Source organism: Lampris incognitus, chromosome 11 (assembly GCF_029633865.1).
Source record: "Lampris incognitus isolate fLamInc1 chromosome 11, fLamInc1.hap2, whole genome shotgun sequence".
NCBI classification, from domain to species: Eukaryota; Metazoa; Chordata; class Actinopteri; order Lampriformes; family Lampridae; genus Lampris; species Lampris incognitus.
The window spans coordinates 4432934-4538214 of NC_079221.1; the positions used below are offsets into that span (position 1 = coordinate 4432934).

A 105281-nucleotide genomic window follows, 5' to 3' on the forward strand; every position below is an offset into this window, starting at 1 on the left:
ACTGGCGGTCTGCATTATCATAAAAATATTGATTTATATCCCACATATTGTCTAACTGTTTATTCTGTGGTGTTAATAGACAAGTTTGCTTATAACCTAGTTAAAGTTTGATGTCGAACATTGTATTTGGCAAGAGAAATGTGACAAAAAGTGTTGGCTAGCCTGTTGAGCATTAGCATGGCATATAAGGCAGGATGCAGTATTATTTGAGCAGATTATCCATGGTTTTTTTGTTTAATTTTATGGGTAATAAGTGCCTTATTTAATTTATAATGGATGACATTTGCTTTGGTTTTGCCGTAAGGTAGCATATTGATATGAGATGTGTTTATGTGCACATTTGCACTTTTTATTTTAATTTTATTGAGAAAGAAAAATGTTTTTTTTGTTTCTTCTGCCGGAAGCTGTGAGTATGATGAGGCCAGCGGCCAGCTGATTGATGAGAGGTGAAGTGCAAGCGAGTGCCAATAAAGTGTCCAGGTCTCAGCCACGATCCCAAGCCTCCGCCTCCTTCCTTTTCCACGCAAACACCATACCACAACAAACACAACGCAGAGTCCCAGGGCGTGTAGGGAGACGACGGCCGAACGCAAAGTGCGGGTTACATATACTTAGCACAAAAGTAAGGAAATTTGTGTTTGGTAGATTATTTCTTTGTTGTAACAATGCTTCTTGGCAATAAATCTGATACTGTTGGAAAGCCTGTTTATCTCCCTTTTAAATGGCGCCACATTTGTAAGGATCATGCATTTGTGGGATGAGCAGCAGAGCTGAGTATGTGGGTTGCGCCCATGAAACATTTGCCAAATCTTCTCTGCCAATGCCAAACAGCTTATTTTGCTGCTGCTGTTGACTCTTGTGTTGAGCTTCTGGTACCCCAGGTGCTGACAATCAGGTGCCTGATAGAAGATTTATGCCGAGTAGCATTGTTACAACAAAGAAATAATCTACCAAACACACATTTCCTTACTTTTTGTGCTAAGTTTATATTTATGCATATATCTAGTAGTGGCTACTCTTGTTTATGGGGGGGGGGAGACTTTTTCGCTCCCCCACATTGAGGGGGACTTGTCCCCTCCCCCGTTCCCCTTGTCTGTACACATGCAATCTGCGTGCCAGCATATTGGCTTGTGCAAACAGTTTGCAACACTGGCGCCGCACATCATCATCATCACATAAATCATTCCTGATGATGTGACCCAGATATCTTACTTTGTTCATCACGTTTAGTGCTTGGCCTGCCAAGATGAATGAAGGAACATTTTGCTTCTGATCCTCCTTGGTTTTAGCAATCATGACAACACTCTTTTCAGAGTTAAATTTAATGTCATGCTGCACACCATTATTGAGCAGACTGAGCAGTTGCTGTAAGCCTGCACTATAAGGAGACAGGACGACTAAGTCATCAGCGTACATAAAGGCAAAAAACGTAAAGACAAAAAGAAAAAAAAGATGGTGGCCAGCAGGAGAAGTTATGTGACAAAAACCAACAAAAAAAAAAAACAACAACCCCACAACAACTGAAAAGAAGACATAGCTTCCTCCGACTTAGATAATGGCCCTCAAGTGGGCAAATGCAGTTTGGCTGCACTGTATTTGGGAAAGCAAGGTAGTAGACTTAGTGGCCAAGTCAGCACACAGAAAAAAGCCCTAAATCTTTGACATTACACATTGGGAGGATGAGTGCATGTCAGTTACTGAGGAGGGTAATACATGCATTTTGGGCCTACCATAAAATGTCACGCCGTATAATCATATATCATGCTTTGAGTGGCTGTTGCAGCTAGAAAAGCGTTATATAAATGCAACCCATCCATGTATCAAGATTTGTCCTTAGGTAATAATCATGAGTCTTCTGCAGGGTGTGGAGCAAGATCAAGACTCAGTCGTTGATTGATTGATTCATTCATCATCAGCCGCTTTTCCGGGGTTGGGCTGTGGTGGCAGCAAGCTAAGTAGGGCACTCCAAACGTCTCTCTCCCCAGCAACGCCCTCCAGCTCCTCCTGGGGATTACCAAGGCGTTCCCAGGCCAGATTGGACATGTAATTCCTCCAGCACGTTCTGGGTCTACCCCGGGGTCTCCTCCCAGTTGGCCACGCCCGGTAAACCTCCAAAGGCAGGTGCCCAGGAGGCATCCTAATCAGATGCCTGAACCATCTCAACTGGCTCCTTTCGACACAAAGGAGCAGCGGCTCTACTCCAAGCTCCCTCCGGATGTCCGAGCTCCTCAGCCTATCTCTAAGGCTGAGCCCAGACACCCTACGGAGGAAACTCATTTCAGCCGCTTGTATCCGCGATCTCGCCCTTTTGGTCCCTACCCAAAGCTCATGACCATAGGTGAGAGTTGGCATGAAGACTGGTAAATTGAGAGCTTTGCCTTCCGGCTCAGCTCCTTCTTCACCACAACGGTCCGGTTCAACGTCCGCATTACTGCTGATGCTGGACCAATCCACCTGTCAATCTCCCGCTCCATCCTACCCTCACTCATGAACAAGAACCCGAGATACTTGAACTCCTTCACTTGAGGCAAGTCGTTGATGAATTTGTTAAGTGGTTAGCAGTCTTTCCTCCAAATCCCAGAGAACAGACACATTTGGGCCTAATCTGGGGCACTTTTGGTACTTACGGCTGGCTCAGTTATGGCACCGGCAACTGTTGTGTGAGCCACATGTGGCCCAAACTTCATAAGTCGGGCCTGACTTGCGTTACGGCAAGTGTTGTGTGGGCCAAACATGGCTCAAATGTAATGAACCAGACTTGACTTGGGTTACAGCACATACTACGCGGGCCAGATATGGCACAGATGTGGCCCAAGTGCGGCTGAGTTGATGCAGCCGCACTCACTCTGAGTCAACGCCGTCATTCAAGGCAAAATGTGGGCCGTAAGGTAACTGCAGATGTGGGCCATATTTGGGCCAGAGATTCGTTGCTATCTGGGATAAATGTAGCTAAGAGCAAAGAAATGTTTATTGATTGTCGGTGAAGGCCCTTGCCCCTGCACCGTGTGTGATTAAGGGGGAGCGAGTGGCAGCCGTGCAGCAACACAAATATTTGGGCACTGTCCTAGACAATAAGCTTAATTTTGATGCAAGTACAGATGCTATTAAGTAAAAAGGCAAATCAACGGTTGCTCTTTTTAAGGAAGTTGCAAAGTTTTAACGTGAAAATGACACTGATGAAAATGTTTTATCCTTCTTTTAATGAATCTGTCCTTTCTTTTTCTATGATTTGCTGGTTTGAGGAGTCTTAGTCTAAAAATAGGAGCAAACTGGGGTGAAAAATCGTCAAGCTGTGCCGTAAGATTATTGGTGCTACCGTTAATGGCCTTTAGCACCTGTATGACGTGAGGGTCATGTCAAAGGCACAGAGGTTTAGTCTACCCAAAGGCAGCACTAATAGATACCGACTGTCCTTTGTTCCATCTGCTATTGTTTTTTTTCAACAAACTATAACCCCCGGATGTCACTGCGTCTTTCTTTTTCCCATCATTCATGGCGACAATGTGGGAGAGAAATATGGATGTTGTGCTGTGTTTGTGTATAATGTATTCATGTATTTGGGATGGACTACTGTCTGTAAAGCAAATTGTCCCTTTGCACATTGCAAAGTTTTACTCTACTCTACTCTTCTCTACTCTACAACTTTTGTTAAAAAGGTGGTATTTTCTCCAGCTTCACCAAGGTTTCTGAGCATGATCTGAAGTATAACTGACTGGATGTCAGGACAAAGCATGTGGACTACTATGGAATGGGAAACATTTGGGCAGACTACCATTTGGGCAAATAAATTAGTTATTAACATTTAATAAAGTAATTATTAACTACTAGTAAACCCAGCGGCAGTCCCAGCAGTCATTGGGTGGCAGGCAGGGATACACTCTGGACAGGCCGCCAATCCATCACAGGGCACACACACACACACACAGGACAATTTAGTATGGCCGAGTCACCTGAACTACATGTCTTAGGACTGTGGGGGGAAACCGGAGCACCCGGAGGAAACCCACGCAGACACAGGGAGAACATGCAAACTCCACACAGAGGATGACCCGGGACGACCCTGGGGTCCGAACCCAGGACCTTGTTGCTGTGAGGCGACTGCACTAACCACTGCACCACCGTGCCACCCTATTTTTGTATCCTTATCCTTTTTGTTGAACGTACACCAATCTCCCTCTGTACTAGTAAACCCTTTATTCATAAAGTAAGCAAAGTGGTGCCTGGGATACATAGTGTAATGACCACGGATGACTAGACTCGCTAGCCCTTGGCTATTGAGTCTGACCCTTTAGTCAACTGGTCAACGTAGTCGCCCGTGGTTCGCGTCCCGCCTGCGGTGGTTCCCGGCTGCCCCCTGAATTCGCTACATTGGTGTCAGAAGTGGGATGGTGAGACCGTGAGGCCATCGGAAGCGCGTGCGCCCAGAGGCGTGAGAGAGCTGATATGCTGAAGCGCAGGGACGCACTTCCGGAAGGAGCGGGGTAGTGTAACAACCACGGATGATTAGACTCGCTAGCCCCTGGCCATTGGGTTGGACCCTTTAGTCAACTGGTTAACGTAGTCGCCCGTGGTGCGGGAGATAAGGGTTCACGATCCGGGTTCACCTCCCACCTGCGGCGGTTCCCGGCTGCCCCCAGAATTCGTTACATTAGCCTCCATCCTGGAGCACTGTTCACACCCCTCGTCACAGGACCGCCTGGACAGCCCATCAGCGTTAGTGTGACTCTCACCTTTTCGATGCACGACGGTGAACCGATACTCCAGCAGATGTTCAATCCACCTGGCCACCTGCCCCTCTGGCTCCCGGAACGACAGCAACCACCACAGTAGGGCATGGTCTGTTCTGATGATGAACGGGAGACCGCACAGGTGATGTTTAAAGTGTCTGATTGCCTCCACCACTGCCAGCAGCTCCCGACGTGTCACGCAGTAGTTCCGTTCCTCTCTAGAAAAGGCATGGCTGTAGTAGGCGACCACTTGCTCGCCCTCTGGAGATAGCTGTGACAGGATCGCCCCCATGGCATCAGCATTCGCGTCCATGTCCAATACAGAGTCTCTCCCGGGCTTTGGGGCAACCAGGATGGGGTCGTGGCACAGCACCCGTTTCAGTGTGTCGAACGCCTGTTGCTGGTGGAGGGGGGCAGCCACCCTGGCAAAATCCTGGACGAACCGGCGGTAGTAGGACGCCAAGCCCAGGAACACCTGCTGCTGTTGCACGTTTTTGGGCATCGGCCAGTCTCGGACCACACAAACCTTGTCCTCCTCTGTCGCCACTCCATCTCCGCTGACCCTGTGGCCCGGGAACATGACCTCTCTCCTCAGCAGCTTGCACTTCTCTGGATGCAACTTCAGCCCTGCTTCTTCTATTTGGTCAGGACATCGTCCAGCACAGCTAGGGCGACAGCAAAATCGGGGCCATTGCCTAGGATGTCGTCCTGGTAGACCTGGCAAGACTGCACGGGGACACCTTGTAGCACTCGCGCCATCAGCTGCTCAAATGTAGCCGAGGCATTGCACAAACCAAACGGCATAGTGACGAACTGCCAGAGCTCTGTTCCCGTGATGAATGCCGTCTTCGGACACTCCTCAGCGGTCAGCGCGACTTGCCAGTAGCCGCTCCTCAGATCCAGGGACAAGAACCAGCTGGAGCCCGAAATGCTGTCTAAGGCTTCATCCATGCGTGGCAGTGGGTAGGAGTCCTTCACTCGGACATTGTTGAGTTGCTGCAAATCTACGCAAAACCTCCATGTGTTATCCTTCTTGGGGACCATCGCGACGGGGGACACCCAGGGGCTGTCGGACGGCTCAGTGACTCCGGCCATCTGCATCTCCTCCAGACACCTCTCAGCGGCTGCCTGTCGTGTGGTTTGCAGACGGCGGAGGCGTTGGTGGATGGGGCGGGCCGTCCCAGTGTTGACGTCGTGCTGGACCAGATGAGTGCATCCCATATCGACAGGGGGAAGTGGCAAAGGCGGCAATGTGTCTGGACAGAACATCCCACAGCCGCTGTTGTTGCTCCGTCGTCAGCCCGTCCTGGTTTTGGTTCCCACACTGACCTGACCATGTCCTCCACTGAGGGGGAAGAGGGTGGGTGGACCGCGTGAATCGCTGCTGCATACAACAGCCCTGGGCGGAGCTGGGAGGCTGTGCAGTGAGACGTAATGGACCGTGGATCTCCACCAAGGGTCCCTGAGGCTCCCAACCCATCACCTGCGTGTTCAGCTCCTCCAGGTTCGGGGCAGATCATCTCCGGAGCCCGACGCGGACTAGCACGACTGATGCGGTGTTCGGTGTGTTGTCTTCTGACAGGGCTCAGTGACGTGCCATGAGGGCGACGCAGCTTCAGCTGGGGGGGGGGGGTGACATGGGCTCAGTATGTCGCCCTCTGGTGGGGCACTGGGGCGCTGGATGGTGAGGCGGCGCAGGCTGTGTGCTGTCCTCTAGCAGGGCTCCGTGACGTGGTGCGGGGAGGTGACACGGGCACATCGTGTCGCCCTCCTATAGCTAGGCTTGAGGGAGACTGTAACGTTGTTGCAGTGGGTAAGTGCGTCCTTCAAGGTCGCAGTGCGTCCTTCAAGGTCACCGTGTCGTGCACCAGGTCTAACATGCACCCCGCTCTCCACAGGAAGTCCAGCCCCAACAGGCATGGCTCTGGGATGTCGGCCACCCAGGCCAGCTGCTCGAAGTCCTGATCAAATGCCCGAATGTTCATCATGCATTGGCCCAGCATCGGGGCCCGGTCCCCAGTGACAGTGATGAGTGGCTGGGTGGCAGGGGCCGGCGTCTGTAGATCCGTCAACAGCTTGGGCCGCACCAGGATGACAGTGGATCCTGTGTCCACCAAGGCAGGCACCAGTTCGCCTTCCACCTCCACTTGACGGCGTCGTCAGAGACCACAGACTAGCTTCTTGAATGTAGTTGTTCCTTGCTGGCGACACGGGGGAGACTGTAGTCCCCGGGACGGAGATGCTCCCCCTTACTCTATCCCCCTCCCATTTCCCGGAGGTGGTGGGTGTGGACTTGACTCGGGGGGTGGCGCGGGGCAACAATACTGGGTGTGCCCCCACCAGCTGCAGTTCCAGCATCTCGATGGTTGGACGTCGAGGGCAAAGCCCGTGGCTTGACGCTCTGGGGGAGGGGGATCTGGTGGGGTAGGTTGGGGCCGAGTAGGCTGAGTAGCCGTGTGGTCGGGAGTTTCTTCCAGTCCTTCCTCCAAAATCTGCTCCACCTCACGCACGCGCTTCAGCGCGCCCTCCCAGGACAGTGGATTACTGAGCCGAACCTGCTGTCGTAGGGGGTGGGGGGTCAGGCCACTGATGAATACCTCCGTCGCCAGGAATTCGGGGGGCAGCCGGAAACTGGCGGAATGCGAACCCGGATCTCCCTCACCATGGGCGACTACGTTAACCAGTCGACTAAAGGGTCCGACCCGATAGCCAAGGGTTAGAGAGTCTAGTCATCCGTGGTCGTTACACTACCCCCGTCCTTCGGAAAGTGCGTCCCCGTACTTCAGCATATCAGCTCCCTCACGCTTCTGGGCGCACGTGCTTCCGACGGCTTCACGGTCTCACCATCCCACTTCTGACACCAATAGTTGTGTTTCCATAAAGGGTTTTAATGCACATTTAGGACGTATCGCATTAAAAAAGTTTATGGAAACGCCAAAATTCGACATTACATTTACATTACATTACAGTCATTTAGCCGACGCTTTTATCCGACGCGACTTACAATAAGTGCATTTAACGTAGGAAATCAGGAGAACTACTAGTCATCAGAGGTCATAAGTGCATCTTCTCTCTAAACAAACATCTAAGAGCAAAACCAGTGCTAAAGTAAAAGCGCGAGAAAGAGATTTTTTTTCAAATGAGTGAATACAATAAGTGCTAAGAGCAAGTAACAGGGTAATAGTTCTTGAAGAGGCGAGTTTTCAACCTGCGCTGAAAGGTGGGCAGCGACTCCGCTGTCCTGACATCAGTGGGGAGTTCATTCCACCACTGTGGGGCCAGGACAGAACAGAGCCGGGACCGGGTCGATCGGCAGCAGGAGCCTCTGAGCGACGGGGCAACCAGGTGTCCCGAGGCAGCAGAGCGAAGTGGTCAGGCGGGGGTGTAGGGCTTGACCATGGCCTGGAGATAGGAAGGAGTTGTTCCTTTCACTGCCCTGTAGGCTAGCACCTGAATCGCAAACTGGATGTGAGCAGCTCCTGGGAGCCAGTGTAGGGACATGAGAAGGGGAGGAGTGTGGGAGAACTTAGGGCGGTTGACCACCAGACGAGCTGCAGCTTTCTGAACAAGCTCCAGAGGTCTGATGGCCGACGCCGGGGTGCCAGCAAGGAGGGAGTTGCCGTAGTCCAGCCGGGAGATGACCAGAGCCTGGATGAGCACCTGTGCCGTCTCAGCGGTGAGGAATGGGCGAATCCTCCTGATGTTATAGAGGAGAAATCTGTAGGAGCGAGCAACCGATGCAACATTTGCAGCAAACGACAGTTGGTCGTCCAGGATCACACCCAGATTCCTCACAGTCCGAGTTGGCGTCACCACGGTGTTGTTAATGGTGATGGCCAGGTCTCGGTGCGGGCAACCTTTCCCCGGGAGGAACATCCGCTCTGTCTTGTCCAGATTGAGTTTCAGGTGGTGTGTCGCCATCCACTCCGAGATGCTAGTCAAGCACGCAGCAATGCGTAGTCACGGGCGACTACGTTAACCAGTTGACTAAAGGGTTCGACCCGCTAGCCAAGGGCCAGCGAGTCTATACATCCGTGATCGTTGCGATATTATGCCGTGGATACAGAATTTGACACAACACCCCTCTCCCCAGGCCAAATGAGTCTAGTCGGTGCCGATGCCACCCAACTGCCTGCCCGTGCTAACTTAATCAGTCTTATATTGATTCGTGTCATTTTGATATATCATGTTTTTATATTGTGACGTGGTTAAATAATGGACTTCTTAGACACCCTTTCAGAATTAACAAGTAAGCTTTTAATGACCGCAAGTCAGAACAGACACGAGTTGGTATGTGTCTTAGCTCCGCCCCTTTTCTTGGCCACCGAAGCAAACCCATCTATTTGCCTACTCTTTACCCTCATGGTGGGAAGTAGCACGTTATCTAATGTAACTTCTCTCATAACGTCCCCATCACCTTCCACCACATCGCCGCCGTCTGTGACAGACATGTCCGTTTTTAACATGTTCCATATCCCACAACATGACCAAAACGGCGACCGCCCCCGTTGCATTGTGGGTAATATGTGAATGAACCTCGGAGCAGAAACACTAGTAGAATTCGCCACAATATGTTCTCTATTCTAGCAAAGCTTAATTTTTGCGGTTAGTGCTTATCTATTTATGTATCCTGTCTGTTTTCTTCTCTCAGCATTCTTTTTAATCTGCGCACTATCAATAAGTATAAAGTGCATTGCACTTCCACGAAATGCGGTATGAAACGAAGACTGAGCGGTTGATTGGCTGTTACGGCCAAGCAGGTTTAAACGCCAAAGAGGGCGGAGGCGACGCCGGGCAGAGTAACCGCAGTCCACCCCAAAAGGAGAGCACGAAGAAGACGAACAGAACGACGACGACGAAGAAGAAGAAGAAGAAGAAGAAGAGTGCGGTCCCGGAATCGGCGGCGCTCACATCTCGGAACTTGGGGTAATAAGATTCACTTTTAAGGAGCTTCCGCCGCGTCCTCCCCGGTAAATCCCAGCTGGCCAGATGTTTGCGCGGGTTAAAGGTGAAACCGCAGAACAGTCGCGAAGTTGTGTGAGAAATGAAGGTAAAGTTGTAAGAGATCCCGCAGCTGCGACGTTCAAGTTGAGGGCTGACGTCAGTCTGCTGATAGGCTGGACCATGTGAGGCTGCAGGTCCAGGTCTTGGTCCTGGTCCTGGTCTGTTGACGCGTTGGTTGCCCAAAGCTGTGCAGAGCAGCTGGCCATTTCATCAAAATGCACTGAGAAACATTCCTGCTTTATTTCAGATTTTCACCAAAAAAGCAATAATAACCGCGATGTACCTGCTTTATTTCAGAGAGAAATAGTCTCTGTTCCAAATGTAGTTTCTCTCTGGAATATTCTAGACCTCAGACCTGAACTGGAAGAGAACCCGGTGCTTACCTTCCACATATCTGATTATGGATAAGGTTAAGGAAGTGACTTTTAAAATAATTCATCTTTCTTTCATCCCTCCCAATTTATTTCTAACAAGACATAAAAAGCACATTGATGTGGACTGCTCATTTCCTCAACTGGTCCAGAGGATTTAAGCCATTTTTATGTTGGCCTTGTACTTTGTGCTTTTTGGCAAGATGTCGGTACATTTATTTCCCAATATATTGATCCCGAATTTTCCCTTTCCTATGAAAACGTGTTGTTGTTTGGCTTCTTTACTTGTAATTCAGGCGAAGCAAATCAATATTTTATCATCAATTCGATTTTTATTACTTGCAAAATCACACTGATAAATCTAAGTCGTCCAATCATAAACCATCCTTTTTTTAATTTTCGAAAATGAAATCAAACAATACGTTACACCGATTCTATATTCTAAAAATAAGGAAAGCTATTGAAACCATAGATGTATGTACCGCTTATAAGATTTTTGTGAGCTGATTTGTGATTTCTGTTAATGTTCTGACCCCCGGGCACTATCTGTTTTTTGTGTTTACTGCATAAAAAATAAAAATAATAATAAAAAATGTGCATACACCATTAAAAAAAAAAGTTGATCATTTCATTATAGATTGTTGTCATTTACCCGTCAAGATGTTTAACAGCACTTTGCGTCACGTCATCTGTTTCATAGCCAAGACATGTTGGTTTATATCCTCGGCCTGGCGGCTGTGTGGTTCTTGTATCGGTGGTGCAAGGAAACCCTCAGAGTGCCCCACCAGTCAGAGAGACACGTCTACATCACGGGCTGTGACTCGGGGTTCGGTCGTCTCCTGGCCACACACCTGGACAAGCTGGGTTTCTGTGTGATCGCAGGCTGTTATACCGAGAAAGGAGAGGATGAGCTGAAGAAGATCTCCTCTGACAGACTGACAGCCATCCACCTGGATGTCACCGACTCTCAAAGTGTCAGCAAAGTAGCATCCGTCATCAAGACTTTAGTTGGAGAGAAGGGTGAGTGAGTTTTGCTATGGAGTTAGCCCAAACTATCGACACTTTTCAGTTGTTGACTTGTATTTTATGGATGATATGGAAAATGAATATTATCATGATAATCATATAGGATCTTAAATTTTATCAGAATATCTGCTGCATATGCAAATGTACCGTGTTTAAGAATCCAGCTGTGATTCATCACATTGAACTGTTTGGTAATATAAAGTATAATATGAAACCCAAAACTAGTTTTCAAATAATAGTCTGTCTTGATATTTCAGACCTCGGTATGTGAGAGTTTTTAGATAATAGATTCTCTTGATCATTAATTCTGACAACAAAATTGTGTCTCATGATGTAACAGTATCCAAACTCACCCCAACTCAACACAAATCCTATGCACTGAGAAACTATAAATGGTAATATTAGCCCAGCCCTACTGGTATCATATTTACTCTAAGAACTGAATACCATCCAAAAGAGTTTTTGTTTTTGTTTTTTTTATTCTGGCGTGAAACAATACCAGGGGTGTAGCTTAAAGTGAAGTTCTTAATTCCTCTACAAGAACGAATCAGGTTGATGTTGTCACATGTAAACATTTCGTTATATTACATAGCATCCCAACTCATCTAAAGGCTGTTATATCATTACATGGTCTGAACACAGTAGCACACAAGTATTGTTTGATGAGTTTGTCATGTCATGTTTATCTTGTGGGTTTGGTGCTGCAGGTCTGTGGGCTGTTGTCAACAATGCTGGAATCGCTTTGCCTTCTGCTCCCACCGACTGGCTCACCATAGAGGACTACAAGGCTATGTTAGCAGTCAATCTGCACGGTGTAATTGATGTCACCTTAAGTGTAGTGCCTTTAATCAAGAAAGCCAAAGGCAGGGTAGTGAATGTTGCCAGTGTGTTCGGGCGAATCAGCCCAGTTGGTGGGCCCTACTGTGTCTCCAAGTATGGAGTGGAAGCCTTCAATGACAGCCTACGGTGAGAGGAGCTGCTGTAGTATCATACTGTACTGTAGATTTTTTCACTTAATTTTATCCAAATGATATATAATACAAGTTCATGACTTACAACAATCTTTTTTATGTGTTTTTAGGATTAACATGGCGCCATTTGGAGTCAAAGTCCTATGCATTGAACCTGGATTCTTCAAAACAAATATCTCTGACGTTTCACTCTTAAAAAAAAATCTTGAAGCACTTTGGGCTAGATTACCTCAGGATGTGAAAGATGACTATGGACACGGTTTCTTGAATCTAAGTAAGTTCCGATGACGTTTCTGTCATTTGCAACCTATGATTAAAAAAAAAATATTTTTTTTTACAAATGCATGCACTTAGTGTCATAACACGCTAAAGACATATACACATGTATGTAAATGAATCAGATTACATTTAATTTGTGCCTCATTTACTGTGTCTCATGCAGGAAAAAAATTAAGATGTAGATTCAGAGCAGAAATTTTCACTATGTTGAGTTTGCATTCGAAGATATAGCCTGATATCAAATGTTTGTCAACAACACCATATTGATAGAGGCAGTGTTTCTCTTCCAGTGTTTGAAAAGATGGAGGAATCGTTTGCCCGCTTGCTAGATGGCGACATAATGAAGGTGGTCAGCTGTATGGAGCACGCCGTCTCTGCTGTCTACCCCCGCACTCGCTACTCTCCTGGATGGGACGCCAAGCTCCTCTGGTTACCCTTGTCCTATATGCCAACCTGCATCTCAGACAGACTTTTTATAAAGAATATGGTCAAGCCAAAAGCATCTGTGCTCTAGTTGTTACCCTACCAATTCATTTTCAAGGTAAAGTCATGACTAGATGCAGTGATCTGTTACATTTTACTATCGACAGTAACAAATAAATGATTTAAAAAAAAACTCCTTTTGGTTCTCTTGTGCATTTAACAAGACTAACACCTTTACATTTGCCCTTGCATGCATATGAGTCTCTATGTGCACTTTGGTTTAATAGCTGAGTTATGACCTGTGTTTGTTAATTTATAGGGAAGTTTGTGTGGTTGTGCAACTGGCTGTAATATCATTGACTTGTGTTTTTGCCCTCTGCCACAGTTTCACAATTCTTAGGTTAACGTGACATCGTAACGACCATTTGTCATAAAAACTAACAGCCATTATTTCTCCATGACCATCTTTGACAGTAATATTATTTTCATAATGCTCCTCGAGCCTGCTGTTAAGATTCCTCCAGTTCTCTTTGTTTGTGTGAAGCGTAAGCATTTAAAATCTATGTTGTGCAATTATTAGCCTGAAGATTGATAGCGGAGAATTATCAGTTTCCAGTGGCTTTTGGGTAAAAGGTATCAGAGCTAATGGTCATAAGACATTGTAGTTAACTGCGCAATCATGTTTAGCAAATCTTTATCTATGCTGTTGATGCACACAAGGGACCTTTGACACTACAACCAAGTCCCGTCAGCCAACACTTGGAATATGCAGGATCTCTTCACTGCCTCTATACATTAATGTATGCAGTTATCTACATAAATATTATTTTTCCTTTTTGACGCAAAGGACACATCCTCCTCTTTGAGTACTGTAGCCATGGTATGTCTGGTTAACTTTTCAGATATTTGGACAACAAACTTAAAGTCACTTTACTATAACTGATGTTTAAAATTATGCAGCCTGATCTGATTATGTGAATGAGCATTTTGCATTTTTGAAGTGTCTTTTCTGTTACTATGTTACTCTCACTTGTGCTTATTTTCATAGAGGATGAAAATAAGGAACAACAGGACTAATTTTGTGATTTATTTCCAAAACTTTCTGCACACATTTTTCTTAGGTGTGCCGCTGTGCCATCTGGTGGCCAGCTTATCATTTTTAAGAGAAGAATCATAAGAATATTAAATTTGCCTTGCAAGGTTTTATATTCCAGAAATGTGGTGGGTTGCTCACATGGGAGACTTAAGACATAACAGAGATACATGCATGGATCTTGGTTGACTTGTAAAAGAAAATTTTGCATATATACTGTACATATAAGCGTGGGTATAAACACATCCTGCTCATATCGACAACTAAATGTATTTCTTCAGCTCAGTTTAGTGCTTCACCGTCCCACATGGGAAATTTGTCTTGCAGCATGACATAATAATGCACACAACAAGCTCAAATGACAAAACATAAATAACAACCGATAAAACAAAATAAGTAAAACACCAAAAACAACAGTTATGGAGCAAGACTGAACAGACCGATACAGGTTTCACGTGAAATTCCATTACATTAATTCCATTCCAACTCTACATGAACTGATATCCCTGCGTTTTGTGTGGGAAAAGTTAATGGAAGTGAATCACAATAAAAACCTGATTTGTGTAGAAGTTGCATTGCTTGCAAAAGTGTTTCAGTGCCTTGGGTGCAAAATTGAAATCCTGCAACGGTGCAAAAGCTGTATATAATTGGATGGATGAGGGGGAACTGGATGACAGATCTTAAGTCATACTGTGAAAATTAAGAAATTAATTCATTCTTTTTTTTTCAGTAACTAATCAAAAGATATCTAACCCATATGGGTTTACAAGATGCTTCAAGGATTATATTATTATTATTATTATTATTATTATTATTATATCAGAGTGAGACCATCATATAACACAGGCAGGAAATCACAGATAAGCACACAAAGGCAAGGAGTTGTAGATTTAAACAAAAATTATTTACGCTTCCAGGCTTGAGAAGCAAAGACAAACTAGAGGGGTGGACTTATTAGGGGAATACAGGGGCAGAAAAAAACCCCCATGTTTTCCCTGCCATTATAAGACTTTTGCGCAGCACCCAAGGCAAGTTTTTGATATGCAGCGCTCGAGCTGAAATACAGTGCATCTGGAAAGTATTCACTCCCCTTCACTTTCCCCACATTTCGTTATGTTACAGCCTTATTCCAAAATGGATTAAATTCCTTTTTTTCCTCATCAATCTACATACAATACCCCATAAAAAGCGAAAAAAGGTTTTGTAGAAATTTTTGCAAATTTGTTAAAAATAAAAAACTGAAATATTGCATGTACATAAGTATTCACACCCTTTACTCAGTACTTGGTTGAGGCACCCTTGGCAGCGATTACAGCCTCAAGTCTTCTTGGGTATGAAGCTACAAGCTTGGCACACCTATATTCGGGGTATTTCTCCCATTCTTCTCTGCAGATCCTCTCGAGCTCTGTAAGGTTAGATGGGGAGCGTCGCTGCACAGCTATTTTCAGGCCTCTCCAGAGATGTTCAATGGGGTTCAAGTCTGGGCTCTGGCTGGGCCACTCAAGGACATTCACAGACCCGAAGCCCCTCCTTCGTTGTCTAGGCTGTGTGCTTAGGGTCGTTGTCGTGTTGATAGGTAAACCTTCGCCCCAGTCTGAGGTCCTGAGCACTCTGGAGCAGGTTTTCATCAAGGATCTCTCTGTACTTTGCTCCATTCATCTTTCCCTCGATCCTGACTAGTCTCCCAGTTCCTGCCGCTGAAGAACATCCCCACAGCATGATGCTGCCACCACCATGCTTCACTGTAGGGATGGTATTAGCAAGGTGATGAGAGGTGCCTGGTGTCCTCCAGACGTGACGTTTGGCATTCAGGCCAAAGAGTTCAATCTTGGTTTCATCAGACCAGAGAATCTTGTTTCTCCTGGTCTGAGAGTCCTTTAGGTGCTTTCTGGCAAACTCCAAGCGGGCTGTCATGTGCCTTTTACTGAGCAGAGGCTTCCGTCTGGCCACTCTACCATAAAGGCCTGATTGGTGGAGTGCTGCAGAGATGGTTGTCCTTCTGGAAGGTTCTCCCATCTCCACAGAGGAACGCTGGAGCTCTGTCAGAGTGACCATCGGGTTCTTGGTCACCTCCCTGACCAAGGCCTTTCTACCCTGATTGCTCAGTTTGGCTTGGCGGCCAGCTCTAGGAAGAGTCCTGGTGGATCCAAACTTCTTCCATTTATGAATGATGGAGACCACTGTGCTCTTCGGGACCTTCAAAGCTGTAGACATTTTTTTGTACCCTTCCCCAGATCTGTGCCTTGATACAATCCTGTCTCGGAGGTCCAGAGACAATTCCTTTGACTTCATGGCTTGGTTTCTGCTCTGACATGCACTGTCAACAGTGGGACCTTATATAGACAGGTGTGTGCCTTTCCAAATCATGTCCCATCAATTGAATTTAGTACAGATGGACTCAAATCAAGATGTAGAAACATCTCAAGGATGATCAGTGGAAACAGGATGAACCTGAGCTCAATTTTGAGTGTCATAGCAAAGGGTGTGAATACTTATGTACATGCAATATTCCAGTTTTTTATTTTTAATAAATTTGCAAAAATTTCTACAAAACCTTTTTCAATTTGTCATTATGGGGTATTGTGTGTAGATTGATGAGAAAAAAAGGAATTTAATCCATTTTGGAATAAGGCTGTAACATAACAAAATGTGGGGAAAGTGAAGGGGTGTGAATACTTTCCGGATGCACTGTATCTATGATAAAACGTACCTCAGACTCTCCTGCTATCAAGTGTCCTTTCAGAAAAGAAAAAAAAAGTCAAAAGACTAGCGCAGTGCAGTCAGGTGTGTGCAGATCTCTGCCAGGCGTGGTATCTCACCTTCACCAGTGCTTGGACAAACTACCCCTTTTTTGCCGACGGGTAGAAAAGAAATACATGCACACAAAAACCAGTGTTTTTGTTTGTTTTTGGGAGTTTTTTGTTTTGTTTTGTTTTGGTTTTTTGCCTTGGTAAGAATTTTGCACAGTGCCCAAGTTGTCTGAATGGGAAATATGGGGGGAAAATGTATATGCAGCGCTCAAGCTAAAAGAATCTACCTAAAAACATTTTGCCTGTCAGTCTGGATGTGCAGCGTCCTAGGCGGACCTTTGCAAGAATACAACCAAGTCTGACATGAAATAACAGAGCTCAGGCTATCAAATATGTTTAACTGTCGCGGTTTCGTGATATAACATGAATCAAGGTGAATGGCTGCTCTGCTGATTGACTTTAATTTATAAGAAAACATAGCTCAGCCACGGGAAATCTTTGATTGTTGCTACTGCGATGATTTCCAGCCCTGACTGATTAATCCTACTGCTGAAATTGTATCTTTATAGCTCTAACTTTGGAGACTATGACACTTCCGTGTGGCGCTGAGGTGAATAAGGCGAATTATTTTTGGTTCATCCAGTGTTCCTCCAGTTCTCCTGTGCTGAGATCAGCAGTGAATAATTTATTGGCTTGCAAAATACGATCGACTTCTTGTTTACTTTCAAGACTCATACCCAAATGACAATAATTATAATAATAACAACAACAATAATAACAATAATCCTCAAAGATGGCACAGACCCAGGTCAATTCCAGGAAACCAACTACAAAGACACAACAAGGCCGCCACATACCTGCACTGGAACATCTGCAAAATTCAACATCAACACAAAAGAAAAGTGGTACAAGCACGAGCCCCAAACAGTAACAGAAAAACATATCTGGGAATGTTCTCATTCATCCAGGTCAGGGTTATCCAAAGGAATTGAATCGAGTGCAACTGGACTTGGTATATATCCGTGAAGACGTTTCGCCTCTCATCCAAGAGGCTTCCTCAGTTCGTGCCTTTCTGACTAGACCAAGCTGGTCTGACTAGTCTGACCGAAAGGATTGTTGAGTAGCCTAATAGTGATCAGTGATAGCTGCTAACTAATGTTTAGCATCCCGGCGCGTAAACGGATTAGCTCACAGCTCAGATCAGGATGAGCCTACACCACGTCCAGGGGCGCGGGAAGGTATTTTGAGTGGGGGTGCTGAGGTGCCCTCTACCTAAGCTAGTATTCATTTGCCAAGGAAATATCCCCCCCCCCCAGTCTTGCTCACACATGCACAGTGGCGCAACGACGGACCCCAGTGCACTCGTACAGTATAACTAAGCACACACACACACACACACACACACACTACAAAGACGCAACGTTAAATATTTTACCAACAATGTGTTGGAGTTTACAGTCCAATGAGAGGTGAAAGGAAGGGAAGCTGTCCAGAACTCATGTTAGCGCTCTGGCACGGATGCAGTAATGTAAACAGCTACACTGTCAATCACGTGACACACACGCATGCCCATCATCTGACACACCAAAGTCCCATATCGGTTACGCACACAAACACCTCTTTTTCACGACAACACTGCTAGCCGAAAACATGCCGTTAACACAGACACAGGATATCCATTAGGCCTACATTAGGAACAGTCTGCACTGCAATAGCAATAATGTGAACTTGCCTTTCCTGCTAGTTATTATGAATGTCAGTTAAAGTATGCCACCCAGCTCATAGCATTGCCAATTCCTGGCTACATACACAGCCTACTAAAAACATGACACTGACTATTACACACATTCTGCACGGCGGCAGCAATAACCAAAAATGAATAATAACGCATGTCAGTCTTACCTATTTGAAGACTCCAAATGTGGACTTCATCAGTGGCTGAATGTCCATCCGATCAAGAATGTCACTGTGGACGTGCAAGTAAAGTCAGGTGTGTTGAGTCATCTCTGAGTCATGTTGTTCCGTAGCCACGTTTTGAGGCGGTGATGGGTGGAGAACAACTGCTCAGAGGAAGCGGCGGAGACAGGTGGACATAGGCAAAGTTCAATAAACATTTCCACCTCTGTCAGTAGTTCTCTTGTTTGAGGATGCAATGCTTCGACAAATCCAGCAACATCTTGAGCGGACTTGACTCCTTTTGTCTTGGAGAGCTCACCCATCAATGTGAGCTGCATATGTAGACGAGATTTGTCAATCTGATCGGGGAGCTGTGCAGCATTGATCTCATTCCACTCAGGGTAGGCTGCATTTGCGGCATTGGTAAGAGTCTGCTCTCTCAGGGCAGCGACTTGCAGTCCTTCTTGGTCGAATCGGCGATCTAGCTCAGTTGTCACAAGATCAAAGGCCTCATAGAACTCACGCCGCCATTGCTGCTCTCCTACATCAGTCACGATGGCCTCAGCCTTCTCTGTATCCCTTAGACTGGCAGGGGTGGTTCTGCTGGTTCGTGGAGGAAGGGGCATTTGAAGATTGTTTTTTTTCTGCACAAGCCTCCACTTTGGCGGTCATCTCCTGGACAACTCCATCTTCTCGCAGTGCATGCATGCGCTGTTGTAGCGCAGTCAAACACTCCAGTGCGCCCTTCGCACTTGCCTTCTCATTTTGGAGAGTTCTGGCTACAGTCTCGCACGGTCCAAAAAGAGCCCCACAGCTCAAAAGGCCAAAGTATGTTCTTGCTTTTGTAGCTTGTTTGTATAGACCAGGTATTTTCGCCTGCGTATCTCCCCTTACGGTCTTGTCTTGCTCTAGCACCTTCAGTGTCTCCAAAAGGGCTGTATATGAGGAGCAAATCCACGAAACAGCCCTTGTGCGCACAACCCATCGAGTCGGGCATAATGACAGCAAGTTGCAGACCACCTCATCACTACCAAACATAGACTGGAACAGCGTCTTACGCTTTGAGGACTCCCCTATCACCACTGAGACATTCCGCACAAAGTGTAGCGTGTCTGCAACAACGCCAACTCCCCTCGCCACTTCTTGTAACAGCAGATCTAGTGAATGGTTACTGCAGTGCACATAAGAGTGGATTTGGACACTGCTCTTTCAGTTTTGCTTGCACGCCTGAGATGCGGCCTGACATATTAGCAGTGCCATCGAAGCAAAATCCCTTTAGACGTTCCAGTGGCAAATTCAAGCGCACAAAAACATCTTTAATGCGGGAAAAACGTGTTTCTCCAGTTGAATCAGGCGCATTATAAAACCCGAGGAAAACATTCACTGCCTCGAGTTTTGAATCCACATATTGCAGACTACAGGAAAACTGCTCTGTTGTACTCGCATCGGTGGTCGCATCTGCGGTTAAACCATAGAAATAATGCTCTCTCGCTTTGGACACGATTCTTCTTTGAAGAGCATGGGCAAATATTTCCAGTATTTCATTTTGAATCGTGTCCGACATCCAGTTGTCTCTTCCCTGTAGCCACTCGCGGCATTTAGGCAAATCATATGTCCTCTCCATCATTAGTTTCCAAAGCACACCATCTCCATTATTATGGCCTCTGAACAGAAGCCCTTCACTGCCGAGGAGTCTTGTTGATCTAAATATCAGTTCCAAGACAGGTCTGGCAGGTTTTTTTGCTCTTTCTCAGCACTCTCCGACAGTAGAGCATTAACTGGAGTGTTGTTGAGCGAAGCATTCTCACCGATCCTGAATGTATGTCTGACACGCCATGCTGGCTAACCTTTGTGGTTGCTTTACGCCAGTTACAAAAGCCTCCCACTGTGAATGAACCTGTCTTTCTATCGTGGTGTCTTAATCCCTTCTCTGCGGCTTTGCAGCAGGTGAAGCAAAGAACGGTGTCTCTCTCCGTGACATAGTGCAACCATTTCCACCTGTTAAACCAGCTTTTTTGAAATGACCACTGGAGGGTCTCTGTTCCAATTCTCCTCCCAGGAAAACGCAGGTCTGGTCGACAGGGCTCGTCAGATCCTCTCACACTCGCGTTAGCTGGGCGGCCTGGCCTGGAACATGTAGCTGCTGAGCCTGCTGAGTCCTGCCGGTCTGTGTTTGCTAATGTAACCCACATGATTACATGTACCCTGTGACGTATTCTTCTAGAGTGCCCTCTGCAAGACCATACAGTGTTTAGACGCATGCAGAGACTGATGCGGTTTAGAGGGGGAGAATGTAACCCACATGATTACATGTACCCTGTGACGTATGTAAGTTCCACGAGTAGCCTCTAGGAGGCACACGAGCTACAGAGTTTAAACCATACAAACAACCGTCAACAATAGAGAAGAGAAATACGGATATTTAGAAATACGGACAACTTTGACTATGGATACTTGAATTATTGATATTTGAACTACGGATATTTGAGCTACAGGACATTTGAACTACGACAAAAAAGATCCCTCCCACGAAGCTTCCTTGATGATCTCCTATTGAAGGAAGAAGGAAGACTCTTTTCTCTTGTGTTTTGTACGCTGCTGGAATCCTGACTGGTTTTTTTAGTACCCCAAACAACCCCCCTTGCTACACCTTTTGGAACCCTTGGATACCCCCTTTGGATTGCCCCCATCATCGCCCTGGATTTGGATTCATCATCATCGCCTCTACATTAACTTGCCCCTGTGATTGTGGTAGGATCTGGACATTGCACCTTGCACAGATTGGAAGACTGATTCATTCCCCCTTTTCTTTTCTTTATTATTTTCTTTGAGTGCACTCATACTTTATTTTGGATTATTTTCTTTAATTTGTTAGTGTAGAATATGGCTGCATAAGTAATATATTAGAAGGGTATAAAATAGAATATAGATAGATATAGACAATAAATAGAATATTAGGAAGAACTTTTAAAAAGTATAATAGAGTAATATATATATATATATATAACACATCTAATTTAGTATTGATATTGAAATAACTTTACTTGAACTGCTGAAATAAATTGGTTTTTTTATTGTAAACTATACCCACGAGTGTGTGTGTTGTCTTTGGGGTGAGTACTAGAATCTGGTCTAGAAAAAAACCTACACCAATCTCCACTGAACTTAGACATTAGACTGTAAACTGTCCCTGCGCAAGCATAGGCCCATTCCCCTGTCGTGCAGGTTACACTAACATTAGCTCTTGGGTGTTAGCAGCCGCTGACCCGCTAGCTACACTGTCTGCACTGCTAATGGCCTCCTGGTGATCGTCAGTGGGGACAGTAGAAGTGGGCCTAGGTGCTGCTGCTTCAGCAGCATCTTCTACCTCGGTCATCCTTGCCGTTTTCGCATTTTTAGAATTGAAAAGGTCTAAGATTCGTTTTTGCGCCATGTTGTTAAGTTACCTCGTCCGACGGCCGTTTGCCAATCAATGCCTCGTGACTGAGCGTTTGTATCAACATCAAAGTGACACCGCCGTGAACCCGTGGGTCTGTGATCACTAAAAACTAACAGACACGTTTTGATTTTTAACATGTTTTCTTCCCCAAAGCAAGATTATTTATTATATCGTTTTAATATATTGTAACGTGCATGGATAAGTAGACACGTTGGTCCTGGACTAACGGGTCGAACCCTTTAGTCGACTGGTTAACATTGTCGCTTGCGGAGCGGGAGACACGGGTTCGCGTCCCGGTTGTGACGGTTCTCGGACTGCCCCCCGAATTCGCTACAATATATACACGTTAGAAAAAAATTGCAGGCAGCAGTATGGGTGCTCCGCCTGCCTGCAGCTCCTTCTACCTGCAGCTAGGGGGTACTGCAGCACCCTCAGCACCCCCCCCCTTCCCGCGCCCCTGCATCTAACCATCGCCAACATGCTCTGCTAGAGCTCCGCTTTTAACGTTCACGTTGGAGCACCTGGATCATTAGGATCAAGGTGGGAAAGATGGATGGCTCAATTTGGAAATTTCCTGCGTGCCATGGACATCAAGGAGGACACTCGAAAACGTGCCATGTTACTTCACTATTCTGGGGAACAGATGGAGGGTGTACGCTCGAAAACAGAGATCATTTTGTCTGGACGGACGATGAAGTGGCGTTGTTACTCTATAAAGCGTCATAACTGCAGGAAAACGTTGATTAGCGTTAATAAATTTAGTAGAGATATCGCTAATCCGCCATTGTTAATGTTGTCTGCTTACTTGCGCATGGCCGTTTGACCGAAAACGTAATACGCATGTGCGAAGCGGAGCCGTGACGTCACCGTTTCGCTGGTTTACACGGCGAGGCTGGAGTTCGCGTTTTCAAGAGGTCGCTCTGACCGCACACAAAATGACGCCATTTTGAACGCGTCACAGTGGGAAAGCCACTCTTAACGTTTTACTTTCACCACACAACGACAACTCGGGATTTCCATTCTGCATGGCGAGGTGCAAAGGCATTCTCAAATCCGCAGTACATGTACCATAAAATAAGTGGGGGGGGGGGTTTTCCATCACCAAGGTCACAAGTGTACAAATGAAACATACCCACCTTAATGGCGCAAGGAAGACCACCATTTCCTTCTCAAGCAAATACAACACAGGGTTTGACCCCAAATGCCCTTTTCTTCTCATTGTTTGAGTGTAAATTCTGAGTTTTGCCCACATGACCATTTATCTCTGAAGTTCTTCAGAAGCTTCAGTTTCACCGAGCTAAATGCTGGGTTTTAAGTTATGTGTGAATAGTTATTATGAATGGGCCTCCTTAAAGACTGAGGAGTTCCTCACTCCAAAGGGAAGGGTTGGTGTTACCCCACAGGAAAACCTTCTTAGTAATGGTACCATTTGTCATGTTATTCCCACCACCCCAGTCACCTTTCAGGCTCATCTCCAGGGGATCCCAGCCTAGATTCCCTCGAATGTAAAGCTTTTGAACATAATGTTGTGCACCTAAAGAGCAGTGTATTGCCCTTCGCAACTGAGTCAGCCATCCAGCCCTCCTTACATTTCCCAAACCCCGGGTCAATCAATAACTCAATATTGGTTAATCACATGATGCGTTTAACTGAGACTAGGTAATCAAGATCTTTGCATACCTTAGGTTCACCTATAGTTGAGCCCAAAAAGACCACTTTATTAAGGTTTTTTATCCTGTTTTTAGTTCTTCCCCTTTTAAAAAATGTTTCTACCCATTGCTGGTTTCAATAAAGTTGCACCTGTTTCAAGACATTTACTCCAAAAATGAAAGATTATCTCAAATCAAGTTGCTTTTTCTATCTTTTAATTTCTTGCACTTTCTTGAAACAAGCAATGTTACCGGCCAAGTGGGTGGGATAAGTAAATGTCATATCGATATCTTGAAATAAGCATTATAAGACCTAAAACAAGATAAAAACAGTGGCGGCACGGTGGCCCAGTGGTTAGCACTGTTACCTCACAGCAAGAAGGTCCTGGGTTCGAACCCCAGGCCATCCCAGGTCCTTTCTGTGTGGAGTTTACATGTTCTCCCCGTGTCTGCGTGGGTTTCCTCCGGGTGCTCCGGTTTCCTCCCACCATCCTACCTGTGCCCGCTGCAGCTGCCCACTGCTATACAATAAAATGGGTTACATGCAGAGAAAACGTTTCACTGTGACCTGTACAATGACAAAATAAAAAGTGGCTTTCTGAAAAGCTTGTCTTGTTTTTCTGCAGAGTCCACTAGTAAACCCCGTGCCCTCCTCGAGAGTCCTCAGCTTATACCAAAAAGCAAATACCAGCCCAAGATATTTATAAGAACTTGTGCACTCAGTAAGCACATATTCAAAAGAATATGTTTGTGTGCTATTTGTGCTTACCTTTCTTCTAAAGTCCATAATCTGGGTTTCGGTCTGACTGATCATCAGCCTCCACTGGAAGCACCAAATTTGCCGTATCCAGCATGAAGTGTAGGCCTTGTTCTGTCTTCATGAGAAGAGACAGCATTCAGTGAAATGCTTCGACTTGTCATGCAACTTCACACACATACTTAGATGAGAGACTTAAAGATGAGCAATGAAACGTTTCCCCCAGTCAACGTTGTGCCCAGATGAACCGATTCAGCTTTCTGTGGTTTCCTTACCTGGATTACTGAGCATGCATAAAGACACTAGAGACTTACATTTGAAAGCAAGGTTAGTTCTGTATTTGTTGAAATGAAATAAATTGAACCGTTGTTATACTACATTGGATGAACTCTTTATTCCTAAGTGTGCATAGATTTATGTGTATAGCACTTTTATTTCTATCTTTGATTGGTCTTTTTTTTTTGAACTGCACAAACTAATCACAAGTCGTTCATCCCCACAGGTGTCTGAGGAAAACCTGCTTGTATATTTTTCGGAGGTAAAGTTGAATATCTCGTTTTTATTACCAGCTCCTCTTGAAAGCGTTGTATATTCCTGATAATGACTTGTAAATAAATATTTGGGGTTTTTTTTTCTGTGAATGAAACCTACAAGAAAGATGCTTAGCGGATGATTTAGAAAATCAACAGGCATGTGAAAACCTGTGACAGGTGTCATTTTATCCTGCAGGTCTGTTACTGACAGTCTCCTGACACTTTCCTCATTGAAGATGAACAAAAAAAAAAAAAACCCAAATCCTCTTGTCTTTTAGAGAATCCTGTCACACCCGGCGTTAAGCGGCACTTTGTTTTTGGCGGTTACCGTTGCCATTGCTTGGTTCATCAGAGATTCCTGCAAAGTTGACAACTTCCCCCAGAAGCACGTCTTCATCACGGGCTGCGACAGCGGCTTCGGGAATTCGCTGGCCAGACAGCTGGATCAGAAGGGATTCCACGTGATCGCCGCATGTCTCACCGAGAAAGGTGCCTCGCATTTGGCATCCGTGTCCTCCCCCAGACTCAAGACTCTTCTGCTCAATGTTACCGACAGCGCCGGCATCGGGAGAGCGGTGGAGTTTGTCAGCGCGAAGGTCAAAGGTCGAGGTGAGGTGGGCGGACGGCAGGGGGTACGGGCAGATAGGGTGCCAGTCAGCGTTAAGCACCGGTGGGTGGGAGATGAAGGGAAACTTGACCACCACACCATCCTCCGACTGAGTCACGCAGACCTACATTTGCACTCCCCCCCCCTTCATCTAAAGCAGATGGGAGAGACAAATTAACAGCTACCCCCTGCTGATAAGAAACTCACCCATAAACCACTGCTGACAGTCCAACTACATTTCCATCATACATTAAAGTGCTTTATCAAAGGAATTCCTGAATTGTTTTTGTGGGTTCAGATATGTCAACCCTGTTTCATTTTTTTTCCCTCTTTGCTCTCATACTATAGCAGCAGATTAGTTAACAGGGGCAAATGAAGCACTAATTATCTGAGACGGGGGGGGGCATCTAAATAACATGCCATTACTCTGTCATTGCCTTTCAATTTCTCCCTCAGGTCTGTGGGGGCTGGTGAATAATGCCGGAAGGTCCATACCCATCGGCCCGTCGGAGTGGATGAAGCTGGAGGATTTCGCGACAGTTTTAGACGTGAATCTGCTGGGACTCATCGACGTGACCCTACAGTTTCTCCCGCTGCTGAAGAAAGCCCGGGGCAGGGTGGTCAATGTGGCCAGTATCTTGGGGAGACTTTCCCTCACAGGCGGAGGCTACTGTCTGTCCAAATGGGGGGTGGAGGCCTTCTCTGACAGCCTCAGGTATCGGGACCAAAAATAACTCGGCTTTTTAACCCGTGTGTGTCGTTGATCGCAGCATGTTAGGCCAGAACGTCTCAGTGTATGGCGTGCAGCTACACGGCAGGGCTTATTAAGCCATATGTACTGTATATCCTTATTGCCAAGCTAATGGACATTGCAAATATCAGAGATGGTGGTGAGATCACTGGTTCGAATCCCCATATTACCGCCGGCTTGGTCAGGCGTTCCCACAGACACAATTGGCCGGTGTCTACAGGTGGGAAGCCGGATGTGGGTACGAGTCCTGGTCGCTGCACTAACACCTCCTCTGGTTGGACGGGGCGCCTGTTCGAGGGGGAGGGGGAACTGGGGGGGAATAAAGTGATCCTCCCACGCGCTACGTCCCCCTGATGAAAGTCTTCACTGTCAGGTGAAAAGAAGCGGCTGGCGTCGCCACATGTATCGGAGGAGGCATGTGGAGCAGTGACCGGGACGGCTCAGAAGAGTGGGGCAATTGGCCAGATACAATTGGGGAGAAACAGGGGGGATTTTTTTTCCCCTTTTTTGTTTTGTATGTGCATTCTCTGCATGGCTGGGCAAAATAAGTGTAGCGCCCACCCCCTACTCTGTGTCTCTAGACGCCGTGAAAGGGAATAAACTAGGAAGGTGGGGCTACGGGTTCGTACACTAATACTATTCTGAATAAGAGTTGATGATACCCAGCAAAATTAAGCTTAATGAACTCAACTTATTATTCCGAATGAAGTAACTGGACCAGACAACCTCCTTATATAAACAGGTCATGTGTTGAATTTAGGAATGTGAATAAAGTAAAGTTGTGACAGCAGCGATGCAAACAGGCGCACAATTATCAATTATGTCAAATACCCCAAACAAGAAAATGCAAATCAAGAATAATATGACTCCAGTCAATAGTTGCACAACCAACACCTTTGTGCATCCCAAGTATACCAGTGTTTTTGAGAGGGGAACATTATCTAATATATATACACAATTCTAAATGTAAATAGAATAGAGACCAGGATCATGATAGTGGTATTATATCTATTTAGTGGTCAATGTGAGACTAGCTGTGAGTATACCCCAAATAAAGCTAACTATGTATAGCTTTTAAATAGATTGGGCCTAATTACTTTGACGGTGAGCAGTACTACAGCAGATACTCTGCTTTAAACGGACCCCCGGGACTGTACTGGCTGTACCGTGACCGAGGAATTCACCTGGCGCTTTAACACAAGTGCACGTACCTTTGTGGTACAATAATATACCCCAAGTAAAAACAAACACAAAACACCTGTTGCTCAGTACCACAAGTGTAATAGTGGTGGGCCCACACACTTTATAACGCAAATAAAATAACCCCCAAAGCCGCCATAAGCTAATACACGCTGCAGGCCCGTGCGCTACTTGCAATGGGCCGCTCCACTCAACAGAGCAGCATGAGACTGGACTTACCAATGTCAGCGGGAGGTCGTGTGGGACAAGTAGCGCCGCCTTGTGGCCAGGAGAGCTCTGTACGTGCCCACGTAGCCCTGAGCGGGAACGATGATGCCAGGGAGACCCTGTTCGAGTCCAGGAGAGCTCCGTACGGCCCACGTAGCACAGAGCAGGGACGATGATGCCAGGGAGACCCTGTTCGAGTCCAGGAGAGCTCCGTACGGCCCACGTAGCACAGAGCAGGGACGATGATGCCAGGGAGACCCTGTTCGAGTCCAGGAGAGCTCTGTACGGCCCAAGTAGCACAGAGCAGGGACGATGATGCCAGGGAGACCCTGTTCGAGTCCAGGGGAGCTCCGTACGGCCCATGTAGCACAGAACAGGGACGATGATGCCAGGGAGACCCTGTTCGAGTCCAGGAGAGCTCTGTACGGCCCACGTAGCACAGAGCAGGGACGATGATGCCAGGGAGACCCTGTTCGAGTCCAGGAGAGCTCTGTACGGCCCACGTAGCACAGAGCAGGGACGATGATGCCAGGGAGACCCTGTTCGAGTCCAGGGGAGCTCCGTACGGCCCATGTAGCACAGAACAGGGACGATGATGCCAGGGAGACCCTGTTCGAGTCCAGGAGAGCTCTGTACGGCCCACGTAGCACAGAGCAGGGACGATGATGCCAGGGAGACTCTGTTCGAGTCCAGGGGGAGCTCCGTACGGCCCACATAGCACAGAGCGGGAACGATGATGCCAGGGAGACCCTATTCGAGTCCAGGAGAGCTCCGTACGGCCCACGTAGCACAGAGCAGGGACGATGATGCCAGGGAGACTGTTCGAGTCCGGGAGAGCTCTGTACGCGCCCACGTAGCCCTGAGCGGGAACGATGATAATAGGGAGACCCTGTTCGAGTCCAGGGGAGCTCCGTACGGCCCACGTAGCCCAGAGCGGGAACGATGATGCCAGAGAGACCCTGTTCGAGTCCAGGGGAGCTCCGTACGGCCCACGTAGCACAGAGCGGGAACGATTATGCCAGGGAGACCCTGTTCGAGTCCAGGGGAGCTCCGTACGGCCCACGTAGCACAGAGCAGGGACGATGATGCCAGGGAGACCCTGTTCGAGTCCAGGAGAGCTCCGTACGGCCCACGTAGCCCAGAGCGGGGAAGATGATGCCAGGGAGACTGTTCGAGTCCAGGGGAGCTCCGTACGGCCCACGTAGCCCAGAGCAGGGACGATGATAACAGCGAGACCCTGTTCGAGTCCAGGGGAGCTCCGTACGGCCCACGTAGCCCAGAGCGGGAACGATGATGCCAGGGAGACCCTGTTCGAGTCCAGGGGAGCTCCGTACGGCCCACGTAGCCCAGAGCGGGAACGATGATGCCAGGGAGACCCTGTTCGAGTCCAGGGGAGCTCCGTACGGCCCACGTAGCCCAGAGCGGGGACGATAATGCCAGGGAGACCCTGTTCGAGTCCAGGGGAGCTCCGTACGGCCCACGTAGCCCAGAGCGGGGACGATGATGCCAGGGAGACCCTGTTCGAGTCCAGGGGAGCTCCGTACGGCCCACGTAGCACAGAGCGGGGATGGAGACCAAAATCCAGCGATGAACCGCCGCATACGAACCTTAATGCGCGGTGCGCGTGACCGGGTTGCTGTACGGCCGTATCCTATGGCTCAGTCCCACGAGCTACCGGCTCACCGACACCAGGCAGAGCATTTACGCTACAGGCAAGCTAACTTGCTAGCACATCTGACTAGCAAGACACTCATAAAGAACACTGGGGTCGTACAGAAAATAAAACACGTCTTTCAAACGACTCCATATATGGTCAGTAAAAGACCGTATTTCGAATGACAACTGCCGCCATTACAGCAAAGGTTAGATTAGCCTAACTACCCAAGCTAATCGGGAGCAATCAGCTAACGTAAACTGATTGAGCTAGCAAGTGAAGCTAACAGTGAGAATTTACGTACACAACCTCAAACTTCTGAATATAATCTGACGCAACACACCTTGCAAATTTACACGTCTGATCAACGTATAAGAGTCGACTCTAACGAGTATATAATTAAAGCCCAATACAGGATAATGCTGGGGAGACTGTAGACAGCGGAACGCCACTTGACTTGAGACCTTCATTCCCGAACTCTCTCGAACTTCTTCCTCTTCTTCTCTAAAGTGCTCTCTACTCCCGCCCCCCATCCAATCACAATAAAGATGTGCCCTTATTGACATTTGACATCAACCAATAAAACACTGATACGCCATATAGGGGAGGTCGTACACGCGCTATGCCTCGTGTGTGCCCACGTACGTTCCAATCAAACTTGCTTAGTTTTTTTGTCTTTCTTTTTTAGGGCAGACGGGACGCGAACCTTAGACACTGGTGTTACTTTTCCCGTCTCCGTCTTCTGACCACCTTCGCCTGAAGCTACAGGGGAACCGAATTTATTTGGGATCCAGGGCGGAAGTTCGCCGGCGCTGTCCGTCACTGCCTGGCGCTAGCGAGCTAGCTAAACTCCGGAGCACAACCCGACACGACTCAATAGTTCACTTCGTCTGAAAATGGCGAGGGCACCGTCTTCTCTCTTCCGTAACACGTTTAATCCTCCTTCACAGCTGCACAAAACGTTGACACAGGTCCAATATATCACAACAGTTCTTAGTAGTAATATTTCCTTTCACTTGCGCGGAGCTCCCACTAACGTTCGCGCCACACAACAACAACTTCCTCATTCAGCCCTCCCTACCAACCAATCAGCGTCCGACCCCAGATCTTGCTCTTAAAGCGGTACACACTTATTTACCGACACTAGTGTAAACTACTAATAAGACCCGTTAGCCCCTAGCTAACGGGTCTGACCCTCTAGCCGAGCGGTTAGCGACGTCGCCTTGTGGTGCAGTACACCCCATATCGAATCCCGCACCGGGCAAGAAAATAACCGGTTACATTGGTGGCAGCGGCGGGATCCGGAAGTGTGCAGATCCTCAGAGGTCTCTTCGGAGCGCGGGAATAACAAAGCGCAAGGGCGCGCTTCCGGGAGAGGGTGACAACTGTAAACTACTAATAAGACACGTTAGCCCCTAGCTAGCTAACGGGTCTGACCCTTTAGCCGAGCGGGTAGTGACGTCGCCTTGTGGTGCAGCACACTCGTATCGAATCCCGCACCGGGCAAGAAAATAACCGGCTAAACTAGCAAATCCCTGCTGACACAGTAAAACTACATGCATTTAACAGCTGCACTAGACCATAGCATAGTGTGACCGGTGCATCTTCTTCTGTCCAGGCGGGACATGCAACACTTTGGTGTCAAAGTGAGCATCATCGAGCCCGGGTTCTTCAAGACGGGAGTGACGAGGCTGGATCTTATTGAGGCGGACCTGAGGAGGCGCTGGAACCACCTCCCTCAAGATGTCAGAGACTCCTATGGAGCGCAATACTTTGACGACTGTAAGTGTGACTTGCCCTCTGAATGAACTCCGGTTCCAAAATGAGCATTGTGCGTTGGTTCATGTGTGACGTTGTGATACGCGGACCGTCTGACTGTTCGCTTTGTGTCCCAGATACGAAGGCGCAGGACCTCTCCATGGGCATCCTGTGCAGTCCTGATATCTCCAAGGTGACCAGCTGCATGCAGCACGCCCTGACAGCTCGACACCCTCGCAGCCGCTACGGGGCTGGCTGGGATGCCAAGCTGTTCTGGATTCCCCTTTCCTATCTTCCATCGTTCGTGTCAGACTTTGTTGTCAGCGTGCTCCTTCCTCGGCCGGAAGGAGAACGACGCTGAGGCGGGTCAGCATGAGTGGAGAGGGTGTCACGAAGCATCGCAGGTGTGTTGTGAACAGATGTGCTGTGACGACTCTTTAAAAAAAATGTACGGGCGTCCGGGTGGCGTGGCGGTCTATTCCGTTGCCTACCAACACGGGGATCGGCGGTTCGAATCCCCGTGTTGCCTCCGGCTTGGTCGGGCGTCCCTACAGACACAATTGGCCGTGTCTGCGGGTGGGAAGCCGGATGTGGGTATGTGTCCTGGTCGCTGCAGTAGCGCCTCTTCTGGTCGGTCGGGGTGCCTGTTCGGGGGGGAGGGGGAGGAACTGGGGGGGAATAGCGTGATCCTCTCACGTGCTACGTCCCCCTGGCAAAACTCCTCACCCAGATAGCATCTGGATGCGAGGCAATGATGGGGCACTGTTGGCCTTCTTCTGACCCTGACAAAATGGATGTGAGCCTGAAGTGGCCCACATGTATAATGGCAAATATGGCCCAAATACGCCAAATCAAATGTGGGCCTTTTCTGGCAAAGATGCGGTGCTCTGGGCAACATGTGATCTGGATGTGACCCTGAAGTGGCCCGTGTGGTAAATGGTGAATATGGCCCAAATATCACAAAACAAATATGGGCCACCTTTGGCAAATATGTGGCACATGTGGCATTGCTATGGCTTGGTTCTGGCCCAGATCTGGCAAACAGGAGCGGACCGCCCAAGTGCCATCATTCCACGTGGTATGTGGGCCGGATGAAGGTGGCGGGTGTGGGACGGGTCCGGGCCACAAGCAATTTTGCTATCTGGGTGCACTGTCAGGTGAAAAGAAGCGGCTGGTGACTCCACATGTATGGGAGGAGGCATGTGGTAGTCTGCAGCCCTCCCCGGATCGGCAGAGGGGGTGGAGCAGCGAGCGGGCTCGGAAAATAGGGTAATTGGCCAAAGTACAATTGGGGAGAAAAAGGGGAAGAAAAAAAAAACCAAACAAACAAATGTACACTTGCTTGCATGGGGATGAAATGCAGACAAATAATTTACTCTTAAGGTAAATAAATAAATCAAGATTGTATTACAAAATAAGAAATTTATTCATTCATGTCTCAGCAGCATTTCATGAATTCAGCTGGCATCAGATTGTTTTTCCATGTGTCCATCTTTAAAAAAACAACAACAACATTTGGGCGTGTCAAACGCGACCACTGATCCATGTCATTTATTTGTATTTGTTGTCACACAAAAGGGTTTTTCTTCAAACCCAGAATTTACAGGCCGCGTTTACAAGGCGGCCGACGTTTCACTTGGGCGTGTTCAGGTATCGTCCCAGGCAACCGGAAGCGGTAGCGCCGGGCTTCCTGTACATACCGGTACTAAAACATGATGGCGACTGATTCTAACGCCGCAAGAGCCGGGGACCAATAAGAAGACAGGAGTCTGATCAGGTCCGACAGGAAGTGCGCTCGGCGTACCGCTCGTGAAACGATGCGGGTGCGTACTTCCGCTTCCGGGTCCGTCTGTATTCTCACGCCGCGGCGCATCCCTCTGGAGAATTGATACCAAAGAGTTCCGGAATTGCCAATTTGTTTAATTTAGCGATAAAATGAGGTATATAAACACGAGATGAATTTTAGTACATCTTCCGTTTTGTTCAGTGGCAAAACAAAAAAAAAGCAGAACACGCAATTACCCAAGATGGCGCACAGCCTAACAGCCCGTCATGCAACACCTAGGTAGTATACATTCACGACGCACACCAGCTTTATGGATTCCATGACAAATGCTCACAAGACCAATGCTCACAAGACCAATGCTCACAACACTAAAAGAAAAAGAGACACAAATTGTTTTATAATCATGATTATCTGTAAGATCACCATTTCATTCGTCAGGGAGATGTGATCCCTCTCACATGCTCAGGCCCATGTGAGATGTCTTATGTGACGTGCAACAGAATGTTCAGTTGACTTTTTGAAAAAATAAAGATTGTAAAACAATTTGTGAGCATTTGTCTCTTTTCCTATTAGTATTGTGAGCATTTGTCTTGTGAGCATTTGTCTGCACACCAGCTTTATGTGTTATTTGCTTACGCGCTATTGGAGAGATCACCTTTCCCAAACAGCCAGGAGATATTATCGACAAAATCTTACTCTTCAAATTTACAAATATACAACATATTTATTAACATCTCTATCAGCAGCTTCAGTGCAAAGATATACATATAGTACATCAGAATGATAAAAAAAAATCATCAAAACGAGACTTGGCATGAGAAATATCAGAAGGCATCGTCACAAACGACCTGTTCTCTCCCTCAGCTACTGAAACGCATTTCTCTTTTTCTTTCTCTCAGAACAATCCGAGTTTTGTACTGCATAAAAAAATAAATTCTGTGCAAAGTGTTTGTGTGTGTGTGTGTTGTTGTTGTGTGTTTAGTGATTCCCGTTTGCGTGGAGTGGGGTTATACGTCGCTGTCTTCTTTGACAAGGTTGGCGGTGTCTTGGAACGTGTCCTCCGTTGGCGAGTAGGCGCTGGGACGATCCCTCTTCTGAGGTTTGGCGGGAGGAGCGAACGGAGAGGGCTCGGCGTTAGACGCGTCCCCGCTGCCTCCCGCAGGTTTTTCATTCTTCATCTGGAAGATAATAAGTAAACAACGTGACATCCAAGGGATCCAAGGACCCCCCCCCCCCCTTTCTCCCCAATGGTATTTGGCTAATTACTCCGCTCCGAGCCCTCCCCCGGTCGCTGCTCCACCCCCTCTGCCGATCCGGGGAGGGCTGCAGACTACCACATGCCTCCTCCGATACATGTGGAGTTGCCAGCCGCTTCCTTTCACCTGACAGTGAGGCGTTTCGCCAGGGGGACGCAGCACGTGGGAGGATCACACCATTCCCCCCAGTTCCCCCTGAACAGGCACCCTGACTGACCAGAGGAGGCGCTAGTGCAGCGACCAGGACACATGCCCACATCCGGCTTCCCACCCGAAGACACGGCCAATTGTGTCTGTAGGGACGCCCGACCAAGCCGGAGGTAACACGGGGATTCGAACAGGCGATCCCTGTGTTGGTAGGCAACGGAACAGACCGCCACGCCACCCGGACGCCCAGCCAAGGATTCTTTCTATTGAGTTCATCATCAGTGCCGGCCCAAACATTTTCTCGCTACATTATTGCCCAGTTGATGAGTTTGTGGCCTCACCTCTGAATAGGAGGGGTTGTCAAACGTGGTGCTCGGCTTCAGTTTTCTTTTGAAGAAGCTCCACTTGGACTCCTGAAAACAGAACCCCAAACAGTCACGTAGCCATTCGGTATTTTCTAAATCATTTCTGATCTACGTGGGTTTTGAAAGGAGCCCACCTGAACAGGTGCTGCGCTGACTGTCGACGTCTGCACAATGCCTGCGCTCTGCTCCACGCGGTACGCCGGATTTACAAAGTTGTTCTCCATCTGCTCGCCACTCACATTGACAGTTACCTATGTGACGTGTGACCGATCAGAGAAGGAAGTTTGTTTTATGCATCTGTCCTCGCTACGATTCAGCCTTTCCATACGTGATGGCTTACAAAACAGTGAGTGAACATTGTGAATTGTGTACCTGTGTGGCGTGAATGACAGCGGGGTCGCCAGAGACTCCTGACGCAGAGGCATACAGAGGATTCTCGAACGTGATTGGCTGCCTCCCCGCCTCCATGGCAAAGTTATCATCCTATGGAGACGATCATTGCGTTCAGGTTCATGTAAATGAGCTGCTGTGGACTTGTTGAACATATTACACACTGTCAAACTGTATGTGCATGTGGACAGTTGCTCAGCGTCAACTTCAAATGACACTTTGAGTGCCGTCACACAACAATAACACCCTTGTCTCCACTGGCTGCAGAGAGAAACGGTCACATTCATGGGTTTAAAATCTCACAATCCTGTTAATAAATACAATGTCAGTGTCCCAAGGTCAATCTGTTTTTTGGGGGGTTTTTTTGTATTTTTGGTCAAATAGAAGTGTAAAATGCTGACAGTACAGCTCTGAATACTTGGGTGACTAACAGGCGCTTAAGCGTCACACTCCAGTACTTACCATCTGCATTGCTGTGTCGATGAATGACACCCCGATGTGTGAGGGGCCCAGATCCACATTATCACCTGAGCGAAAAGTCACCCCGTTCCCAGTGTCACCAGATTTCACCAGGCTGCTCAAGCTGGAAAGGATGAAAATAGACTCCCATGTGAACTCTGACCTAAACAGTCAACTGTGTGCTATTCATGCTAAGTGGTTTAATGCCTGGGTATTTCATTCAAGAGGCCTGGGCTGACTCCCTGAGGGTCAGGGAAAGTGGAACAGAATCAAAAATGGACTGGTGCTAAAGCTTGATAAACTAGTGTACCTGGGCAGCTTGGGTATGGAGGGAATGAAGGAGCCTGTTCGTTTGTAGTTGAGGAAAACCCCGACAGCTAAAGCCCCAGTGATCAAGATGATAATTACTGCCAGGAGAACCGCTACAGCTGAAGGAAAAAACAAAATGGTTTGACCCTCCTCTTTTTTAGTTGTACACAGAAACACAACTGTAAATGACTTCCAGATGACCCATTAGTTTGCTGAGTTATGGGGGAAGGTTAAAGAGTGATGGAGTAAAAATGTGTGAGGGCTATTCATTACATTTCTTTTTTGTCTGACAACAAATTCAGTTTTTGCTGACAAACAGAACTGAGATCCAACTTGCACCTTTGAACGAGACCAACTGTTCCCAAAGAGTTACTCAGTGTCGGCACAACGTTACCGTCACTGAGCCGGCCAGCTCCCATTGAGTCTTGCAGTGCAAAGACGTTACCCCCAGCTCATTTTTTTGATAACTTTTTGTTAACATTCCTGGTGAAGTAACAAAATGAAACTATCCATCCATCCATCCATCCATTATCCAAACCGCTTATCCTGCTCTCAGGGTTGCGGGGATGCTGGAGCCTATCCCAGCAGTCACTGGGCAGCAGGCGGGGAGACACCCTGGACGGGCCGCCAGTCCATCACAGGGCAACTAAATCATTCCAAATGTGATGCAACATTCACAACCAAGCCCTGGTGTAAGTGGCAGTTAAAGCACTTGCAGATTTATGAGCTATTTCATAAACATATCATATGATTGAAAAGTTGAGAGGGGAGCCATAGTACCTGTGCCTGCTGGTGCACCCCTTGACTTCCCCATCTCACAGTAACCGCCTGCATAGTCATATGGACATCTAGAGAAAAACATGACAGAAAGGCAATTCCTCTTATACACTGGGAGAACATGGCCGCATAATCTTCACAGGGGTGCAAAGGAGTCTGGATTTCATACAAAAGACTGAAATTATTACATACATTTCGTTATGACTGGTAGATAAGACCATAATTGCCTGCTGCAAAAGGCGTCTGCAAATTACACTCACTTGCATTTCGGCAGACCCCCCTCATCACTGTAGCAAGTCCCACCATTCATGCATCTGCATGCAAGGGGCATTGGAACTGGTGCCTCAATGGCTGCAGGAGTGAAAGCCAAGCACACTCAGCTTCATCAAAAAATAAAAACAACAGCAACTACAACCGCAACAGCAACAACAGCGATAACGGCAACAACAATAACAACAACTTCACCACAATGTCATAGTATCACACAGACACTTGAGCAGCCATGCATGGAGAGAGTATGGATGCCAGATCACATAACAGCCGAGACAGAAGTCAGGCAGAATTTGCAATCAGATCAGATGATGCCCCTCATTCTACCTGCATCACATTCATCGGGATTGAATCCAACCGGAGAGGAGCCTTGTGGGCAGGTACAGGTGTATCCTCCAGGCCGGAGGAGACACAGGTGACTGCACATATCCTTACAGGGGTTGGGTACTGCAGGGGATTGAAGGGAGAGGAAAAAACACAATTACATATTGTCCAATACAAAACGAACCCCCTTGGAAAATATGTCACTAGTGTTATTCTGCCATAAGACCGCACCGCTAACACATTTGTACCACCACTACTGAAGATCTTTTTCAGCACACATACACACTTGGCCATGTCTTGTCACATCTTGAAAGTGATTACCCCCCTCTCCTCTTTCGTACTTATGCAATTAAGAATAAGCAAAGAGAGCTTTGAAAAGTTACACAAAATTAAACATGATAACATTTTGTATGGGGAGTTTGTAAACATTTAAAAAGATTGGCTCATGCACAAATTTATGGGATGCTCACAGACATTTCTCTTGTTATGAAATCTGCAATTTTTAATGTTATCAAGGTGCAAACATGCTGCATTTTCGTGCATGTTACAAAAAGTATGACATGAATCTTTTCTGAATGTGGAAGGAGAGGGGAGTCAGTTATTAAACACTTTTGGTTTAAGGGAATGAATCTATCAGTGATAAATGAGGTTGGTTTTACAAACTCTATGCAAAATCACTTAACCACTTTCACACCACATGCCTCAGAAAACTAGTGGGATGACAAGATCCCTGACACAGAGGTCCCCACTCGCTCAAGACTGCTGAATATACACACCATCCTTATGCAATCACAGCTTCGTTGGGTGGGCCACGTAATTCGCATGCCAGACCACCGGCTCCCAAAGAAACTGTTATATGGCAAACTCAAACAAGGCAAGCGCTCCCAAGGTGGTCAAAAAAAGCGCTTCAAAGACACCTTGAAGGTTTTGTTAAAGGCCTTCGCCATCAACTACGACAGATGGGAACACAAAGCTCTGAACAGAGGAGAGTGGCGTGCAGCTGTCTGAAATGGTGCAAACACGTATGAGGCTGCCAGGACTACTGCGGCTGAGAGCCGCAGGCAGGCCAGGAAAGACCGTGCCAGCAACCCTCCAGCTATTCCCACTATCCCATGCCCACACTGCCAAAGAACATTCAGGGTGCAGACTGGACTAAACAACCATCTTCGCACCCACAGAAATTGACCCTGACAGGATGACTAGATGGTCCTCGTCGCTGCGATGGACAAACAACAGTGTGATTCTGTCAAGCCCCACTTCGCCTTTGAGTAGTTTCATTTGCTATCTTCTTCTGTGTGTGTGTGTGTGTGTGTGTGTGTGTGTGTGTGTGTGTGTGTGTGTGTGTGTGTGTGTGTGTGTGTGTGTGTGTGTATAATGTGGAATATATTGCAATCTCATTGTTTTCTTACCTGAGCGGTTGTGCCGGTGCTCCTGGTAGATTCGTACTTGAGTCAGCCAAGGATTGATGGTCAGTACTTTGACTTTATTTCTGCTGCCAAACTTATCAGTCTTCCATACTTCACCTCTCTCCTTTGTTGTCCAATACACATGGCCCTCAAAGACATCCACACTGTAGGGGTTTCCAATGTCTTGAACACACAATATTGTGGTACCATTAACACATTTTATAAATCATACCATCACTTCCATCATTAACTGAGTGAACTGCATGACAATGCGTGTGTATGCACCTTTAAACTAAAGGCCTTGCATAACCGTATGCTTACCTCCTGAAATGATGACCTTTTTATCTGTGCCATCTGGCCTCATGGACTCGATGATGTTCTCCTTGGAGTCACACCAGTAGATCCTGTTCCCATTCAGATAGTCAACAGCCAGGCCAGTAGGCCAGCCAAGATCCTCATCCAGCAAAACCTGTCTGTGCTGGCCATCCATCCAGGCCGTCTCTATTTTGGGCCTCCTGCCCCAGTCTGTCCAGTACATGGTTCTACCAATACAAGCAAAGCAAAAGATGTGTGTGAGTGTATATATGTATATGTTTAACTATGACAGGTTGGACGGTGTTTTGAAATAAACTAAAGGTCAGTACCCAAGTGTTGGATTGACAACAATGGCAGCAGGCTGATCAAGGTCAGTATGGATCAGCCACTTCCTATACCGCCCATCTAGTTTGGCCACTTCAATACGATTGGTCCCTGCATCCGTCCAGTATATATGCCTGAAAAAAAGTGACACAGAGATGTTGAGTTAAGAAATGTCGCTGAGACCAACTCATACAGTATGTTAATGCAAAGTTCTTTGCTTGGAGAAGTACCCGCCAATCCAGTCCACAGAGATGCCGTCTGGATTTGCGATGTACTTCAGATTCAGATCCACCTCCTTCACTGGGTTGTTCCCATGGTCGTTGAAGGTGGTCATATAGGCCCGTTTGATAGAACCGAACTCAGATCCCCGACCCAGAACGGTCCAGTACACAATACCTGAGGAACCGCAGGGAAAAGAGTCATAAGATTGTGATGGGAACCTCAACAGCCATGCTATAGCCAAACATTCAAGAATTCGTTAGCCACACATTAATTCATTAATACATTTACTATACATACTCAGGGACACAGGGGGCAGAGGCTATTCAGCTGGCATTGGGCAGAAAACAAGGAGACACCCCCAATGGGCCATCAATCAATCAATGGCTCAACACACACAAATATTGACACACCAGTCATACCCGAAAGGTGTGTTATACCTAATATCAGTCCAAAATGCACCTAAAAAGCACGTCTTTTGATTCTGGGAGGAAACTGGAGACACCAAAAAAACAAGCAAATCGTGTGGACTCCACACAGAAGGGTTGAGAGCAGTCCTAGGCTTCTACAGGTGTGAGGTGACAGTGCTAACTACTGAGCCCGAACCGTGACAAAACTGACTAAAAAAACGCATTGGCTGTCTTACTGAGTCCCATTCCCTCGGGGTCCCACAGGTAGTCCAGGGCTTGTATGTGCTCAGCGTTGTCCACATAGTCTGAATATTGCTCGGAGGACAGGTTGAAACGACGAATACGGATGTTGTCGGGCAGGAGCAGCACCGGCGGGTTTCCTGTAGAAGAAGGAAGGTTGTGGTGAACACTGTCAGCAGTTTCACTCATAACTTCAGCTGTTAAAAGGTGCTATGTGTAATTCTGTTTGACTCTTGACCACTATCGCTGAGCGACGTTACAAACAACAAATCAAAGCAAGCAAGACACAAAAATGTTCAAATAAGTGGTGGTGGACATGCAGCACGTTTGCTGACGTCTTCCGCTTTTGAATTTCATGAGCAGATGTTGTTTGCTATAACTGCTGCATAGTTTGCCAACGACTGAGTGTGAGCCAAGTCGTTTGGGTGATGGGGCTTCAAACAACGTAAAAAGCAATTTAACTGGCGCAGCCTCTGTTTCTGAAAGCAGAAATCTGTTTTAAATCAACACATTTCAGCAACCTCTGCTGATATTATGTTATGCTTCAGGAAAGCTGAAATATTATACATAGCCCTCTTTAAAACAGTAAGCATAATTGTAAAGGGGAGTTTTCAGTGCTTTGTGGTTGGCCCTCGTGTGTGAGCTCTTACCCTGGGCAGCACATTGCACGCCATGCGGCTCACCAACCGAGACAAAGCCTTGGGCGCAGAAACACTCATAGCTGCCTTTGGTGTTCCTGCACTCCTGGGGACACGTTCCATAGACCTCACATTCATTCACATCTGTTTTAAGAGTCAAACAAAGGGACCATGAAACACTGTGGAGGCAGCATCCAGTGGACTGACATACTCTCAATGATAAGATCTAATGAGAAGTGTTCAGACTGAGGAACGGCCGGCCGTATGTCGCACACATGTACCTTCACAGGTGTTTCTGTCTGTCACCCTGGGTTTATAGCCAGGCCTGCAGGAGCAGAGGAAGCCTCCATCCATCAGGTCGGTGCAGTTGTGTTCACAAATGTTCTCGCTGCAAGAGCGCCCGCTGCCATGGTCTGATGAGAGTAGATATGACATTAGCCCCATTTTCTCTAGACATATGTATATCATATATTTTGCATATAAAAACACCATGCCATACAATCAACTTTACCTGACATCAGATATCTCCAATGCATTAAAAGTTTTTTTTCCTACATCTATCTTAATATAATCCATCCATTATCCAAACCACTTATCCTGCTCTCAGGGTCGCAGGCATGCTGGAGCCTATCCCAGCAGTCATTGCATAACAGGCGGGGACACACACACACACACACACATACACACACCTAGGGACAATTTAGTACGGCCAATTCACCTGACCTACATGTCTTTGGACTGTGGGAGGAAACCGGCACACCCGGAGGAAACCCACACAGACACGGGGAGAACATGCAAACTCCACACACAGGACGACCCGGGACGACCCCCAAGGTTGGCTACCCGGGGCTCGAACCCAGGACTTTCTTGCTGTGAGGCGACCACGCGAACCACTGTGCCACCATGCTGCCTATATAAAATCCAGTGAGTTAAGTAAAACTATAAAAGAAACAGTGTTTCTTTTAACAAAGTTACACTACCGTTCAAAAGTTTGGGATCACCCAAACAATTTTGTGTTTTCCATGAAAAGTCACACTTATTCACCACCATATGTTGTGAAATGAATAGAAAATAGAGTCAAGACATTGACAAGGTTAGAAATAATGATTTGTATTTGAAATAAGATTTTTTTTACATCAAACTTTGCTTTCGTCAAAGAATCCTCCATTTGCAGCAATTACAGCATTGCAGACCTTTGGCATTCTAGCTGTTAATTTGTTGAGGTAATCTGGAGAAATTGCACCCCACGCATCCAGAAGCAGCTCCCACAAGTTGGATTGGTTGGATGGGCACTTCTTTGAGCAGATTGAGTTTCTGGAGCATCACATTTGTGGGGTCAATTAAACGCTCAAAATGGCCAGAAAAAGAGAACTTTCATCTGAAACTCGACAGTCTATTCTTGTTCTTAGAAATGAAGGCTATTCCATGCGAGAAATTGCTAAGAAATTGAAGATTTCCTACACCGGTGTGTACTACTCCCTTCAGAGGACAGCACAAACAGGCTCTAACCAGAGTAGAAAAAGAAGTGGGAGGCCGCGTTGCACAACTGAGCAAGAAGATAAGTACATTAGAGTCTCTAGTTTGAGAAACAGACGCCTCACAGGTCCCCAACTGGCATCTTCATTAAATAGTACCTGTTAGAGCCTGTTTGTGCTGTCCTCTGAAGGGAGTAGTACACACCGGTGTAGGAAATCTTCAATTTCTTAGCAATTTCTCGCATGGAATAGCCTTCATTTCTAAGAACAAGAATAGACTGTCGAGTTTCAGATGAAAGTTCTCTTTTTCTGGCCATTTTGAGCGTTTAATTGACCCCACAAATGTGATGCTCCAGAAACTCAATCTGCTCAAAGAAGTGCCCATCCAACCAATCCAACTTGTGGGAGCTGCTTCTGGAAGCGTGGGGTGCAATTTCTCCAGATTACCTCAACAAATTAACAGCTAGAATGCCAAAGGTCTGCAATGCTGTAATTGCTGCAAATGGAGGATTCTTTAACGAAAGCAAAGTTTGATGCAAAAAAAATCTTATTTCAAATACAAATCATTATTTCTAACCTTGTCAATGTCTTGACTCTATTTTCTATTCATTTCACAACATATGGTGGTGAATAAGTGTGACTTTTCATGGAAAACACGAAATTGTTTGGGTGATCCCAAACTTTTGAACGGTAGTGTATATATATAACTTTTCCAACTCTGTGGATAGTTTCCAACTTGGACAAAGCTGAGTTGGAAACGGTCGGATGGTTAGTTTTGGCCGCTAGCCAAACAGTATAGTCGCCGCTTATTCCATTTGTTTGCCCAACAAGTGGGTGTTATCGATAGCTGGTGCACGCCAGATCAGTGAGACGTTTTACAGTTAAAGATTTACTTCGTCGTTCCCGCTGTCCACCCGCCCAGAGAACAGAGGACAGGGACATTGACTTGTATCGGCGGACACGGTAGTGTTTACCAGCTGCCTGCCTGAACTTGCCTGCGCTGATACTGAACGGACGGTAACGTCTGGTCTCGGTCACCATCACTACAGGTACTTTGCAGTCATTTCTCTAGCTCGGCAGCGAGCGAAGGGGCCATTCTAGTTTGCGGCCACACCACACACAAGCAGCGATTCAGGCCTGCAACGAGGGTTTCATTTTTATTTAAATGCCAGCTTAGCACAACCTAGGTTTATGGTGTTTATGCTGTATAGTTACTGTTTAAGGTGGCCCACAAATCTAATTAAAAGGTACCTAAGGTAGTCATTTAATGTGAAAGATATACAAGGGTTATTAAACTGAATACTTTTTTTTTTTTGTTTATTGAAGTAATTACTGTTCGGAAGGATTTTTGATCAAAACCTCTGAAAATTTTTGTGTTTATTCATTAGATGCACATTTATTTGGGTTACTTGAATTATTGCTTTTTTACGGGTATATATCTTAGGGGTATATATATTTCCTGTAAAAACTTTTCCAAACGGAAAAAATACATTTTTTTTTCCTGCATCTGTATTGATATTCCGCTCCTCATTAGTTGAGCACTTATAACACCATTGACAGTTTCGGGGGGAAAAAAAACGCCATATATATATATATAGATATATACGTATATATAGTATTGTGTGTGTGTGTGTGTGTGTGTAATGACCATGGATGTGTAGACTTGCTAGCTCGATGGCTAATGGGTCAGACCCTTTAGTTGACCGGTTAGCGCAGTCGCCCGTGGTGCAGGAGACTCAGGTTTGCTTCCTGGCTGCCCCTTCATTTGCCACTTTGGTGTCAGAAGTGGGATGGGGAGACCATGAGGCGATCGGAAGCACGTGCACCCAGAGGTGTGAGGGAGCTGGTATGCTGAATCATGGGGACGCGCTTCATGAAGAAGGAGGGGTAGTGTAATGACCATGGATGTGTAGACTCACTAGCCCATTGGCCAACGGGTCGGAGTCTTTAGTTGACTGGTTAGCACAGTCGCCCGTGGTACGGGAGACCCAGGTTCACGTCCCGGCTTCCCCTGAATTTGCTACACACACGTTCATATATATACGTGTATATATATACGTGTATATATATATATATATATATATATAATCCAGTGATTCAAGTAAATTCTTTATGAGACAGTACAAGCCTGTGTCATGCCATAAGCAATCATCAGTTAAAACGTTTGGTTTGTGGTCCTTCAGGGTGATAAGGCTCGGTTCCGAGCAGTGACATCAATGCGGTTGTCTAACTTAAGGTCCGAGGCAATGTTTTCATCTTTCATCATTACTTCTCTTTCGGCGATCTCTGCGGCCCTCTTGTATGATTTTGTGATGTTATTTTCCAGGAGGTCGCCGTTGTGCTCAGGTTTTAATTTCTACAAATTAAAACCTGAGCACAACGGTGACCTCCTAGAAAATAACGTACACGTGTGCAGGGTGGAGTGGATTGTGGGGCTGGGTTAAGGGGGCATGTGTACAAAAATACAAAATTTAGAATAATACCCAGATCAAGAATTCTCTGTGGAATTCACACTTACAATACTGCATGTCTGTGTGTCGCGTTAAGCATCGTGGAGGCGACTGCTTTTAGATTGATTCCAATCTTATGTGTCCTTACAGTGTTCATGCCTGACTTCAATATTTATGTTTCACCTTAATTTTACATTTCAAACGTTTTACAGATAGAATTTTAGGTATTTAATAGAGACCGTTACCCACAGTGACTTACAAAGCATGCAGCGATAGAAGTTCAAATTCCAGGATCACCAAAATTGCAAGCCGCCACTAATAATTATTAGTCTTGCACTTTTGCACTACCTATTATAACAGGTAGTGCAAGAGTCATGGCCAAAGCACTATGCTGGGATTCCTGTCATCATATTTAAGGGAGAAAAGTGGGCTAAAGAAAGACTGAGAGGTGACTACTAAAAGGGGAACTAATAGATTTCCTGTATACACCCGACTGCCAAAAGAATGCCTATGAATTTGAATTCTAGAGGGACTGCACACATATTCAATTCATTTCATTACGACCTTGAATTGACTCAACTCATCTGTTTGCAAGACCTGTTGAACTCACCAAAAACAGTCTGAGTTCCCGGGCTGGAGGAATTCAGTTATACTGATAGAAATGTATATATACAGAGAGACTAGAAAAGATTAGTTCTTTGAAAATCAGCCTTTGTTTGGTGTACTCACGACAGCCCAGCTCGTCCGAGTGGTCGCCACAATCATCATAGTCATCACATGCGTACTGCAGAGGGACGCACTGGCTGTTGCTGCATTTATACTCGTCATCTGAACAGGGCTTGCGCGTGGGGTTTTGACCTGGCATGGAGACAAAATTATTAAATCGACAGATAGTCGCTGTTGATCATGTCTGACCCAGGTTTTTTGGATTCAGGGGACTTAGTGGATACAGGGGAAATTGATTGACAGTAAACCCTAGCACTATGGTAGCTGTGCAGTGTGTGCCCTGTTCTACAGTGAAGCAGAAAAGCAGTCTCGTCCTCACAGTTGTCTTGTCTCTCATCAGTGCCGTCGCCACAGTCATCCACAGAGTTACACAGCTCATGGCTGTAGATGCAACGGTTGTTGTCACAGCGGAAACGGAACGGAGCGTCACACTGGATCTCCACTGAGGAAGGAGGACGACAGAAACATTGTTGGAGCCAAGAAAATGTTCAGTCAAACCCACAATCCTGAAGACTGCATGCAAACACATGTTCTTTTCCATATTTTCTACCACTGGCATAATAATAATGACAATAGCTCATCAACACGAAGGTAATTGCCAAGGGCCTCGCGCATACTTTGATCTATTTCAAAACTTGAGGAAACAAAGAAATGAATGTTAAAGTTCTTATCGGATAAATTAATAATATATTTTGCCCATAGTGAGCCAGTCCTGACGCTAAGTGATTTCTTGGCGGGACTTTGGTTAAACTACCTTGGCTGTAGATGTACTTGGTGTGTGTGTGTGTGTGTGTGTGTGTGTGTGTGTGTGTGTGTGTGTGTGTGTGTGTGTGTGTGTGTGTGTGTGTGTGTGTGTGTGTGCTTGTATCTCACAGCAAAGGTGGAGTTCCTCGTCTGAATTGTCTCCACAGTCATTGTCCCCGTCACATTTCCAATGAGGCTGGATGCAGACATGGTTCTTGCACTCAAACAGGAACGGGGGGCAGTATGTGCCATTGGGAAAGCGGGTTGCTGAAACCACCAGCCACAACAACAATGACAACAACCATAGCCACAAACATGATGTCACACTCAAAGAAACACAAAACAAAAAACCCTGTTGTCTTTACACCTTAATGAAACTGTGGGTAGAAGGTGATCCAAAACCTATATGTGTTGGAGTGGCAGCTGTAAAAAGCTGCGTTGGTGAAAGAAAACTTAATCTCTTAGGAGTTCAGAGAGAAAATCATTGGTCTAGGGACACTCACGACATGATATCTCATCTGTGTAGTCCAAACAATCGGCATTTCCGTCACATTTGAAGCGTTCAGCGATGCAGTGTCCACTCCCGCATTGGAAGTAGCCTGGGTGACAGGTTCGCAACTCTGCAACGCAACCAAAACCAAACCAGCTCTCAATGCACAATAACCACACAGCATTCTTATTTCAAACTATTTGCATTTTTAAATACACAGTAAAAAAACAAAACAAAAACAAAATAAAGACATCACACTACTGGAGTAGAATTTATCCCCCATCAGAAGGCCCTTTTCAACAATGTACAAAATGAAAGTTGGTGGTCCCGTCCATCCATGGCATGGTTTAAAAATGAAGTGCTATTGCTTCATAGCTTAGTGCAGCCCTCAGTTACTGACAAACAGCCAGACCCGGGGCCAAAACAAAGAGCCTCCACTTACCACAGTCCCTTTCATCCGAGTTGTCCTCGCAGTCGTTGTCATGGTCACAGACCCAACGGTCAGGAATGCAATGCAGATTATCGCAGCGAAACTCACTCTCCGTGCACGCTCTCGGGGCTGAAGCAAAACAAACAGGGAACGATTAAATGGTGCTTTCCTCATGCAAAAGTCTTAAAATACTGCAGGTGTTCGTTTTGTTTTCGTTCTGCTCTCAGCAGATTCGTACAGACTCTTCTGTGTAAATACATTGACAGCCACTAAACTGGAGTCAAATTCCTTGTATGTGTAAATATACTTGGCCAATAAAGATGATTCTTATTCTGATTCTTTCTTTTTTTTTAAATTTCCCCCCTTTTTCTCCCCAGTTGTATGCGGCCAATTACCCCATGTCTCCTCTGATACATGTGGAGTCACCAGCCGCTTTTCACCTGACAGTGAGGAGTTTCGCCAGGAGGACATAGTGCATGGGAGGATCACGTTACTCCCCCCAGTAACCCCTCCCCGCCGAACAGGCACCCCGACCAACCAGAGGAGGTGCCAGTGCAGCGACCAGGACACATACTCACATCCGGCTTCCCACCTACAGATACGGCCAATTGTGTCTGTAGGGATGCCCGACCAAGCTGGAGGTAACGCGGGGATTCAAACTGGTGATCCCCATGATGGTAGGCAACAGAATAGACTGCCACACCCCCCGGACGCCCTTTATTCTGATTCTTAAGTTCTGAAATCAGTCAACTGTGTGTAACTGCAAAACTGCCAAATGCTGCCGTGTGAATTATGTCCCCTTGCGTTCATTTGACACTCCCCTTACACAGCACCGTATCAACAGCTTGGTGAGATTTCAACTGCTGTTCATCATTGCTTACCGTGGAGACACGGGGACCCAAAAAACAAAACAAAAAAAAAACACAGCAAAATGTGCAGACCTGCCTCTTCAGTGAGCTTACAGAAATCACAGGAAGGAAATCAGCAACAGACTTAGAAAGGGAGGGGCATTCAAGTTTTAACATGCAACGAAATCATGCGGACCCAGTTGCTGATCTCCTCTGCAAACATTACTTTTCCCCCATTAGCTGGCAGGCGCTTAGACTTGTTTAAAAGCTCCGGGGCAAAGAGTGACAGACTCCCTACCTCCCTCTTCCTGACACACCAAGGACAGCCTGTTTCTCTAACAGCCGATAAGACGGACTCTCACAGCGCTGCACCCTCAACAGACGTGTCGATCCTTTTACAACCCCTTCCCCGTTATCTGATAAAACAATAGCATGCCCATTCTTTGCCATCAACACCCTTACTTCAAATGGATGACTCGCTGGACCTATTCCACACTAAATCCACTTGACATACACTTAGCCAAATGTGAAAACCACATACCCAACTTTAGAGGGTTGGTTTTTATTTGGATCACTGTAATGTGGACACTCTCCCTTGACAGCTATGCAAACGAAGATAAAGGCGCACCCCTAAACTCTCACTGGTGCTCAAACAGCCTCTCACAGCCACACGGTTGAAGGCCATGCCGTTAACAGAAATCTGCAGTTCAGACGCAAAGGAAGCTGATGATTTTAAGTTGATGATTTCGAGGGTTTGTCACGACTGACGGTGGACGGCACTCACAGCAGCTGCGTTCGTCAGAGCTGTCTCCGCAGTCGTTGTCCCCATCACACTTCCATCTGAGCGGGATGCACTGGTGGTTGTCGCAGCGGAAGTCTCCGAGAGGATCGCAGGTCACCTCATCTGGAAGAATGGCAGACAAAAGGAGGATCACACGGGGGGGAGGGGGTCAAGTCTGAAACTGAAGCTTATCAAGTGTGAGTCAAGTCTATGACTTTGACATGATGAGTCCAACTCAAGACTAATGGGGCTAAAAGGTATGTAAAAACTGACACCAGAACAAGACAAGTCCAATTAAATGCCATGACAACCAAGTGCTTTCCACTAAAATAATTCAAAGGTAAAGGTGCTGAGGTACTTAGTAGTTGTGGCTAATGTCAGAGAAGGGGGCATAAGTACATTTTCTGTTTTTAATTTTGACTCTTTATGCCATATTCTTATGATTACAAGCAGAACCGTCGCATGGGCTGTGCAAAGTGTGCGACCACACAGGGCCTCATGCCTCTAGGGCCTAGGGCCTTGCAACTGGCCTGCAATCCTGCAGTTTTTTTGAGATATATGATATTCTTATGACTTTTCTTGACCCAACATGCTTGCAAAACGAAATTCCCGTGTGCCAATTCAATTACATGAAAAAAATCTAACAAATGACTCAGGCTTTTTCATTTTCGATACTGCGTCGTTAGGTAGTGCGTGCTCCATCTCACTGCTCACTGCGGAGAAGAAGGAGAAACAATGCTGGCTGCATGAGAGCGTGACCAGTTTCACAAACATAAAGATGGGTGCTGTGAAATGGAAAATAAAAATTAAAAAGAGGGAAGAATTTCATAAGTCATTGTGAGGCTCGCTGGATAAATTTGTCAACACTTCCAGAGATGTGGTGGCTGTGCAGGTGTCCAAAGCTAGTAGGTGCATGTGACCGTCAGCTATGTGTAATGACTGGTCTGAAAAATTATGTAAAATCTGAATGAAATGTAGGCTATAGACCTGAAATATTCAATTGTAACATACTGTCATACTTCAACAAATAAAGCGACAGCTGAGCTGACTAGATGTAAAGCCAATAATTTTAGTTGATTTTTTTTCCCTTGAAAGACTATAATAGCAAAAAGTCATAGCTGAGACTGTGTGCATGATGATGCTGCATTATTCTACTTGTTAAAAATGTATTGCACTGAGATTACGTGTGCAGTAGAACTAGAATAGCTGCGTGCAGTGTGCATGTGACCATGATACATAATGCATGCATGTCAATGAGCAGGGCCTTACATGTCAAGTTCCTTACAGCCCCCTTGTGATTACAAGCTCTTCTTTTGAGAGGTGGGAGTGTTGATGATGCCTCATCACAAAATCAGAGCGAGGCAGGAAAACCATAAATTGTCATGCTGCTCTCTGGCGGTTGTGTTTGAAATTTAGCAGCAAAAGCTAAATGTTATCTAGATTTAATTTCTATCACTCATTCATTATCCAAGCCACTTGTCCCAGTTGGGGTCATGGGGATGCTGGAGACACCCTGGACAGACTGCCAGTCCATCATAGGGCCAACAAATTCACACCTAGGGTAGTATAGCCGATTCACCTGACCTACATGTCTTTGGACTGTGGGAGGAAACCGGAGCACCCGGAGGAAACCCACTCAGACACAGGGAGAACATGCAAACTCCACACAGAGGATGACCCCCAAGGTTGGACTACCCCGGGGTTCGAACCCAGGACCTTCTTGCTGTCAGGCGACTGCGCTAACCACTGTGCCACCGTGCTGCACCTAATTTCTATCAAAAAACACAAATTTTTCTTCATTGAAATTGTTCTTGGGCTGATGAGATCGACTAGTTTTTAGAATGTTTTATTGAGATGTTAGTGTACACAAACACTCAGTGAAACCCTGCCGCTACTCTTGGCTGCATTTCATTTCTACATGGAAATAGAATTTTTAATTTCTTACAAATGGCCAGATGAAAATCTGTTTTAGAAATCTACAAATCTCAATATGAAACAATATAAACTGAGAAAGAGTACTTGTTCGGTAGAAGTGGACTTTCTCAAAAATATGTAAGGGGAGGAAGAACAGGACATGAGTCACTTCCATTAAGGATGTCTTCGACCCACAACTTCATGACTAGTTCCTTAGAGAAACAATTTTAGAATATGAACCAGGGATTTGAAATAAAGACCCAGAGTCACATTCGCACAAACAGCAAATTGAGAGTTGCGAGTTATTTGACCTCTGGACTCTCCCCCCTACGGTCCCGAAAGCTTTAATAACAACTGTAATATTCTGTAGATAAAAAGTCTTTAATGTTGCCTTTAACGATAAAAATAATAAAGAGATGATGAAAACTAAACCTAATTGTAAAACCACCGATTTTCACACAGGGAGTAGAACAGCATGTCTCAGATGGACGGGGGAGCTCTTTCCATGCCAGCCTGTGTCTCTGTAGGATAAGACCGTGTGAGATGAGAAGAGAAGGAGTAAGAAAATTGGTAGAGATGTGGAGGAGGGCTGGTCTGAGCTGTCTCTACCATACAGCACTGGGGGTCAAAAGATAGCACGGCGTTAGCCAGTCTTAGCCTCCTAGCGCTCCACCTGGCCCGGCTGCTGCATTCTTAAGGGCAGATTAGCGCTGATCTCCCCTCCTGCGCGGGGATGGCGCTAATGGAGTGAGGGCCTCTGATAAGAGACGGGAGAGCCACAGCTAGTGTGTTTGGATCGTAGCAAAGTACAAAGAGACTTGTGTGAACCCTGCCCCCACACAAGGACAGAGCAACACATACACACACACACACACACACACACACGGGCGCAGCACACACACACAGGCACATGCATACACACACACACTGACCCATGGGCACAGACAGCTAATAAATCTGTAGCACTCTTAGGGAGAGGCGAATGGTAGGGGAGGGTGAGTGATGAGACCCTCTCCATCACCACCTCCCACTACCTCACTCTGTAATGCTCCAGGAGGCTGAGGTGTTGGCTAATTGCCCTTCACTCGGAGAAAGAAATGATCCTGTTTGCTTTCTGTGATTTTTTTTTTATAGCCTTCTTGGATTATATAAAAAAAAAAAGAAAAGAAAAAATTCAACATATCACAAAAGACTTTGCAGGAAACAAATTGGAGAGTGGTACATTAACATGATTGCTGTTTTCATGCAAATTCCTGATGATATTTCATTTCAGGTCACCGTCATGAAGTAAACAGGGCCTCGGTTTTGGACTCACCGCAGCCTTGCTCATCGCTGTTGTCTCTGCAGTCGTTGTGGCCATTGCATACAGACCAAAGTGGGACACAGCGGTAGTTGGTCTTGCAGGAAAACTCTGTGTGGTTGTCACAGCGGTAGGCCGGTCCCACTGAAGAGAGGAAACATCAGGGACAGTCAATAATAATGATAATAACAGTAATAATAATAATAATAATAAGAAGAAGAAGAAGAAGAAGAAGAAGAGGAGGAGGAGGAGGAGAAGATGAAAAAGAAGAAGAAGAGGAGAAGGAGAAGAAGAAGAAGCAGAAGAGGAAAACAACACTAAGAACTATTTCTTGGTGACATTATTAGGTCATTCCCTGTCAATGTAGATTGTAAAATACTGTATCTGCTTCCTCATCCCAACAAGACTGTCCTATGACAAGAAAGCTACAAATAGTGTGTGTGTGTGTGTGTGTGTGTGATAGAGAGGGGGGGTATGGGGGCATCACATACTGCACTCCTCTAGGGGTTCATCAGAGTTATCCCCGCAGTCATCGTCCACGTCACATTTCCAGCTCTGTGGGATGCAGCGTCCGTTGCGGCACTTGAACTGTCCAGGGCGACAGGTCCTGCTGGAGCAATGGGCAGCGTCTTCGTCAGATCGGTCGCCACAGTCATCCTCGCCATCGCATTGCCACGACTCAGGGATACAGCGCTTATTGGTACACTGCCACTGGTGAGTCTCACACTGGTGGGTGGCTAGACATACACATATGCACATTTATTAAGGCTGGGCCCACACACACACACACACACACACACACACACACACACACACACAGCACCCTACATACACCACACACTATTTATTATTGTTACTGCTTTTTTGTTCCGTTTTGTTATTTATTACTACTGTTGCTGCAGTGTTGAGGCGCCGAAACACAAGAATTTTACTCTCTTGTACTTGTACAATGAGACGTAACAAATAAAGAATCTTGAATCTTGAATCTAAAGGAAAGACAATTAGGTCCAGGTTCAGACTTTTATCCCACCTGGCCTCAAAATGGTGGAACACATTCCCAGTCGCCATCAGAACTACTGACTCACTTACTCTCTTCAAGAAAGCTCTAAAAAGTTTCCTCTTCAACTACTACTACTACTACTACTACTACTATTACTACTACTACTACTACTTTCGGCTGCTCCCGTTAGGGGGCGCCACAGCGGATCATCCGTTTCCATCTCTTCCTGTCTTCTGCATCTTCCTCTGTCACACCAGCCACCTGCATGTCCTCCCTCACCACATCCATAAACCTCCTCTTTGGCCTTCCTCTTCTCCTCTTCCCTGGCAGCTCCATATTCAGCATCCTTCTCCCAGTATACCCAGCATCTCTCCTCCACACACGTCCAAGCCATCTCAATCGTCTCTCTTGCTTTGTCTCCAAACTGTCCGACCTGAGCTGTCCCTCTAATATACTCCTTCCTAATCCTGTCCTTCTTCATCACTTCCAATGAAAATCTTATCATCTTCATCTCTGCCACCTCCAGCTCCACCTCCTGTCTTTTCATCAGCGCCACTGTCTCCAAACCATACAACATAGCTGGTCTCACTACCATCTTGTAAACCTTCCCTTTAACTCTTGCTGGTACCCTTCTGTCACACATCACTCCGGATACACTTCTCCACCCACTCCACCCTGCCTGCACTCTCTTCTTCACCTCTCTTCTGCACTCCGTTACTTTGGACAGTTGACTCCAAGTATTTAAACTCATCCCCCTTCGTCACCTCTACTCCTTGCATCCTCATCATTCCACTGTCCTCCCTCTCATTCATGCATATGTATTCCGTCTTGCTCCTACTGACGTTCCTTCCTCTTCTCTCAAGTGCATACCTCCACCTCCTCCTCCACCAAAAAGTTTCCTCTTCAAGGCCTGCCTTAATCCTTACAGTGGTCTCTGTTGGTTCTTTGCTATGAATGTGAACTGGGCTGTTATGATTGTGCCCATACTTAGATACCATTTGTTATTGGTTTACAATTTAGCCCTTTTCTACTTCCACTTGAAAGCATAATTTGCCCGTTTTCTGACTTGGAGCAACATACATCTGCTTTGTACTTTGATTCTCCTACTGACAGTCTCTTGGTGCTCTAAGGCACACCTACACTAAATGCACTCAACTTGACATGCACTTCTGATGTGCCGACCATGTCTGATGCAAGTTGGTAACAATCACATTTGTATGCTGATTTCTGACTCCCATATAAGTAAGTAGTGAAAATGAAAGCCACTTTAATTCAACGTTGTATTCTTACAACGAATTACAATTACAAACGGTTTCTTTCCGTGGGCTGTCATTCAAATGAACACGTAACACTGTCAATCAATCAAACCATTTTGTGTACTGTACAGACAGGAGTATCGCCCCTAACACGCATGTCTTTTTGATGGTGGGAGGAAACCGGAGCACCCGGAGGAAACCCACGCAGACACAGGGAGAACATGCAAACTCCACACAGAGAGGACCTGGGATGGCCTGGGGTTCAAACTCAGGACCTTCTTGCTGGGAGGCAGCAGTGCTAACTACTGGGCTACTGGGCTACTGTGTAAGTAAGTAAAGATTATTTATTTGTTGGCTTTTTTCCTCCTCTTTTTCTCCAAAATTGTACTTGGCCAATTACCCTATTTTTCGCGTCGTCCTGGTTGCTGCTCAATCCCCTCTGCCAAACCGGGGAGGTCTGTAGACTACCACATGCTTCCTCCAATACTCCAACATGTGGAGTCGCCAGCCGCTTCTTTTCACCTGACAGTGAGGAGTTTCGCCAGGGGGACGTAGGGCGTGGGAGGATCACGCTATTCCCCCAAGTTCTCCCTCCCCCCCAAACAGGCGCCCCAACTGACCAGAGGTGTAAATGCAGCGATCAGGACACATACCCATATCCGGCTTCCCACCTGCAGATATGGCCAATTGTGTCTGTACGGACGCCCGACTAAGACGGAGGTAACGGAACAGACCGCTACGCAGCTCGGACGCCTCAAAGTTTATCTATATAGCACTTTTCACAGACAGAGTCACAAAGTGCTTCACAGTGAAAGAAAAGGAAAAATAAACTATATAAATATATAAAACTTTGTTAAAAGAAATCCTAAGCTGATGAATGCTTATGGCATGAAACAGGCTTGTAATAATAATCATCATCATCATCATCATCATTACATTTTCATAGCATTTTTCTAGACACCCAAAGCGCTCCAGAGTGAAGTGGGGAACTCACTTCACCCACCACTGAAGTGTAGCACCCACTTGGGTTGTACCGTCTCATAAAGAATTTACTTGACTCATTGGACTCATGTTGCAGCGAATTCAGGGGGCAGCCGGGAAGCGAACCCGTGTGTGTGTGTGTGTGTGTGTGTGTGTAGATAGATAGATAGATAGATAGATAGTTATACGTACATAGATATATAGATAAATAAAAGATAAACAGAGAATACATGAGCCAAAAAAAAGCAAGCAATGTACAAATTAAGCAAGACTAAACTGACCACAGACTCGGCAGTCTGTAAAGTCAAGGGGAGAGCGTTCCTCACTGTAGGGGCAACTACTGTGAAAGTTCGACCCCCCGTGGTTTGGAGCCTGGTACGAAGTACAGACAGTAAAGATTTTTCAGTGGACATAAGAAGTGATCTTGATGTCGTGTAGGGGCAAATTAGATCAACAACGTAGGAGAGCGCCTGACCATGGAAGGAACTATAGGCAATCAGTAAAACCTAAAATGTAAGTCGTTTTAGATAAAAGCGTAAACTAAATGAGTAAATGGAATTGTAAATGTAAATTCAAGTTAGCTCAGATGAGAGGCTCGTGAGTGGCAGATGATAGGAAACATCCTGTGCGCTGATATAGCACTTAAATGAAATGTGGAGAAAGGTCTGGTGAGATGAGATTATACATACGCTTATGCTGCTTCTGTTGTGCCTACTTCATTGCTTTTCAACCACCTCCACCCCCTGTCACCCATTTGGATATAGTCTATGTGCTGTATGAGGGATTTTGCTCCATGTTATTGATAGTTTTATTGTACTTCATGTGCCATCTGTTTACAGCAGAGCCACCCATCACTAAAGCGCAAAGTCATACTGCCACATCGATGCAATGAAGTACTTCAAACATGAGTTGTCCTGATTGAAACTGAATTAAGGAAGCACCATGCACAACTAGGTTTTAATTTTGAGGTAAACATAAAAACATATATATTCATTTTTCTTGAGATAGCATTAGTTTTTTAAAATACAGCTTAGATAATAGTATCAAAATTAAAATAAAGCAACAGCAAACACACGACCTACCACACAGCACAGGGTCTTCATCAGAGCCATCGTGGCAGTCTTGGTTCAGGTTGCACAGGAAGTGAGGGCTGGTGCAGTTTCCATCGTTGCATTGGAACTGCCCCAGCCTGCAGTAGCGGTGGGGGCAGGTGGCGGGCTCATCGGAGCCGTCCCTGCAGTCTCTCTGACCGTCACACTTCCACCAGATCGGAATGCAGCTGTTGAAGCAGATGTAGGGTTGACACTGCTGAGTGCCTATACCACAGCCTCACACAAGTTTCTATTTTTATCCATTCTTCCTGCTGCCTTTTTTTAATATTATTAACAGAGAAAATATTAAATTGCCCTTAAGTAAGTTCAGAAGATCCCAAGACCTAAAGGAAAACTCTGGCCTTTCTCCTTCACATATGATTAAATGATCAAATTCTTTTAGCCCACAGTTAAATGGAAACTGTAGTATTGTTTAACTTCAGCCTGATTTTCCTAGGAGTCAAACCAAGCGATGGGTTGCAGAATCTCTTAAATTGATTCTTACCTGAGCAGCTCATGTCAGCTGCACACCAAGCTTCAATGTATAGTTCTACGGGAGAACAGCGCTCGCCAAACAACATCTGCCAGAAGAGCTCTCTTTTGGCACTACAGGCTCAGGATGTAATGAAAGGAGTCTAAAGCGTCTTAGACAAAACATCAATCATAGAATATTATATATCTATATAATTATATGTAGATATCAATCCATTTCTAAAGCAGAAGTCTCAAACCACAAGTCTCAATCCGTAATCCCCTGAAGAGTGAGCCGTACACAACAGTGGAAGGGTTAATGAGAAAATGCTAAAGAGCTCTATCACTGCACTGGTTGACTGTATTAAGATGGTTTTTTCATAATAGAAGGTGTTTTCACACTCCTCAAAACATTATGAGCGTGTTAGTGCCACAAAAAAAAACGCACTTTCAGTGGACATTGTTTGGCAGTGCATTTGCCCTGAAGGATTAATTTACACCTTGATGTGCAGCAATGGGCTAATGCTAGCTTGTTCAGTTCTGAATCAATTAAAAAGGTTTTGCACTTCATCGCTTAGTATATGACTCCTAATGATAGAAAAACAGGGCTTAGGATAAAAAAAATACCATAGTTTTCCTTTAAAGTTGAGGTCCGGTGCAAAGAAAGCTCAACAAACCGTTCATTATCAGCACATCTGTACTGGGTGCTGGAGCACATGGGAAGACATCTGGTCACACCCCCAAGTTGGACAGTCAGGAAGTGGTCTGGGCATTCACAGGTGTGGTCCCGCCCCCCGTTACGGATCAGGCACAGGTGAGAGCAGCCTCCATTGTTCCCCGCACAGGGATTGGTCACTGTCAGAGAAAATAGGCCACAGAGGGTCAAACAATCTCTATTCAACACAGCTGCACAAACACAGTCCTTGCATTGTCCAGCTACAAGCAAACATCTAAATGGACTCCAGAAGCAGGAAATGTCAAGATAAGCTGGTGATAATGATCTCAGCTCAAGCCATGAGTCGAATGATAATAGGAGGAAGTGAGCTGTTGAACACAGGATACTCAGGGACTTACCAATAGGTTGCCTGTAGGGATGGCACACATGGATGTCAAAGGGTCTGTGTGTGGTGTTAACTAGCGCCTGACGACCAGAGCCATCGTATTTGTTTCCTTTCTCCACGGTGCGCAGGTTCCAGTCTGTCCAGTATATAGTCTCCTCAAACACAGTGAGGGCGAATGGGTGAGGCAAGTTTCCATCATACACTGTGTGTCTGTGATTGCCCTCTAAATCTGAGTACCTGGAGACAGAAATAAGTAATGAGATAAGAAATAAACAATCAACAGGTGTGTATGAGTTTCAATGCATCAAAGGTAAAGTCTGGTATCTTTTACCGAGGCCTGATTTATTTATTTTTTATTGCATTTTCTTTTTTGCACTTCTTCAACTCTCTGTAGCTTCCGTTATTGTCTTACTGCAACATCTCACTCCTTGCAGGATTACTGAACGAGACCTCCGCTCCAGGTTAGAAATTGATTGATACCTATATAATTTCATTGTTGATAGAGTGTCTAAGTCACTTCAGACTCCTCTCAAAACATTCTGAGCCTGTTAGTGACAAAAAAGACATCTTCCAGTGGATGTCATTTGGCAAGGACTAATGCCTCAAAGAATTACATTGTAGTTTGGTGCACATCAGTCCCCTGATGCTAGCCTCCTCAATATTGGATCAATTTAAAAGATTGTACTACCCATCACTTGGTTTGGCTCTTAATAATAGAAAAACAGGGCTCAGGTTTACAAAAAATACTGCAGTTTCCCTTTTACTGTTGGCTAAAAGAATGTGATTGCTTATCTTCCGTGAAGGAGAAATGTACTTACTCAATGTAATTGAGATGCGCATCGGACCAGTACAGCTTGTCATTACTATAGTCAATGGTGATCCCATTAGGCCACTCTATCTTCGTAGTGATTATGGCTGCCTTGTTTGATCCATCCATCCCGGCACGACCTATAAAGGCTTTGTTTCCCCAGTCTGTCCAGTAGACATATCTGTCAGGGATCCAAGAAAATGATTAGATTGCATCATTATGTAGTTTTGACACTCCATATCTCTGAATAAAAACTATAACTGAATTATAAGATGCCTTTTTTTGGGGGGGGGGGATCCCCCCCCCTTTTTCTCCCTAGTTGTACCCGGCCAATTACCCTGTTTTCCGAGCCGTCCCAGTCACTGCTCCACCCCCTCTGCCGATCCGGGGAGGGCTGCAGACTACCACATGCCTCCTCCGATACAAGTGGAGTCGCCAGCTGCTTCTTTTCACCTGACAGTGAGGAGTTTCACCAGGGGGATGTAGCACGTGGGAGGATCACGCTATTCCCCCCCAGTCCCCCCCCAAACAGGTGCCCCAACCGACCAGAGGAGGCACTAGTGCAGCGACCAGGACACATACCCACATCTGGCTTCCCACCCGCAGACACGGCCAATTGTGTCTGTAGGGATGACCGACCAAGCCGGAGGTAACATGGGGATTCGAACTGGATATCCCTACATTGGTAGGCAATGTAATAGACCGCTACGCTACCTGGACACCCTGAACTATAAGATTTCCTTGCCTACTACTCACCCATATTTGGGATGTAAAACTATGGCTCTCGGATTTTCAAAACAGTAGGTATTATTGGCATCCACGCAGTGTTCAGCCAGCTTCCTCACAAAACGCCCGTCCAGTTCAGACACTTTAAGACAGTTCAAGAAACTGTCCACCCAGTAGAGTTTCCTGGCTATCCAGTCAACTGCCAGGCCCTCTCCATGAAGCACACCATTGACTACCACCTCTCTGCTGGTGCCATTGAAGTACATCCTCTCTATCACCCTTCGGCTCACATCGATCCAGTATAGACGCTTGTCCACACGGTCAAAGTCCATGGCCACCACACTAGTCAGCCCCTGCAGGATCAGGGAGTAGGCCTCCCCATCCGTCGAAAGGTTCCTCAGGTAGTAGCGGTTGCTGAAGATCAGGTAGGGTGTGATGTTGCTGTTCTGACGGCAGCTCCGTCCATCTGGCTCTCGGAGGAACCCGGGGGCGCACTTGCACACGTAGGAGCCGAGCGTGTTCTCACACACCTGGCTGCACACGCTCGGCGTCTCGGCACACTCGTTGATGTCGTCGCAGCTCTTGTTATCAGACATGAGGCGGTATCCCGGGCGACAAGTGCAGATGAAACTGGTGGGCGTGTCCGTGCAGTTGTGGTCGCAGTGGTGGATGGACGGGTCTGTGCATTCGTTGATACCTGGGATCAGGGAAAATTTGTAAAAATGAGCTCAACTGGGCTATCAAAGGTTTCAAAACTGATCAGAGGGAAAGACATATATTTAATGGAAAAGATAAACTTTTAAATTAAGAGTGCAGTCAGACATATGTCACAGAAAATGGGAGCTACTTATTGTAAACAATATCATAGAATTTAGAAGCAAAAAAAATCATTAATTGTTATCCTAATTAGCCTAATGGTAAAACAAATGTCCGTAATCAGCTATTAATCTATTATTATTCGAAGTAAGTTTCTTTTCTTGAAGTGCTTTAGTGCACTTCAGTCATATGTCATAGTAAAGCAACCACTTTTGTGTCTATTTTAAGCCTTTAAGTAATGTTGTGTGTAGCTATGAATGTATGCATGTGTGTACTGTATGTACCCATGTGGGAAAAATAAGAGTTTGAATTAAATAGAAAGCAAAGCAGAAGTTGCAAAACAAACCAAAGTCACAGGGAATTAATGCAAAGAATCTATAGCACATATTTCCCCTCTGCACCCACTCCCTCACAACCATTAATCTAAAATAATCAGTGGTCATTTGTGGGGAAAATGATTAAGAGAGAACTAGATGAGGCCCAGAGCAGGTTGACTGGTAATGCCCATTGCCCCTGGAGAGGTTCCAATACCCCCGCCAGTCTTGAATCAAATCCTGCAAGAACTTTTCCCACCTGTATTTTCCTTTCAACAGCCTTGAAGCTAAATACTAAACTGAAGTGGAATGAACTTTTCTCCCTCACACTCATCTTGTTGAAAAAAAGTATTATCTGTCTGAAAGCATAGAAATTACTTGGATCTAAATAAATAAATAAATAAAAGAAACCTTTCTTTCTTTAATGTTTTACAGAGAAGGCAAGCATGGCTATTTTTCTGTAACCTAGTCTGTATTGTAAATAGTGATAATTTTATCCTCTCATTTGATTCTGTCGCTCGTACCTTGTATGTGTTACCGTTTCATATCTTATCACCTCTTTTATCCGACATAGGTCCTATCCCTCTAGCCTTACCCACTCCAGCTGGATGCACTCAAATCAACAAATTTCATGGTATTTATATTTCAGGCTTATAACTCAGTCTTAAGTACTGTAGTAGACTTATACCTGCAGGAAGCATAGGATGTCCTTTACTATTTACTATATATCATTCCACAGTAGCACTGAGACTTCAAAGCTGTGGCTGAATTTCTCTCTGAATTTGATATGCTCCACATTAACATTTTCTTCACACACCCCCCCCCCTTGAGAGAGCACTCTTCAAACAGCATCTGCAAGGTTTTTGCAACCGTTTAAGAAACTCTAAAGCAGACAAACATAAACGCTCTGGGGGTTGAAGACACTTATTGTTAGGGACTGAATTATTGAAATGCATAACAGATCTCTGACATGATGCTTCATCACACTCACCACATCCCTTCTCATCGCTGTTGTCGGAGCAGTCATCGTTCCTGTCACACACCTTACTCAGCGGGATACAGTGTCCGTTGTCACATCTGAACTGTCCAGGTGGGCAGGTGGGTGGTGGTGTGTGGCACATTTGGTCCAGTTCGTCGGACTCGTCCCCGCAGTCATTGTCCCCATCGCAGATGAAGTCACGTGACACGCAGCGGCCGTTCTGGCAGGTGAACTGGTGCTGCTGGCAGGGCTGGTAGGTGCAGCCCTGCTCATCGCTGCTGTCACCACAGTCATTACGCCGGTCGCACCTGTCAATACAACATTGGCAGGACTGTGTCATTATTCCCACACTTACACTCTCAACTAATTCACACTGTGCCAATCAACAGATGTGAGACCAAATCACTCTCATGTTTCTTATGATTGTCATGTTGTCCATGCTGTTTTATGGATTTTGTTTTCATTTCCAACCTGTAAGAGCTGCGTATGCAGAGGCCGTTGCTACAGGTGAACTCGTTGATGCCACAGGATCTGCGCGTGCAGTTGTGATGCTCGTCTAAAGCATCTGCACAGTCTGCGTCGCCATCACACACCCAGTCACGAGGGATGCATTTCCGCTGAGGTGGTTGGTTGTTTACACAGGTAAACTCTGCAGCCGAACATGTGCGATTGGCTGGGGGGAAGAAAAAAAAAAACAGGGCGGGGGGGGCGCTTTGGGGTTATTGCATGAAATGAAATCTGTGATGTTATAACGATGATCTCCAAATTGCTCCGCATTTCTGACAATCCAAACATTCCAAACTGTATTTAGAGATGCGCAGCCGTGACTTGAATTGCTTTTTATCCATCTTTTTTTGTGTGTGTGGATCCACATTGTCGGAGATTGAGTCTCCTGCTGAGGCTTTGGAAATAAGTGCTGAAGCCACTGGCTCCAAGGCATCTTATTGTTGGGGTAGCCCACACTGGTGAGACAAGACATAAGAGTCTAGATCCACCCTGAGCCAGCAAGCCACCAAAAAGGAGGTCCACAAAGTAACGAGTGAGGCAGGAGAAATCAGGAATGTCAGCTCCCTGGACTCTGGCCGGAGACCTTCCAGAGGAGCCAGAGATGCTAGGCACTGATCTTCCCCAACAGAGTAACCCTCCTCACCACCACTGGCCTACCAGTATATATCCTAATCCATCAGTGTCCTGAAAGGAGAGGGCAGCATGGGACTGGCAAAGCGGAGGGTGGGAAGGTGGGGCGGTGTTCGAGCAACTATAAGTTGGTCCTGGAGGGAGAGGAAGAGAAAACAGAGGGAAAAAAGAGTGGATGCGTACCACAGTTGTGCCTCTGGTCCTCGTCACTCATGTCTCCACAGTCGTTATCCCCATCGCAGATCCAGGAAGCGGCGATGCACCTGCCGTCGTCACAGCGAAACTGGTCAGCATTGCAGGTTCTGACCAATATATCTGAGGAACAAAATCACATCAAGACACAGATCACATCTCACTACTAAACTAATCATCACAAGTACAACTCATCGTAACGGAATAAAAACAACTTCTGCCATCTATACACATTTTTCAAGGTTTACTCTGAAATAGACTGTTCTTACAATTATCTATTTATCTATTATCTCCCAGTTCCCGCCCCTTTTATCTTTCAGTGATAAACAGGACACAATGCGACACCAGCCAGGCTTTTAAAAATAGTCATGGCAACTCCACTTTCCCATGCATGGCGAGCTATCTAAACAAAAGCCAAAGTGAGGCTCTGTAACCCCCAGGGGGACAAAGGGAGGGGGAGGTGCTGTTTGTCAGGGGAGACTTGGGGGCGTCACCGTGGAGGAATGCGGTGGACAATAGGAGGCCTGGCTGACCACATCCCCGACAAAGACATACACACCAATGACTCACACTCTCACACTCTCTAGAACATCACTCACGCCGGTCTCGCACACAAGGCACACAGCCGCAGATTGGCAGTCCAGTCGCAGATGTGAAACAAAGCAGCTGATAATAGAGCGACAGACACATGCACACGAAGCCTAGCGGCCCTGTGATGGGGAGGTTGTGGTTGTGGAAGCAGTGATGGGGGTCAAACAGAGGTGCGCGGCACTCACCACATGACGAGGGTTCGTCAGAGCCGTCGGCGCAGTCGGCCCCTCCATCGCAGTGCCAGTGTCCGGGGATGCAGCGGCCGCTGGAGCAACGAAACTCATTCTGGGAACATGTGGACGTGGCTGCGTGGGGGACGAGAGGGAAAACGTTAACTCACCTTGAGGGAAGTCAGAGATTATGACATCTTGCAGGACGATGAGAGGGAAGTGAGACTGCGGACAGACCGAGCAACATTATTTTTTGTTTGGTTTTGTATTTCTCTACAACAACTTCTGAACTGTTTCTCGTATAACACCCCTTCCTTGTTTTGTGGGAGTACTAGACGAATTGTACCGACTGTTTTGAATAGATGGGAAATGTTAAAGGGAAGCAATCATTATTTCAAACATTATCTCTCTATATATGTATGTTGTAGGGATAGCACTTCAAAAGCAGCCATTATACTCAGTGGTCCTCTGTGTGTCTCTGAAACACCATCGAAATTGTGGAAAAGTGTCTGCCAGTGACGTCACTGGTGGACTATCCATGAATGTGAAAACTTTTTTCCTGGTTTGCTGATAGACTGCAGTGTATAACGAAATGCAAACATCAACACAACATACAGTTGTATAAGAATATTCAAATAACAACGTTACATTATACAGCTGCAAGTAGCATCGTTATTCACATTTTCTCATACAGTGCAGGGGACTGGCAAATCAGGAATTTTTTTTTATCATTTACAGATTGTCCGTCTTTGACATCACCAGCATTCACAATTTCAGAGACACACAGAAGACTGACTCCCTATTTTTATGGCTAATAATGGAGTATTATCTCTACAAAGTAGCTATAGAGATAATACTGGAAATCATCGTTTCCCTTTATTATGGGGTTGAAATGGACAAAATGTGACATCCTTTACTTCATCCCTTACTGTTTAACTCACCACAGTGGGTGGGGCTCTCATCGCTCATATCTCCACAGTCATTGTCTCCGTCACAAAGGTAGGAGCGTGGGATGCAGATGTTGGTAGTTTGACACTTGGTTTGCTCTGGCTGGCAAGTTCTCTCCGCTGAGATAAGCACGAAACAGAATGGAGCTTTTATAAGCAATAGAGTCTTTAATGGACAGAAACTTTTAAATTTACACACACTCAGGATGTGTGGACTCACGGCAGTTTTGCTCATCCGAGGTGCCGTTGTCATAACAGTTGTTGATGCCATTGCAAACGTAGTCCTTGGCAATACAGCGTCCATTACTGCAGGTGAATTCAGTGGTGGGGTCACAGGGTCTGAACAGGCAGGCCACCTCATCACTGTTGTCGCCACAGTCATCGTAGTGGTCACAGCGGTAGTGGTAAGGCACACAGCGCCCATTCCCACAGGTAAACACTGTCGGCTCACAGGTGTGGAAGGCTGCCAATCACAACAAAGGACAGGTGAGAGTTTCAGACATACTGGTGGTCATATGAGGGTCGGCTGGCACACTGCGAATGTTGTCTTTACCTGACAAGGCAATAAATGATGATGCCACTTGAGGGACTGCATGCAAGATATAAGCACATTTATATATTTGTTAGCTGTAATTTGGGTTAATATTGGGGAAATGCACGCATGCAAGGAGTAAATGATTAGTGAAATGCAAGAATACACACCAAAAGAGTTGAAATAAATCTTAGATCCTGAAAAAGACATTTGTTATGAAGAGAAATAGAAATTGTTAGTATCAATGAATGTAAAAGACGTAATATTTCAGAGGAAAAAAAAACTTAGTATTTTGATTGCTGCATGTAAATCATAAAGCCAGCTTTTCAATCACTGCACAGAGCTCTGAAGAACATTTGCGAGTATTCGACAGTAAAAGTGCAGATGGTTTCAATATAAAACAAAATCAGAAAAGAGGGCACAAAAATGTAAGTCAGCAACAAACAATGATGCATAACAGAGGAACTTGATCCTTGGCAAGCTCCTGGCATTGGACCACACCCTACCACAGACTCTCTCCAGCTCATCACTGCCGTCTCCGCAGTCATTGTCATTGTCACATTTCCACTGGGCACGAATACATCGGCCATTCATACAGGTGAATTGCCCTGGTTGGCAGCGGGTCCCATTGTCAACGATGCAGTGCTTGTTGTCCGCCAGGTACCAACGACCCTCGGATGGACACTGACACTCAGCACCATTGGGACCTGAAGAAATCAAAACCCCTCATTTTACATTTTAGTTCTTTAATTGATCAAACCCATTTTATTATAGATTCACTTAAGATGTTCAATGAAAATTGGTATTTAGATTACACTCAACTGCACCCGTGCAACATTGGGATTTCGCATAAGTATGTTCAGAAAAACTGAGCGAAAAAAGAACATGTGAAAATGTTTACCTGGCGTGCATATGTGGCTGCAGCCTCCATTGAACTGCTGACAGGGACTGTCGCACTGCTGTTGCTTCCTGCTGGAGAGAACATGGATGTCCATAGGCCTAGAAGGAAGGTTTTGAATCATCACCCTCTGATCTGAGCCGTCGTGCTTGTTGGCCCGGTAGATGCTGCGCGTGTTCCAGTCGCTCCAGTAGATGTACTGGTCGTGCATAGTCATGGCGAATGGGTAGATGGCTGTGCTGACAATAATCTCCCTGTTGGCCCCTGTGAGAGAGCAGCGCTCAATCTTCTGTCTGAAGGCAGCAGAAACACAGCAATTTAGCATCAACATTAAAACAATGGGATTTGCATAGTGATAAAAATGCTTCAAGGGTACAAATTTAGGTTCATACAAGCTGGCATCTGCCCAGTAAAGCCTTTGCTCCTCGTAGTCCTGGGTAAGTCCGTTGGGCCAAACAAGACTACTGTTCACAATCTCGGTTCTGAAGTTTCCTCCTAAAGTTGCACGCTCAATTTTTGCGTTTGTTCCCCAGTCTGTCCAGTACATATACCTGTGAGACATGAAATGGAATTATTTCACATTGCCTGTCCAATATACCAATATGGTACTATGTATAGCTGTCTTGGTTTGAGTTTTTACTTTAGGTAATTGACTCTCTTACCCCCTGCAAGGATCCAGCATGATGGCCCTTGGCCTGGGCACATGGGCGATAATAGTCCTTTGAGAGCCATCCACAGACATGGAACTGATGCTCTGGTTTACATAATCACTGTAGTAGATCCTTCCATTGATCCAGTCAAAGGCTATACCATCAGGAGCCCCTAGGTCTGACCAACCATACGTGCCATTATTAAATCAAGAAGCGCCATAAAAGACATACAAGAGAAAGAAATCAACACACATCTTGCAGTAAAAGTGTTCCCAGAAGGGTTTTTCAAGGATTTGACCAACATCTCCTAGAGTAGAAAAAAAATCAAGCTGGGAGTTTTTAAAAAAATTTTTTAGACAATTGAAGAGTGAATGGTAAATGTTTGTTTTTCTATGCCACACTTACAGTGATGAAATGTTTGAGTGCTTTCCCTTAATGACAAATGTATTATTGTTGTTGTTATCAAATACAATAGTGGCAGTGCAGGCAAGCCCTACAATTCAATTCAGTTTATTGTCATGTGCAGGCACATGTTAAAAATGACATGAGGGCTGTGGCTTCACCAAACAGTGCAAGACACACACAGACAAACACAACAAACACAGTATAAGATATACACACATGAAGACCAGAAGCTAAAAATAAGTTAAAAGAGAGCTGGAGCACAAAATATTTAAAAATACCCACAGACATTCAGTGGGTGGCCAGGTTCAGGTGGGCGACAGCTTGGGGAAAGAGCTGTTTTTGAGCCTGGTAGTTCAGGCTCTGAGGCTCCTGTAGCGCCCCCCAGAGCGCAGGGGGGGGGACAGTCCATGGTTGGGCTGGGTGACTAAGTGGCTGACTGAGTGATCGTGTTTGACAGGATTGGGTCGCTGGATCAGGTGACCAACAACGTCACTCAAGTTACTTGGCTGCGAGGCACGAGGGAGCGCGCACAATTAAAGCACCGGAAATAAAAATCACTCTGGCAAAACCGTCACTGGCGAATCCACAAGTGCCCTTTGCGGCCGCTACACTTACACCAGTGTAAACTACTAATAAGACACGTTAGCCCCTAGCTAGCTAACGGGTCTGACCCTTTAGCCGAGCGGTCAGTGACGTCGCCTTGTGGTGCAGTACACCCCGTATCGAATCCCGCACCGGGCACCGTATCGAATCCCGCACCGGGCAAGAAAATAAGCGGTTACATTGGCGGCAGCGGTGGGATCCGGAAGTGACGTCGCCTTGTGGTGCAGTACACCTCGTATCGAATCCCGCACCAGGCAAGAAAATAACCGGTTACACACGTTTTTGTTTTCCTTGTCTTACTGGCGTAACCGGTTATTTTCTTGCCCGAGATTCGTCAGACCCGTTAGCTAGCTAGGGGCTAACGTGTCTTATTAGTAGTTTACAGTCGTCACCCTCCCGGAAGCGCGCCCTCGCGCTTTGTTATTCCCGCGCTCCGAAGAGACTTCTGCGGATCCGCACACTTCCGGATCCCGCCGCTGCCACCAATGCAACCGGTTACGTTCTTGCCCGGTGCGGGATTCGATACGAGGTGTACTGCACCACAAGGCGACATCACTAACCGCTCGGCTAAAGGGTCAGACCCGCTAGCTAGGGGCTAACGTGTCTTATTAGTAGTTTACACGTGTAATTCTCCAAGCGCCCACAAAGGGTGAAATGCACCCTTAACTGTGCTGCCACGCAAACAGCGTCTCGGTGCGCCGGTGCTATTTGCACGTATCTACAGTAGGTAACGCCCATACATTTGGCGCTAAATTCGCCCCTTACTATGCAAATGAGCCTCATTGCAAAACGCCAGCGCTAATAGCCACAGCGGTTAGAGTTATTGGCGTCTTCAGAGAGCTGTTGGTAACCTGCCGCTTTGACGGCCGAGCGGAATAAACCGCCGCTCTTGCAGACCGCTCCTCACGTGGCTGGGAGGGTCGTATCCCGGTCGCGCCCAGAGCCCTTAACCCCAGGGATAGTGGGTGTAGATCGGTGTGGTGTTCGGGGACTCGTCGTTCTCCAGCGACCCCTCTGGCCCATCCGGGCGCCTGCAGCCAAGCAACCGAAAGCATTCTCCCTACGTCTCCTTCGCGGCCTGATAGGTGACGCAATCCGTGCGAGGAGGCTTCAGCGTGTAAAACAGCGAGAGCAGCCGACACGAGTTTGAAGGAAGCTGGTGTTACGACTATCTCCTTCCTGTGGAAACGTGAGCCAGGGGAGTTATTCGACAAGGGTTCCGGCCATACGCCATTAGGTTAATCGGGTGGGATAAGGGGAAAAACTAGAAATAAATTTATTTTTTTTTAAAAGAGAGAGAGAGAGTTGTTGGTAACTGATGCTCACACTCTCCAGTGACCATGGCAGCAGTGACTGTAGCCAGGCAAAGGCATTGCGTTGCCACATGAGTGGCCATTTTGCAGAAGAATATCACTTTTTGATTTAACTGAGAGCAAAATCATTCGCAGATCGAGGTTGCTAGATTTAACAATTCTTGCTATACTTGATGACATCAAGGATGACATTGAACCTGCCTATTGTGTTCTTGGCGCAAAGCCATCATTTATGCTTTGCAACATGGATAATTGCAATCAGATGCAAAACAAGGGAAAATTACACTCAGCTGCAAAACTTTATGGGTGTGTTTGCGCTGAAATATCATTAGCACAATATGTTTTGTGAATTGGACCTTGGGACGGTGCAGTTACAAGTGATGTGCAATTCGTGGTGCTATCACCGGCCACGATCCATTCTTTGTGAATTCACCTGTCAACAGTGGCATTTTCTTCCAGAGGCCAAGGGAAGCCAAACTTCTCCTGTTTTTTCAGACTCTAGTTATCATTTTAATAACCCAACCGCTGAGGATGCACAGCCAGTGCATTCTTAGTGCCGGTCCCAAACCTCGGTAAATGGGGAGGGTTGCGTCAGGAAGGACATCCGGTGTAAAATCTTTGCCAAATCAAATATGAGGATCATAAGCCACATTTCCATACTGGATCAGTCGAGGCCCGGGTTACCAACAACCGCCACCGGTTCAGTTGGCCAGCAGGGTGCTGGTGGAAACTATGCTACTGTTGGGCAAAGGAGAAGGAGAGGGGGAAGCCATGTCCAGAGGCAGCGGGAGAAGAGGAAGGGTAGGAGTGTAGAGGTGAGAGTTGGAACCTTGAATGTTGGCACTATGGGAGAGAGCTGGCTGATATGATGGAAAGAAGAAAGGTAGGTATACTGTGTGTGCAAGAGACCAGCTGGAAGGGGAGTAAGGCCAGGTACATCGGAGGTGGGTTCAAACTCTACTACCATGGTGCGAATGGGAGGAGAAATGGGGTAGGGGTAATTCTGAAGGAAGAATACGTCAAGAGTGTGCTGGAGGTGAAGACAGTGTCAGACAGAGTGATGAGTATGAAGCTGGAAATCGAAGGTGTGTTGACGAATGTTATCAGCACATATTCCCTGCAAGTTGGGTGTGAGATGGAAGAGAAAGAAGAATTCTGGAGTGAGTTGGATGAAGTGGTGGAGAGGGTACCCAAGGAGGAGAGAGTGGTGATTGGAGCAGACTTCAATGGGCATGTTGGTGAAGGTAACAGAGGTGATGAGGAGGTGATGGGCAGGTATAGTGTCAAGGAGAGATGTGGAAGGACAAATGGTGGTGGACTTTGTGAAAAGGATGGAAATCTGTGGTGAATACATATTTCAAGAAGAGGGAGGAACACAGGGTGACGTACAAAGGTGGAGGAAAGTGCACACAGGTGGACTATATCTTATGGAGAAGGTGCGATCTGAAAGGGATTGGAGACTGCGAGGTGGTGATGGGAGAACGTACCTAGGCAGCATTGGATGGTGGTCTGTAGGATGACTTCGGAGACCAAGAAGAGGAAGAAAGTGAAGGCAGAGCCAATGATCAAATGGTGGAAGTTGAAGAAGGAAGACTGTTGTGTGGAGTTCAGGCAGGAGTTAAGACAGGCACTGGGTGGTAGCAAAGAGTTACCAGATGGCTGGGCAACCACTGCAGAAATAGTGAGGGAGACAGCTAGGAAGGTACTTGGTGTGTCATCAGGACAGGAAGGATGACAAGGAGACTTGGTGGTGGAACGAGGAAGTACAGCAAAGTATACAGAGGAAGAGGTTAGCAAAGAAGAAGTGGGATAGTCAGAGAGATGAAGAAAGTAGACAGGAGTACAAGGAGATACAGCGTAAAGCGAAGAGAGAGGTGGCAAAGGCAAAGGAAAATGCGTATGGTGAGCTGTATGAGAGGTTAGACACTAAGGAAGGAGAAAAGGACTTGTACCAACTGGCTAGACAGAGGGACCGAGCTGGGAAGGATGTGCAGCAGTTAGGGTGATGAAGGATAGAGATGGAAATGTGCTGACAAGCGAGGAGAGTGTGCTGAGAAGGTGGAAGGAGTACTTTGAGGGGCTGATGAATGAAGAAAATGAGAGAGAGAGAGAAGGTTGGATGATGTGGGGATAGTAAATCAGGAAGTACGGTGGATTAGCAAGGAGGAAGTGAGGGCAGCTATGAAGAGGATGAAGAGTGGAAAGGCAGTTGGTCCTGATGACATACCCATGGAGGCATGGAGGTGTTTAGGAGAGATGGCAGTGTTAGGACGGAAACTTGTGGTCAAAGAATGGAAAGCCTCCTCTGCACCAACGCCATCTTTGTGGCACACTTCTCTTGGTCAGCTGGCTGCCCTAGAACAGTTATCATATAGGCTGCTTGATAAGGTGGAGGAATATCACTTGAAAGTATATTGAGCGTTTAATGGTGTTTCCAGCTCATAAAATTAACAGGAACATATCACAGGTAATGCAAATAACTGAGATACATTTGGTTAGAATACCTGTTGACAAGCAATGCTGTAAACTTTTAAGCACTCCACGCAGCACAGTCATGTTTTTTCTTCTTTTGTTTTTTTTTTCTTCTTTCCTTCTTTCAGGATGTCTCTCCTATCTTTTATTTATTTTTGGTCTGGTTGTGTTTGTTTCGTTTCTATCGCATTCTGATTTAATGTCTATGTTATTTGTAATTGAAATATATATATGTTTTGTTATTGTGAAAAAAAAACTATTAATCATAAAATACGGGGAGTGCAGAAGAGAGGTGAAGAAGAGAGTGCAGGCAGGGTGGAGTGGGTGGAGAAGAGTGTCAGGAGTGATGTGTGACAGAAGGGTACCAGCAAGAGTTAAAGGGAAGGTTTACAAGATGGTAGTGAGACCAGCTATGTTGTATGGTTTGGAGACAGCGGCACTGATGAAAAGACAGGAGATGGAGGTGGAGGTGGCAGAGTTGAAGATGATAAGATTTTCATTGGGAGTGATGAAGAAGGACAGGATTAGGAACGAGTATATTAGAGGGACAGCTCAGGTTGGACGGTTTGGAGACAAAGCAAGAGAGACAAGACTGAGATGACTTGGACATGTGTGGAGGAGAGATGCTGGGTATATTGCGAGAAGGATGCTGAATATGGAGCTGCCAGGGAAGAGGAGAAGAGGACGGCCAAAGAGGAGGTTTATGGATGTGGTGAGGGAGGACATGCAGGTGGCTGGTGTGACAGATGAAGATACAGAGGACAGGAAGAGATGGAAACGGATGATCCGCTGTGGCGCCCCCTAACGGGAGCAGCATAAGTAGTAGTAGTAGTAGTCGTTGTCATCTTAATAAAAACACTTCGTTAAAAACACTTCATTGTCTTTATGCATGCTCAATAATCCAGAAAATAAAATCACAGAAAGTTGAGTGATGAAACGTTTCATCACTCATTGAAGTGATGAAACGTTTCTCTCTCAATAAACATTGTGTCCAGATGAACTGATTCAACTTTCTGTGACTTTGTCACAGTAATTCTTCTGTGCACTGCCTACCAACACAGGGATCGCCGGATTGAATCCCCATGTTACCTATGGCTTGGTCGGGCGTCCCTATAGACACAATTGGCCATGTCTGCGGGTGGGAAGCCAGATGTGGGTATGTGTCTTGGTCACTGCACTAGCGCCTCCTCTGGTTGGTCGGGGCGCTTGTTCAGGGGGAGGGGGAACTGGGGGGAAAAGCATGATCCTCCCACGCGCTACATCCTCCTGGAGAAACTCCTCACTGTCAGGTGAAAAGAAGAGGCTGGTGACTCCACGTGTTTCAGAGGAGGCATGTGGTAGTCTGCAGCCCTCCCCGGATCGGCAGAGGGGGTGGAGCAGTGACCGGGACAGCTCGGAAGGGTGGGGTAATTGGCCGGATACAAATGGGGAGACATTTTTTTTGCTGTCTCTCCCCTGTTTCTCATCGAGTATTTTACAATGAGCGAAGCAGCGCCTGTCTGTGTTAACGTGGTGAATATCCGTCAATGTGCGTGGTGAAACGGTGTGTTGTGCTCCTACTGTAGACGAGTACGTGGGGAGGCCAGGTCGCAGATGGCTTCCCTTGGGGGGGAAAAATGGATGGATTAACCAATCAGATGAGGCTACCATCATGCCATTGCCAAACTGCAAATAGTCGAAATGGATTGGACCTAGGCCAAGGGAAGCCCGCCGCCCTTTGACTTCACACCAGTCAAATCATACCATGTTATCAGCGTCACTGAAATTTAAAATATCTTATTTTTTTGTATTGATATCACTGTTAGCAAGTAGTGACGTGCAGTTGTGGAGGGTTTAGGGTTTTCAGTAAACAAAAACAACTTCACCAAACTACCACTGCAGCAGCAACTTAAAGTTAAGACTGACGGCAAGCCAACGCCAAACTAGAGCTACGTACGGTGAGGAAAAAAGCAGGGATTTGGACTTTCAATGAAGAAAATTATGTCCGCACGGAGTGGCTAGCTGGTAGCGCTAAACTACAGTGGCTATTTTGCTGGCTGTCATGAGAATGGCCTTCCGCTTTGGACAGGGCGAGTGACATGCACAGCCCCTTCTCTCTCTGTGGCTCTACTACTGGCGGAACTGCTCATGTAGCTGTGTGCCATTTCTGGTGAGGTTATAGTCCTGAGATGTATTGTGCCTTGCTTGACTGGATTTAGCTGCATGTGTTAGTCAGTCTACTGGAGTAGGTGTTTCCTTGCAGTTGTTTCCACACAGAAAACAAGCAGCTCAGACAGCACCCATAGGGCCAGGTTACCTGTTCAGATGAGATGGTGATTGTTTAAAGCCTCTGCAGGTCTGGTAAATGGTAAATGGACTGCATTTTATGCAGCGCTTTTCCAGTCTACCGACCACTCAAAGCGCTTTTTCACAATGTATGCCTCACATTCACCCATCCACACACACATTCATACACTGATGACACCCTACGTGGCTGTTAATCTTTTAGCTTATGTTGTATAATGAACATTTGGCCTAGTTTTAAACAATAAGTACAGCAAGTATTTGTGTATGTCAAGCACATACAACGGGGTTTGATGCATGTAGCCTACTAATACTTTATGATGTGACTGTAAAACTTTAAACGTCATCTGATTGAGTTTTAGGATGAATGCTTTTTATATTCATTATCGAATCTGTCCTGTGCATCTGAGTAACTGGGCAATATTGTATAGCCTATGCCCTGTGACTGACTGGCAGCCTGACCAGGGGGTCTCCCCGCCTGCCGCCCAATGACTGCTGGGATAGGCTCCAGCATCCCTGCCACCCTGAGTAAGGATAAGTGGTTTGGATAATGGATGGATCGATAGATGGATGTTTTGTACACCAAGAAGGTAGATGACTTGCGTGTGCAAGTCCTGCATCTATGTGATACAATTTTGTGTAAAATGATAGCAGGCGCTCTAATAGCTCATCGGGTTATATTATGTTGGCCGTTAATGCAGCAATGTACTCCTGTCAATTAACACCCCCCCCAGCCCAGCACCCCCCCCCAAAAAAACCCCAAAAAGGACATAGATTAGAGGTCTTGTCTCACTTGGCTTCCTCAAAATATTTCCCCACATCACTGCCTGTCAATACAGAGTGAGTCTTTGAAAAACGAGATATTCGCATATAGAAACAGATGAAAGAGGAGGGAAATTTAACAGATAATTAGAATAGCTACAGTTAAATTAAGTTCTCTTTCAAACCGAACATCCCAGGATATGAGTGGAAAGTATTGTTCTTGCAACTGCATTTATAACCTTTTTTTTTTTACTCACACGTAGCTTCGTGTCATATGATATCCTACTTCAGTACACTTTAACCACAAAATATTTCTTTAACCGCTACAGAAAATTGCAGTGGAACATTTAATATCCAGGAATTCACATTATATCACTACAACTGACTATCCCTGTAACAAACTGGCCACAATTTCGAACACTGACCATACACGGTCCAGCCATATACTAAGTTTTGACCTAGTCTTGTTTGTTTTTCTAAGCAGTAATTCAGATGGTTGTTTGCTCAAGTTCAGGTAAGCCTCTCCTCTTTTTCTCTCCATCACTGTAGTATTCACTGACTATTTTGGCTGTCAGTAATGTGTGATACCATGTGACTCGCCTATGGTAAAAATATGCTGTCCCCCCAGAAATAAAGATGAGCATTAAAAAATGTATTATTGTTTTACCTGATGCCACCACTACAGGGCTTGAGGCAGGTGAAGACAAGCTAATGTAGCTGATCTTGCTTGCTCCTGCCCCTGAGCTCTGCGTGAAGTAGATCCTTCGGTCCGATAAGTCAAAATCCAGTGCCACCGAGGTGCGCTGCACATTGACCACAGGGAAGGGCAGTGCATGGTCCTCTGGGTCCAGGCGTAAGCTCCGCACTGTGCTCTCAGTGGTGTAGATGAGATAATCATCCCTTGACACCACACAAGTCTGGTCATCCGCTGCCAGGTTCCCGAAAGCACAGCTGCATTTACGGGTCTGGGCACTGGCACCAGAACCCGGGAGGGCAAAGCAGAAGTGAGCACAGCCTCCATTGTCCTGCAAACAGGGGTTGTTATTAAGCTGCTTGGCCGAGCTGGGCTGGGCGCGCTGGTCAAAGATGGTGACGTCCCGAAGCATGTTGATGTTGTCTCTAATGACAGCAGGTTGCTCTGAGCTGCCTGGTTCTTTACTGGCTTGGAACACTTTCTTGAGGTTCCTGTCCACCCAGATGATGCTACTCTCAAACACAGCGATCCCATAGGGAGTAGGGTACCGGCTTCCGTACCTGATGATCTCTGTCTCCCCACCGTTGGGGTTGACCCTTGCGATCATATCCAGAGAATCATCCACCCAGTAGACATAACCGGTCTGCTGGTCCAGAGCTAGACCTCTTGGAGTTATAATTCCAGATGACACCAGAATCGTACGGTTTGTTCCATCCAACAACGCCCGCTCAATCTTGGGGTTCTGGCCATAATCGGCCCAGAACAAGTACCCGTTTCTGGGGTCCACCACAATGTGGCGTGGCATGTCCACTTGGGTCTTCAGCAGCACCCTGCGGAAAGTGGTGTTCAGGCGGAGCACCTCCACGTATGTCTCAGTCAAGAAGGCATTGGTGAAATACAGGTTACCTGGGGGTGAAATACATTTAAGCAGGTGTTTATCCTTGCATAATAAATTTGCATTTTATGTCAAGCTAGTGTGACTGGTAACGTAAGATGGAAATAGCTAGCAAGGAAACTGCTCATGGGGATCCTAAGTAACAATGCACTTTGAATACAGCTCTGTTGGCTAAGTGCTTTAACCCGTCTACGTCTGTGTCTCCATTACTAAAACAGAGTTCATGTGAGAGCCGAACGATGTTGAAAAAAATCAACATTGCAATATTTTTGGGGGGGTTTTGTGACAGGTATTCCAATATTAAAGGATAAAAATAAGTTACATAATTTCACCATATATATGCAACTTTTAACACTGAACGCTCCAATTGCAAAGAATGTATCACTCTTGCAATGATTAGGGTGATTATAGAGGATATAAAGCAATTGTCCAAGAAGTCATTACATCAGACTAAATTATATTATTTGTCAGATGCGCTAGACTATTTTCTTCAAGCATATTCACAAAAAAAAATGAACTTGCTACATTTCATTCTCCATCAATCTATTAGAGGTTTTATCCCAACATAACGATGGGCCCAATGTATCTTACATTACATCATTTGCAATATGACTATTGCATATGTGTATATTGCAATGTCAATTCTCAAACGACCTATTGTCCAGCCCTACTTAGTGTCTTGCCCTCAGAGATATACTAAGCTGATTATGGAAGATTTAGTGCATGTTTTCACACGATCGGTCAGTAGCAGGCTGCTATCCTGCCAGCTTCTTTTTATCTTGCCCTCATCTACTAAATCTTCTTTCCTGTCACCTGTGAGAGGACAGATCTCCCTGCTCTGTGACTCTAGCACTACATTAAAGCTTCTTACTCTGAGTCCTCCACATAGTCAGGTTAGCCATTACTGTTTTCTGGATTCATTTTTGGATTTTTTTTTTGCAAACTTCTAACAATCAAATGCATACTAACAACTAAACAAATTAAACAACTAAACCGCATTTGTCTTCATTAACTGAATCAAGTGATGTATAAAACAAGGCCAAACACACCATTTAGTTACAGGGTGGGAAAAATCAACAGTGGTAGTATTGTCTCTGCAGATTTCAGGGTCTCCAAACAATCCCCTAGTAAATGATTGCATGTTACCTGCACTGAAATGTTAGCATTGTGTTGGCAGTCATCAGTGGCGATCATGGATAAGGAAGTTTAAAAGGGTTACAACCGCCTCTCCATTTATCCAAGAAACGCGTGGGTTTGTGCAAATACAAGATGTGACTGAATGGAAATCAAATTGATGATGCTATACTAGACGTTCACCGGAATCCTAAGATTTAAACTGGCAGTGCTGTTATTCTGAGGTTATGTTAGCTTAGCATCCCATCACTTATTCAGCTAAAAGCAAAAGAAACTTAAACGTGCACTTTAACACACTTTATTTGTGAGAGCTGATACAATACCTGCGGCCCAGTCAACTGCGATGCCTCTTATGCCGTTGCGTCCTATCCCAGATGAAACCACACTACGGAAACCTGAGCCGTCTGGCTTGATGCGTCTGACCCCGTTCTGCGATGCCACAGTGCTACTGAAGTCACACCAATATATGAACCCGGACGCCATGTGTATGTCAATATGGAGTGCATTGCGACCTGCAAAAGCATAAAATAATCACTGGTCACAAACATTAGGAAACACTGCATGAATATTGTATCATCTTTGCCCACTAAAACACACCAACTAAGTGGGGCACAGTTAATATCAAAGTAGAAATAGAATAGACTTTATCTGTCTACCAGGCAGTCGCTGGGTCAGTTATTCACCCAGTAAATCAGTGAGTCGATATTACCCATGACATTCGACAGAACTTTCACTCCTTATGGAAACACAAAGAGCATATTAGGTCAGGAACACCAACCTCTTCCAGCCACAGGGACCATGGCCTCAGAGTGGTCGGCCCCCTCCAGACTGAAGCCTTTGATGGCAGAGAGAGTTGAGATAACCACATACGACTGGTAGGGAGTGCACGTCCTGTTGTCAGCACTGAGTTTAAACCCTGTGGCACATGCACATGTGTACAAACCCCCGGGACGAGGCAGGCAGAGCTGCTCACACACTCCCACGTTGTTGCTGCAGCCATTGGATATACCTGCGGATGCTGAAGTTATGGAGGGAATTGTTACTACAACATAAGACTTAGAAACCAACACACAGTAAAATGACTCATAACTCCAAAAGTGGAAATGGTACACATGAGCATCTGTTTCTGGAATCGCTTTCTCTTTTTGATTTCGTCTCCCACCAATGCTTACTTTCTCTGAAGTGCACTTTGAGCACTCTCAGTCCAGACACGTTGTCTCGCAGTACAACCCTGTTGGCGCCCGTAGCTTTGTCTACGCGCTCAATGACCTCAAAGTCCCGGTCAGTAAAATAGAGGTAGTTTTCATGGACCGCTACACCCCAAGGATGAGACAGGCCCGTCACTATGGTGATACGATTACTCCCGTCTGGATCCCCTCGTTCAATCTGCAAGGTTTCAACAGGAGATTGACAGTCAGAGCTGAACACGATGAAGCATCTCTATATGGTGCTATCATAGATGTTAAATCACAAATTACACATTCTCACAACCTTCCCTAGTGAATGAAAGATGACGGTTGAGAAAGTAAGAGCCTCACCATGCCAGCGCCTGTAACAGCCCAGTAGAGTTTGTTCTCCCGGATGTCTACAGTAAGAAACTCAATGTGGTCCAGGTTGCTGGTAAACAGGGTGACAGGGTTGGAGCCATCCATGGTCTGCAGATGCCACCTTGGCAGGGATGCCCGCTCTCTGTGCCCTGATCTGTCCAGTACAGTTTCCTAAAAAAAATAAAATTAAAAAAAACATTGACAAAATTAGAAGGTCCGTGTTCTCATTCCAGACACAATACTCTGCACTTATTTCATAATCTGCGCCTCGTATTGAGTGACCTCGGCAAATTTAACTGGTCGCGTTGTAACGTGTACATTTCTGATGGATATTTCTTTTGAAATCTTACCAAGTGAGTAACAGAGATATGAACAGTAAGAGGATAAAGTGAGAAGGTAGGGCTTGTGATTTTGTTTCCTGACTGGATGCTAATGAAAGTTGCTGGAGAGTGTCGTATGGTGTTAGGGTAACAGCGGTAGATTTTTCTCTCGGGGCAGAGCAGGTGGTGCTTAGGAGGCAGACAGGGCTCAGTAGCTGAGGGGATGAGTGGCTCTGCCAGGGCTGTGTTTAATGGGGCTTACCCACGTGCCGGGTCCACTGCGATACCAATGGGAGTGCCAGCGCCAGTTGGGGAGCCATTATTGGTGATTAGTGTTTTCCGGTATTGCACCTCCCCCTCTCAGCTTCAAAACCTGGCCAAGCACAAACACAAAGCGGAGAAGGGGATTTTGATAGCTAATGTTCACCTCTTGACTCTTGCCGGCCCAAACATGATCTTATTGTGAGGGAATCACAAAGAGTCAGTGAATCATCACCACTCCCATGCCAGTAAAATCAGCACAGCTACAAGGAAAACCTTAAAACCTTACTGGAAATGTTGTTAAGCCACAGAATTGTTTCTCTTACCTCAATAGACTGGGAAGCTGGGTTGGTGTAATACAGGTTCTGAGTTATCCAGTTCCAGCGCCAGACCTACAGGGGAGCCCAGGATGGCAGCAGGGGCAAACTCTGTCCTGTTGGTACCATCTGACCTCACCTTGTGGATCTCGCCCTGCAGGACAGGTGTGAGCAGCACAACATCCAGTAGTATGGTGAATGTATGTAAGAGGAGTGGATTTTTTAATTGTGTCAATGTAATTTAATTGTGATTTTACTTTTTTATTGTCTTTTGTTTGTTAACCATGTCTGCAAACCAAAATTTCCTTATAAGACAATGAGTGCTTTGAACGTAATTGAACCACATTTATTAAACTAAATGTGATATGATCTCCTGTTTGCGTATCTAATTTTGGTGCCTTAAATATACGAAGTCCACTGACCATGATCCATTCTCTCTCTCTCTCTCTCTCTCATCTCTCTCTCTCTCTCTCTCTCATCTCTCTCTCCTCTCTCTCTCTCTCTCTCTCTCTCTCTCCTCTCTCATCTCTCTCTCTCTCTCTCTCTCTCTCTCTCTCTCTCTCTCTCTCTCTCTCTCTCTCTCTCTCTCTCTCTCTCTCCTCTCTCTCTTCTCTCTCTCTCGTCTCTCTCTCTCTCTCTCTCTCTCCTCCTCTCTCTCTCTCTCTCCTCTCTCTCTCTCTCTCTCTCTCTCTCTCTCCCCCCCCCCTCCCCTCTCTGCATAGAGGTTAGCCTTACCGGGTGCTCCACCCAGTAGATGGTCTGTTCATTGTCATCAAAGTCAACATCATATCCATTTTGAAGACCCGCAACAGGGACCATCGCATCGTTACTCTTGTCTTCCGGGTTCAGGGAGATGCCATAGATTATACTGTCCCTCACAACCACCAGAAAAGGATCCTCGACTAGAAGTATGAATAAAAACCATATTAGAGGAAGTGACATTTAATACACAAAGCATGAAAAACAATGGTACAAAAAAGCATGATCATTTCTACAGCTTTTGGATCCCGTAGCCTCTGCCAGCTTCTTCATATATCTAAAAGCTCTGAATCATTGAATACCTTTAGGCTTACATAGCGAATTCCAATACCACTCAGTAGGTTGGCAGCCTCACTAACCTGCAGGTGGTTTTATACTTATCTAAAGCTAAACATCACTTTGAGTGCATGATCTCTATTGAAAATAAAGGACAGCTACTTTGCTCAAGCCAGGCTAACAGATCTTTATCTAAAAGAAGATTGACTGGTGAAAGTCTGCTCCATGATCTGATTTGCTTTGTCATCAGAGATTAGAATCAATGGATGGTTGTGGGACATTCTCATTCTTGGATAATCATCAGCCTCTGGGGGAGAAACCTGAGATGGGTTAAGCTGTTGACCTAAAGGGGACGCCTTGGACTTTGAATTAAAGGTCCCTTGTCTTCTTGAGACCTTGAAAGACATGCTTTTATAATTTCCAATATTTATGACTGGAACTGGATTTTAACAGAGAAACTAAATGGGAGACTGTTGACAGGGCCCTAGATTATACTAAAATATGAGGCCAGTGTTTTCCAAGATTTCCTCTCGAACTAAATTTAAGCTGGACACATAAAGCACCCTCATCCCACGAAAGCATTTTGCATGTTGGTAGGTTTGGCACATTAGAACAATGCACAGTCCCTAAAAGAGTACATTATGAATGCATCCACCTGCCTGACACATGTGACCCAACTTCCTTTTTAATCAAACTGGGAGATGGATGTTTTCCTACGTTTGGAAGGGTGCCTACCTCTGGCGCAGGTGACTTGGTCAGCAGCCAATGTCCAGCCTGAGGGGCAGGCACATGAGTGGAACTGGGGTCCCACCGCAGAAAGCAGGCAGATATGGGTACAAGGGCTCCCCAGGCAGTGGTTTTCACCTACATGTTTCCAAATAATGCACATGCAAGCATGCAGCATACAAGTGTGTTAACACATAACACACATATGCGCACGCACACACACACACACACACACACACACACACACACACACACACACACACACACACACACACACACACACACACACACACACACACACACACACACACACACACAACCGGAGTCAACAGAGGTCTTATGTTGTTCTCTCCACTGGACTTATGGTGCCATTGTCAATGTAATTTTCCAAAAATGGGGATAAAATATGCCAAGACTGCCATGCCAAAGACCTCTGGTTGACTGACCAAGATGGTCTAAGAATTGCAAACTGTGCTCACTTGAATGTGAAACGCTACCAGTCATGGAGCTGATGCAGTAGGGATTGATTTGTGAACATGTTTAGAATACAGGTACCTGCTGGCTGTCTGGCTGGGTGTACTGCCACTAGGCCCATGGGCTGAGGGAGGTTATACAGCATCACTGTCTGGTTCTCCCCGTGCCACTTGTGAGCCCGGATCACACGGTTGATGTATCTGTCGGTCCAATACACAAAATCCTCAAATATGGTAATTGCGTGGGGATGTTGCAGAACCTTTTTATAAAAAAGCAGCAAAAGGAAAAAGAAGTGTGTTTTAGATCAGATTATACCCTATCAGAGATATAAAAAGGTGAATATTTACAAAGTGCTGTATTTTGGCAACAGCTTCAATAATCTGCCATTCACATCATAATGTGCTGTCAGAATTAAGTATGGCAAGTTATGTACCCACCAGATCACTGGCCAGAACCTGCTTCCTGTTATTGCCATTGTAATCACAGTAGTCAATGAAGTCCAGGTAGGCGTCAGCAAAGTAGAGCAGATTGTTTGGATAATCAATGGTAAGACCATTAGGCCAGTAGAGCTTGTTGCTTATAATGGTGGTCCTCAACTTCCCATCCATACTTGCCCTCTCAATACGAGGGTTTCTCCCCCAGTCAGTCCAGAACATCAAATGTGCACTGCAAAATCAAATGCACTCAATTCAACACAGATCGTTTCACGACCAACTATGTCCAATCCATCACTTATATCACACTCATATGTTAATCTCATGACAGCAGAAGCACACTCTAATGACACTGTCTGCTCAGCTGACCTGTCCCTGGGATCCAGCACCAGACCTCGTGGGTTGGTGACATTTTCACTGACAAGTACGGTCCGGTGGGTACCATCCAGTTTCGACACTTCAATGGTCTCCAGAACATAATCAGTCCAGTACAGGTTTCTGCCCACCCAGTCCACAGCAAGACTCTCTGTCACAGTAACTCCACTGTCAAATATCTGTTTGTGAGATGCTTAATTTTAGTTGGGTGATATTCATACTCACGGTGGAATCAGTGTGTGATTAAGCGTGTGATACTGCACCTAAAACTTGGCAACAAACAAAATGGACACAACAAAATGTTCCTTTTCAGAATAGTATTTCTACTGTGAGAGGGGGACAGACAAGACTCACCACAGTTCTGTCACTGCCGTTCTTGTGAGCACTCCAGATTCTGTCCTGACTGGTGTCAGACCAGTACACCGGTCCATGACTGAGTCAAAGTCCAGGGCCACGATGTTGCGTCCATCGCGGACCAGCGAGCGGATCACGTTGGGCTGGGTGGTTATTTCATCTTGCACAATCTGATTTCGACTTGCCACCAACAAGAGAGCCTCACGGGAATCTGGAAAAAGAGACCAGTTCCCTGTCACCTACTTCTCGTTCTAATTCCAATGAGAGCGCACATCAGCTTCTTGCATGTTTTTCCAAAGAACAGCACAGCAGAATTAGAGAGATAGACCCTACTCAGATAGCAATGGCTAGGGAATGCAGTTGTGTCTGAAATAATGGGCTATTGTATTACAGTGCCTTTCGGCGGGTTATCAGTGTAGTGGATGGGCTCATGGCAGGCACACTCCCCATAAGCCACCCTTTGTTGGTGATTATGTTCTAATTATCCTGACGAGGGCCATTGAGTGACATATATGTTATTTAACTTATCTGTGGAAATCAGAGCAGTGAGGAATGAGAGCAAAGAAAAAAACAGTGTGTCAGTTCAGTGGTCACTGGGGGCTTAGCTTCCCCCTCCATCATAGGTCATTCCAACCCGACAGTCACCACATAGAAGAAAGCTGAGGCCTGTGTGGGCCAATCAAACTGACTTCCCCATCAATGTCTCCCAAATGAATACGCTTAATCTCTGTATAGATCATATTCCCATTATCTAATTTATTGAATTATAATTAGTAGTAGTAGTATTAGTGGTAGGAGCCAAACAAGGAGTATGCTCCAGATAAGACAGTAGTACTATGAGTCATAATTCATATCATAGATTAGTAATGCTGCAAAAAAAAATGTCTTTTTTGATATTTTCTATTACCTGTGCTTTTAAGAAAATAGCTAATTCATATATATCCAAATCATGAATGCTTTTGCAGTTGCTCATTTTAATGCCTCTTTCGGAACAAATTGTACAGCACATAAGTGTTTTAATTCACCACTATAGCAGGCAGGTTGTGCCGAGTTTGAAGAGGATGCAAAGTTGGTGTGACTAGCAAGTAAATATAGCAGACCAAGTTTGTCACAGACCTGCATCAATAGATACCACATCAAAAGCTTAAAGCTAAAACTCAGGTTCAGCAATATTTTTTTTTCAGTGGTGCAGAAAGTACCGACACAACAACACTGCTGACTTTGTTTAATATCGAATGGATCTCTTGGATTTGGAGTGGTCAAACATCAATGTATAACCAGTATCATCATATGTGTCAGTAATAAAAATTACAATCTTCAGGAATTTAGTTTTGATTCATCATTTAATCAATAAATAACATAAATAATATATGTTCCACATGAACAAAAGGTTTTGTGGAACATGCAATTAAGTTCTGCACTCTCTTCATCTCCATTGTGGAGGTTCATTGCGCAGGCTAAGTTTTTTACGCCACATCACTTCTCACCTGAGGCCTTGCAGGTGCGTTGGTCTGCCTCCAGACTGTAGCCATCCTGGCAGTGGCAGCGGAAGGAGCCTCTCTCATTAAAGCAGTGCTGGCTGCACAGCCCCGGAGGATTACACTCGTCTATATCCTCACAGGTCTTTGAGTCGTTGCTCAGCTGATAACCTATAGGGCACGTGCACTGGGCCCCAAATGGCCCTTGGATGCACCCATGGGTGCAGCCAGCATTGTTATCTGAACAGCTCTCCTGATCTGGGGATGGGGGATAGGGAGAATACTTAATGACCCTATGGTGGAACACACAAGCTTTTTTATTGAGGCACAAAGTGTTAATGAGGAGGAACATTAATACACAATAAATAAATGCAACAGAAAGACGGAATCTGGTCTATTACTTAGTTCTTTTGCATGTTTTTACAGGGATGGCTGGAATGGTCATCAAAGCATGAACTTCAATAGCAAATACATTTAAAATTCTGCTCGGAGCCAGAAGTTTTCCATTTCTTCTAAACATTGCTAAATTTATTGTGAACGTACAAAGAAAAATAGTCTATGCATATTGACATTGTTGACAGGTGTTGGGGTAATTACTCAAGACTACAATCAGCAGCTCTACCATTGATTGAGGGTTGTTCCTACCTGGCAAAGGCTCGTCTGAAATCAGTGAGCAGTGAGGAAGGCGAGAGAGGAAAATCACAGATCATTTCTTGGTTAATACAGATCAAATCATACACATGCATGATTTGAACAAAGACAAACAGAAAACACTCAACACACGCTTTTCTTGATATGATATCCCTGTTTTACAGAGTGTACCCAGAAATACAGTCAAATCACAATTGCGATAGAGGAAAAAAATGATTGAGAGTTGAATCATATGGTGGGATGTGAACATAATTAAATTTCAGGACACCAGTGAACACGAAAAAGCAGTGATGGAATCACATCATTCTGACAAAAAAAAACAACAACAACATATTCCTAGTGTCAATGGGCTGCCACTGTTAAAATAAACAAATAAACAAGCAAACAGATGAATAAGATAAAAGTAGACACTTACTGCAGAGCGGAGACTCGTCGGCACCATTGGGGCAGTCAGGTGTGTTGTCACACACCCTAGTGAGGTTCACGCACATGCTGTGGCCCGGGCATTGCCATTGCCAGCTCGGACAGCGGAAAGGCGGCGTGGGACAGTCTCGCTCATCACTCATGTCCCTGCAGTCGTTGTCCCCGTCACAGAGCCAGCCGCGAAACAGGCAGTTTCCATTGTCGCAGCGGAAGAGCGAGGAAGGGCAGGTGCGAGGTGGGCAGGCGTGGTGCTCGTCAGAGCCGTCCTCACAATCGGGGTGGCCGTCACACTCCCAGGTAGACGGGACACAGCTGCCATCGGACTGGCACTGGAACTCGCGCTCATGGTGGCACATCCCTGGGGGCCTGGTCGCTGGGAAGCGATCGGAAAAAAAATGCGAGAGGATGTTCCGGTGAAGCCATCTAATCAGTAGTATAATATCTAAATGAACTTCCCAATTCTACATTTAGTAATTTTGCATTTATGTAGCCTGCAGGTCAGAATGATGCTCAAATACTTACGACAGCCTGACTCATCTGAGCGATCATTGCAATCAAAGACCCCATCACATCGGTAATATGCGTTGATACACTGATGGCCGTTCGAACACTTGAACTCATTCACAGTGCAGTTGTAGACTGAAAAATCCAGGGGAGGGTGTTACAAGCTGAGAATGTATAGCCATGCAGCAGCTATGAATACAGAGATCAATTGTTGCGTAATTCATGTAATAAGATCAATGGTCTAATAGGATTATGAAATACTTGTTTCATTACTCTGTACATTCAAATGACCTCTGCAATTTTTGACACATGACTTGATGGCACAGCATCTAGTTGCTCAAAGCCCCTATCCATATGCAAAATGAGAAGCTGAAGCATGACCAGATTCACTATCTAGTCTTAACAAAACATATATGATAATGAAATCAGTCCAGTGAGCAAAAGGATCTGATCTAGACGACCTTTTTGATTGTCCCCAGACTCAACCTGTGACCACATTGTAGCCTGCACGAAACTACCCGACTAGACTGACGGTTAGTGACAAAGGAAGTGCAGCGAGTCGCATTAATTGTGGCAGAGATAACTGTAATCCAGGAAGGAACTCACTGCAGCCTTGCTCGTCTGCTCCATTCACACAGTCTCTGTCCCCATCACAAACATAGTTGGGGTCGATGCACCGATGGTCTGGACACTGAAACTGGCCAGGATGGCATGTGCTTGCCAGATCTGTCAACATTTATAACAGTCAAAAAACATACATGAGTTCATCTCAAAGGGCACAAAATAAGGTACCAATTTTTGCTATGCATTCCAGATAGACAGATAGACACACAGACAGACAGAGAGCTGGACAGATAAATGCAGTAATGCACTGGGTTATTTGATATTTTACACATCTGACAGCCAAAATATATCATTTGTCAGGGTGACATACATCAAGTCATCAATGTCAACTGTGTGTGCAAAAATGCTCAACAAACATTTGTTTTAATCATCAAGGTCAGTAAGATATTGTAATGAATACGTTGCTGCAACTGTTTCTTAAGCTTTCTCAGAATGCATGAGAAACAATACAATACGATGAAAGCATTTTGTTAAAGGCATTAAGTGATAAAAAAAATTTAAATTTAAAAAATGTTTGACTTTTGTCACTTCTGTCAGCAAACTTACTGCAGTCAGTTTCATCTGAGCTGTCCCCACAGTCATTATCCGTGTCACACCGCCAGGTGTGTGGGATACAGCGATGGTTGGCGCAGGTAAACTGGCTGACAGGACATGTGCCAGGCACCTGGGTGGGACAATTTCGCTCATCACTGCCATCGAAACAGTCATTGTGCCCATCACAGCGCCATCCTGTCGGAATGCAGTGCTGATTGGCACAGGTGAATGCAGAGGGGGAGCAGGTGACATCTAGAAGAAAAAAAAAAAACAGAAATTATGCGGACTGATTAGTCATTCCTCTATCGTAGCGAATGGCATGCAATTCTATTATTCCGTGGTCAAGTCTAGCCTTGGCCATTCAACTAGATTTGGAAGACAAGTGCATTACTGTTAACGCCACAGTTGACTTCGTCACTGTTGTCATGGCAATCATCAACACCGTCGCATCTGTAACTGTTGGGGACGCATTTGCCGTTGCCACAGGAGAAGGAGTTGGCTCCACACTGCAGCGTGGGGGGCTCGTTGGAAGGGTCCTCCACACAAGTCTGTTGGTTGGGTGCCAGCTTCATGCCGTAAGGGCAGCCACACACCCTCTGGGAGTCTGGCACGGGGAAGCAGAAGTGGCTGCAGTCTCCGTTAGGATTTGCTTGCCTGTTGCAGAGATTGGAACCTGGGTGGGAGAGAGGGACAGGGAGGGGGAGAAGGAGAAGGAGAAGGAGGAGCATAATTACAATTAAAGTGATAGACAAATGAGAGCTGCAGCCTCTGGTGAAGTGGAGCAGGAGGATGTCCAATAAAACAACTGACCGGTCTGAGAGTTGGAGTTGAAAGACTTGACGTGCATGATGTGGCTGATTCCTCTCCTGATGATGACCATCTCACCACCATCAGTCTTTCGCACGCGAACGATCCCACCCAGGCGCCAGTCAGTGAAATATGCATAGCCTAGATGGGGGAGACCGGGGCACAACCTTAGCTTTTAATCTTTCATCACCACCTGTTTATTAGTGATTGAGATGACAGTAATTGCACATCTGCTGTGATCATCATTAAAGCTGGAATAACAAGTCCATCCATCCATCATCTTGGCCGCTTATCCTGCTCTCAGGGTCGTGGGGATGCTGAAGCCTATTCCAGCAGTCATTGGGCAGCAGGCGGGGAGACACCCTGGACAGGCCGCCAGGCCATCACAGGGCCCCCCCCCCACACACACACACATTCATTCCTAGGGACAATTTAGTATGGCCAATTCAGCTGACCTACATGTCTTTGGACTGTGGGAGGAAACCGGAGCACCTAGAGGAAACCCACGCAGACACAGGGAGAACATGCAAACTCCACACAGAGGACGACCCGGGATGACCCACCAAGGTTGGTCTACCCCGGGGCTCAAACCCAGGGCCTTCTTGCTGTGAGGCGACCGCGCTAACCACTGCGCCACTGTGTTGTCGGAATAACAAGTCATTGTAGTAAATCATTACAAAGCTATTGGCTCTGAAATGTCAGCACGCTCTTTTTAAAAAATCAAAATACTCTCTTTGTAATCACAAGGGAAGCATAAGCAGGCTACGTGCCGCTTACAATATAACTTGACATATTGAATATCGGATAACAATTTCTTACCCCCAAAAATAGTGAGACCAAATGGATGGGAAATCTGAGTGATGCGATCCAGAGACAGCCTGTTCTGTCCATCAAAAGTGCTGTGTTCGATTTTATCAAAGAAGGCATCCACCCAATACAGGCGCATTGAGCTGGGGGGCAGATCAAAGTAGAGATCTCAGAGTATTGTACAGTCTCACAATTACTGTCAAGGGGAGGATTAGACTCCTACAACACTCCTAATAGGCTTAACAGGATCTTGGATGGGTGAATGAGTAATAAAATGATGTCATCACATATGGTAACCCCCCATCCCCCACCACTAACCCGTGACACCCCCCCCCAAAAAAAAACCCACAAACACACCATTCATTTGTCAGTACTAAAGGTATGAAAACTATGCCAGGTAAACAGTCACTGAAGTTTGTTTTGCGTGTGCGTGTGTGTGTGTGTGTGTGTGTGTGTGTGTGTGTGTGTGTGTGTGTGTGTGTGTGTGTGTGTGTGTGTGTGTGCATGTTGTTTTTGTGTTTTTACTGGGTATAGCTAGGAAAGCAAGAATGGTTTATTGTGGACATGTGGGTCTAGGACCTTTGGCTCACCTCCAGTCAATAGCTAGGCCATTTGGCCAGCCAAGAGTAGTGTTTACAATAGACATGTCATGTGACCCATCACACCAGGCCCGCATAATCTTCGCTGGACGGTACCAGTCAGTCCAAAAAATATAGCTGCAGAGGAAGCACATGCAATATAACTCAGAGCCACATCTAAATAATGTCATTCGGAGAAAAAAAATATAGATCCGTGACGATAACTTTTGGTTTTTACCAGCTGTCATTACTACCAGCCGTCATTACAATAACCAGCCTTCATGCTGAACTAATCTTGGCTTGTGGACTCAAAGGCATTAGGACTTTGAAGTTGTCGGAAATAACCTGTTATAAATAAAGACTCCTTTTATCAGATGGGGGATTTAATGTGAGAAAATTTAATGAATGGTTGGATACCACAGCTATTGAGAAAGGTGTGTGACTAAACAGAAATGATTAACTCTGTTAAAGCTTTCCTGTCCTTTGAGACAAAAAGGCATTTAAGCTCCAGATCCCTTGGTATGCTACATTATCCATAAAATCAGGTGCCAAATATCATGACAAGGAGCACTGTAATGAGCACTTTAGCCATTAATTACATCATTTTCATTTTCTACCCCTTGGCTTTCCAAGTTCTTGAAATGATTTGGAATAAAACTGATTAAGATTAACTACACTGTCTGCACATGTAGATTTAAATAAATAAAAATCAAAAAAACTGGTATCTGTAACCCAACTACAATCTGCTATCTATTAAGACCAGGGTCAGTGAATTAACACAGTTAAACAGTCCTTCAGTCTGAATGCTAAGCTTCAACCCCCTGTGAAAAATAAGAATCTGCCCCATTGACATGCCCCTTTACAATACATTTAATCCCCACCAGTGTCGCGAGTATTGTTCTGTAGCTGGTCCTGAAGAACATATAAAAACATTAACAAATACTTCTCAGGATGCATATTTATTTACCCAATGATGGGATGCACCACAATGGACCTGGGGTTGTTGAGGTTGCGTACAATTGCTCTCCTGGACTTATCAGCGAGCTTCATGACTGATATGCTCCTGTAGCGCGGGTCAGTCCAGTAGAGGTTCTTTGAAATCCAGTCATAAGCCAGGTCCTCCACTCCGTCCACCCTATTGGCTGCCAGCACCTCCCTGCCTGTGTGGATCAAAGTGACCAGACCGCCATTTAACACGATGAAAGAGGAACACATTTAAATAAATAGACTGTCAGCTTGCATTTTCCCCTATGTAGACCTGACAGAGAAAACTAGACCTCTCCCTGAATCAACATCACCGATCAGAGCGGTGGGGTTCCTTTTCTTTTCAACATTAGTACCTTAAGTTTGGAGGAATACGATTCAGTCCCATGGAAACTGTGCTTTCCTATCTCAATTTATTTTGAACAGTTTGTCAACGTAAAGCTTACCAAAATGTTAGAGCCACTGTTGCTGTGAAGAGCTGACTGAAATCCCTTGAGAAACGATCCACTTGGTTGTCAATACAGTTAAACTGTTTGATAAACCAATCCACTTCTGGTAATAACTTGCATTATTCAATACCCTGATTTGATTGGACAATCAATGATTTGTCATCATCAGTCTGTCAATTGGTCTACTTTTGAATAGCAACACCATGCAAGTTTGTGAGAGAGCTAGCTATCAATAGCCTAAAGAGTCTAGTAAACTAAGGGCGACGACCCCTAAATCTTCCTGGGGATGCAGTAAAACTGTTGAATCAAATGATATTTTCTGAAGCTCAAGAAATGACTCTTCCATCATTAGAGTTCCACAATAAAACTTGTCTGGCTGAATTCAAATCATTGCAATAGTTCTTTAACCCCCTCTTGGAAGAACCGACTTTGATGAGTTTGTTCTACTGTTTCTATGTCAGGTCTATTTTTTTTTTTTGAGCTGTCGGTTGATTCTGTGATCTTTCCTCAGCTGCTCTTGCTCCTGTCCATTCCCTCCCCCACAGTGCCAGTCGGCTCCATCAGCGCTCCCCTAACACTCATCATAAGCCTGGCTGAATCACATGGAAAAGCTCTCTGCTGAGAGGGGTATTATCCAGGGATGTAAACATGGTGGAAAACATACAAAAAACATCTGACTCCACACCTTTGCAATTAGAAACTCCAAAGTCTAGCCCAATATTTCTGTATCACTTTTTGGCACCATCTATTAATCGTCACTTCAGCTAAATCAATGGAACAAAATTCTCACCAGTTCCATCCACTTTCTGCTTATAGATAATGTCTTTGGCTGTGTCTGAGAAGAAGATGGCATCGTCCTCTGAGCTGAAATCCACCCCGACAAAGTAGGAGGGTGTTCCAGTGACAGGTAGGATGATGTCTTCCTGAGAAGAGAGATTGAAGGGGATCCCTCTGACAGCCAGCTGGCTAGAGAACAGCAGGAACTGCCTCACAGCTGAAGAGAGTTACCACAAGAATAAAGGCATTAGCAGATGCCTTAATGCCAAAGCTTACAGGGCACATCCAAAGACAAGGACACATCAGAGATTAACCTCATGAGGTTAAAAAAAAGAGGGGGGGGGGACCACTGTTATTTGCTGTACAGGTCAATGCAATTCTGGCCTAAATTACATAAATATCTTCTTAGTAAAATCGTAAATCTTAGAAAGAGGACAAGGTTACATTAGTTATTTTGGTGAGTTAAAATAGTTAATTCCCATATTGTTATAGTGAGATTTTATCCTATTTTTCTTACCCACGCATCTCTTGCCATCATTATGCAGGTCATAGCCCATCCGACACTTGCAGCGGTAGCCTAGTCCTCCATTGTCACTCCTATGACTCAGAACACAGATCTGCTCACATCCGCCCCTGTCTGTCCCACAGGGGTTTGGCACTGTACACAATAATAATAAAAAATGGCTCACTCACTTGAAAACTTATACCAGGTGAGCCATGAGATATTTACAGAGGAATCTTTAGCGCTTTCTCTAAATGCACTAGTGTCTGTTTTAGTGTCTCTTTTGAAGAAAATGTGTGGGAAAACATGATAGCATAGCACAGAGCATTGTCCTCTGACACCTGATTAAATTTGAACCCCAAAGAGCAACATCCTTGCACACCTACAGCGCCGAGCTGTGCAGAAAGTAGGGATCTATCTTTATGGAACTAGCCATAAACAATAACCGCATCACTTTATGCAGGAGCTTACCATAAGGCTGCCTTAGACGGTGTATCACTGCTACTCCATGTGGGGTCTGAGATGTTGTATAAACCACTTGAGGACTGCTGTCCCTGAACTTGTTGGCTTTCATCACAGCCATCTTGGTCCAGTCAGTGAAATAGACATTGTGTTCAAACAGACAGATGCCAAACGGGTGTGGAATTATAGAACCTCCATGGACCACCGTTTTTCTAAAAAGGGTAGATAATTCAAACGCATCCTATTTTATCTTTATATTTGAGTTGGTTGCTCAATATAACATTATCAAGGCAGTGCCTTCATGCAAAGAATGCAATATTGAATGATAATATGGTTCATGTTTACCTATGTAGGCCATCATAAGTTGTGGTTTCTATGTAGTCATAGCGGCTATCGACCCAGTAGACGCGCTTGGCCTCAATGTCCAGTGTGATACCAGCTGGCCAGCCCAGTTTGCTCCTAATGATCCCATAGCGGTTGGTGCCATCCATGTAGGCCCGCTCCAGTGCTGGCTGTCCATTTAAAGCATTCCAGTCTGAGAAGAACATAAATCTGGGAAGCAAACAGGAAAACAATTACATCAGCTAGCGTTCTATGTACTGGGCTTCATTACACCAAGGCCCCTTTACACACTTGTAGAAATAAACAGACATGTAGTCATCAGAAAGATAAAACAGATGATGTCCACTTTTTAATTAAATCCAGCACCAAAAACATCCCATTTTGTCTCTGATTCAGTGCCTGCAAACCATACCAAGGAATCTGTACATTCATTTACGCTAAGCATTTATCTGTAGCCACCTGGCTCTCCTTACCCCCCCACCCCCATCAGCTATACTATTGGATTACAATGAGGGTCATCACTTACATTGCTCCTCACTAATCTACCCAGGACAATCTGCTAATCTCTCACACACAACAATTATTCTGTGCCAGTGAAGCACAACCAAGATACTGTATGAAGGAATTGGGAATGGGCAGAGGGACGGGTGGGAGATGAAGGGTCTGCTTACCCGACAGTGGGGTCCATGGCCAGTCCTCTTGGGTTTCCCAGGTTTTCAGTGATCAGTGTGACCCGGTTACTTCCATCAAAGTCCACCATGTCAATCCGGTTGACGCTGGCCTCCACCACATACAGCTTATTGTTCACCCAGTCCACAGCCAAGTTCTCAGGGTAGTCAACTGATACATTTAACACCACCTGCATGTTGGAGCCATCCATATCCACAGAAAACACCTGTCCACAAAAGACACCATTGTTATCTGATGATCACACATTTGCTGGTCAGGAGCAACAGAAATCAAGGGGAGATATTAAGATAAAGGAAGGTTTAAGTCTCTGGAAGTCAAGAATGAGAGGAATTGGTTGCCAATCAGTGGTGAAACAGGGTCAGTCGGAGGTAAATGCATATCAACCTGTAGAAACTGTTTATAACCAGATGTGAAATTTGGTTTGGTTTTGGCTATCTGGTTATTTTGTATGTCTGGTTACATTTCGGTGGTGTCTTTAGGGCAGGTATCTGAAACTGCTACTAAGATGACACTAAGATCTCAGGCTTGAAGCCTTGGCACCAGGCAGCGAGTGAGAGAAGTCACCTCTCCTACAGCTCTGGTTCTTTTGAAACAGGATCCAGACGTCTAAAAGGCAGGATTTTCAACTGACCTGTTTAAAGAGAAACTGAAGATGTGGAAATAGCCTGGTAGTTTAACCTTCCCGGTTGCATTCACATGCCCTCTCTGCAGTCTCCCTACTTTTAATTCATTGACATGCCGCCATGGAGGTGGCTGATATATAGCGATACCCAGTTTAAGCTATGTTCCAGCTTTTTCAGCTCAGTGGCTAAAGTTCAAACCATAGAGAAACCCAGCCATGGTCAGAACAAAGCCTCTTCTGCAGGCCAAAGAATGCATATAGCCGGATGGACCCACTGAAAACAAATACTGCACAATTACTTTGAACAAGATCGGATTTCAAAAAATTGCTCTCTGGTATGTGAACATCATACCAGTATATCAGACAGTTTTCAAGATTAGGCCATTTGGACTTCATTCCAGGTCTACTTCCCCTTCATTATGAACCAGCCACTGGGGAGCCAACAGCTCTCCCTTTATTTCAGTATCGACTGTGCAAATATTTCAAAGGATAAATATAAGAATTCTGGCCAAGCCAGATCCTGTACAATCCCTCCGACAACAAGCTAGTCGATTCTCTGTGAATTGCTCTTTGGGTGGATCGGTACCCCCAGGAAGGGCTATTCCCTTATGAATCAATAAGACGGTTAAGGGGTGAAGTAAAACACAAGGTAGAAGATGAGGATAAAAATATATAAATACTGTTACCTTGTTTTGAATAGTATCGGTCCAGAAGATCCTATGAAGGAGGAAGTGGAAGTCCACTCCCACTGCAATTCCTCTGTTCTGTGAATGGACTAAAGTGCGCAGATTGTTTCCATGGATGTCTCCTATTAGAAGGTCTCTGCCATTGGAGAAGACCAAAGAAGGTACTCCGGCTACAGGGAAGCACACAATGTTAAATATAGTGACCCAGCAACAAAGAGAGCATGACTCATTCATAATTACACTGGAGCATTTCTATACATCTCTCCAGAGTCAAAGCTACATATAAATCAGATAAGCATATGTTCACTTAATATGTGCATCAGAGGATCTGATCCATCCCATGTGAAGTTGTGTTGGTTATGCCTAAAATTTTACCTAGAAGACATTACGACTGAGGCCATATATACATTAAAAGGAGGTTGATTATTTGGCATGATGGCCCCTTGACTTTAGAACAGCCCTCCCTTCGGTATTAGATCTGCTTTTAAATTATGGCTTTAAATTCATTTTTATGGGCTCAGTTTTCTCGATGTTTGTATGATTAATATTATCCTGTCATGAACTGTATTGTTCAATTTGTCTTCCACTTCTCTCTTTGTATCTGTTTTATCATTTGCTCTACCAGTTGTTCTTGTCATCCATTTTATTCTTTTAATTTAATTCCACGTTTTACTTGGTTTATTGTGACTTTGTGCTGCATGCACGATGTGCAACATTAATGAAGTTATTATCATTTACAGTGACTAACACAAGTCAATTCATTATCTAGAAAGCCTGCTCAGCCTCATGAAATCAAAGTAATTTTGCATGCCGTTGCCTTCAAACTCTGTCGGCTGTGCTGGCTGCAGCTCGGTCTCTGAGTTAACCCTCATTCTCTGTTCCACAAAGGCAAGAGACCGACTAAAACAACATTCAGTGCGCAACAGTGCATCAGAAAGCAGAGCAGACGCTTGGCAAAGTAACCAGAAGGGTTGGCAAACAGGAAAAAGGGGCTAAGCTGAGGGGTCTCGGTTTGGGTAGAGGTGATACATTAATTGACTCTCTCATTCATTTGTTCAAGCATTCAACAATCAACTTTTTTTTTTTTTAATCGGTTAGAAAAAATGAGAACGGGCGCTCACTTGCGATGTTAGCTCTGCAGTATCTGTGCTGCTCCAAGACGTAGCCCTCTCGACAGCTACAGCGGTGGGTGCCTATCCTGTCCTCACACAGCTGGTCACACACTCCCCACATTGAACAGTCATCAAAGTCTTCACAGCAAAATGAAAAAAAAGAAACCACAATGGACATGGATCAAATGACTGATATTTTGTCCTTTCAATCCCCATTTTTGAGATTCTGTTATGGATACCTTTTATGCTATGATAACATACTGGTATGTGTCAACCACTGTTACAAATCTCACATTGCCATGTTTGTTTACATCTATGGCCACACTCACTGTCAGGTTCTCCCTCCCCATCAATTTTTTTTTAACATTTTAGCTGTACTGCCTATTTGTGATGCAAGACTCTGATGATACTGCAAGTCTGACCGCCTCCAAATCAGGCTTGAAACATCTGATAGCAATACAAGCTAGATCTGATTTTTAAATGCCCTGTCAATCAATGCGTCCTAGAAAGTTAGAATAATAAAATCCACATTTGTGCAATACAAGCAGCAATACAGTGTAATGCTTTCATAATTTGCAGGCTTGTTTTGCAGGAGGTCAGTCTCCCATCATGATCAGAATTTCCCAATCTGAATGCAGTACAACTACAAGGCCCATACGAGCAACTGGTGACCGAAAGCCTTCAAAGTCTTTAGCTAGTGATGTCGTATTTACCAACACATGAGCGACTATTGTTGTTGTTGACGATGTATCCTCGAGGACAGGAACAGGTTCCTCCCTCAGGGGAAGCATGACAGCGATGTTCACAGCTCAGAGAGGCACATCTCCAGATACCTGACCACCACATATAGCATATCACTTGTAAATAATTAAACTTTAAGTGCGAAATTTCAGTTAGACAGTTGACAATTTGAACAAGGGAAACAAACACTATAGGATAGATCGATAGATCGATAGACAATTACAGAAATTGTGTGTGTGTGTGTGTGTTCTTGTTCAGCTGAATTTGTGAGGATTTGAGCTTTTAACCAGAAGAAGTGAGGACATTTTTGTAAAGTCAGGACATTTTGGCCGAGCCTCACTTCTTTACAGATTTATTTTAGGGTTAGGATTTGGGTTTAGGGCTAAGGTTTGAATTAGGATTATGATAAACTGAGGGTAAGGGTTAAGGTTAAGCCTGTAGTTCTCATGACTGATATAGTCAATAAGAGTCTTCACAAGTATAGAAAAACAAATGTGTGTGTGTGTGTGTGTGTGTGTGTGTGTGTGTGTGTGTGTGTGAGACAGGTATTGATGCATTCTTGTGTGTCAGTGCTCTTGGGTGCTTGAAACTACTTGTGTTGGTACTAACTGCAGTTGCGCCCAGCAGTTGTATTAGTCTCATCCTCTCCATTGGGACAGTGGGCCGTTCCATCACACAGCTGATCAATGGGGATACACACGCCAGACGATGGACAGGGCCATTCTCCAGGGTAGCACTCGCGCGGTATATTATCTAGAGATGAGACAAAGACGTCAACAATAAGGGGGACAGGGTTAAAATGGAGACAGGGGAATATTACAAAACAGCTCGGCAAAAAGAGTTTTACACATGTCACGATGGTCAGTGGGTGTGCAAAAAAATAAAAAATGAAATAAAGATGCACAATGTGTGAGGTATGCACTGAGGATATGCGGCCTTATCTCCGGAGGAATGCAGCGTTGAACTCAAGGGCATGGTGACTCAGACTTCATTGTCTGGGAGAACACTGTCACTTTAAATCGATGGTTGATGGGGTGGCGGGGAGGGCTTTGAGGGGGGTCACATGGGGGCTCAGAGGGCTCCTACAGCCCATCTTCTAAAAACACACACTCTTCACAGCAGCCTGGAGGAATTCTAAAGCCCTTTGGAGGGTTGCACGATCTTGTGCCACAAAGAGGCATTTAAATAACACACTCAAAGGAGCACAGGCATAGCGCCTTGCTGGCCCACACCAACCATGGAGACTGGGAGGTGAATGAGGTTCACACAGAGCCGGAGATCTTACTCATTCAAGCGCTCATCTACTTAGCCATCTGAATGTGTACGGGCTCCGTGTTCAATATTTAAAAGTGTGCAAAATATTTGAAGACTTAAATTTCTGGTGTTTTTCTTCCCCTCCAAACTGTCCATACCACAGCCTTTTTCATCCGCGTTGTCTTCACAGTCATCCTCTCCATCACACAGCCAGACTTGATGGATGCAGCGGCCACTGGGGCAAGTGAAGTAGCTTCCTCTACAAGTGGGATATGCTGGCGGGAGAGGGAGCAAAAGTGAGCACCCAGAAAAAGTCCAGGTTGGGAGTGCATCTATCAAGTTTTAAGAGTTGCTTGTCTCAGGGAAGGGGGATGAAGAAGAGGAGTTGGGGAGAAGGAGGAGGCAGAGAGGAGGGGAAGTGTGTACATACTACAATTTTGCTCATCACTTCTGTCCCCACAGTCGTCATCATGGTCACAGACGTAGCGCTGAGGAACACACTCTCCATTGCGACAGGGGAACAGGCCTGTATTGCAGTGCTGTGCTGAAAAAAACACAACAAAATGTAACTACAAACACAAAAAACATTTTGTGATTCTGTCATTTCATACTTTAAAGTGGTGTTGTAGATCAGGTTTCCCCATGTAGCCATCATAACAGTCCCATAGCTGTGTTGTTACCCACCCCCCCATACCATACCATAGATGCAAAGTGTGTGTGTATCTGTCTGTGTATGAATATTGGAAGGGTTGAGAGGCAGACAACCAGTTTCTATCTATTTGTGACTATAGTTGACATGACACTTACTGCAGTTTGCTTCATCAGAGCCGTCACGGCAATCCACTATCTGGTCACATCGCTGGGTCCGGTTAAAGCAAGCTCCATTAGCACAGCTCATCTCAGTACATTCAGGGTAATCTGAGAGAGACCATTAAATTTTATATATATATATATATATATATATATATATATATATATATATATATATATATATATATATATATATATATATATGTTTAAATGACTAGCAAATAAGCAACCATGCTATTTGAGACACCATTTTATATGCAATAAAAAATCAGATAAGACATTCACCATGAAAAATAAACTCGAAAATATGCAAAAATTTTAAACGGAAAAATGGCGCAACAGGTCATACTTAGTATTTTGGTGACATCGCAGAACATGTGAAACACAAATGAGAAGGATAAGAGACTAAAGTTTACTATTAACACCAGTAACAGCCACAGCATTCTTTATGCAATTGTGAGATTACCACAGTGTGCAGTGCTGTGAGTCTACCATGTCGGCACAATAATGGAATAGCAGCTGAACTTCAGCTTGACTAATCCACCGAGGAATCTGCAATCAACCTCTGACAACAAGAAGCATATTGTGGCCCATTCTGTCAGTCAACGAGCCTCTTAATCTTAACAAATTGATTAAAATGCCACAGGAGCCTGAGGCAAAAAGGTAAACCACGCTAAAGTGGAGACTCACGGCAGTTTCTCTCGTCAGACCCATCTGAGCAATCCTGCAGCCGATCACAATGGTATTCCCCGGGAATGCAGGCCCCATTACTGCAGCTGAACTGGCCACTAGTGCAAGTCCTTCCAGCTGGGGACAGGTTGTAGCATAACTTAGCGACAAGCGAATGGATTTAACTTGATGCATTTGAGATTATTCCAACACAGAGGACAAGTTTGTTTGTTATCTTGAGACCTTGGTATTTTTGCCATTTACGGGTCACATGTACCACTGCACTATGTCTGGGTTTAACACGCATATAACACTGATCTCCTCAAAAGTACTCACGGCAGTGCTGTCTCTCATCTGAGCCGTCTTCACAGTCCTCTTCATCGTCACACACCCACACGTCTGGGATACACTCACCGTCACTCAAACACTGGAAATGACTTTCATCACAGGTTACATGAGCTGTGGACACAGAGCACACGCATAAATTCTCCTATCACAACAAAGTGACACTCTGATCACAAACTGAGTGAACCAGTGACAACTCTGTCAGGTACTTGTAGCTTATCATACGCTGTGATACGGAGGGTAACTCACGACAATCCTGTTCATCTGAGTCATCCACGCAGTCTGATGTCCCGTCACAGTGCCAGTCCCCCGGGATACATCGACCGGTCCCACAGCGAAACTGCCCCAACTCACATCCTAAACACCACAAAAACAGGACTCAACCCAAATACTCTCATGCTATCAATATTCCTCTCATTCAAAATGGTTGTTAATTTATAGCATCCAGTAATCCGACTATCATACAATTTGCTCAGAAAAACGAAGGTGTCCCCACGCTTATGATGATGACTTCATCTTGAGTCGATAAATCCTCATGGAATTCCATCAAAAACATCTCAGGAGTCATGGGTGCGTAGGGACACCTTCCATTGACGAAACATGCTGTTAACAGCATTGATAAGCATTGGAGACGAGCGTGCCAGCCACCCCCCACACCCCCAGACAGTTACACAACCTTCACCGCACTCATCCCAAGCCTCCTTTTGATGTTCCTACTGAGTGGCATCTGTGTAGATAAGGTACCACCACTCCACCTTCCCTGACGTTTTCCAGGAGAGATTGACTCGTGCAGCATAGTTCAGTGGCAGAGCGCTCCATCAGACCCGTCCAAATAGGAATGTGCAATTCTGATTGTTGCTCACTGACAACCTGATTTATGGCCCACGCTGCTTGCCGGTCAAAAAACGGAACTGCGATAAATAGTGGTACCGGGTGGTACCGCAACCCTTTCAACCCAAATTCTTCACTGTGAGAGATGTAAAGTTGCGGTTGGTGGTGCATGCCTGGGGTTGGTGGTTTATCTCTGCCCTGTCTTATCAACTACCTTTAGATATGCTCATCATGCTTAATTAAACCAGCGTCTATGCAGGAAAAACAAGCATCTCCATGAAAAATCACAAACCCTCTTTTTTCTAAAATCAAATGCTGCCATCCACCACTTGTGTACAAGTAAGTTAGAGCTGCTGTGGTGGAAACTCAGAATTAAACCCTGACATTCTCAGCTGTCAAAAAATTGCAAGTGCGAGTTTTAATCGGTGTAGATGGACTCCACAGGTAATTTACTCAGAGGGAGCAGAAAGCTGTGTTGCTGCGAAGTTCCCTTACTCGCGCAATAGACACGGCAAGTGAAGAAGTCCTTCTGACAGGTAAAAGGGAGTCATTCATTAAAAAAAACAACAAAAAACACTAGAACAATCCGATCCCCAAACACTCAGAGAAACAACCAAGTCCGTCTTAATAAATCTTCTGCAAAACGTCAGCCAACCGACTTAATTAATCCTGCGTGTGCGAGCAGTTCATTGTGTGAGAGTCAGGAGTACATCATCTCCTCTGCTTAATGTGCCCTATTGACGATGGATTGCTCCCCCTTCGGCTGTGTGGTCAGTGCCTCATGCTTCCGCACTACAAGACTCACGTTGGGGTCACATCATGAGGTCTTGTCCCAGATTAACAAGCTAAACCACAAAACTGCTTCACTACAAGCCCAACCGGACAGGCCTCATATTTAACTCCTTCTGCAGTTATGTGGGAGGCAAGCTTTTTTTCCTGCTCAGTTTACTAATGATAAAATTGCTCCCTATCCGCTCAAAGGGAGCCTTTGTTGCAGGGCAATGAGCCCAGTAGTAACAGTGGCATCACCTATAGGAATGGTAGGTAGGATAAGTGGTGCATACAGTATAGGAATCGCAAGCAGAAATGTCGAGTCGCTCTACTTAAAGGAGTCAGGTCTACACACTAAATTGCTCTCAAAAGCTAATTTATTTGCTGAATTGCTTTTTGGAGCAATTTAGTGTGCAGGCCTGACTCCTTCATTCTAATTTTGCAATTTTTGTCTTGCACCTTAATAATGTTTTATGGATGTGCGCATACTTGGTTCCTCTTCTGAAGAGTCGCTCTACTTGGACATTTTTTTTCCTCTTCACAACTACCCAGCATCAATCCTCACAACCACAAGCAAGTGTCGAAAGTCTGAGATTAGACACAGTTTAGGCTGCGTCACTGCTCTCAAGTATTAATGTCAAAGTTTAAACATAAGACAATGTTGCATTATGCAAAATGGTAAAAAAACAAAACAAATCGAGAGTAAAAGATCATTTCCGTAGGGATGGCACTGGCAAAATCTGCTTGGGACAGATTGACGTGTTCATAGAGATACAGTGAGGTCCAGTTTAGCAGCTTACAAAAATGCCGTTTGCTAGAAACAAACCAATCTGTGAAGACCTTCGAATGCAGCCGGTGTTTTCCTGACAGTGTCACTTCTGGGAAAGGTGAAACGCTCCGCGGCGTTGTCTCGTTGTGAGAGTGTTGTTGTTGTTTTTTTACATTCAGTAGAGAATGCCCTACTTGTAATTGTCTCCAAGTCTTCAAATTTCTGTCTTCATCTTGACAGTCACAATTTGACTGTGTCAGTCAATCAAGTTAAAGTTGGTGTGACCCGAATGATGCAACACCTGATGGCTAGAGGGGGCTTTTTTTGGGGGGCGGGGGGTTTCTTTGTGTATTTTCATCTGCTTTGTTTGATTTGGTGTTTTCTTTTTACATCTCTCTGGGGATGTCTTTTCTAATTAGCCAACCTTAAATCCGCAGCAGGCAAGAAGGCCACACTATCCATGGAGGAAGATAAGGACGCCCTACCACTGCTAAACAAAGAAGAGCAGGAGAGGAATTTTCATTAGAATGAAGCCTCCCAATGCCTCTAACCCCACTGTGAAATCACAATGGCACAAAAGAGGAGCCAGCAGGGATGCACCCTCATAACTGGAAGTGTCACCCTGCAAAAGCCACAATGGAGATGGACAGCAGAAAGCATGCGACTGTAGGTTTGGCTTCCTGCGAAAAAGGCGACACAAAAAGTCAGACACAGGTCCCTTCTCACCCCCGCCCGCGAGCAAGACTCCTGTCCACTGCCCCGAAACATCTCTTTCACGTCACGTGGGGCCCCTGAAAGATGTGTTCAGGCTTTCATCAATACCGCCTTGTTTTGGTGCGGCCCTTCGTACTCATTGAATGTGTGTAGAGAAAACGGCTGCTGGCAGCACGAAGCGCCGGATCCGTCCATGCTGTCAGAGCGAAGTGCCGCTGCCTATTTCATATGGAAATCAATGCAACAGAATGCAGTCAATTGCCAAACAACTGACTTTGGCTCTTACTGCTACACACAAAACGGTGGAAAAACCAAGGGGGACGTTGGCGGAGGCATAAACACAATAGTAGTAAAGGAAAGGCGTGATGAATACAGCCTTAGGATAGTTCATAGTGCTTCATAGGAATCACCAGAAGATTTGATTAGTCCATTTACAAGGCCTATGAGAAATAGATGAAGTATACACTGTGTAACATTGCAGCTGAGCGTGGGGTTGAATTGCCCATCATTTGTCTATTCACTGAATCACAGCACAGCAACTCCCTTGGTTGGGAGGCAAACATCATCCCATGTGTCACATAGTGGTCTGTAGCCTTGACTAAGGGAGAGGCAACAAAAAAGAGAGAGAGAGAGAGAGAGAGAACTGGTTTTCTAGTCGCGCCAACTGTGCTTACTCGTGCTCCCATTTCTAATACAGAGTTTCTTTTTCTCAAGGATTTAGGCCCCTACACCGGAAAGGACCCCGCATGTGTGAGGTTTAAAGTGCACGTGCTGGAAAGGTTACCAAGCTTTGAAAAGTTTCACAACAACAAACGATAAGTGGGGTTTTTCAAACAGTTACAATTCACTGGAAACTAAATATAGCTTGGATTAGATTAAGACAGTTCCTCCCTTCAACCCCACCAACTAAAGTGCTAGCAAACAAGAAGATTTGGAAGAAGAAAAAAAAAAGGAAAAATCCTGTGACCACAAATATATCAGCAACGTTGTCCTGATTTCTCTTGTGCACCTAATTGGTTGTTCAATAAATTCACGAATTAGTTTGGCTAATGATCAGTAGAGAAAAAAAACATTTACTCTCACCCCATCGTCCCAACAAATTACTGACAAGACATTTTTGGAGCAGGAGAAATGTGTTTTCCAGCAGGAGATGGTTAACCAACCAAGACTAAGACCGTTCATCCATCAAACCCGGTGTTGTAAGTAAGTAATTTGGGCTGTGTATTAACACGCAATCACCTCAGATGGTGTCACGTTAGCTATTACTGCCAACGCAGGCAGTCTGCAACACCACCCAGGACCAAGCCTGGATTATGTGCTAGAAATGGTTAATGAAGCAGCAATCTGCAAAACCAGCCCTATCCGTTTTAAATGCCAAGCAGAATTTAGTCTCAACGAATAACAGAAAGAAACTTCTCCCTTTTAATCAGACATTCTTTGACCTCATCTACCACTTCTTTTTTTTCCCCCCTCCAGCACCACCTGCTTACCAAATCTGGTTGATGAACAAAGCCATTCCTACTAAATCTCTCTGTGGATCTGTTCTGTTAGCAACTTCTGTGTCCTTATCTATGATTTAAACATCGCTAAATTGTGCGCAGTACTTGGTGGTTGCTGAGTTAAGTGCATCTATAACCAATCTCAAATTTCAAGTTAAAATGAACCTCGACCCGGTACATTATTGGTTTGATGAGTCATCTCAATCGAAAAGGTGTCTTGTGTTTTTTGTTCAAGTAGTCTGCCATTATTGCCTGCTAATAATCAACATGAACATGCTGACAAGGTTAAACTCTGAGGTGTTGTGATTGCAAAGCAAATTGTCACGTTGGACATTTCACTTCTCATCAGCACCTCGAACTTAAATACTACACGCCCTGTAACTTATGTGAATCAAAGAAAATGCCATGCACAATTGAAACGCTGCAGTCTGGGTGTCAACACAGACACACAGACTTGGTTTTCTCACATACAAGGGCAATCTTCTTCTGCAAAAGAAACTTGTTTCGATATTCTTGTTAACAAGCGGCGCAATAAGGGTAGCGCATCGCATGAAACACAGTAATGAATAGATATATAATAAACTTGTAGCCACAGGTGTCTCCATAATAATTTTAAAGAACTCCCTCCTTGCTGATTGGCGCATGCCATTTCCCTAAGGTCAGAACTGTTCCTTAAGGATGGAAATGGTCGCTTTCCACAGCAGCTGCACAGTAATTAGTTGCTTGATTCACACTAAGGAGCTTACATGCTAAGGGTTGAGCAAAAAGAAAGCAGATTACAATTCGAGAAGAAGGATCTGGCTACAACTATAAGAGACAAACACCGTCATGCTGTCACATTCACATTAATACAACAAAAAAACATCTGATCATTTTCCATTCTTGCATCTAAGGAAATTAAACTGGAGTTGATATCTATCTGTCGCTCATCATC

The 105281-nt window shown here is 45.5% G+C and overlaps 3 protein-coding genes across 3 annotated transcripts; 2 read left to right on the plus strand and 1 right to left on the minus strand.

Annotated features, from left to right (window-relative positions):
• The first annotated feature begins 9496 nt into the window (after positions 1-9496).
• On the plus strand, positions 9497-14376 carry dhrs9 (dehydrogenase/reductase (SDR family) member 9). The gene is made up of 5 exons (XM_056289450.1): positions 9497-9653; positions 10803-11122; positions 11836-12094; positions 12210-12373; positions 12669-14376. Exons 2-5 carry the CDS (start codon positions 10810-10812, stop codon positions 12890-12892), a joined length of 960 nt encoding a protein of 319 aa, XP_056145425.1. The 5' UTR covers positions 9497-9653; positions 10803-10809; the 3' UTR covers positions 12893-14376.
• An 8186-nt stretch (positions 14377-22562) lies between these two features.
• On the plus strand, positions 22563-31456 carry rdh1 (retinol dehydrogenase 1). Its single transcript, XM_056289809.1, has 5 exons — positions 22563-22631; positions 25197-25527; positions 25982-26240; positions 30956-31119; positions 31233-31456. The coding sequence occupies exons 1-5, from the start codon at positions 22563-22565 to the stop codon at positions 31454-31456; spliced, it is 1047 nt and encodes a 348-aa protein (XP_056145784.1).
• A 1048-nt stretch (positions 31457-32504) lies between these two features.
• Positions 32505-99444, minus strand: lrp2a (low density lipoprotein receptor-related protein 2a). Its single transcript, XM_056290153.1, is given in 79 exon segments — positions 32505-34059; positions 34626-34697; positions 34784-34900; positions 35022-35132; positions 35502-35622; positions 35809-35926; positions 36588-36655; positions 36845-36935; positions 37182-37301; positions 38588-38767; positions 38906-39126; positions 39229-39357; positions 39454-39619; positions 40089-40232; positions 40743-40874; positions 41012-41143; positions 45385-45513; positions 45701-45823; positions 46255-46392; positions 46629-46745; positions 47058-47174; positions 48678-48797; positions 51904-52032; positions 52380-52625; positions 56208-56404; positions 57365-57542; positions 57762-57985; positions 58567-58737; positions 59313-59979; positions 61404-61699; positions 61863-62064; positions 62712-62843; positions 63497-63616; positions 64423-64548; positions 64649-64891; positions 65467-65667; positions 65862-66151; positions 66251-66409; positions 66521-66686; positions 75014-75946; positions 77393-77581; positions 77848-78087; positions 78242-78455; positions 78608-78721; positions 78723-78758; positions 78760-78787; positions 79199-79300; positions 79507-79580; positions 79582-79668; positions 80250-80416; positions 81285-81413; positions 81831-82008; positions 82187-82415; positions 82553-82751; positions 82927-82980; positions 82983-83123; positions 84400-84648; positions 85457-85837; positions 85987-86103; positions 86575-86694; positions 87139-87378; positions 87518-87795; positions 87942-88074; positions 88753-88883; positions 89331-89456; positions 90286-90478; positions 91542-91745; positions 92046-92186; positions 92502-92704; positions 92838-93044; positions 93506-93729; positions 94833-95002; positions 95954-96082; positions 96658-96777; positions 97295-97438; positions 98098-98214; positions 98370-98483; positions 98747-98857; positions 99440-99444. Coding segments are annotated over 78 exon segments (13530 nt in total). The 5' UTR covers positions 98838-98857; positions 99440-99444; the 3' UTR covers positions 32505-33888.
• Between the last annotated feature and the right edge of the window lie 5837 nt (positions 99445-105281).

Coding starts and splice junctions, on each gene's coding strand:
- dhrs9 (XM_056289450.1), top strand. CDS start 10,810: ATGTTGGTTTATATCCTCGGCCTGGCGGCTGTGTGGTTCTTGTATCGG. Junction 12,095..12,209: donor GCCTTCAATGACAGCCTACG/GTGAGAGGAGCT, acceptor ATGTGTTTTTAG/GATTAACATGGCGCCATTTG. Junction 12,374..12,668: donor ACACGGTTTCTTGAATCTAA/GTAAGTTCCGAT, acceptor TTTCTCTTCCAG/TGTTTGAAAAGATGGAGGAA.
- rdh1 (XM_056289809.1), top strand. CDS start 22,563: ATGGACATCAAGGAGGACACTCGAAAACGTGCCATGTTACTTCACTAT. Junction 26,241..30,955: donor GCCTTCTCTGACAGCCTCAG/GTATCGGGACCA, acceptor TCTTCTGTCCAG/GCGGGACATGCAACACTTTG. Junction 31,120..31,232: donor AGCGCAATACTTTGACGACT/GTAAGTGTGACT, acceptor TTTGTGTCCCAG/ATACGAAGGCGCAGGACCTC.